Source organism: Sciurus vulgaris (genome assembly GCF_902686455.1).
Source record: "Sciurus vulgaris genome assembly, chromosome: 5".
In the NCBI taxonomy this organism is placed as follows: Eukaryota; Metazoa; Chordata; class Mammalia; order Rodentia; family Sciuridae; genus Sciurus; species Sciurus vulgaris.
The window spans coordinates 162,682,854-162,827,032 of NC_136465.1; the positions used below are offsets into that span (position 1 = coordinate 162,682,854).

The following is a 144,179-nucleotide window of genomic DNA, read 5'->3' on the forward strand; positions in this document are numbered from 1 at the left end:
ACTCTAAAATAAAACAAGTTTTGTGGATATAGCAAATCCAGAGGAATGGCAGATCTTCATCTCTACTCTGTTTTCATTTAGCAAGTCTGAAATACAATGATATACTTCTTTCCTTTGGGTGAATATGCACATCTCTGAACTCGTATTTCAAGGCACCAATAAACAGGCTGATTTTGGACTTAGGAGTAACATGTTTCATGAGAATTTTCTCTGGGAACAAAGCACCCTTGGCCTTAAAAGCAGATCTGGATTTTAGATGCTGAATCTTTGCCTCAAAGGACTGGAAGGAAAAGGCAGAACAGTAATTAACAGCTTCCTATACTTGTTTTTTCCCCCTGTGATTTCAGTGATACTTGTTTATCATGTAAAATATTGAAATAAATACCAAAAAATAAGTTCAAATTACCTTTGGTCACATCATTTTTCTTTAAAACAATGTCTTAGTCCATTTACGGTTGTTACTAACACAATACCACAGATATAAAGAAAATAGGCTTATTTTGTCTCACAGTTCTGGCACAAGGTCAAGGGGCCACATCTGGGGATGGCCTTCTTGCTGGCAGAGTCCCATGTGGAGCAGGCCATCACATGGCAAGACACAGAGTGCGCAAGAGACCTAGCCAAACAAGCTTTTATAGCAGATCCCCTGGCAAGAGAAACCATTAGGACTGGGGATGTGGCTCAGTGGTAGAGAACTTGCCTAGTATGCAGGAGGCACTGGGTTCAATCTCCAGCACCACAAAATAGATGAATTAATTAAATAAGATAAAAAAGAGAATCCACCAGTCTATTAATCACACTAACAGATTATTCCATTCATGAGGGCAGAAACCGATCACCTCCCAAAGGTTCCATCTGGTTTCACCTCTTAATATCTCATAATGAGGATTAATTTTCCATCTGAGTTTTGAAGGAGACACATAAAATTCAAAGCATAGCAAGCAGCACTAAGGTAAGGGGCAAAAGCAGTCTCTGGCCCCCTTCCCCAGCCTCAGGAGTGACCACTGTTAACATTCCAACCTGCCAGTCTGTATTCTCTCTGTAATCATAAAAATATACAGATATACTATGTATACCCATATATGTTATTAATGGCCTTATAAAAGAATTGAAAATATAATTCTTTTTTCACTTAACAATGCCTCTTACACTTTCCTAGTCAATATTTACAGTTTTATCTTATTTACTTTTTAGCTACTCTACAATATTCTGTTAAATATCATTTATCTAAACAACTTCCTGATTAATATTTGGCTTGTTTCAAAATATGTGCTAATAAAAGAGTTGTTACAGTGACCATCTTGGTGTATCTTTTTGCATCATTTTAGAGCATGCAGCACTTCCCTGAAGATGCCAGGTGGTTGGGATCTTTCCCCCTTAAAGTTAGTAGGTGAAGTGAAACTGAGTATTTCATTTTCAGTGTCCCCAGACTTTCTCCCACAAATGCTTCCTGCTTCCAATTCTAATTTAGATGCCCGTATCTATAGCAATGTTTTGAATTTCTAATCAAAGATATCCCCATGCTCATACCCAATTAAGAAGGATACCTAGCAGGCATCTTTCTCCTTCTTCTTCTATCACTAGCTAGGTGCAGCCTACCACCCTGACCACTGTCTCCAGGACCCTGAATCCTTTCTGGGTTCGCAAAGACCAAAGACTTGAAACTGTTGCTCAGATGAACTGAATTCTTCCTGTAAAGCCTCCACTCACCTACTGCCCACATGGGAGTGCTCCCGAGTTCTGCCCCTACACTTAGGATGGAAACCAGCAGAAAAGACCAACCTGAAGCAAATGACCTCACACTCCCTCCCCACCTTCCAACAGAAAGGCAGACCCCATTCAGTCTCAGTCCCCACCAGGGTCTAGTGACTGGACCTCCCTCCTCACTCTTTCCACATATCCTGGAGATTGACAGGTTTGGAAAGAGAAGAGGGAAGAAGGTGGAGCTCTCTTGATAGCTGGTGGAAAGGGGACAGTGAGAAGGATGACAAGTGAGAAGTTGCACATCTAGACAACCCCTCCCCACAAAAAGCTGAGGGAAAGGATGAGAAGATGGGGGCAGGGAGGAGAAAGTGGAGGGGCTTCGCCTATGATGCCTGAAACCATTCTTACCCTGCATAAAGAGGTCTCTGACTTATCTCTCTCCCCTTTTCCTCACTTGGAATTGAACATGCACCCAAGAGAAGAGGTACCTCAATGGTTTGGCCTGCCTTCAACAAGCCAGTCTTCCCCCTAATAAAAAGCAAAGTTGCCTGTGTCCTGCAGTCTCTGGGAACAAGGTCACTGCCTCTGGTTGTCTTCTCCCTGGGACAGTAAGCGGAGCTCCAGCTGCAAACCTTGGTCTATTCATGGAGCAGCTTTTTCAGACGCAACCCCCTGTGGGATGCCAAGCTCCAGGCTGGACTCTAGAAGCTCAGTAAACACCCAGAGGTGGTAGCGAGGAGGCAGAAGCAATAGATAATTGATGAGATCACCCCACACCCCTCATTCTCCCTGGTAGTATGGCAAATGCCCAGCTCTGGGACCTTACAAAGGTCACAGGGTGGGAGCTGTCCGTGGTCCAAGCCAGCATTGATGAACAGGTATTTAAGACTAAGGTCAGCTGTACTACCTACCTTCTGCTAAACTGCTGAGAGGAGTCAGATGCTGAGGGGCCATGACTGGTTTTAACCAACCCTCCTGTAAGGTGAGTTCTGAGAGCTGCCTCTCTTGCCCTTTGCAGTGAAAATTGTTGGTGGGGTAAATCTGAAAGTTTCTTCCAAGTTCTTCCTCACTGCCACCCCTCTTTAAGTCTCTGAGGACTTCAAAGAGTGACTATTTTGATGTCTCCCACACTCTCATCCCCAGCCTGCCTGGTATTTATTATCCCTTCTAACATCCTCCCCTGCGCCATGTCCAGATACAGGTGGAAAAGCACCTGGTGAGGAATTTGTAGCCAAATGGTCACATCTAGCTCTACTTCTGATTCCCAGGCAGCCAGGCAGGTCCTGGGGCATGAGCACACTGAGGCTGGAGTTAGGTTAAAATCTGTGGTGCTGAACTGTATATCAAGAGGATGAAAATTTAAGTTGTCAAATAGAAACCAGATTTTTGGAACCGTGTGATCTGGACCTCTTAAAAAGCAGAGTACAGATCTATCTGAGTCCCCCTTTTGCATTGGAGCACTCCTGGAAAAGGAAAATAAGGTGGAGGACTATAGCAGTGCACAAAAGCAGATCTGCTGAATTGATTGTGCAGTGAAACAACTGGGGTGTGTTGCCTTCGGAGCAATCATTGTCATACTCCTGGTCTTGCACCAAACGCAAAGTAAATACTCAGATAAATGTTTGTAAATTAAACATGGAAAAATACAATAAGTTGTGTTTTAAGACACTATATATTAAAAGACTCTGTCCTTCACCAAACTATAGGCCTGAAGACAGATTTTGGCAACCTTTATTCTACAAACCTTTAATGAAAGGGAATGGAACAATACTTTTCAAGGAAGAGACTGCCTTCTTGTCACTTCCACAGTTTTCGGGGCTTAATTTGTCTTGTTCTATTTTGCAGGAATTGTTTTGTCTGTTAAACTTCTTAAAAGGGCAATGCTCATGAAGTCAAATGGATGGACTACAGTGCCAGCCACTTGCGTTTTTAAAATTGGTCTCCACTCCCCGCCCCCTGGAAGCACAAAAACCTTCCCAAACCTCGCTTACCAAGGAAGCCTTAAAATTGGGCAGCAAAGAACTCATGTTTTCTTGCATTCATTCCTTAGTCAAAGAGCATGCCTAGAGAGTGGTTCATTTTTAAAATCAGTTGTGTTTTTAAAACCAGTTGTGGTGCTGGGGATATAGCTCAGTTGGTAGAGTGCTTGCCTCACATGCACAAGGCCCTGGGTTCAATCCCCAGCACTGCCAAAAAAAAAATTAAAAAATTAAAAAAAAGTTGTGTTTCATAAAACTTTCAGTAAACAGTTTTCCTAAGCAGTACAGTGAGTGATGGCTTTTTGGAGGTTATGATTTAGTGAGGGTAATGCTACAGATACAGGAGGAAAAGGAAGAAGCAAGATGATGAGTGCAAGTCAAGAAATAAGGATGAAAAAGTGAAGGTTCACTGCCACCAGCTTTAAATAAGACACTTTAACTTCAACCTCCAAAGTTGCCTTTTTCAAAATAAAGTTTTAGTTTCAAGTTGCTGCAAATTTTATTATTGACATAATGGTATACATAGGAGCAACATTTATCTGCAAGGTTTACACTTTGCTTTAGTCAACTAAAACCACTCTTCTAAAAATGTTAAAGGGAATTTTTTAAATTCCTCAAGTGGAAGCCAGGGAGTTTTTTAGTAGGGCTTCTCCACCACTGTTATCTCTTTGGGGAAAATGTCCAGTGGGATTGTGTGTCTGGACCAAGGCGACCAGAGTAATAACCAGTTTTTGTGGAAGCATAATTGTGGTTCACATCAGAATAATAAGTGCTTAAAATTTTTAGGTGCTGCTGGAAATGAAGGAAAGGTTCTATACACACAGAGTTATTTGATCTTTGTGATGATCTTATGAGGAAGGCATGCATCTTCCCCATTTTACAAATGAGGACATTGAAACTCATGGAGCTTAAAAGTCTATCCAAGTAGATTCAGTAAGGTGGAAAACTGTAATTTGAATTGAGATCCACAGAAGAGTGTACTGAAAGATGCTGCATCTTCTGATCTCAGTCACACGTGACAATATACTACAAAAATACAATACCTGATTTTCATTCAAATAAATAACAAGACATCAGACATTGCCAATGAGGCAATGAACAGCAAAAATTTTCCATTTTGTCTCTTCTTTATTCAGACAAAATTTATTTAAAGTCTCAGTGAGCAATACAATCCTTAGAACTCTGTGTCCTGGTCTTGGTACTCACACACTCTCTACTCTTTCCTTCTGGCTGACTGTTGCTTAAAAAGAGAGAGAGAGAGAGAGAGAGAGAGAGAGAGAGAGAGAGAGAGGCTTAGGATATAGTTTAGTGTTGGAAGCCTTTGATCTGCATGCATGAGGCCCTGGGTCCTATCTCCTACACCACAAAAGGAAAGATAACCTCTAGAAAGTTAAGCTTTCTGGTGTACTGCCCCTTTCCCTGTGCTGGTGGGGGCGCTGTCCACGGTGCTGAGAATCTCCTTCCTGGTAGGCACGGACAGTCTGGTTCTCTCTCCATTCATCAGCGCCTCAAGTGCCTGGTCTTCAGAGACACTTCATGCTCAGACAACTTCTGTTTTTAATTCCAGATTGTCCTTGGTGCTGGAAAATTCGTTGTTTTCACAAGAGCAACTTTGAAAGGAGCCTCCTGCCTCATTGGCTTTCCCTAGGACATTTTGGGAATAGAGAGGTTCTGCTTTCTCCTTCCCTACTCTGAATTTTGATTTATTTTGTCAGGTCAGGGAAATGGAGTTCTTCCAGTTCAACAGATGTAGGGCTGGTGGCTACCAGGAGTAGTTGATCACTGCAAGATCCAAGAAGTCTTCTTAGTTGTTCCAGATGAATTTTCTGCCTCTGGGAGAAGTTGCTGGCTGAAAATTCTCTAAGGACCAGTGTTAAGATGTGTTCTCTATCAATATACAAGTGTTAGGGACTGGGGTCACCAACTGATCTATGCTTTTTTTCCACTGGTAGATCCTCAACTGAGCCCTTCCTTGTAAACACCAAGAGAGTTGGGAAATGGACTAAACAGTGGTAGAATGAAATTTCTCAATAAAATTCAAGGGTCATCCCTTAGAAAAGAGAAACATGGGGAAGAAACTCAGTCACAAAGGATGATATATTCCTAATTCTTCCTTTCTAAATCCAAAAACACCATCTTCTCTAGTCCTCTCACAAAAAAGTGTGGAAATCAGTCTTCTGACAACACTCTCCCCTGTTGAAGGTCACTGGAGAAGGGAACAGGATCAAGTGAACATTTCATTGAGAGCCATAGGTATAAAGCATCCTCAGAGAGTGCTAAAGTTATTTCTTCTTTAATAGTTATTCCTTATCTTACTCCTACTTCCAGGAAAAGTAAACCATAGACATCCAAAGTATAGACCAACTGTAATCCTCTATGTAGGATTCTGATTCATTTGCTTTCTCTGAACATTGCATACTTCCGAAGAACAATCTAAGGCAAAATACGGACTGCAGTCCACATGAACCATTATTCATATTTTATCCATCCAGGCAAACTGGAAAATACACAGATAATTATACTTCCTGCAGTAATAGTTTCTGTCCTTGGATACTTAAGAGGTTCATCTTTCAGAAAGACACACCTTTTCTAAAGTTTGACTTTCTATACATATATATGTTTATACACACACACATTGTACACAGTGTACAATGTGGTATTTTGATATATGCATACTTCGTGACATGATTAAGTCAAGTTAATTAAAATATTCATCACCTCACTCATCATTTTTGTGGTGAGAATATCAAAACCTACTCTTTTGGCAATTTTCAAGAATATTATGTATTGTTTGGTCATTATGCCTTACAATAGATCTCCAGAACTTACTCTTCTTCCCCAAAAGAATTTTTGTGCCTTTTGACCAACATTCCCCCGTCCTCCCCCTCCCACTTCCTGGAAACCACCATTTTATCCTCTGCTTCTCTGAGTTCCACTTTTTTAGATTTCACATAAGTGAGAATATGCAGTATTTGTCTTTCTTCTCCTGGCTTGTTTCACTTGACATAAAGTTCTCAGCACCCATACTTGTAATCACAAATAACCAGATTTTCTCCTTTCTGAGGCTGATCAGCATTCCAATGTGTACATATACACATTTTCTTTTTCCACTCTTTTATAGTGAGTGCTCTCTGATTGATTAGATATCTTGGCTCTTGTGGATCATACTGCAATGAAGATGAATGTGCAGGTATCTCATTGCTATATTGATTTCATTTGCTTTTTTTAAATTTATTTATTTTTTTATTGTAAACAAATGGGATACATGTTGTTTGTCTGTTTGTACATGGGTTAAAGGCATACCATTTGTATAATCATAAATTTACATATGGTAATGTTGTTTGATTCATTCTATTATTTTGTTTTCATTTTCTTTAGATATATATACCCAGAAGTGGAATTACTAGTGGTTCCATTTTTAATTTTTTTTCTGTTTTCCATAATAGTTGTACTAATTTATGTTCCCATGAACAGTGAGCCAGAGACACCTTTTCTCCATAGGCTTGCCAACACTTTTTTGTTTGTCTGTTTTTGGATTTTAATCATTTGAACAGGTGTTAGGTAATATCTGATTGTGGTTTTATTTTGCATATCCCAGATGATTCATGATGTTGAGGATTTATCATATACCTATTAGACAATTGTGTGTCTTCTTTTGAGAAATATCTGTTCAAGTCCTTTGTCCATTTTGTAATCAGGTTACTTTTTTGAGTTGAGTTTCTTTATATATTTTGGTTATTAACCCCTTATCATATACATGATTTGAAAGTATTTTATCTCATTTCATAGGTTGCCTTTTTATTTTGCTGACTGTCTCCTTTGTCATGCAGAAGCTTTTTAGTTTGATATAATCCTATTTCTTTGGGTTTTCTGTTTTAACTTCCAAATTTATTAAAGGGATTAACTTCATTGTACTCTTAGAGTCATATCCAAAACATGCATGTATAACTAAATAGAACAAACAATTTTAAAAAATGTTTGCCAAGATCAATGCCAAGGTGCTTTTATCCTATGTCTTTTTCTAATACATTTACAGTTTAAGGTCTTATGTTTAAATATTTAATCCATTTTGTGTTTATGATGTGAAATAATAGTCCAATTTTATTCTTCTGAGGATATTTAGTTTTCTCAAAACTACTTATTGGAAATTATGTGTTTTTGGCAACTTTGTCAAAAATAAGTTTATCAAAGATGTGTGGATTTGGAGGGTCTCTATTATGTCCCATTGGTCTATATGTCATTTTTATGCCATAACTATGTTTCTTTGAATACTAAAATTTGTAATATATTTTGAGGTCAGGTAGTGTGACGCTTCCAGCTTTGTTCTTTTTTGTTCAAGATTTATTTAGCTATTTGGGATCTTTTGTGGTTTCATATAATTCTTTTGTTGATTTTTTTTATTTCTGTGAAAAATGTCTTTGGAATTTTCATAGGGATTTCATTGAACCCATAGATTGCTTTAGGTTAGATGGATACTACAGTAGATGTTAACAATATTCTAATAATATTAGGTCCTTCGATCCACAAACATTGGATATTTTTCTATTTGTATGTTCCTTCTTCAATTTTTCATCAATGTTTAATAATTTTCAGGATGTAGAACTTTCACATCCTTGGTTAAATTTATTCCCATGAGTTTTAACTTGGGGACATTATAAATAGGATTTTTCTTGATTTTTGTAGCTTATTATTTGTATATAGAAATTCTACTGATTTTGTATCTTGATTTGGATCTTACAGTATGATTCAATTTGTTCATTAGTTCTACAATTCTAACAGGCTTTTTTGTGAAGTCTTCAGGGTTTATATATATATATATATATATATATACACACATATATATATGCACACACATATGCATACATATATACATATATATATATGATCATGTCATCTCAAATCAGAGACAATTTAATTCCTGTTCAACTTGGATGCCTCTTATTTCTTTTTCTTGCTGAAATGCTCTGCCTAGGACTTCTAGTATTCTGCTGAATAGAAGTGATGAGAGTGGGCATCTTTTTATTATTCCTTATCTCACTAATCTCAGAGGAAGAGAGAGAAAGAGAGGTGTAGAGAGAGGGATAGAGGCATTTATTGTGTTGAGGTAGAGTTTTCTGTACTTAATTTGTTGAGAGTTGTTATTACCAAAAGGATGTCCAATTTAGTAAATTCCTTTCCTGCATCTGTTGAGATGAACTTACCATTTTCCCTTTCATTCTATTAATGTGGTAAATCACATTGATCAATTTGCCTATGTTGAATCAACCTTTCATCCCAGGAATAAACCTAACTTGATGGTGGTGATTGATCCTTTTCATGTATGGCTGAATTCAGTTTGCTAATATTTTGCTGAGGATTTTTGCATTTAGGTTCAGCAGGGATACTGACCTGTAATTTTCTTGTCTTACAGTGTCCTTGTCTGACTTAATATCATGGTAATGCTAGTCTCACAAAATGAGTTTAGAAGTATAATTTTCTGATCAATTTTTTTGTAAGAGTTTGAGAAGGATCGGTATTGGTTTTCAATGTTTGGCAGAATTCAGGAGTAAATTTATTAGGTCCTGGGCTTTTCTTTGATGGGAAACCCCCCCTTTTTTTTTTTTTTCAATTTTCTTATTCATCATTGTTCGGTTCAGATTTTTTTATTTCTTCTTATTTCAGTATTGGTAGCTTTTATGTTTCTTTATACTTCAGTATATAATTACTCCATAATTGCTCATACTATGTTTCATGATGTTTCTGTGATATTAGTTGCAATGTCTCCTTTAATTTTTGATTTTACTTATTTGAGTCTCTTCTGTCAATGTCTCCTTATTGATTTGCTGGTTGAATGACATATCCATTGGTGAAAGTAGGGTATTTATGCTCCCCACCATTATTGCTGCTTTCAGATCTGTTAATAATTGTTCTATATATTTTGGTGTTCTGATGTTGGGTGCATAAATATTTATAACTGTTATATCCCCTTGTTGAATTGACCCCTCTGTCACTATGTAATGACCTTCTTTGTCTTTTTTTTAGTTTTTGGCTTAAAGTTCATCTTATCTCATACAATTATAGCTACCTTTGCTCTCTTTAGCTTTCATTTGCCAGAATAACTTATTCTACGCTTTGCTTGTGTGATCTTAAAGCTGAGGTGAGCCCCTTGCAGACAGCATATAGCTGTTTTTATTTTTTAAATACATTCAGCCACTCTATGTGTTTGGATTGGAGAATTTAATCCACTTATATTCAAAGACATTTTGAATGGATAATACTTTACTACTGTCATTTTCTTGTTTTGTAGATTCTCTGTTCTTCTTCCAGTCTTGCTGTCTTCTTTTGTGATTTGATGAATTTCTATAGTGGTATTATGCCTTAATTCCTTTCTCTTTATCTTTTATATATCCACTACATGTGTTTGCTTTATGGTTACCTTGAGATTGACTCAAAACATTTTATAGCTATATGGGTTGTTGTAAGTGGATAATGACTTAATTCCAATTGCATGTTGAAACTACACTTTCATTTCTCCTCTCCACATTGTTTTTGATGTCACAATTTACAACTTTTATATTTTCTATTACCTCTTAAATTTTTGCATTTATACTTACTTTAATAGTTCATCTTTTCAACTTTATAATATAAACACAAGTGATTTACATGCTACCATTAAACTTACTTTCACCAAGCGCTGTGGTTGTAGCTCCATTGTAGAACACTTGCCTAGTACGAGTGAGGTGCTAGGTTCAACCCTCAACACCACATAAAAGTAAATGTTCCATATTAAAAAAAGTTTACTTTCACCACTGAGTTTTATACTCCCCATATTACTAATTAACATTCTTTCATGTTGGGTGAACTTTCTGTAGTATTTTTATAAGGCAAGTCTTGCAGTGATGATTTCCACACCTTTTGCTTGTCTTAGAAAGTCTTTATCTTCCTTTTATTTTCCAAAATATTCCTGGTTGGCATTTTTGTTTTCTTCCAGCCCTTTGCCTATATCATCCCATTTATTCCTGGTCTACAGAGTTTCTGCTGAGAAACCCACTGAGAGCCTACAAAGGCTCTTTTACATGAGATTTTTTTCTGTTGATGTTTTCAAGATTCCCTCTTTATCCTTGACTTTTGACAGTCTGATTATAACATGGTGTAGTCTTCTTTGTTTTGCATCTGATTGGAGATCTTTGAGTTTCTGGTACCTGGATGTCTATGCCTTTCCCCAGCTTTCAAAAAATTTCAGTCATTATTTCTTTTAGTAAGCATCTGCCCTTTTCTGACGCTCTTCCCTCTGTGAACTCCTAGAACATGAGAGCTATCACTCTTATTGCTGTTCTGTAAATCCTCTTCTTTCTTTTTTTCCTCTTTTCTCCTCAGTCTCTATCTCTTCAGCTACCCTGTCTCGAGCTCACAGAGTCTTTCTTCTGCTTGGTCAGTTCTGCTGTTGGTGCTTTCTACTGCAGTTCTTCATTTGTATTGTTGTATTCCTCAATTCTAGACTTTTTGTTGGGTTCTTTTTATTGTTTCAGTCCATTAAACTTCCCATTTTTTGTTTCTCTGATTTTCTTAGGTATTATCTGTATTTTCCTGAAGTTCACTGAGCTTCCTTCAAACAATTATTTTTTAATTCTTTGTCAGGCAATTCACAGATCTCCATTTGGGGAGTTAAAGTTACTGGAACATTATGTGTTCCTTTGGTGGGGTTATGTTTCATTCATTTTTCATGTTCCTCGTTACCTCATACTGATGTATGTATACCGAATAATAATAATAAACAACCACACAGTACGTAAAGATGCAAATCTCTGGGTTCTATCCCCAAAGATTCTAAGTGGGCAGAGCTTGGAGAGGGCCCAGGATTTACTTTGATGGTACTACAGCCACTCTGAGAACTACACTTGAAGAAGCACTGTGAAAATCCCTTAAGGATTAACTGCTTCCAAAGTAAAATGTAAGGTAGTTTAGGAATTTGGAGTCAAAATTTTAGAGACACTGATGTTCTCCCCACTGTCTCTCAGAAATTCATATGTGTGGGTAAAATGCACATTTGACAAAAGTCAGTCTGTTGACTATCCACACATGAGTGATTTTCACAATGAGCCTCTGAGAAGGGTTGGACATATGAATTTCCAATTATTCTTTCAATTTGCAAGACTGTGCAACTAATGTGTTTCTAAAGCAATGAAAGGAATATTTCATTCCAGGAAGCATTTAAAACAGTAAAATTTAATAACCACTCATGTGTTTTCTAACATAAATAAATTCCTCACTTTTTTAGTGGACTTGCTATTTAATAATGTATGCACTTAGTCAATGAATATTTATTGAATTCTACTAACTATGTCTTTAGTTAACATCAGCTGCACCATAAGGGTTTTCAAAAAGTTCCCCAAATACACTCGACAAATTGTTGGAAAATGACTTTGGAAGTTGTGGGTATCCAGTGGGGAGTTCTAATGCCTCACACAGCAGTACTTACAATTACAATAAAACCTACAAAATGTTGTTATAATGCTATAAAATTTTAATTTTTGTAACTATCTTAATGGGCTCCCCAATTAAAGAAAATTTACATGGGCACAATAACAAAGCAGTAATTGGAGTCATATTTAATACAAATAGAAACTGAATTTTGTAGAATAAGATTACTATTAAACCAACTAATTCAATTCTAATGACAGTCTTATTTCACATGTAGCCATATATACTCCCTTAGGACTTCTCTATGGCAAACAAAAGCACATATGAAGCTTGAATGAAGCCTTTCCCAAATTTTAATTCACCTTGAGGAAATGTGACAGATTACCATTTTAACTTAATTGGGAGTATGAGATCATGACCTCTAAATCAAAGATGACTCCAAAAGATCCACCATTATGCTTTCGGATATATATCAATATACTGTTACTTCAGATTATTTTGATTTACTTGTTGATCAAAATAGTTTTGTTCTAAAAAGTATTTAAAGCTAAGATTTTAAATGAAGTATTTCTTTTCAGTTTTATGGATGAACAAAGTCGCCAGATTTCCATGGAGAGATTCTCAGTTGACAGACCAAGTTCTATCTGTATATTTACTTTATTTTCTGCAGGGCATTGCAAAGGATTCCAACTTCACCTAGAAAGAAGAAAACCATTGATAAAGTCCACTCATAATTTAAAAATACCCTTGGAGTATCCACAATGTGCAGAGCCCTAGGGAATCAGTAGACTACTTGAAGAAGCTTGTTGTCACTCAAATTTCATGGCATTAGGATTTGAGCAGTTGTGCTATATTTTAGGATGCGCTAGAGCTAGATCCCTCCCTTCTGGATGCTTCCCTCCTAGATACAGAAAAAAACAAAAATGTGGAGAGGTGATGAGGCCTTATATAAAGTCATATAACTCTAAGAATCTTCAGTTCCCAAACTGGCTAGTCTGTGTCCTTGAAAACCCCCTTATAAATGACCATCTATGGAATTATCTTTGTCTTTTCAGGAAGAATGAGAAAAAGAACTACAGAAATAGCAAAACAGCTATGGCCTCACCCCTCTGTCTCACATCCCAGCCTCTGGAACACCTGGCTAGCTTCTTCACTGACCACACTGATACCAACGGAGTGTCCAGGGTAAAGCCGGGGGTGGGGAATCAGTCTTGGACTTTATGGAAATGGGAAATCACAGGCAGCCATACCTACTGTGGAACGTGGGCACAGTGACTAGGGCAAGTTCTGTGTGTTGGAGGTTTCCACAGGCAATGTGAGAGGGGCATTACAGGGACACTTCAGACTAACCTACCACTTTGGACTGCACTGCCATGACACAAGGCAGGGACTCCTGCCTGGCCCATAATGCTGCCCTGTGGGCTCCCCTCTTTGGTAGTTTCATGTATTCATTTGACAGCTCTCGAGTGCCTAATATAATTCTTAGGTATAGCGCTGTCAGCCGGGGATTCCACAGCAAACCCGCTGTGGCTGTCTGCCCAAGTCCAGTTGGAGAGACAGACAAGTGAACAATTATAAAACAACACAGGGAGAAACCCTCTGTGAGAGGAATCTCCAGGAATAGGAAGACGCAGGAAAGACATGGGAACCAGTCTTCCTACAAGAGGTATCTGTACAAGATTTAAAGATGAACAGGCTGTGGACATCCCCAAAACAGCCTGGGAAGGAGACTATTTTAAACAGAGAAGAACTACATGGGGGAAAGTCCAGGAACAACTAGAGAGCACAGGAACTAGAAATTGATCCGTGTTACTAGAAAAAAAAAAAAAAAAAAAATTGAAGGGTTGGGGAGAATTAGGTATGAAAAAGGGAACTTTGTGATTTTCTTTTTTTAACAGCAGCTATTACAATTTCATTACCAAGGAAGAGTAGAAGGCAATAGGTGAGCTACTGGAGAGCTGATAATGTAGACAGAAGTAGCTCTGAGGGGATGAGATTCAGCCAGAATGATGTCAGCTAGGCACTTGGAGGAAATGGGATGGAGAGGCAAAGGACAAAGGGGACCTGAGATGACAGGCCCGGCATAGAAGAGTGGTGCAGAGATAGGAGATGGAAGAGATTCTCAGAGGGTGAAACTAGAAAGGACACTCAAAGCAACCTCCTTTTTGCCAAGTTCTTCTCCCCCAGGGAACCTGCGGCTCAGGTGAGGTGTCTCCAAATCCAACACGTAATAAATCTCCTATTGTCCTGCAGTGAAGGTAAGGAAACACAACCTCCTGTTTCATTACTTACTGTTGATGGAGTCCGCCAAAATCTTGATCTGCTGGGTGTTGTCCAGGACCTCGATCCTCTGGGTGTACGGGTCATAACGAACTGAGAAGGGTCGAGGGATGGTGGCAGCAAAGTTCCTGAAAGCACAGGGCAGCGTTTGGAGAAGAGTAACATTTTCTGGGGGGCATTTCACATCGTTGTTAGCACTGAAGCCTCACTAGAACGGGACTTCCGAAGCCAGGGCTGAGAAGGACGCGGCGCTTTAGTGAGATCCCCTTGGGAAGCCTTCCTGGTGCTGGAGGAAGGCGAGGCTCCCGGGGTAAGGAGGATCGAGGAGAGAACTAGAAACACAGAGCAGGAAGGACCGAGGGTCCTGGAGAGAGGAGGAGGTGGAGTCATTTTAGGCCAGAGCAAATGGACTCGTGGGCCAGCATTTTCCCTTTCTTTTTTCTTTTTTTTTTTTTCTTTTTTTAACTTTTTTAGTTGGCAATAGTCCTTTTTTTTTTTTTTTAAATCTATTTATATGCAGTGCTGAGAATCAAACCCAGTACCTTGCACATGCTAGGCAAGTGCTCTGCCACTGAGCCAGCATTTTACCTTTAATTACTCAAGGCAAATGCACCCAAAGCTGATAGATTCAGCTCCAGGATTCCAGAGGCCTACAAGTCCTGTGTCCTTCACCTGGCAGAGATAAACTATTTCCTAAAGGTGGTGACGGTGAGTATCAAGATAAAATTATGGCATTTGCAGGCAAATGGATGAAATTGGAGAATATCATGCTAAGTGAGATAAGCCAATCTCAAAAAGCCAAAGGACGAATGATATCGCTAATAAGTGGAGGATGACACATAATGGGGGGGAGGGAAGGGTTAGTGTTAGGGTTAGAGTTAGGGTTAGGGAGGGGGGCAAGTATGGAGGAAGGAAGTACTGTATAGAGGGTAAAGAGGGGTGGGAGGGGTGGGGGGAAGGGAAAAAATAACAGAATGAGTCAAACAACATTACTCTTTGTAAATTTATGATTACACAAATGGTATGCCTTTACGCCATGTACAAACAGAGAAACAACATGTATCCCATTTGTTTACAATAAAAAAAAAAAAAAAAAGATATCTATGTTGGGGCAGACCCTCTGCTCGGCATGTCTCCTGCTTGGACGAGCATCTGGTTTGAGGGTTGCAGAACGTGTAGGAAAGGCTCTTCGATCAGAGGCCTGAGCGTCCCAGAGTCCTGGATCCACGCTGACAGTCTCTTGTTGAACTGCCTCCGGGACTGACGCCTTCACCAATTATCTACTGAATGCTTATTTGGGTCAGGTACTATTCTAGGGACTAGAGAAAGAGCAGGAAACAGAAAGGACAAAGATCCCTACCTTTATAGAACTTAAATTATAATAAGTCAGAAGTTAAGAAGAGCTAAGGAGAAAAATAAATTACAGAAGTGTGATGGAAGGGTGGGGTAGAGATCTTAAGTACAGTCACGTACTGCATAACCACATTTTGGCCAATTATAAACCACATCCATGACAGAGGACCTACAAGATTATGCAGGAACTGGAATATTACTCTTGCCAAGTGACACCATAGCCATTGTAATGACACAGTGCAACACATCACTTATGTGTTTATGTTGATGCCAGTCATACAAAAGAAAGTATAGCAATACAATTGTGTACAGCACATAATACTTGCCAACAAGAATAAGTTGCTATACTACTGTTTTATGTATTTATTACACTAAACTTTGAATTATTATTTTGCTGTTCTTCTACTTTATAAAGACAAACATTTTAGTGTAAAATAAAATTCTGTGTTAGGCCAGCAGCAGTCTCACACATCTCGGCTTTACTGTGCCTGACGGCAAGAGTGTTTGCATCCTTGTCTCTGTGCTTGGTTTGATCTTGTGTTATTTTGTGCATCACAGCCTTGGAGCCATTGGCTGTACCATGTGGGTGCCATGTAGCTGCAGTGTGCAGTAGGCGTCACCATCTAGGTGGTGTGTGTACCTGCTATGACGTTCACACTATGACAGTCACCTAATGACAAATTTCTTGGACACATGGTGAAGCGAAACATAAACATAAGAGAGGAAGACAAAGAGAAGATTAAACATGGGTGAAGATGTAAATGAGTGGAGGAAGCAAGTTATGCAGGTGTCTGGGAGAACAAAACGAAAAAGGTACTTCCCACAATTGGTGGGAAGACCTTTTGTGGCCACTCTATACATGGAGGGTTCAGTGCCTGGACTTGGTGTCCACCCTGAACAGAGACCAGATGGCAGAACAGTCTGCAACAGAAATCATGTCCAGTCTCTCAAAAGAGAGTGGAAATGGATGGGGGTGGGGAAGTTCTGGAGGCCGACCACCCCCAGATCAGCATCCCCAGCCCGAGTCAGGAGACTCCCAGAGCTAAGGACCCACCTGGTTGCCAGCTCACCTCACTTTTTCCTTGGCATCACTGAAACTCTCAGCCACGTAATACAGGGGCTGGAACTCTGTGACATTGTATGCCTGAGTAGCTGTCTTCTCCAATTCCAGGGGAAGGAGTTTTGGCTTGTCAGATAAGCAATACTGCAGGCACCAAGAGAAAGGCTTTGGGTTAAATCAAGATCAGGGGCCCCTGCTGTTCCTGTTGGCTATTTGCACACCTTGTTTCACCCTGATTCCTTCTGCACTCCATCCCAAATGCAATAAACCAAGTTATTTTGCATTTAACTAGATTCAACCCTTCATAGCTCATCTAAAACCTGCAGTCAAGATAGAAAGTGGTAATTCATTCCAACTATTTTCAAGCAAAGAGAACAACAGACATGGTGCAAGCCAACCACATTTTCTGGCATGAGTTTGCATACATGGAAAGTTGCACACACAGGTCAGTCTTAGGATTAGGAGGCCCCTCCTCCCTAGAGCCCTGTGGACTTGGAGTTGAATTTCTCTCTCTGACACCCATGGCCATAATCGAATCACAGCTGCTAGGTGCCAATCACTGAAGGATGAGCCTACAATTTGCACCTCAAAATGGATACAAATGGGGCTTCAACAATACCAAGAGAATGAGATGGTCTCCCATACCCACCACTTTGAAATCCATCCCTGGTTCCTCTTAGGGTCCTACCTGTAATTCACCAAAGGATGACAGAAGTCCAGCGCCATATGCCTTTATGGAATCCCCTTGCTTACAGAGCCCAAACTCCACGGTAAACCAGTAAATCTGGAATGAAAAGTCAAGCGGAGAGCATACCCCAAGGAAGGGGAAGGATTCAGATACCCTAGGATGAAGGACAGAACTGCCCAGGTAGGAGTCTGTGTGGGTCTGTTCTTGGAGTCAGTGCCACTTGAGATCACGTCTCTGTATCCAGTGTCTGACCCTACCTCCTCACCTGTTGAATCAAGAGTTGGCTGAATCCAAGGTATGATGGGGAACATACCTTGATGAGTACTAAGGAAGCCCCCAAAAGATAACCCCAATAAATTCCTCTCTCTCATGGAACTTCCCATTCTTTTTGCTTTTTTCGCTGTGGTATAAACTAGATACCACATGTATCCCTAAAATGTTCTTAAATTGGTAGGACTTGTACCCTCCCCAAATAACCAAGTCATTTCCCTTCAATATCTCCTAGTCCAACATGTCCCTGCCCTGAGGAAAAGTGTCTTGGGGTTCTCGACTTAGGAACTGGAGAGGGATGTGTTAAAACTGTGGAGTACAAAGGAAGGAAATCACCTACAATGCAGCTGTGCTGCTTCTACAGGGTCAGTGGATGCCTGTCATCACAGTCACATGGGAGAGAGGACTGTTGGCAGAAATGAAGAGTCCACCCCCATTCCTACCTTGTGTCTGAGAAAAGAGCCTAATGCTGGCCCCGGTGCAGAGGTGCAGATGTAAACATTCCCTCTTCAAAACTGTGAATCCAGACTACTTCATAACACACTTTATGCCCAAAGGGATTTCAATTAGCATAGCCTATTGTTATTTTCAAGAACACTCTGTTTAAAATTATGTGTAAACATCTGCATGCAGCTGCCTCCAAAATAATCTATGAAGGAGAAATCAAAATGTGAAGTTTCCCCTGTGCAAATGAAATCCACTACATTCTGATTCTTTTCCCCAAATAGCCTCGCTTCCAGGAAAGAGCAAATCTTTAAGCTCTGAGGGTCACAATCACAGCACTCTCCCAACACAGCCAGGGGGAGGAAAGACTCACGGTGGCAAGCTTCTCGATGTACTCATCAGGAGCACCCAAAGAGGCAAGGCCAATTTCCTGTGTGGTGGAGAAGGAGAGTCGTCGGCACAGTTCATCTCAACCTCTACCCTCAGTACATGCTGGTGCTTGACCACAGAAAGGTCACAAGTGGCCAGCTGCCTTTAGAAGGACCCAGATGGATCCTGTGTGATCTGTCAAGTCTTCCCTGCCCACACACCACAGAAGCAGAGATCTCTAGAGCAGGGGGAACCTTTCAACATCAGTTGGTTCTTTTGTGTTCACTTTACAAATCAGGTACAGAGAAGGGAGGTGACCTGCTCATGGTCACACAGGGGGTTGGGATCTAAAGCTTCATCTCTTGATTCCAGTCCAATGAATACTCTCCCATAGTACACATGAACATTCCTGGAGTATCAGATGAGGCTTAGTCATGTACCTTGAGACACCACAGGAGAACTCAGATGAGTGCTTGAAATCCTTCCAGGCCTATTACCCAACTGGGAAGTTTGAAATGTCATGGATCATTTTTCATCACAACTTCAACAGCAGAGTTCCTCTCATGGTCTCTTTGTCTCTTTTATAGCATTTATTTGAGCCTGGTGTGTGTGTGTGTGTGTGTGTGTGTGTGTGTGTGTTTCCAAGTATATGCATTCCTTTCAAAAATATTCATTGAACGCCTTCTGTGTGCCAGACTGTGTACAAAATTGATACAGATTCTTGACTTTGTGGTTTGCAGTGGAGACAAACAACAAATAATAAGTATATACATAGATATGTGACATCCTGATAAGTTCTTTGGAAAGAAGAGACAGAAGGAGACAGGGACAAGGGGGATTAAGAGTTTCAGAGAATCTGGGAGAGGTGCAACATTAAATGGGGTTTCAGAGGAAGCATCATTGAGATGGCAATACTTGGGCAAAGATTTGAACGAGATCATCAGTTCCACTAACCTCTGAGGGAACTGCATTGTAGACCAAGCACACAGACAATGCAAACATTCCCTAAAGAGGAGAAATATAGGATTGGTTCAAGCATCAGAGGGGGAGCCAGCATGCCTGGAGCAGAGTACATGAGGAGGAATTCAGAGTCAGATTACATAGGATCATCTTAGATATTTTAGGGCTTAGGCTTTTCCTTTCAGTGAGATGGGAAACTATTTCAGGGTTTTGACCAGAGAAGTGGACATGATTTGAATTATGTTAACAAAGAAAGACTCACTCTGGTCACTGTGCAAGAATGGACTGTGGGGGGTCACAGGTAGGGGCAGGATGCCAGAAAGGAGCTATGAAGTCAACAGGGTGAGAAATGACAGTGGTTGACTGAAACCAGAGTGGTAGCAGGGGCTGTGACAAGACATGGCTATGCATATTTTAAAGGAACAATGCACAGAATAGTCTGAATGATTGTGTGGTAAAAGAAAAAAAACGTGATAATACTCCCTGGTGCCTTTGGTTTAAGCAACTGGAAGAATGGAGTAATCATGGACTGATACGAAGAAGGTTGTAGGTGAAGGTTTGAACAAGATTTGAAATTCAGTTCTGGACCAGATGATAGAAATATCTAAGGAAACTCCAAGGGGAGATGTTGAGTAGGCAGTTGGATATTAGAGTTTGAGGACTGACGTCTGAGCTGAGGATACAAATTTACCCATCGTCATAGTCAAGAGAGTATTCAAAGCCATGGGATTGGGTGGGATCACCACAGGAGTGAGTGTAGACAGAGAGAACGAATGACTGAGACAACTTTGAAGCAAGAGGACACATGGTTTGCATTTCTGTATCCCTCCTATGCCAGGCCCACAGCCTTGACCCCGCTATGCTTAGAAAATGCTGTCTGATGTAAAGTAAATCAGATTTAGACACTGTCCTTGACCTGGTTCTACTCCCTGCCCCTCCACCATCCCCTCCACCATCTTCATTCCAACCATCTTTTTTTTTTTTAACATTTTTTCCAGCTTTATTGAGGTATGATTGACAATAAAATTTGTATATATTACAAAGGGTACAAAATGATGATTTGATAAATGGACACACTGTAAAATGAATACCACAATCAAATTATCACATCCATCACAATACATAGTTACTATTTGTGTGTATGTGTGTCTGTCTGTCTGTCTGTAGTGAGGACAGTTAAGATCTCTACCCTGTAGCAAATTTCAAGTAAACAATACAGTTTTGTCTACTATATACCAATGTACACATTAGATTCCCAGAACTTATTCATCTTACAACTGGAACTTTGTACCCTTCAACCAACATCTCTTTTTCCCCAAACCCCAGCAACCACCATTCTACTCTCTGCTTCCATGACAACCTTTTAGATCCCATGTATGAGTAAGATCACAGGATATTTGTCCTTCTGTGTCTAGCTTATTTCACTTAACATACTGTCCTCCAGATTTGTCCATGTCGTTACAAACAATTTTCTTCTTTTTCATAACTGAATAATAGTTCATCATATATTTCACATTTTCTTTATGTATTCATCTATCAACAATTAGATTGTTTCCACAGCTTGGCTACTGTGAATAATGCTGAAATGCACATGGAGGTGCAGATATCTCTTTGAGATTCTGATTTCATTTCCTTTAGATGTATACTCAGGAGTGGGATTGATGGATCATATCATAGTTGTGTTTCTAATTTTTTAAGGAACCTCAATACTGTTTTCCACAATGACTGTACTGATTTACAGTTCCACCAGCAATGTATATAAGGTTTCCCTTTTCTCTACATCCTCACCAACACTTATCACTTGTCTTTCAAATAAGCCATAATCCCAAATCTATCAAAATCCATTGATAAATCCAAGATGAAAATGGTGCCCAATTCTCTTGGTTACCATTCTCCCTGAGGCCAAAGCTAGCCTAAAACAAGTGCCCCTGTTATTTCCCTGTGCTCTGTCCCCAACCCATACTGCCCTATAGTGAGAAGCAAGTCCTGACTTTAGATCAAAAAGGAATATTCTCATAGAACTTTTTAAATGACTCCTTGCCTTGGGATTTTCCAGATCAAAGTTGGAGCCATGTGATACTGATGGCCCTGCAGCTCTCATCTGTTGTACATAATCGTCCACCCCTCTGTGGGGTTCCTCAAAATGGAAATGGCTTAGGGAGAGTTGACACTTAGCCTTTTATTTGGCAGAGGAACTTCTGGTGGCAAAAATAAGTTCTTATTCTCCAAGGAGAAGACTGATAGTACTCAGGTCATAGTAACCGGTCCTTGTTTGAAGCCCACCCTGAGTAATCAATACTATCTTAGCACTGTCAGTGATAAAACTTCCAGACTTAAAGTTAACTAAGATGAACACCCTCCCACTTCTAAAAGTCCAACAATCTCTAAACTCCATAGCTCCCAAAACCTCACGTAATAGTAATAAAAGCTTTCTCTGTTTAGAGAGCCTGTGGGTCTTACAAGCACAGTTCTCCCTGACTTAGAAAGCAATGAATTCAGCTTTCTGTTTTGTTCACTTGTTTCAAATATGATGTGGTATCCTCTTAATTTGGCAGTGGAAATATGTATTTCTTCCAGCTGACAGAAAATGCTTATAAGATTTGCACTCAATGCCAATACTCTGGAATTCAATATTGGCTCCACATTTCCTCATGGGTTATTCCATTTGATCCTCATTCTTCATTGTGAGGAAGAGGACTGGCAGGGAAGGCTTTTTACTAAGAAGATCTGTGGAAATTGAGAGACAGGGTTCCCTGGTGATTTGTCCCAGGTCACAGAGCTGGTCATTGGCAGAACTGGATCCTGTGAGTGCATCAGAGCCATCATTCCATTCAACCATAATCCCAGACACCCAAGCATGGTTTTTGGCTACCTCTCAGTATCCGGAGAGAATTAGCAGAATATTTTCATTTGCTCCAAAGCATTTCTTTTTTTGACCTTGCTCATTACTGTGAAAGATGAATCAAGGTCTAGATTGCTACTTTGATGATGGTGAGAAGATACTGGGCTCTTTATTTATTTACATATATATTTATTTTGTCAACTATAAGCCAGATCCTTGGCATTTGGATTCTCAACAAATAGCATCTTATTTAATTCAAATACATACACCAATGACTGGTGGGTGTACTTGTATGAATATCCCTAAAGAGAATGAGAGTGGAAAAGTACTAGGATAATTGGAAGGAGGCAAGGTGATGTCCACATGGGAAAGAAGACATTCATGGATGAAAATGTTCTTAAACTACATCTGGTAGGATAAGTGAGATAAGCAAATTTGAGCATGCATAATATGATTTGGAAGATGAACAATTCACCACAGATGAGATCCCTAAAATGGGTATTTTGCCAACTCCACAGACCCACACACACTTCTCAGACAGAATCACAGGACTGGAACAGGTTTCCTCTCTAGCAAAGGATGTGAGGCCCTCCCCATGGCTTAGCTTACTTGAGAAATCGGGTCCCAACTCTATAACTAGAAGTTAAAAAGAAAAGACATACCCATTCCTTACCTGGGAAAATTGGGCAAAGCTGCGATCTGAAAACAAAGGCACGTGTCCCAAGAGCTCATGACAGATGTCACTGAAAGACAGAAAGTACACAGTTTGGAGGGGAGGAGGGTTAGACAAAGCCAGAATTCCTCTTTCCACATGATTAATGGGCAGGAAGAAGAGAAGTAACTCATGTAGGCCAATGCCTTCACTCTTGAGAATAAGTGATACACAGAATGTGGGGTCAGTTGAAAAAATGGAAGAAGGGAAGGAAAGTAAGGATGAGGACAGGGCAGGACACAACAGCCAGGGCACCTAGGGGTATGTTCAGTGGGGTCAAGGGCAGGACATAAGAGCCTCTCATACATCTAGGTGAGCTGTGGGTCATGTACACTTTCCACTCCAAGTCTTCTTCTTGGTATCAACTTCTCTGGGAGACACAATATGCTTGGTTATTCCCAATGGGAAGTAAAAAATATATGCATTGCTACTTTTCTCTTAGTCTGGAGAGTAACAGCAGTCAGGAAAGAAAGACTATGTAACACTTTCGGTACCACATCTATTAGGAACAGGTCTTTTCTGATTAGTAGCAAGGGAGATCATTTGGGACATCCTACTGATTCATTTAATTGGATAAATTACTGACAAAGGAGATGGCTAAATCCCAGGCAGGAAGCATAGTGTCCAGTCACTCTCTACCTCTAGCCAAGACACAATCTAGGCAAAGAACAACTGGAAGGATCTGCATGTGTATTCAGGAGGTTCGTAGTTGAGATTTGAGAACTTGAATGGGACCTTCTGTTCCCACTGCCTGAATCCTTGGTTCACAGGATGCACACATCTGTATGTTCAAATTTGGTGGTTTTGGACATAGAAAATCTCAGAATAGATGAAATTCCCCATTACTATTGCCAACAAATAGTTCAGGTGATTAGTCCTATGGACCAGCCTGCAATGAACCTAAACCTTGTTCCTGAAGCAGAAAGGAATGGCACCCACTGTGACTGGCAACAGACACTGGAGGACAGTACTCACGGTTCAGGGGTGTATACAGGCTTGGATCCATGTCTGATGTACTGTGTGCAGTGGAACACTCGGAAGGCCAGGCCATTCAAGAAATCTCGAGAAGACAGCAGGCCAGCCACTGGTCGGAGGCGGAAGCCAGTACAACCTGGGAAGCAAAGAGCAAACACTCAAATCCCTTTGTGGAGCAGCCAGAGGGTGCCAAAAACCTTCACACAAGGAAGCAGTACCTGCACCTGCCCTGGAACTTGTATTTTGATGCCAAGATGATTTGGCTTCACATCTCTACCCAACTGCTTTATAAATGGCTGATTTGGGTCAAGTAAACTCACATTTCTGAGCCTCAGTTTCCTCATCTGCAAAATGTTCATAGATAGTGCTTAGGGATAGTCCAGGCATCACAAGAGTACTGAGTATAAAGTACTTAGCACAGAGCTTAGTTCACTGGAAATACCTAGCAGATTTCACTTTCATTATTGCTTGTTAGAGTTGAGCACTTATTTCCTAATTCTTATTTTTTCAGAGTTGGAAGGGACTTTCCATTCTGTTTCCTAGAGGGAAGAGGATGGAAGGAGCACAGTTTCTCTGCTGGGCCTCACACAGTCCACCTCATGAGGAGCTGGGACTTGTCTGACTATATACAGTATTGGGGAAGAGGAAATGAAGGTTGTGACCTTCTCATAGGACTCCTTCTTTATCAACTGCCCACAGAGGAACACCTTCTGGTCTACTCTTAGCTATGCACTGTGAATTGGCAGGAAGTTTCTCTAACCAAGGAGTAAGATATGAGGAAGTCCAATATTGGATTGACCGTACCTCTATACCTGCATAGCTTTTCCTTGAAACTGACATTGTGATCACCATCTCTCCAGGTCCCCTGTCTCTCAATTTGCTCCAAACTTAGAAGGAGAACAGGAATGGCATTGATAATGATAACAAGAAGAGCTAACGCCATACATGACGGGCCACATATCCGACACTGCCCTGAGGACTTTCCATGTTCTCGCTGATCTTTGCAATGATGCTGAGGTCAGTACCATTATTATCCCCCTTTCTAGGGAGGGAAGCTGAGACACAGAGATTAAAGCTCCTATCTCAAGCCACAGGCTGTCTGGCTTCAGAGGCTGGTCACTTAATTATAATTACATAATTCCCCAATGGATAGCATTGCTATTTTATTATTCTTGTCATTGGCTGAAGATGATAATTAGCTACAGAATGTCTTCGGGACCTTCTTGCCTCTTCCCTTGCATCCACTGTATCTTCAGACTCTTCTCTTAATCTTAGAAGAAAAGACTCTCTAAACAGAAAGGATCCCAGAGATCATCAAGCCCATCATGTCCCAGCCTCAACATCCCTTCCTGCCACCTGGTTTTCCTGGCTCCCTGTCCCTCAGTTTTCCAGCTCTGCAGAGCCCACCTGCATAGAAAATTCTTCGTTGCTATAAACCCACACTTCTTCCTAGCTTTTTCCTTCACCCTACCTGGTCCATAGTAGGTGTTTGGTACATGTTAAGTTGATCATTCTGTTCTGTTTTCCCTGGATGGACACCCTCTTTGCAGAAGGAAAAGCACCTCTGTCTCCTGGAAATGCTGGGCAGAGGCCCACTGCCCAGATAACATATTTACTGGGGGACCTGCTCAGAGGTATTCAGTCCAAATTCCCTGAGCACCCACAGTAGGTGCAGAATTTTGTGGGCTGCTTTCATGTGCAACCTCTTATTTCCCTCCTGACATCCCTGCACAAAGGCTAAAGGGCTGACACAGTTGCCACTGGACAGGTGGCAACGCTGAGACAGGTTTACCCAGCTGGAGAAAGTCAAGGGCAGGATTCATATCTGAGTCCTGGACCACCCCACAAAGGGCATTTACCCAAACACTGCAGCCATCTCATGAGAGGGAACCTGCAGAGAGAACCCTCACTGGGCACCTGGAGCTTTGAGTGTGAAAAAAAGGAAAAAAAAAAACTGTTCAGGGACAGATGTAGGACATTACTACAAGTTTACTGACTCACACTCAACCTCCAGGTACCGCCCCTTCCCGCTCCTCTCCCCCAGCCCTCCCCGTCCCTCGGGACCTTTGACTTTGGTGTGGACTCACTCTGCAGGAACTGAGAGACATCTTCCAGCTGGGGAATGTTGTCTTCACGGAAGCCACAGTACTTTTCCAGAAGTGGGAAAATGTGATTGTATTCATAGCAAGCGTGGGTTTTATACAAGGACTTCAGGGTCCTGAACACGGTGCCCCACGTCTTCTTCTCTTCCTCCGTGTATTCCATCCGAGGGATGGGCTGCCCGCTGGAACACAGGCATGAAACAGGTGTCTCCAGGGGGACCAAGCAGAGCAGACAGGGGGTGCAGGCCCAGTGACCAGGAGTTAGGCTCCAGGGTTCGAGGGCTGCCACAGCTGACCAGCTTCACAAGTTAGGTGAAAGAGAAAAACGCCACTTCCTGACATAGAAACGTTTCAGTGTTGGTTTCCTGGGTGCAAGAGTCATTTGATTAAACAGTGACAGCTGCCCTCCCTTTGCTGCTGGCACTGGGGATTTGCTCTTACGGAGCGGGGTCCTTGGCTCTTCTGTCTCTCTGATTGTTTACCTTTAGGGGCCAGGTAGGTGGCCTACAGGTGTAAAGTAGCAGGTAGGGGTAATAAGGAGAAGAGGGCTGAGACACCTAAGTTCAGTTAAAGCAACACAGCACCTTGTGTTATGGCAACCAAGGAATTAACCCTGCCGGCCAAGCTAGATTTGATAGGTGGGTCATGGGTCATGAGTTTCAAACTCCTTTCTTGAGTGGGTGTGCGCTTGCTGGATGTGGCGTTTCTACTCTGGGGAAGTTTGGAAGGTATTTAAATACCAGCTAGGAGTCCACAATGTGTACATATACATATATACAGAATATATAGGTGTTTTGTCCATACAAATATATAGTATATATAATGCAGACAAGCATATTGTGTCTTTTATTTATGAGTTTAAAAGAAAATTTCTAGATCAAGGGTAAAAATTAAGTAAACAGTGGCACAGAAAGGTAAATAAATACATGCTAAGGTGTAAGATCCACTTACCTAGACCGAGCTTGATAAAGTACATACACTGAGCCCTGCCCCAGAGGTTCTAAAGGTATTGGGGAGGGAAGACCCAGACTTCTGGATTCAAATCAGTTCCCCAGGTGACTGATGCACACTTTAAGACTCATTCGTTTGGAAGGCCCTGAGCTGTGTTCTGAACAGCGAAAACAAATGAAAACCAAACAAAGTCTGACCTCTAGGATCAGTGAGTTTCCTGGGCTGTGGCCTGTTTCTCTCACAGGGGACACAGTCTAGGACAAAGTCAGACTGTTTACCCCAGAATTGTGGATCAGGTTCCAAATTTGGTCCCTCCTGCCCTTTCAAAGTTGTAGCTCATCCAAGGACATTAAAATAAAGTCACTGTTATTTTCTACAGAAAGATGGGCAGGGATTAGAAGAGGCATGGTTTTGCTTATGAATTAAAAGCAAGACAAACTCAGAGGATCTTGTGGGGGCCAGGAAGGACTATGAAAGACATCAGGTGAGCCCCTCAGATTGCACCGTTATTTTAGAGCCAAGTGTTGGCACTTGGAGGGGAAAAAAATGGCTCTGGAAATGAACAGAAACTGGTTCAACACTTGGTTGCATTTCCTGAGCCGTGCGTCCTCAGGAAATTTAATGAACCTCTCTGAGCCTCAGTCTGTTCAGCTGTTATACAGGCTAATAACAGTAACTATTTGTAAGGTGTGGATAAGAATAAGTGAAATACTAAGTATAAAGTACCTAACATTGGTACTGACAAATAATAACCAGTAGATTGTTGATCATTATCATTATAACTGATTCTCATTTTAAAAGAAAGATATCTGATATTTCTTTTTCTTTTCTTTTCTTTTTTTTTTTTTTTTTTTTTTTTTTTTTTTTTGTACCAGGGATTGAACCCAGGGGTGGTTAATCACTGAGCCACATCCCAGCCCTTTTTATTATTTTTTTATTTTGAGACAGGGTCTTGCTCAGCTGCTTAGGGCCTCTCACTTGCTGAAGCTGGCTTTGAACTTGTGGTTCTCCTGCCTCAGTCTCCAGAGCCTCTGGGATTACAGGCACGTGCCATAATACCCTGATATTTCTGCAACAAATTTCAGGAGATGGTAACATCCAAGGCACCAAGATGTCCCCCTGGTCCAGATTTGCTGTTCCTGGGACCCAGCATCTGTTCCCTATTCTTTCAGTAAAGTGCCTACCTCCCTCTCAGTCTGTAAGGTTTGGGTAAAGAAGGTTCCATCCCCATCTTCAGAGGTGAGCGTGTGACCAGGCGTGTCAATGAGAGTGTCCTGTTCCCCTAATCACAGTGACTGACTGAGGGATAAACAAGTTTGAGTCAGAGCTAACAAGACTCAACTACAGAACTTTGACTTTGTTGGAGAGAGATGGGACCTCTAACTGAGTTGAGGAGTCAGCTTAGAGGTACTAGGTCCATCTTCAGGAGAAATGAGGTCAATGCCTGCAAACAAGTCCAGTGCAAGTCCTGGTCCTGCCTGTGCCCAGCTGTCAGACACCCACAGAAGCATTGAGAATAACTTGGTTGATAAAATTAAAAGCCTGGTTTTATCACCTATTAACCTTGGCAAGTTACTTGACCTTTTTAAGCCTCAGTTTCCTCATTTGAAAAATGTAAGTTATTACTAAGACTAAACAAAATAACATACACAAAGCATTTAGCAAAGCCCCAGACACACTGTAAGGACATTCAAATATGACCTGTCCTTACAGTCTCTGAAGGAGTACTCTTGACTACGATATGGAGGGACAAAGGGGAAGACAGAGAAAACTCAGTCACCCTGTTCTGTGATTCCTGCTCAGCAGAAGCCATCTGACCAAGGGCTGCTGGGTTCTGGAGCCTTCTACTACCAGGAGTTGTTCAGAGAAGGTACTTTCCCCCATTTTCTCTTTTCTTTTTTCTCGGGTAACTTGGCATTCTGTGACCTCAGTGTACAAAGTCCCAGCATCTCCTTTATCTCACTGAGAATGATCAGAGCTGCTGAAGTGCTGTTACCTCAGTACTCTGGCCACCTTTTGGGTTTCTTCCTGGGCATATCTAATCTCATTCCCTAAACTCAGGAATGGCACCGTCCCCCAAACACTAAGTTTACCATGGTGGGATTTATGAAGCACACAAGGACTCAAAATAGCAAAAACCATTCTCTTCCCAACCACATTTTGATATTTGCATTCTCTTTTGGCTAAAGTTAGCCTAGGGGAGGGGCATTAAATCCTGAATAGAGAAAAAAAAAATTCTAAAATTGCCCTTCACAGCTGGGCGAGACCAGATAAAAGTGGAACAGTCCTGGCCTCAAACCTCACAGGATTCATTATTTCAGCAAAGCCAGTTCCTTCTTGAATACAAACGATTCTCTTTTTTTTTCCTTCTTCCCTGTTTCATTCAAGACTGAGACATTTTATAATGATTTCAGACATTGTGTAATTAGGCAACAAAGCTTGCGAGAGAGTTGGACCCAGCGCCATGGGTAATTTTGTTTTGTCTGGTAGCAATTTTTTTTTTAACACGTGTTATTAAAGGGAGGGTCTAAACACGCACACACAAACACCACCACGCTCCTCACTGGTATTTTCCAACCAAGAGCCGAGGAGATGTAGGTTGGAGGTATGCACATCTCCCTTTTCTGCAATAGGCAGGACTTACTGGCGGTAGTTGTAGGCAATGTCAGCAAACTGCTTCCTTCTTGCTCGGTACACAGGATCTTTAAAACCCTAGGGGAGAAGACACACTTGATCACTCAGGCCTTTGTAGGAAGAGACTTAGCATCTCTACAAATACCTTGAATGGGCGCTTGCATGCTGTGGAAGTGTGGTTTGTTTTTTCCTCTGATTATACTCTAAAAACCGAGTCTCATTAAATTTAAAGTGAGCTCTCTCACCGAACACTGTGAGTGACACCTTATCAGCAATACCTTCAACTTGGCAAGACCAACCCTGCCGTGGAATTCCGATGCCGACAGGTATATTCTGGTCTTAAAGAAATCTCATCCACAGCATTTCTCACTTCTGAACCTGCTAAGTCAGGCAAAGGGGGTAGGATAGACATCTGGGTTGAAGATCACAACGTCCCTCTTCATTCCTGGCCAACGGAGCATGTCCGGCACCGGCACCGCTTCCTATCTTCTCCATAGGTCAATAGGTATGTGCTGACTGCTACAGCAATTTTTAAAGATAACATTTATTGAGTGCCCACTCTGTGCCAGTCTGTGTGTGCTAGGAGGTTACTGTATTTACAACTCTCACAACAAATTTGCCAGGTAGATTAATACTATTATCCCTTTCTTTCCAGAATAAACAGCAGCTCAGAGAAGTGAAGACAGAACAAAGGCTAAGCCAGGACTCCGATCACTCAGTTCTGAGCTCTTTCCACTACACTCCAGTAACTTGCCAACTTTTACAAACTGGCGGGGGCTCAACCAACTGAGAAATCCATCTCAGGACATAAAAAGGATGATCATGGCTTCTCTGAGGCTGACTGGCAGGCAGTCTTTTTCAATGATTCCCAAGCAGCACATTTCCAAGTGAACAGAAGATGTGTGTGTCTTCTGGTGTTTTGGGGAGTCCCGGTAGGCACATTCTGACTGGGCAATGATCCCAATTGATCAGAAGGGCATTTTCCAGAAAGGTTGACATCTGAATCTTGGTACATCACTTCAGAACTCTGCTTTGTTCCTCCAAGCATTTCACTATGAGTTTCACCGTCAACCACTTTACCGTGGACCCTCCAAATAACAGCATTAGTGAATTGAAAATCATGGCTTGTATCACGAAGCTCAGTATTTAAAGAAAGTGTTTTTAAAAGATAATTATTTGCCTGATTTTCAAATATTGCTGTTCTTTTATTCGCCTGATTGGTTGGCTGGATATTTTTGTTGTTGTCGTTGTTAGTTTATTTTTTATATCTTGGTCAACCAATAATTCCAAAGAACCAATGTAGGCAATGGAATTTCTTCCAAGAATCTGTAATAGACGATCTGGCATACAGAAAGAACTACAGACACCTGCTGAAGGAAAGACGGAGAGGGAGGGAGGGAAGACGTTTCCTACTTTGTTAACGAGGGTGAATTTTGAGAAATTGAAAAATCCAACTACTTCATAGAAAAGTAAAGAAGAATACTATACATTTTTAAATGCCAAACCCAAATCGCAGTTACCATAGTAAGTGACTATTGAGAAAAGATGTCGGTGCTATAGTTTGGATCTAGAATGTCCCCCAATGATTCATGTGTTAAAGGTGGGGTCCCTAGCTGGGGGTATTATTGGTAGATAGTAGAAACTTTAGAAGGTAGGGCCTAGCTAGAAGAAGTAGTCACGAGAGTGTGTTCTTAAGGTGTATAGTTTGTCTCCAGCCCCTTCCCCTCTCATCACCCCCTCTGCTTACTGACTGCCACCAGCTGAGCAGCCTTCCTCCACCAAGCCCTTCCACCATGATGTCTTGCCTCACCAGAGGCTCAGAAACAATAGTGCTAAGTGACCATGGACAGAAACCTCTGAAACCATGAACTGAAATAAATCTGTCTTTCTTTAAGCTGATTTTTCTCAGGCATTTTATCACAGCAATGGAAAACTGACTCTCACATGGCATGGTTATTATAAGTATAATCCTTTTCTCTTCCCTGGAGCACTAACTGGTTTGGAAACATGTTACAGAGAGGGAAGCTTAGGAAACTGAGAACTTGAGACTTCTATTGGATATTCTACCACTGGGTAGAGATGAGTTGATGTGGGATAATGTGGTAAGAAAATTTGGAATCATGATTTGAGTTCCAAGCAACATTAACATGCCTACAAGTAACTCATCTACTGGACTAAATCAAGAACACTTATTTGTCCATGTTAAAATAAACATTTAAATATACATTTAATATTTGCCATCCTTACCTTTCCGCCTTGACAGTGACTAGAAAATGTCATTTCTAGTCTCTAACTACAAAATGAACACCTTTGCCCCAGGCACCTTGGGAAATGTGTGTATAGTTTGATCGAGAAATGAGAATGATGAATCCCGCCATTTGCTGAAGGGTCCTAGCTGTAGACCCAGCACCTTCGTCAGGGTTTTCTGATCCTGGCCAGGCTGGCAAGTTGAGATTTGAGAGCTAAGTGCAGGGACCAGGGAAGCAAGAGAAGAATTCCTTAATCAGTGAATTCCCACTTCACACTGCGTCCAGGAATGAGTGCCCATGGCCACGTCTCTTTCCCATCTGTCTTTATGGTTGACCTGCAATGTGCTTTGGGGCCTAATGTTTGGCCACCTGTGAAAATAAAAGCTTAAAACAAGTTGTATGTCTAGCATCAACTATGTCAGAGGGAAAATAAAAATATGTAAATGAAATGGTGGAAGAAATACACCAAACTCTAATTTAATGTTACTTGTAAGTAGTGGGGCGATGGGTAACTGTAACTGTTTTATTCTTCTACACTATTTGGGTTTTTGAAGTCTTCTACAATGAGTCTGAATTTCTCTTATAATTTGGAAATAAGACAAAATAATATTAAAAATCCATCTTAAGTCATCCTGTGGAAGTGGCAGGAGAGTCACGCATTGAGCTGTGTGAACACACCTACATAATATGCCACGCAGACTTTCTACAAGAGAGGGTTGCAACCATGGTATTTTTCAGATTTATGTTCTTATTAGCCTGCAAGGAGCCCTGTTAGGCAGATTTCAGGGAGTTTTGCTCTCTCAGTTATCAGTGGTCAGAGAGATCTCCGGCCTTGAAGTCCAGCCTCTTGAGGAGTTGGGTTTGCATCTTTTGGCTATCAGGTGACCCCCTAGAGTCTCTGTGGCCATCCACAGGAAATGCTTTCTAAATTAAGCTGCTGTTGGTGACGACGGATCACCCTCTCTCGATTTAGACTAATAGCAGCAATTTCGGTAGCACTGCATGTAATTTATTTATAATCACCCTGTCTCAATTAAGCTAATAGCAGCAATTTTGGTTGCACTGCATGTAACCAAGTATGTTTTGACAGGAAAAATGGATTATTAGTGAGGGAAAGGTGGCAATGAGGAGGGGAACCAGGGGAAAACAGAGAGAATCTGACGGGATGCAAAATCATAATATTGCCTGAAGTCTTCATATGGTCCCTTTCCTAAATTTCAGAATTTTTGTTATTTGAAGGAATGACTTTGGTGGGGTGATATTGGTGGGTAACTATATAAAAAATTCTTCAGAGGATTCGTCTAGATTGAGCTATTTAGTTCATTTTTCTTGATATTATAACTGAGGTTAAACTCCAGAAATGCCATCTTTAGTTAAGTGAGGACTTGGAATCAGAACTCATTCACTGATCAGAGCCTGGCCTCTAGTGTTGGTTGGTTTACCTCAGAGAGCCTTGGTTTCCTTATCAATAAAATGGGATTGTTAATCATAGGCACCTCACAGGGTCATGGGGGCTGGATCAGGTAATGGAGGTAGGGCATCAGGTAAAATCCTGAGCACAGAGTAGGCACTCAAACTATGATACATTTGGGACAGGATGATGGAAATTCCAAACGCGGAGGTGGGCTGCTCGGCACGTACAAAGGGGATTCTCTGGGATGGGCTGTAGAGTCCCACTTCCCACCATGGAAATGACACCAGCAGAATTCTCACCTGTCTATTTGCATTTCATCTAGGCCAGTAATGAGAGGCTTCTCACCTTTCCTAAGTCCCATGCCACCTGGGAAGAATGTTACCCAGGGGATAAGGGTTTCAAACTGGTATTTACCAAATGCCTGTCATTCCCACCCAGTAGACACTGGCCAGAGGAGACCTACAAACCAATAGGAGGGGGAAACGCTGGCCGCGCCGCTGCCCTTGCTCACTCTGGGTTGCAGACCCTGGTCACTACTGATAAGATCGAGAAGCCTGTTCTGGAAAGGATTTGGGTACCTGGTTGGTCCGGCCAGTGGCCTGGGAGTCACTGCTCCACTTTCCCCGACTCTCTTCCTTGGTGTCCAGGAATCAGTTTCCGCCTCTTCTGCCTTCCAAACGTCCCTGCCACCGTCTTACGTCATCGTCATGGCTGCTCCTTCATTGAGGCCACTTTCCCTTCCTGCCAGGACTTCTGTGTCTGCTCTCCAAGTGATCTTTCACTGACCCTCCAAGTGGCTTCTCCAGGGCCCACTTGCCCCCTACACTCTAGCCCAAGGGTCCCCCTCCTTAAGAACCTTGAGTGGCTTCTTGTTGCTTTACAAATAAAGTCCAAAGTCCTTTGCCTAGTCCACCAGGCTTTATGTGGTCTGGCCCCATCTATGTCCCCAACCCGATGCTGAGTCACTGCTGCCCTCCTCTGGGCTCCCAGTGGCCGTGGTCTTAACTCAATTCCTTAGACCTGCCACTCTTCCCTACATGAAGGTCTTCACACATGCTCTTGCCTCTGACTCGGATCTCCCCATCTTGATTTTCAGTCCCTCCTTTAGAGACCTTCTTCGATTTCCCAAAGTCGATTGGCTTCCCTCCGCAACATCTGCGTCTCTCCTGGGATTATCATGCTTGTTAATTGAACCAAACCCAGGACTTGTTTGTCTTCCTTACCACTTAATTGTCAGTGCAGAGCACACTTAAAATACTCCTGAATTGTAACTATTTTTTAATTTATCTTTTAATTTTTTACAGACTTCACTGTAACGATCAAGACAAGAATTTCGCAAAACTTAGTGATTTTGAAAAACAAAATTACCGTGTGTCCTTTCAACGTCCTCTTAGATCCTTCTTCCAGGCTCACTGTATGCTCTAGGAAAACATATTTACTACTTATCTTAAGACTCTTCAGAGTAGATGCAGACCTTTAGACAGAAAGTGGCAAAATATTTATTTTAGGGTCAAGTTGCAAATGATCTCTGTCCAGGAGAAAAAATTCATGCTGGTGACCGTGGCTTTGTTGCCCAGTGGACATTAGTCATCTGTGTGTCCCTCCTTGTGATCTGATCCAGTGTTCTGTTTCACGTTGACTATATATGCCTGGGTGTCTCATATCCTTCTTCCTACCATCTCTGTCACCTTGGCGGTTCCTCGTTAACGAGTCAAACAGATCATCCGCAGGTGTTCACCATGTGCTCGTAGTTAGGTTGTTTTTAACGGTGGAAATTGCGCCCTGAGAGAACGTCTCCTAAGAGTGTGACAGCCCGTGGCAACCCAGATGGATGACGGATCCTTAGGACAGACTGTGAGAGCCGCAGGTGGAGAAGGGTAGAGGGTGAAAGAAAGGAAAGGAGGACGTACCCCGTCCTCGGGGAATCTGCTGGGGAACAGGGAAACTCCAGACCTACACGCTGACAGATGAAAGGTAGCTGGAGGGACTTGAATGGAGAGGTGGGACTGCACATGGAAGCATGGTGAGGGGGCCGGTGTTTCTCCACCGACTGCCCCTCAAGTGCCATCTTCATAGAACTGAAGCACAGGCACCAAGTAAGCTGGGTCTGCGGTTCAGATCTGAGTGGCAGAGGCTGATGCTCCCCAAGATCTGTCCTGCCTCCTTCATTCAGAGTGCATTGCTAGGTACTTGACCCAGTCTCCTCTGCCACTGGTACTGGCCCCGTGGCTGAGTTCTACACGGTGGAATTCAAGTGGAAGGATGTGAGCTGTCTCCTGCATGGCCCATAAGAACCTCCCAGGACCGATTCTCACTCCCTCTTTTTCCAGGTGCTGGAAGAAGAGCAAGGGCTCTGGGGAGTTGGAGAGGGTACGGCCATGAGGGTTGGTCTCTGCAGCCTCATGTAACTTCTCCACTGAGCTACAATGTGCATGCCTTTTTATTGGGTTAGGCTGTGGCGATTGGGGGTTATTTGATAGGAAGTTAGTGTTAGAGGGCTCAACTCAGTTCTCCGTCTTTCTAGAAGGTCTTCCTAAACTTTCCAGTCCATGGCGCCTGTAGAACTATCAGCACACACTGACTTCTTAAACCAGGTCCGAGTTGTTATTTAACTAATCATCACCCAAACCACGTTCCATGGAATGGGTTTTCAAGGTACTGTTGCTAAGTATTCCATGGAAAGGGGTTTCCATGATTAAGCACATAGGAAGAAACATGAGGATGAATGGGTTTCATTTTTGGAGAATACCGCATTTCTCCATCTGATCATGGGATTTTGTCACAGACTACAGTTTCGGAAATACATATAAGACCCTTTCGCTGGTGTGTGTACACCTTATGGCTCCTATGAGGTGACAGCTGTGAGGAAAGGAGGAGGGAGTTTACTTTGACCTGATGCTCTGTGCTTAAATGTGAAACACACTAGGGTAATGACCATCCCTGAGACACATGCAGTTCTTCCTACAGCAATCGGGGGCAAAGCTTAGACCTGGGAAGAGATAAGAGGAAGCTTAGGCAGGGGGATGGAGAAGCTAGGCCTCAGAAGATGGGTTGAGGTTTGCCAACAGGGAAAGAACAGGTGGAACAATAAGGAAAAGCATCTCAGGGAAAGAGCCCAACATGGCCAGTTTGGGCAATGGAAATTAAATGAGACTTGGATTTTGCCCACCACGTTTACAGTAGCTATGCCAAGCCAGGCACAGTGGTGCACGCCTGTAATCCCAGCAACTAGGGAGGCTGAGGCAGGAGGATTGCAAGTTTGAGGCTCAGTCTCAGCAACTTAGTGAGACCCTAAGCAACTTAGCAAGACCCTATCCCAAAATTAAAATAAATAAATAAATAAATAAATAAGGGCTGAGGATGTGACTCAGTGGCTAAGCATCCCTGGGTTCAATCCCCAGTAACAAACAAACAAACAAACAAAATACAGTGGCTATCTCAATTCCCTCTGGCATCACGGTGACACACCGTGGCCCTCTGCTTCACACCTGGAAGCTGCTGGAGGGCAGGGGTCATGTTTATCAGTCACTTCAACCTCCTTTCATTTACCTGGCCTGGAACACAGTTCACATCCACTGGAGGCCCCAGGGCCCTTCCCAACTGAGATTTCTCATCAGACGATGGGAAACACATCCCTCCCAGGCTGGTGACGGACATTTAAATTAAAAAACGCCTGCCACGCCTTCAGCACCATGCCTGGCACGCAGCCTGCACTCAGGAAATGTGAGCTATTAATATCATTAGCTTAATTAGTGTTTGTGGAAGGAAGAAGGGAAGGAGGAAAGGGGCAAGGAGAGAGGCTGATGGCAAAGGGAGGCAGGGAAGCAGGAGGCACAAGGACAGGAAGAGTGAAGGACAGCCACCGGCTCAATCTCCCCCTTAGCTGAAGCCAGAAGGCAGCTGTCTCTCTTCCAGTAACAACCCTTCCTTTTCCTCATTTCTCAAAGTGACTATTTTGGAGGCCCTGATGTTAGATATTGGGTCAAAAATTAAGGCCCCTTGCCAAAGGCAGGCGGTCAGGGACGGGGGATCATGCTGGCTGTAAGGGCACAGAGCAGAACAGAGGGTCCTTTGGAGAACAGCCCCTTCTCTGCAGGCCGGTGTCTGCTCGCAGTTCACACGTTGAGGCCAGGCCTGTGGGGCCTGGAGGGTTGCGGAGAAGCACCCTGGAGGGTTTGCTCTGTGCTTGGCCCCAGTTCCCAGGACTTGATGAGAAATCCAAGGAACAGAGAGAGCCTGGCGCCTCCTCTTCGGGGGACTGTGTACCTGATAAGTTGTGTGTTTATGATAAAATTCATGACACTGAAAGGCCAGAGAGCTTGCGCTGGCACAGAAAAAAGGATTCCAGACTATTAAGGTCAGTCCATCTGCCTCTGAGAGGACATGGAGACTCAGGGAAGGAAATGTCCCTCTCGCTGGACTGGCTTCCTCTCCTACTACCCCAAATGACCAGGGAGCGAGGCCAGCAAGAAGACTATAGGGACACAGGAAGACAGACACAAACACCCCAGAGTGAAAACTCCTGATGGACTGGCTTCAAGTGGAACAGATCCCTTTCCTGAGAGGAGATCTCTGGAGATGCTGGAGTCCCGGATGGAGGCCATGGAAGAAGATGTCAGAACCTTGCCTGGGGTGGTCTTGGCCACCCTGGGCTCTAGAATTGTGTGCATTCAACGTGGGTAGATGGATCGGGGTGTCCAAATCCCTCCAGATTCACCTCTGGTTCTTGGACAGATAAACTAATTAAGTAGTAAAGATTAGGAGCCTGAAATACAGTTTCTGCCCTCTGTTAAGGCTAATTTAGTTTAACTTCACAGCTAAGATTCAAAGAAGCCACTGGAAGTTCACCTGAAGATGAACACACAGGACCTTCACTTCATGGTTAGTCAAACAGGGAAGACTGGAAACTTCCTCAAGACTCACTGTCGGGTGCTGCTTAGCACTGCATTAGTACACATATATATTCATATATACTTCTATTAACATATTTGTACTAATTATAATAATTAATAAATTAGGTTCTTATATAAATATACTTATCATAGTTCTATGTAATATAGTGTTATGTATTAACATATCTATTAATGCAATGCCATAATCCTCAGGGGCACAGGAAGGACACTCAAATATAAATATTGATTATTTTAGGAGCGTGTGATAATAGGTGATTTTTTTTTTTTCCTCTTTGGAAGTCTGGGGAATAGGAGGCAATTCATCCTTATTTTTGTTTTCAAATACTTTCTCATTTAAAAAAAAAAAAATCACACACAGAATAGTAGGAAGAGAAAAATAGAAACAACTGAGCTACAGGTGATCTTTCTGTTCTCCCTAATGCTTTCCTGTATTTTCAATCCACTACAAGGGGCTTACGATTTGAACTAGAGCAAGCGTCAATCATTCATATTCGAAAAGGCCAGACTGCCCCCCAAAGAGTCCCTCCCCTTAGTGTCTGTGCTGGTCCTGGCTTTCTGCCCCCAGCCAGGTCTTTGTCTCCAGGTGCTGTGAGTCCAAGCAGTGGCAGCTTGGTGGGGACCCTTTGGTGGGGACCCTTTGGCGGGGACCCTGCAGAGGGCCTTTGCCCTCATCAGGCCTCCACACGTCAGGGAAATGGAGGCCTCTGCGTTGTTTGCTGAGAAGAGCCTTTGGGAAGAGCCGGCTCCTCCTGGATGGTCAGGACCCACAGGTCCTGAGCAGAAAACATTCCCCATGGGAGGCAGATGCTCGCTGGCAGGGAGCCACGTCAAGCCCTCCTGCTTGTAAACAGCTTCCGCATCATTGAAGACCAGGGAGCCATGTGCCTGGCTATGAGTGGAGGGTGGTCCACGCCCAGGGTGCCCTTCTCGCTCAGGGAGGCCCTCAGAGGCCTCCCAGAGCCACAGCCAGGACTTGCCCAGAGGAGAGGGAAGCAGAAGCGTCCCCAGCCCGGTCCTCTACTCAGAACGCTTTACAGGAGCCGTGGCTGACCACAGGCAGAGGCCCAGTCGGGTTCTTCATTCTGGTACATCAGATCTTTGAAAATGGGAGCCCCGCCTGAGCCGGGCTTCAGCTTCGGTCCTCACTCCTGACGCCCCGACGGCCAGGCCGCACCGCGGCAGACAGAGTCTTCACACACACCATCCTCTTCACCATCGTGCCTCCCCACCCCTCCTCTGACCAGCATCTGGGGCTCCGCTGCTAAGGTCCAGGTCCAAGGTCACCACCCCCACCACCCCCTGCAGCTGGCAGAGTCATTAGTAGACTGCAGTCCCGCAGCACAAATGTGCAAGCGCAGAAATAGAGATAACGCATGCGCGTTTGTGTAGACATAGCACGGAGAGACAGCTTCCAGACAGGGATTCACGGCTGCTTCAAGCGTGACCACGATAACGAAGGTGACGTGAAGACTAACAAGTTAGCTGCTGCTTCCACAAACTTGGTGTAAGAGGGAACTCAGTAAATATTTGTTGGAGAAATGAACAAACACATGGCTACAAATGAGGATGGGGGAGGAGGAGGGGGGGATGAAAGAATTCCATCCAGAGCATCCCAAGGGCCATGGACTCACCGGGTGATCTGCATCCAGTTCGGCACCATAGCTCAGAATCTGATTGGCAAATCTGTCAAGCTCTTGGATGGTCCTTGGGAACCAGGGCACTGCAACACAGAAAGGGCAAAGTCCTGAGTCCTGATGGGCAGGATGCAGCCAAAGGCCTTGCTGAGTCAGAAGCAAAGACTCAATCCCGTGGGTCAAGTTATGGTGGCAGCAAGAAGGGATCCGCATAACCCCTGAACTCCTATAACTGAAAAGTTCACTTTCAGTTTTCTTAGAAAATAATTTTGAAGTATATCCCAAGCATATTCTTTTTTCTGGGGATTTTTCTCATCTGTCTCAAACTCATCTCCCTCCCACCCATCATGTTAGTTGTCTTCCATGGTTATTTTGGCATCTGATGTAGTCCCAAACAATAAATACCAGAACCATTCTATTATAAACAAGGATGAGCTCATGAGACCCCACTCTTCCCACCCTGTGTCTTCCCAGACATGCTGGAAAAATCTTTCTAATCCAAAAGCCAGTTAGAAAGTCATCACTGAAGCAGAGTGAATTTGTTCTGGTAGTATGGGATTTGGAAGAGCCCTGCACTACCTAAAACCTGTGGACTTGCTTTTGAAGACCCATCGTAGGGAGGAGAAAGATCTGAGTCATGTGGCCTTCCAGACCCTGCAGGATAAGGTCCTGCAGAGAGAGGGACCCAGGGAAAAGAAGAGGTGATGTCACCCAAATCCCTGGGGCTTCCAGGAAAGCAGACACACTGAGAAGGAATTACCCCAGAAATGAACAGAGACTAGGAAAATTGGGACTGTAAGTTCCACGAGGGCAGGAACCACGAGTGTTTTGTAGTTCTAGGAAGAAGAAAGGAACAGAGGAACTGAAGAATGAGCTCTAGCTATGTTAACCTGTGAGGCATTGACGGCAGTAACCACAGCCACAGTGAATCCTGGTCTGGTTGCTGTTTCTGAAGAATCTCCAGAATAAGGAAGGTATTATAACCTCTATCGTGCAGGTGAGAAACCGAGTCTCTGAAAGTCTGAATAACTGGTTTAAAATCTCATAAGGAGTAAGAAAGCAGGAGATCCAGAACACATGGCGGGGGCCGGGGGCACCTTGAAGGGATCCAGAGCAACCAGGTTTAGGGGGATGAAACTGAATGGCCATCAGCCCAGGTCTGGCTTGGAAGCCACGCGTCATCAGCCTCATTCTTTGAGTCCCAAGGAGAACGGCAGAAAGAAGAGCAAATATTTTTGAAACCTCACCGTGGGTCAGGCACTGTGCTTACTTGGCATTTTTGGTGGAGCATCGGTTTTAATCTGAGGTTTGCTTGAGAAGTAAATGAGAAAGTAAGGCAGTGGGTGCAGCCCTGTGTCCCTGTCCGGCACTTAAGTTTTGATTGTGACCAGCTGAGGAGGGGCAGGAAAGGACGCGCGTGCCATCTAGCGGCCAGTCTGGGGAAGTGCTTTCCATGATCTGAACGGGAACTGCAGGACAATCAACGGGTTTCTACCGAATACCTGATGGTGTTCAGCTTAGAGTCTCTTTCCTGGAGATCTGATCTGCTTAAGCTCTCTCTCGCCCATGTCAACAGTAAAAACTAACACTGACTTCTGTTCTAAATTACTCATAGCTCGGTATAACAGATGAGAAAACAGAGGCACAGAGATGTCCTAACTTTAATTATGCAGGTGAGAGAAGGGAGAAGGGGTGAGGGAGGTTAATCAGTAACCAGCCTCTAGCTTTTACAGAACAAAAGACCATTTTATATTCTTGAAAGTATGTTAAAATCTTAGATTTTTTTGTGAACCTGTGGGTATCACAGCGTCCTGCTTGCAGTCCCAACCAATCCAGAGGCAGTGGTTCCTTCTCTTTGTGGACCATCCTCCTAGCCCAACACCTTTCCTGTTCCTATAATCCCACCTCACTTACCTACAGCCAATATAGCTTCATGTAAACAGCTATGCCTTTCCCAGACTTTCACTATAAAGTTGTCTGGTTCGTTAGATTGAGCAGACATTTTTCCACTTTTGCCTGGCCAGAGGACACTCACCCTGGGAACAATCCTTTCTTCTGGCCAGCATCTGAAATGGCTCAATAAGTCCTTTGATTTCGGAGATCTCTAGGTTTCAGGAATTTGGGGTTGGCACGGCTAACGCAAACACTCATACTTCAAGTAAACAGTGGAGTCAGGAGGCAAAGGCGGGTCCAGCCCATTCTGTGGTCTCTGGTCTTGACCACTGATCCATCCTGCCACTTTTGAGCAGGTGACAGGGCCAGCTGCTTAGGAGGGCTGGCTCTGGAGCCTGACTGCCTGACTGACTCTTTGTAGTTTCTAGAGATTTCCATGCCCCTCAATCTCAGCTCACTTCTAAGATCAACTCCCTATGGTTGGTCAGGACAGAAGCAGATATTGGTGGCAGTAATCGCAGCAGACACTTGTGTAGCATTGGCTCTGTGCCAAGTGCTGTCCAACACCTCGGTCTTCCTGGTGGCACTGTGCAGTAGGAAGTAGTATTCTCCCCAGGGTGCAGATGAGGAAGCCGGGAAACACGGAGGGCAAAACCATTGATAGAGACTTCTCTAGAACTCTGTCATCAAAGGGTGTAGTGAATGGCACTCACCTGGACAAGGAGTCTGCCCCTGTCCCTGCGTGAAGCACCACTGATAACCCCGCTCGTCCGTAACCACTCCCTGATTGTCTCTCTCGACTGAGAATCACCCACAGTTGCGGCAGCTGCCACTAGACACAGGCAAGTCAGCCCTTCTGACCTGGGACCCTGAGACTCACAAAGAAGATTCCTCAAACGTGAATTGAGCACCTACTATGTACCAGGCACTGTGCACTGTAGCCACCCACAGGCGTCTTTCTAACATGGGCTCCAACCTTGAGACACACTCCAGCAAGGGCAGCAAGAACTAAGCAAGGAATCGATGAATGTATTCACCGAGGTCAGGAAGTTCTTGAAAAAGAAAAGAGCCCAGGAAGGAGGTGGAAGTGGTGGGGACACTGGTTTTTTTTTTGTTTTTTTTTTTTTTTTTTAATTTGTTGGGATTTTCCCCATCGTTACTGTAGACTTAGGATGTACAATGTAGTGATTTGATACACATATATACTGTGAATGATTACCATAATCACGTTAATGAACACACCTGTCACTTCTTGTGGTTGCCATTTGTGTGTGTGTGTGTGTGTGTGTGTGTGTGTGTGTGTGTGTATTGAGAACACTAAAGATAGCGCTTGGCAATTTCAGTGTGCAGTGTAGTGTTATTAACCATTGACACTGTGCTGTACATTATACCCCCAGGACTTACTCACCTTATAACTGAAACTTCATTCCCATTGACCAACATGTCTCCATTTCTCCCTCCTCCCAGTCCACCACAACTGCCCTTTTACTATTTGCTTCTAAGAATTTGTCTCTTTTAGATGCCATATATAAATGACATGGTGCACTATCTGTCCTGTGGTAGGATTATTTCACTTAGTGTAATGACCTCTAGGTTCACTAATGTTGTTGCAAGATTTTCTTCTTTATCACTGCTGAGTAGTATTCCATTTTGTACCACATTTTTCTTACCCATTCATCTGTTCCTCCATCAGTGCAGACACTGAGGTTATTCTCATACCCTGGCTTCTGGGAATAAGGCTGCAATGAGAGCATGAAGACAGATGTCTCTCCAAGACGCTGATTTTTTTCCCAGAAGTAGAACAGCTGGACCCCGTGGTGGATCTATTTTTAAGAGGAACCACCGCACTATTTTCCATAATGGCTGTACTAATTGACATTCCCACCAGCAGTGGGCAAGGATCCCTTTCCTCCACCCCCTCGCCAACACTGTTTATCTCTTGTCTTTTTACATCAGTCAAGGGATGCTATTTCAAAGGACATTCTGTGCCTCCAGACCCCAGGGTAAAGATCCTGGTGACATCACCAAAGGGACCCGGAACAGTCAGGGTCTGTCCCTAGTCCTGAGCTGGTTTCTTATTTGTCTCAGGGAGAGCTGGACTAAGAGTCCAAAGGCCTAGTCAACCTGGACTTGAGTCCTTTCTTTACAGTTCCTGTCTTTGGGACAAGGACAAGTTATCAACCTCTTTGTGACTTAGTCTTCTTGTCTGCAAAGTGATGACAATAGTACAACATAATACTTTATAAAACAATACAGAATCCAGCTATCCCACTCCTCGTCGTACACCCAAAAGACTTAAAACTGGCATACCACAGTGACACAGTCACATCAATGTTTATAGCAGCTCAGTCCACAATAGTTAAATTATGGAACCAACCTAGGTGCCCTTCAACAGATGAATGGATAAAGAAAATGTGATATATATGCACAACGGAATATTACTCAGCCTTAAAGAAGAATGAAGAATGAAAGTACGGCATTTGCAGGTAAATGGATGGAACTGGAGGATATTACACTAAGTGAACAAAGCCAATCTCAAAAAACCAAAGGTCAAATGTTTTCTCTGATATGCAGATGCTGATCCATAATCCGGGGTGGGGGGAGGCTAGGGAAGAACGGAAGAATTTAGGACTGGGCAGAGGGAGTGAGAGGAGCAGAGGGGGAGTGGAGGTGGGAAGGATGGCGGAATGAGCCAGACATTACAATCCTACGTACATGTACCATCGCATGAGTGGTGTGATTCTGCACCATGTACAGTCAGAGGAATGAGAAGTTGTGCTCCATTTGTGTACAATGTGTCAAGCAAAATGCATTCTGCTGTAGACCTAATTAGAACAAATAGAAGAAGAAGAAAAACCAATATATAGTTGAGCGAGTGAATATCTATGATGTTTTGAGAATGGTGCCAACACATACATTGCTGTGCAGCTATAAGACACAGGAGATGTGTGTAGTGTGTGTGTGTGTGTGTGTGTGTGTGTGTGAGTGTGTGTGTGTGCGCATGCGCACTTAACGACAAATACTTTCTGAGAAATGCATTCCTAGGTAATTCTGCTGTGAATGATGATCACAGGTGTGCTCACACAAGCTAAGATGGCTACAATGTCACCTGGTGATGTAATTCATAGGCCCCTCAGTGTCTGTGTGATCCGTCCTTGACTGAAACATCATGACGCTGCTCAGGACTGTAGACAGGAACCTAGACCTACATTTTTTGCTCTGTCCCAAGTGTTTCACACCACAGAGACCAGAGTAGAATACCTTCCAGCAAAGTTGGAAAGTGGATCAATGTGTTCTTGCCTAACTGAGCATTCCTCCCCCCAACCCTGCCCGAGAGCCTTTGCTTCTTTATCCATAACATGAATTACAATGATCTTTCCATGTTATTGGGTGAATCAAAGGCATAGCACATGTGACCCATCTTAGCACAGTGACTCACCCACTGGAAGTTCTCAGCGTTAACCGTGAACGTGAGTGACGAGGATTTAGTTATGATCATTAGAGGAGGAGGAAGAGGGAGAGAGGGGGGCATTAGAAGAGAGTCTGATATGACAAAGCTGGTTTGATATTAGTCTTTATGACCCTGGGCCTCGGTTCCCCTCTACTCCCCCTAACAGGGTGCTAGAGTCACTTGCTGCAATCCCTTTGGGGTTTCTTATTCTGAGATCTGTGGGATTCTATGGAGAACTGGTCAGAGGACTCATGAAAATATGCTTCTGTTGCAACCAATGTGTTCACAGTCTTTATTTCCTGGAAGTACAGTCACTGTACTTGTTCAGCCCCCAAATGCATCCCACCTACCATGTCCCTTTTTTCTCTCTGCAAAGAGACAAGGCTGTAACATATTTGCCTGTAGGACTCAGAGCCGTGAGCCTGGTGGTGTCCCCGCTGACCACCAGAGGGCAGCAGAGCCAGCTATTTCCAGCTCTTTGTAACTCTTCTCTTCCAAAGGGAAAATACTAACTGGGTCACGTGGCTTAGTTCAGGTATCTTGCTGAAAAACAACAATGCATAGGAGAACTTGAGAGGGTCACAAGGACTCAAAGTATTCAAGGCAAAGAGACAAAAGATCAAAGCAGTCCACCAAGCCCAAGGCCTTTGAGCTCAGGACCTGGTCACGGAGTGTGTGAGGCAGCACTGCAAGGTCACGGGGTATCCCCCAGAGTCCAGGGGACTTTGGTGGCTTCTGGGCCCCAACATCACTCAGAAAAGGTTCAAATACGGCCAGACTGGAGAAAGGCAAACCCTGGGGGCTCAGGACATAGATCCTGGTTCCAAGACCCAAGGCTACTTTGCAACCCTGAGATTTTGTGCAAATAATCTTTCTTCCCTAGTTTCCCATTTGCAAAATGACCATAGTAGGATGTCCTTCAGAGACCGCTCACTTCCTGGCTGTGGAAAGCATGAAGGGCAAGCCGTTCGAGGACCCCAGAGCTAAAGGCAGGAAGCAGGCCAAGGATCCCAGACAGACTCAGCACCAAGTCCAGTTGTACTGACAATGAATATCATGCAAGAAGCATGAGTGCCCAGGGAGCCAGCAGGTCTGAGCTCACCATTCCTGGGACTCTGGCTTTTCCTCTGTGAAGTGCAAGAGGGAATGGATCCCTCACCTGCCTGCTTGTTCAGTATGGGAAGCAACCAACCCACAGTAGGTTGATGTGGGTTGTCAGTCATTCTTTGAACCTCACAAGAAACCCTTGGGATGGTTGTCTGGTTAGTAAAATACAATCAACACGGGCCACTTGTGGCAGAGTCAGAGCCTATAATTGTGTCCCCAAATTCTCTACCAGCTAAAAAGTTGAACTTCTATTTCTCCTCTAAAGTTACTTTTTCTTTTTGAGAGCAAGAGAGAGAAAGAGAGAGAGATTGTTTAGTATACAATAGATCAGAGCTAAGTGGCTTAGTTCCATTGTCTCCTCTGATTCTCCAAGCAATCCTAGAAGATTATTATTATTATTATTATTATTATTATTATTATTATTATTATTTCTATCCACTGAGGGGCCAACTGAGGCATAAAAATGAAATGACTCATTCAAGGTCACTGAGCTGGCTGGGCCAAGATCAGAATTTTACACCTGTGCAGGTCAACCCCAGTCTATGCTGGCTCCTGTCCTCTTACCTGGAGCGAGAAAGGAGGTATTGAGCCAAACAAGACCCCAAAGGGACTTGAAGAAGACCCCTGGGACACCCTCAGCCCTCCCCACCTTCCGTCCTGAGCCTGTGCCACCTACATTCTCCTTCATTTATCCTTTCTCTTCTTCACTGCGGGCTGCAGGTTCCCCATGCACCGGGTCTCACAGAGCTGGGAATAGGGACTGACCCCTGCGACCCAGGCCTCTGTTTTGAAAAGTTCAATCAGATTAGCTCATTAATGACCTAGCCAAATACCCCGGCGGTGGGCTGGCCTGCATGGGCCCCTCCACAGGCCACTGGGCCCCGGTTAATGAATGACTTGGCCGGCTGGTGCAACAGAGGCCCTCTGTGAAGTCAGAGTCACCGGGCAGTGGGGGGCAGATCACTAATAAATATTGATTTGGCTCCAAAGGAAGCAGCCTGCTGGAGAGCTGGCCCTGGACACCCACGTTGTGGTCCCATTAAGTCAGGGTCAACTGCTCAGCCGGGACGCCAAGGGGCGGCTGGTTCAGGAGTGCTTCTGAGCCAAAGGCCCCCACTGGCCTGGCTGGAGCCTGCTTCCTGGCCAATGGGTCAGAGCAGGCCCATTAACTTTACAGCAGTTCAAGGTGCAGGCTGAGTCCAGCCGAACCCCCTCCCGCCACCAGATGTTCACCAGCCCCAGGGCTTAGCCAATGAGGCACCCAGGCTTGCCTCCAGCCTGTCTCAGGGAGAGCAATAAATCCTCCAGTTCTGAGGCCCAAAATAGAAGGGTGCTTCCACCCCCACCATCCAGGCTCCCGGATGTCGCCTACGAGGCAATGGTCTCCAGCCGGCAGACAAGCAATGGCTGCACTGATCCCGTGGCCCTGCAAGGGGAGAATGGGGGACTGCTCACGCCTTGCAGATGAAGATGTTGGAGGGTTTTATTTTTCTCTTTTAAAGAACTTCTACTTTCTTTCCAGAGGAGCAATACCCTTCTGGAAGGTCTTGGCAAGAAGGAAGGAGACAAAAGCTGGGCCAAGCTGGGTACAAGCCGTTACTCTCCAGCACTTGGACAGAGAGCGGTGGTCAGGAATGGCGGGATCAGGGCAAAGCCGCTGTTCCTTCTGTTCTCATGTTAAAATGAAAACCAAAGGACCAGATGGATTAAAGGGACCTGGCCCACCAAGAATGGAAGAATGGAAACATGTCGAATAAATAGGTGGAGTGAAGGAATAGATATGAGTGAAATCATGAATGCATAATGTCCTGCAGGGTTATTTATTCCAGCCACCTACCTACGCTGATACTTACTTCCCCATAGATGTCACATAGCTCATAAAGGCATCTAATGGCAGGTTGGCCACTACATCCCTAAATATCCAGTTCTCACGTGGCACTGAGAGCTGGTGGCCGCCACTTAGAGTCATGATCAACCTGCACTGGGTCCAATAGGATACGTGGAAAGCCTCACTCCACGCGGTCTCACCCCTGCGCCCTGCCCTCCCATCAGCAGAACCAAGAGCAGGCTGGGCACACCTCCCCAGGGGACTCCCAGGCGTGGCAGGCTTCCCTATAGCCGCTGTACATCCTGCAAGAGAGCCGGGACCCACAGGTGACGGTACACACCCACTCTCTCCCTCCGCTCCTGTGTCACGTCCTGGGAAGGCATCTGGATGGCATGCATACACGAACCCAACTGGGCATAAATGTCAGCAGAAGAGAAGAGGTGGCAAAGTCGACTCTGGTTTTTGAAGCGTATTGAGAGAAGAAGAGGATCCCAGCGGGCAGGGTCTTTAAAAGTAAGGGCCATGTCACTTATAAAATGCCAAAGAAAGAGGATGGTGCTGTCCCGTGCCAGAAAAAAATGCCAAGGGGGTGGCAATAAAAAAATAAATGAAAAGGCTATTTCTTTTGGCAATGGGTGTGGTCAGAATGATAGAAAAGAAAGGAAGAGGAAAAGGAGGAAGGAGAAGAGGGCGGAAGGAGCAAGGAAATGGGAAGAAGAAGGGTAGAGGGAGGAAACGTGCGCGGGCAGCTGGCCTTCCACCTCTTACACCCGCCCCTGCTGTCCCCGATAGGTCCCACAGCCAGGGGAGACACCAGCACAGGAAGAAATACCTGGCAATGGGTGACCCTCTGCAGGTCCCCACGAATCCCACACATGCAGGTGTCTCTCTGGTTGCTAGGTCAGACTGGCCCCCGTGAGGGGGACATGGCCACTGGCTCCCTGTGTGTTACTGGCCTGGTAGGTGTCCACATCCACAGAGCTGGTGTTGACAGATGGACAGTTATTGGTGGTGGCTACAGGTCACAGAGGTCTCTCCCTTCTAAAGCCTAAGGATGTTGGAGACCGGGGATTTTAGAATATCGGCCATGGCCCCCTTCTCCCTCCCGGGAGAAGTCTGTATTATTACCTTTAAATAAAACCTGCTTAATATGCTTGCCTTGGCTGCTTCTCTAGTGTTCAAACTTCAACATTAGAGGGAACAGAACTCGTCACCGGTAAACAGTGGTATCAGATTTTGGAGGTCCCACCAAGATTTATGCCGAGGTATACAAATTTTAAAGCAGGGAATTTATCAAGCTGCTGTTCTCCAGATTAAACTTGTCTGTAATGAAGCACCCACCCCCAGATGACTTTACAACCTGCTCTTCCCCAACCAGACTTCTACCTTGGACCCCTCGATTGACCCGACTTTTAAATGGGAACTCCAAACTGCTTGCCCCTCGCTGCCCGCTTCCAGCTTCGAAGCAGCCAGAATGGTCAGGGCCCCTTTTTCCTTACAGCAGACATGGCAGAGAGGACCCCCACATTTGGTGCCTGGACAGCAACTGTTTGAGAGGATTTTAGAAGAAAGAATAAAGGGATGATTTTAAAAGTGAATAACAACCATCAGGACAAAAGCCAACAACCTGAATTATTCTGAAGTTTTTTTTTTTTTTATATCTTAAATTTTTAGACAAATTAAATCAATGTTTAATGCTTGTTTGTTCACTGCTATGTAACTTCACTTACCATAAATTATAAAAATTTCAAAAAAAAAAAAAAGTATGTTGGAGACCAAGGGCCTGTTCACCCTAACTAGTTCAACTAGATCCTGCAAATGCACTAATAGCCAGCATGATCCCCTCCTTGACCTACAGAAGTGGCAAAGGGGTCTTAGGTTCATCTTACAGATGAAGAAAAGGCTGATAAGATTACTGGCAATAGGGGTGTCAGTGTGCTAAGTAGAGATCCAAATCCTGAAATCCTGGCTTTCAATTTTATTATTACTATTATTATTATTATTATTATTATTATTATTATGTACTAGGGATGGAACCCAGGGGTACTTGATCACTAAGCCATATTTCCAGTCCTTTTACTTTCTATCTTGATACAGGGTCTCCCAGAATTACTTAGGGCCTTGCTAAGTTTCTGAGGCTGGCCTCCTGCCTCAGCCTCCAGAGTTACTGGGATTACAGACGTGCGCCACCGTGCCGGGCTCTGGCTCTCCATTCTAAATGTAGTGCTCTTTCTGCGTCACTGTGATGCTCTCTTCAACCAGCATAAATGCAGAGTAACACTCAACTACAACCATTTCGTATCCTCTGACTTCCTCCTTTCATTGAGGGATCACACCTGTCACATGGAGAAAAGGTGTTCTCAGCCCAGCTCCTTCTACGTTTCACAGTAGTTCCAAGCAGGTGATTGATGGTGGTTTTTCTTTATCACAGATCATGAGTTTTAGGATTCTGGACCAAAAGATTTACTGTGTACCTTGATGGAAGACTTAGGGTAAGTTTCCTGACAACATTGGTCCTACGTATCAGATACGTTACGCAAATGATGTTGTACATTCCACATAAACACATGAGCACCCAGGTATCTTCATTTTCAGATGAGAAGAGGCAGGTTTAGAGAAGACAGGCAACCCGGCCAGACAACGGCAGCCCAGGAACTGAACGGGAACAACGAAGACTGCAAAATCCACGCTGCCCTTCAACTTGACCTCTCTGTCTTGTTTCCTATTACTGAAAACTAGGATAATGTCATCTGCTTGCTGCACCTGAGTTGGTTATTGCAAAGTTTAAATGAGACAACCTAATGGGAAAGAATTTTTAAAATGATTTGGCTTACAAATAAGGAATTCTTCCTAGAATCTGTTCATAATTTTATAATCTCCCTTAGCTCGAAGCCCTGTGACCGGCCGAGTGGATGGGCTTCAGAACAGCTTTTGCCCAGGTTTTCTCTTGCCAATAAATAATGCTGCCCAGATTTCAGGGAGCAAGCAAGTACCAAGGACACCAGAAGATTCTGCTCCCAGCTCCTGACTGGGAGCCCCTTTCCCCGAGTGGGCTTATTCTCTGAGTTGGGGGCCTGCTTGTTCTCAGTAGAAGGAATCTTATGAAAGAGAAGTCACTCTCCAGTGATCAGGACTTAGGGCGACACCAACACACCCAGCAAGCATCGGTTTAAAACAGAAGAACCGCAGTCATTCCTGTGCGCTTTTACAGACATGCAAACACACTGTTTTAGCAGACGCAGAGTACAAGCACCCGCAGCCATGGCCATGAGAGGCACACATGGGACAAAGCAAAAAGCGTGGGAGGAATTTTAGAACTGAGAAGAGGGCAGCAGGAAGATGGAAACAGAAGGGACCAGCAGAGGAAGGGAGAAGGGCTTAGGTGGCAGGAATGGGGAAATCTCAATTCAGCCCTCAGCAGATTTTTCTAAAGATTCCTAACTCTTTGGGAACCATGACGCCTTGGAAAAAAATTCTCCTACAAAGTATGTATGCGCATGCGTATGCACCATTGTGCCCACAATCCCGGGGGCTTTTCAGGGCCCTTTAAGGAATCCTGTCCTTTCCCTATCCTGAATTGGTCTGAAACATCGGCCTTACTCAACACAGCTGTCCAAGGCAGAAATGGTAAAACAGAAAAGAGAGAACTTGGCAGGCGGAGGTGGGGGGCGGGGGGCGCTCTTGTGACTGTAAGAGGGAGGGAAAAAAAGACAAGGAAGTTGCTTTTGTCTTCTCGCAAAAATCAGAAGAGCTCCCAGGCTAGATGGATGGATGGATGGATGGATAGACAGAAAGACAGACAGACAGATAGATAAATAGATAGATAGACAAGAGAGAAACACAGAAAAATATGTAGACATTCATATATACATACATAGACACATAGCTAAGTAAGGAGGTAGATACATACATGTATACATGCATAATACATAGGCGGAGAGATAGATGATAGATAGACACACAGACAGACAGAGAGACAGCCTTTCTGTTCCATGAAGAACATACAGTTGTATTAGCAACTGGACTCGCTTTACTTCCACACCGACACCCTGATAATTACCATAACTCGAACAGAATCTAACAAGTATCCATTTACTCTTGGAAAATAATGGCAAGGAGATAAATTTCTCAAAAAACGCTGCTCTTGGACCTCCATCTATCCAAGATGTGCTGTCTGTCTGATTCCCCCTGGCTGCAGTCTGTCTCCATGTAGGCATTTTCCATCCCCCCAGTAAATGCAATGTCATGCAGAAGACTCAAAGGGAAGGTAAAAGGATTAGGAGATTGATCGATGGCCGATATTAATGCTCTTTCATGTTGGGTTGAAGAAGGATTTGAGGTCCTCAGGAGAGAGGGTACAGGAGAATAGACCTCAACTATTCAAAAGACTCTCTGGATTAAAATCCTATTAAACTCACATCAGCTTCTCCAGGAGGCATTTGAGAAGGTTGGGGTTTCTTTAACATGTCACCATAATTAACCTTCCCTTAAGCTGTTTTGGGTGGGGAACTTTAGCAATTAAGAAACTGAAAAACTTTCATTTTCTATCACCCACATGGCTTTTTGAATGGTTTAAAAACGAGAGTGGAAAGTGGTTTAGCTTAATTGATTTGAGGGGTTCAGATCTCCCACTTGAACCTGCTGTCAGACTCGCCCGAGATCTGAGCCCCTCATTAAAAAGGGCATTTTGTCCGGAGAAAGAATCAAAGGTTCCGATCTACTCCAATGCTTTCCTTCCTCTGATTATTGTCCCACTGAATCCGCTGCAGAAAGAAAACTCTGTAAAGAGACCGCTGTTTCTGCTACAAAGCTGTTTCTGGGCCCAAACTCCACTTTACAAATGCTACCACAGAGACCCAAAGGGCCCCTTTTCCCTGGGCAGGTGCCACCTCTGCATCTGCTGTGTCCCTAGAAGCTTTAAAACAAGGTGAGGTCAGGTGGGGTAATCATCAGGGAATGTCTGACCAGCCATTCCAAGAAGTAAGGGCCATGAAACACTTGTTTTAAAGGCCGAGCAGTTTTCTCTTCCCTAGGTAAAGTGTCCTCCCAACTTCGAGCATCAGCACCTTGCCATTTTGAGCAATGAGGTGAGGAGCCCTGTCAGGGGACAAAACCCCTGCTACATTCAGCCTCCCATCTGCTCAAGGGTGACTACATCACACCTCTGCGGGAAAACACCAGCTTTTTACCTTCACATTGCTGGTCCTCAGTTACACCGTGAGAAGAGGCCAGACTCCATCAGCTCTCTCTCTCACACAGCATCCTTCCCGCAACTGCACAGACCCAGGCGTCTTGTCCTTGCCAGACTCTGAGCTCCTGAGGAACAGGCAGCTGGCCCCACGCTCTCCACAGCTCCAACCGTGGTGCCTCAGGGCACCCTGGCCGGGGACCACAGGGAATTCACACTGTGTCTTAAGGCCAGTCATGGCCTCCATTTTTACAATGGAACATTAAGGAGTCTGCAGGGCCACGTGACCTCCGAGGTCACCTTCCCGTTTTCAGAGTCTCTGAGAGTTGCATACAGACTGGCTCTTTGTGGCTCCTGCATTCACATTCCTATTTATAATAACAATGAAGATATTGATAAGAAGAGAGAGGACACAGGAAGTCTTTAAGTTTGTTCCCTAGGTGTGATTTCTTTAGTTCTACAAGGCAGAGACTCTTGTGACTCCCACTGGATACAGCGGAAGTCTGCGGAGATCAGTAATGTGCTCAAAGTCACACCAAGTGGGGTACGCCAAGGCTCCAGAACCTGGCTCCTAACTACCCATTATATCCCTGCTAAGAACCTCCTTTCGGAGCCTCCAGCACAGACTGCAGCCCTCCAGCTGGTCCACGTACATCTCCCGACTCCCCAAGGGGCAGCCTGCCTGCTTGTCAATTGCTTTGATTTCCGACCCCAGAGCCCAGCTGGCCAGGCCTCCACCTGCTGCAACCAGAGGCAGAGCTTGCCCCAGGATCCAGCAGGCCCTTTGTCCTGAGGGCCTGCAGCTCCTGTTGGGAGCAGGTGGCCGGAAAAGCAGAAGAGGACAGTCATTGGGGAGGCAGCTTGGGAGGCTAAAGTGGGGAAAAGGCAGAAGGGTTGAACAGAGGACAAATTCCAAGTGCCCAGCCCCTGGAGACCTGAGCCCGTCTGCATGGCCATGCACTGTAGGCAAGGGCCGAGCCTGAGAGTGGGCCTCCTTATCTTAGTTGTACCTGCAAGAGGAGAGGGCAGAAGGGTCTCCTAGGGGGGCCTTGGAGCTGCCGTTTAGAAAATAACTCAGTGGCCTGTTTTACATAAGAAAACTTGTCTCATTTTTGAAGCATCTGCCTATTAAAATGCTATTTTTTTAAATTATTGTTTAATTGACACATGAGAACTGTACATATTCTTAGCATGCTCCACATCCTGGGTTCAATCCCCAGTAAAGAAAAAAAAAAAAAAAAATAAGAAGAAGAAGAAAGAAAAGTGTACATATTTATGGGAAAACTTGTATAATGCTCAAATCAGAGTAAATATATCTCCTTTAACATGGATCACCTGTATGTGGAAATATAAGAAAATATAATATAAGAAATGTGGAAAATATAATATAAGAAATAAAATATAAGAAACGTGGAAATATAAGAAAACTTTTTTTCTAGCTTTAGTTTTTGAAAAACACAGCACATTGTCATCATCTTAAGTCACCCTACAGGGCAATAGAACACCAGAACTTACTTCTCTTATCTAACTCTAACTCAGTATCTATTGACCAATTCAGTTACAGTGCCTGAAATCCTCTTGATCTAAAGTTTTTATTGTTTTGAAAGAAATTTTTGATTTTATAGTGGAAAAAAATTCGATTATAAAACAAGTTTACCACAGCCATCACAGTCTTAAATATTTACCCAAATGAGTTGAAAACTTATGTCCACACCAAAGCCTGCTCATGAATATTTATCATAGCTTTCTTCATAATCACCAAAGATTGGAAGCAACCAAGATGTCCTGAAACCAAGTGATTAGATAAACCAACTAGTGAAGTTCACACAATGGAATATTATTCAGAGACACGATGAGCTCTCCAGTCAAGAGAAGACGTGAAGAAACCTCAGGTGTGTTGTTAAGTCAAAGAAGCCAGTCAGTGGAGCCACACACCACAAAATTCCAACTCCATGACATTCTGAAAAAGGCAAACTTCAGAGACACTAAAAATATCAGTGGTTGCTGAAGGGAGGGTTATGAAGGAGGGATGAATAGGTGAAGCATAGGGCATTTTTAGGGCAATGAAATGATTCCGGTTTTTGTTTGTTTGTTTGTTTTGTGATGTTGGGGATCAAATCCAGGGCCTTGTGCTTGCAAGACAAGCACTCTACCAACTGAGCAATAGCCCCAGCCCACGATTCTGTATTTTTGATAAGGATACATGACACGCATTTGTTAAAACCAATAGACTTGTATAATGCAAAGCACAATCTGAATGCAAACTGTGGACGTGAGTTCACAGTAATGTGTCCATATTGACTCGTCAATTATAAAAAAAGGTATTACACTAATGCAAGTTAATAAGGAAAACTAGGGATAGGGAGAATGAAGACATGAACATTCTCTGTACTTCCTGCACGACTTTTCTGTAAACCCAAAGCTGCTCTAGAAATAAAGTCTATTCAAAATATGCTTTGGATCCTAAAAAGCAGCCACCTGTTTCTCTATATTCTTTTTAGGCTAATCATAATCAAAACAACTTCACGTTGTCATTTAACCAGCCAGACACTATTCCAACTACTGTTTATGTACGGTCTCATTTAATGCTCACAAAACTTAATGGAAAATTAAGATCAGAGTACTTTAAGGGACTTGTCAGAGAATCAAAGTCAATATGGGGAGGGAGCAGGAGTTGGAGGCAAGCATCCGTTCTGAAGCCCATATTTAAAACACCTATACCCTATCTCACTTCACCCCTCCAGGGGACAGAAATGGGCAGCTCTGTGGTAAGCAGATCATAGGACAGCACAAGTCTTGATAAATTCTGTATTTAATCATTCACTCGCAAATATGTGCTGCGAACCAAGCACTAAGCTGAACGCTGAGGCTGTACATATATATAGGTAAGAGAGGCTCCCGGCCCAGAGGAGCTCCCAATCCAGGGGCAGGGACAGAGGCAGGGAAAAGACAGACAATGACAATGACAGCCGTAGGGTCCAGGAAGCAGGCAGGCCCAGCTCCAGGACTGGCGTGTTATGCACCCACTTGGAGACAGTCCTCTGGCGACAATTGACACCCATAGGCATCTTGTTCTGAATTTGCATTTACCTAGAAAACACCTGACACCCTAACCATCCCACCTCCAGAGGTAGAAGATTGGGAGTATGATAAATCCAGGAATGAAAAGATGTCTAAAAATGGCAGGAGGAGTAAGAAAACAACAAATATAAGAAATAGCTATCTTGAAGAATGGGGGGGAAACTAATTTGTTATATGTCTCTGACGTTGCTAGGGGTCCAGGTGTCTCACCTACATCCTCCGCCGAATCCCTCCAGGGGAGACATGATTTGTGCTGTTAGTTCATGGAGACAGTGAAGAGATCCCTGGGTCCCAGGACTCCTCCATTCTTACCAGTGTCTTTCTTCTTATCACGGGAGAGCTGGTGGACGGTGGCACCAATGTCGTGCCTCAGGATCTTGATAATGCTGGTCAGAGCAGGCATGCTGCGTTTATCCAAATGGGTGAAAAACTCATACTCATCCTTGTTCAGACGAGAGGGTCTGGACTCGATGTGGGTCAAGTTTATATCATTCTCCTAGAAGAGAAAATCAAGCCTGAGGGGACAGTGACTGTGACCTACAGAGGCTGAAGATGCAAAACTGGACCAGACACAGCAGGACAAAATGTAAGGTTGAGGAGTAGGTTTTTGTTTTTAATGACAGTAGAAGAAAGGCCTTAAATTGTCAAAAGTTGTTAACTTTTTCTTCAGCAAAACCGAGTACCAACGGCAAGGGGTGGGAGGGATTATTCAAATTCATGGAATTTCGTCACACGGAAACCTACTAATGACCTGGATTTGCCACCACAGGATTTGGGTTTGGTTCAAATACCTCAGGTAGTGGCAACCAAAATTATTTACGTAGGAAAACCCCCTTTCCAAGTTAAACCTCACAGAATCTCAATTAATAGTGTAGAAGCAACATTGGTTTGCCAAAACATAATTTTCAGGACTAAGACTTCTTGGCTTTACATCTAGGTTCTAAATGATATTGGTTATGAGACTTTAGGCAATATATTTTCATGTTTCTAAACCTTAATTTTCCATCTATAAATGAGTGGTATTTGTGATACCTGCTTCCCTGACTGCTGTGCATGAGCTGATGCACACAATCACACTGCTTAGCATGTAGCAAGTGCTCAGTAAAAATTAATTCATTGCCATTCATCTCTGTATATAATCACTCACCTTTTTTTAAGTCATTCAACAAATGTGCTTGTGTGTATGTGTAAGTGTGTGTGTGTGTGTGTGTGTGTGTGTGTGTGTGTGTGTGTGTGTAAAATACCCACCAGATGCCAATCATCTTTCTAGGTGCTTGGGGTTCATCAGTGAATAAAACATTTAAGTTGAGGAGATACAAAGAGCCAGCATAAAAGATAATTTAGGTATTATTTTATAAAGGTAAAGGATAAGGAAGAACAGCAAAGCAAAGCAGGGTGAAGGGGTGCACAGTAGTGAGAAAGAAAGGGGGTGCACTGCCATATTTAATAGGGGGACACAAGAGACCCCATAAGAAGGCAAGACTCATGTACAGTCAGTCCTGAAGGAGTTGAGCGAGGTGAAGAGACCAAGGGGCAATGTGCCTGCCCCATGGAAGGGACAGCAGCAAGGCCAGCATGACCAAGGCCGAGGAAGAGATGCAGGAAAAGTGGAGGAAGTCAGAATAGTCACAGAGGTGGAGGCCAGTTATGCAGATGAGTCTGAAGAAAGTCTGGATCTTACAAGGTTTTGAGCCTAGAAATAACACGCTTTGACAGTCTTAGAATCCATCTGACTCCCACGTGGAGAATAAGCTTTGGGGTTTGACAGGCCCATCAAGACCTGCCAGGAGGCCTTTGCTGTGATGGCGGGAAGTGATGGGCTGTGCCCTGGGGGGTGAGAAGAGGTGAATTTCTCGATACCTTGTATAATGTCCTCAAAGGACCCAAATTACCAAGAGACATGAGAAAGATTTGTGGGTAAAAAAACTGAAAAAGGTCCATCTGAATCCACACCGCACTCAGATTTAACTATGACCTTGAGTCACCAGGTGACAGAGTGAGGAAGATTTCAGAAACCCCAGGGAAAGGAGAGGGGGCCAGTTCAGCCTCATATCGCCCTGCAGTGTCCTCTTTAAGTCAAGCAGGCGGGTCAGGCTATTGCTGCAGCGAGCAAAGGTGAACGAGAGGCTCTTCCTTTGACTTAAGCCTCCCCCGCCCCATCAGACTGTTTCTCCATGGTTGTCAGGTAGGCCATGGTCGGGCTGCTCCATGACCAAGATCTTCAACGCTTTGAAGAAGTTGTCACTGCTCCAGTGATGGACAAGTGACTTGCCTGAATTTTTTTTTTTTTTTTTTTTTAACCACTAGAATCAGTGAATAACAACACACATACACTTTTCCCTGCTGGCCTGATTTCTCAACACCAATGCCCAGGGCCAAATTGCTGAGTTGCAAAGGATGTTCCCTTTAAAATATTTTCATGTATGGACCCATCACCCTCCAGGAAGGCCGTACTCATCCACTCTACTTCTCTATTAGGACCCTTTCTTCTCATCCGCCCCAACTCTCAATATTATTGACCTGATCGTGAAAATAACTCATAACTCACAGCTCAATTTTTAATTTAATTGTTTAGATGAGACCAAACATTTTTTCTGTGGTTAATGATCATTCATATTTCTTATTTCACAAATTATTGGTTCATGCCATTTCCCATGATGAAGTTTTTTTTTTACTGATTATTGATAACTGAATATGGATTATCCCTGTTATAGGTAATTTTTTCAAATCATTATTATCCTTGGCTATTCTTAGATATCTTCACACACACACACACACAAAAATTTAATGTTCTCAAAAAAGGTAGGAAACTTAAAAATGTAAGTAGTCTCTTAGAGTTACTACCTTCAGGTCAGGTCTTCCTCAATTTGTCCAAAGAACTCCCTAATATTAGAACCAATTTCTCTGAGGTTTATTTGGGCATCAATTGAGTTCTAGGTGCAAAATCACCGGAACATAAATAAGAAGCACACAGCTGATTGTATAATTTGCCAAAATGCATTCCCTACAACAATGATGGTGGTGATGATGATAATGGTGCTGGAGATGATAAGGGTAATGGTGATGATGATGGTGACTGTGGTGATGGTGGTGGTGACTGTGATGATGGTGGTGGTAGTGATGGTGGTGATGATGGCGATGATGTTGGTGATTGTGATGACGGTGATGATGGTGATGGTGGCTATGGTGACGGTGATGATGGTGATGTTGGTGGTGATGGTGATGGTGATGGTGACTGTGATGCTGGTGATGGTGATGGTGACTGTGGTGACGGTGATGATGGTGGTGATGATGGTGTTGATGGTGATGTTGGTGATGGTGATGATGATGGTGGTGATGTTGATGGTGATGATGTTGGTGATGGTGATGGTGATGTTGGTGATGATGATGATGGTGTTGATGGTGATGGTGATGGTGATGATGGTGGTGATGATGGTGTTGATGGTGATGATGGTGGTGATGGTGATGGTGATGGTGATGATGGTGGTGGTGATGGTGTTGATGTTGGTGATGTTGGTGATGGTGATGGTGATGATGATGGTGATGGTGATGGTGATGTGATGATGGTGGTGATGATGGTGTTGATGGTGATGGTGATGATGGTGGTGATGATGGTGGTGATGGTGATGTTGATGATCTTGACGTTAACAGTGAAGGTGATGGTGACGATGATGCTGCTGCTGGAAAACTTGAAAGTCTCACAAATTTCGTGGCTGTGTCTTTCTGAGAAATGGAAGGGGGTGGGTCTGGGACCTATCTCTGAAAATGAGATGTCACATTTTTCTCGCAAAATCTGGATACATTAAATCAGTTCAGGAGAAGAGATGAATGTCACTCAGATGTCACTCAGCAGCAGAGCCTGGTGCAATCTGGTCAAACCTGCTGCACCCCACCATAAAGAAGTCACCCTGCAGCCATTAGCCAGTCCCCCAGACGCTCCCCTGTGATTCACAGGGGATCTGTGGCCACATCCAGGCCAAGAGCTGTAGAGTTGCCCTTTTCAATGTCATACACGATGACTATCTACTGTGAGTACTCAACCTCAATGTTTTTAGATGGTGACATTCTAGCTCTTTTTTGTTTGTTTGTTTGTTTGTTTGTTTGTTTAATACACACAAGCAAAAACAATCATTTACTTAAATCGATCCTCAAATTTAAATGCTTGGTATATCACCTGCTGCTTATTCAGAAAAGTCTGGGATTTCACAGCTAGTGCTGTTCATTACAGAGAAATTCAGAGTATGGTTTACATTTTATTAAAACAAATAACAAGGGTTATCCCAACATTTAAATGAACAGAAAATGCCCTGAAAATACAATAACCTGAATAACTCTAAAATTTCAAGAAATGAAATTCATGAACCATCTAGTTGACGAGGTCTATCTTTTGCTTTGTTTATGGTAGGGGGTTGGAGAGGCCACATGTAACTACAATAATGAAACCTTTTCTCATTTGAGGATTACTTTAAAGTTTGCAATTCTTTTCTGTGGCCATTCCCATAATCCTTTGAGGATGTTAATGAAAATGTTAAAAAAAAAAAAAAAAAAAGTAAAATCAGAGATGAAGACACTTTGCTGTAAGCAAAGGGGAGGAACATTTGTTTCTTCTGATTCAGTTATTAGTCTCCTCTCCACCCTGTCCTTCATGCCAGGAATACAGTGAGCCCTCCACAAATGTCAGCTTTTATTATTATCATTAATAGTAAGTCAAATACAAAAAAATTAAGACCCCTGGATATAGTTAACACAAGGATAAGTGACCTCAGAATCTTCTCTTCCTGTTTTTCCCTGTGACCTCCAAGGGCACAGGATGCTGTATCATTTGTGGGCTCAAGAGGTGACCGGGTGAGCAAAGAGGAGGGCCCCAGTGGACAGACAGATCCTGGGAAGGCCAGAGAGAGTGGCAGCTCTGAGGCTACCTCTGGCCAGCAGAGTACTTCCTAAACAAAGCAAAGAGCAGTATCGTCCTTCTTGGCTCAGGAAGAAAGAGAAGGGGTAAGTTTTCCATGCTATTGACCTATGTTGAAACTTCCAAACAGGAGACAGCCAATACCAGCCTCGTGCAGGGCAGAGAACACAGAAGAACCAAGAACCAGCAACAGACACACGTGCGGCAGGCTTATTTGCGCAAGAGTTTGGGATACGGGTGAGGGGGGAAGAAGAGGGGCGTGTACCCAGGGTGGAAGTTCTGGAAGGCAAGCCATAGGTTAGGAGTGCTCCCTACCCACACCCCAACCCCTGGAGCAGCAACTTCCAAAGAGAAGCTTCTCATTTTGGGAAGAACCACAAAACATAGGCCCTGACTCAGTCATAATGCTGCAGATCAGGCTCATTCACAAAACTTTTCATCAAATCTTCTATTCTAACTAAACTCTCACAATAGGGAAATAACCAAGTTCATTATAGTATTATCCTGCATGGGAAATTATGCAACAATTAAAAAGTGAGTAACAACGACATTCATGAAATGAAGGGTCACCAACACTTCAAGATAAGTAAAAAGCGGTGGTTCTAGATGATGGATTTGGGGTGATTTTGTTTCTTTCATTCTCTCTTTTTTTTTGGTATTATAGTTCAACTTTTCTAAAAATACCATTTATTACTTGTATTATAAAAATCAACTTTATTTTTTTTCAGTTTTTACTAGTTTAGTAACATCTATAAATAAATCTATTTTTAATTTGAGAGCTTATAGCTCACGTATATCCCCAGTATTGATTTACTAAGACAGCTTTCTATTTTTAAATGTGATCCTTCCCAATCACATTTAGCTATAAAGAGTAAGGTCATTTACAAGGGTTCATACATTGTCACTGTCTCCAAAGTCATGTCAATACCCTGAGAGAGCATTTGTCCAAACCAGGACCTGTCCTTCCTGGAGAAGAGAATTTACAAAGAAGCTCTTTAAGGTTATCTTAGGCAATTATGAGAAATCATAACTAATAAATAATTGAAAACTGGTCACGGTAACCCTTGGGAAAATACGACACATTTAAGTATGTGGTAATTAAAACATGTTGAAAACAATTATATCAGGGCCAAAAAGAAAAAGAAAAAGAAAAGTTAGGTGAAAAGCATCAAATTGTTTATGGTGACATCATGAGAATATTCTACTTTTTGGCCAAAGTCTTACATGAGAGAAGTTCCTGGTTCAGAATGCACTGAACATCCAGCTGGAGTCTTTATTTCTTTCCCATTTGAATCAATCTGTTAATAATTAACCCTTCTGTTTACCAGTCAATTTCTTTATTGGGGTGTGTTTCTGCTTATCAGTATAGATCCTTAGAAACAAATAATTTTGATTGCTAAGAGAAGTTTTAGAAATTAATTTCCAAGCCTAGTTAGGATCATAATTTTATAAATGAATTTTCATTATTAAACAGGAGCCTTTTGTACCTCTCCATACTGGCCCACCCACTCACCATGATTGATCTTACTCCAAGAGGTCAGGTAGGCAGGGAAGGGCAAAAAGGTTTAGTGTTAAACTTCTAAAAACCAAGTTCATGATTTGTTCAGAAGTTAATTTCTTCATACACATAAGTAGTGTAAAATCGTGATTAATTAGGACTCTGGAACAGAACGTGTAGGGCAATCCAGATGGATTATCTATTTTACAAAGAATGAATCAGAAGCCCCTTTCTTTCCCCACCTTGGAGGAGACTTTTTCAAGAGGCATTGGAAGCAAGTGAATAAAATTATGGAATTCACAATGCCAATGCATTGTCTTGATTTTGGGGATCCTTTAAGTTCCATTTTGTGCTTTATTATATTGATAAACAATTGCATATATTGATGGGGTTCCACGTGATGTTTGCATATCTGTGTTCACTGTGGAATGATGGGGTGAGGTTAACATATCCATGCTTCAAATATGTATCATTTCTTTGTGGTGACGTTTAAATTCCTCTCCTTTAGCTATATTGAAATATTTGCTACCTTTTTATTAACTCTATCCTGGAATAGGATCTAAACTGGCCTTCTGCCGAGGTCCCCTTCAGCTCTTCCTGCATCTGATTCTATGAGGAAAGGTGATGTGTGTCCTGTAAGGTGCATGGGCTTCAGAACCGGTGGGCGATCGAATTCTCATTCTGCTGCTCACTGTCCCTGGATATGCTAATAGACCATTCTGAATTTTTGCTTGTGTTTAAAATAAAGATAACATTATTTTTCCTGGCAATTAAAAGGTGAAAACACACCTCGCACCATTTCAGCTGGACTCTTAAACACGCTGTCAATTTCCACCATATTCTTCCTCCTCACCTTGGTATAGACACACATTTCCCTGGTAGGTGGGACACATGATATTTTAGGTCATTTTATCTTTAATACCCTTTATGCCCTTAAAGGTTTCTCAGTTATTCTCTGAGAGCAGACTTCAGAAAAGAGAGGGAAAAGGTGAGCCCATTTTGAGATGAGACCCAGAGTGGAAGGAGTGGATTCCTTGGGCTACCATGAAACTTGGCATCAACTAAGTCATATCTCGGCCTTTTTTGGAGGTTGCTGGAGTCAACAACAAAGACATCTACAAAGAATGTCCCCAGCCACTGGTCTCCAGTGAACACATCGGAGCTTAAATAATTCATTCCCCTGAGCACCTCCCCAACACTGTTCTCGGTGCTGGTACCAGCAAGTGAACATAGTGGGAAAAAAAAAAAATTCCTGCTCTCATGGTACTCAGATTGTCCAAGGAAGAAATAAACAATAGCTATTGAAAATAAGCAAAATACAGTCTGCAGATGGTGGTCAGCACAATAGGGAAAAGTAGAGTAGGAAAGAGGGATTGGATTCAAATGCATATACACAAGGAATATCTAAGCATAAACCTGATGTTCATGTGGGAACAAACCTCAGGGAATAGCAAGTGCAAAGGTCCTGGGGTAGACAATATAACTGAGGACCACAAAGAAAGCCAGTACAACTGGGAGAAGACTGAGCAGGATGGAAGGTAACCAAACAAGAGGCAGAGAAGTAACCAGGATAGACCTTGGAAGGCCATATTGGCCATTACTTTGACCTTAGGCTTTTACTCTATGTGATAAAAGAAGCTATGGGAGGCAGAAGAGAGAGATGATTTGACTCATCTTTTAACAGGAGCACCCCTGCAGCTGTTTTAAGAATAGACTTTAGGGGGATGAGGCAGAAACAGTCCAGAGGATACTACCATGTTTGGGGAGATACATGATCATTGCAAAAATTACGGAACTGTCATGAAGAGCAAGCAGGACTTCTGTATATTTCACTGATCGCTCTTGTGAGAGGGCCTGCATCAGCCCTGGCTGGCCAAAGGTCTAGGAATTATGCCTGCAGCATTTATCAGAAAACCAAAACTATCCAGGAAAGTCTGAGCAGTGCAATTAAATTCCACATGAAGCCCAAGACGTCCACTGCACCCCAGAAGAGTATCTGAGGGGCGCAAGCTGGAATTTCAGTGGACTCTCCCCACGGAGGCCCTTCCAGGATCTTACTCCAGGCTTCCTCTCAGAGGGTCTCTCTGTCGCTCTTTGGCATTATCTTCACTCAGCCCTCTCCCTCTGTTAGAGATTATGCCTTCCTCATCCTCCTTTCCTGTCTTAGGAGCAGCCTCCAATTCAGAGGGAACCCTTCCTGGGGATAGCCAGGGTAGCCGCTTAACCCAGATTCTGCCCAAGGCCTCTGGAAGAAGAACTTTTTTTTCTGGACTGTTGCAGTGGAGGGTACTGATGACCAGCCTGACCCATGCGCCACCAATGGTCCACCGCACTCTGTCTACACCATCCCAATCTGAGATCTGGCTTCATAGTGAAAGTTTCAAAAGCAAGCTCTGTGTTGCTAGGTCACAAATATATACAGCCAACCACAAAGTTAATTTTCCATTAGAGATTCTCCTGCTCAATCAGTCATCAACCCTGTGTAACATATTCAATGCAACAGTGTTTATATAGACAAAAAATGGAAACAACCCAAATGCCCATCAAGTGGTGAACAATGTGTAATCACACAATGGAACAGAGGGGAATGAAAAGCAAGAACTGCACACATTCCTATGGACGAACCTCAAAAACAACATCCACTCCCCTCCCTTAAACAGGAAATAGCAGTAGGAATTGCACTATGATTCCAATATTAGGAAGAGCAAAGCTTTGCAAAACTATGCCATGCGTTGCTGGTGGGTATCTATATATAAAAGGATCAAAAAGTATCAAAGGATGCATGAGAATAATGTATCAAATTCAGATTAACAGCTACCTCTGAGGAGGGAAGTGCCTGGGGAAGGGATATCCAGGGACTTGGTCAGCTTTACAGTTTTATTTCTTAAGCAGGTGAGTTAATGATACTCTTTATAGCATTTTCTGTATTTTGGCATTTAAATCAAGTGAAAATGTCATCCGGGCTATAAAAAACATTTTTTTCTCTCCAGTGGAACTCAAATGTCTTATTTTAATTAAAGAAGAAATATTCTCAGTAAACATTTTCCTGCCTGTGGATGTTCTGGACCCAAGATCAGGGGGTAAAAGCAGTTCTCGTGATTCACCTTCAATCCAGCCTTGTTCAGCAAGACCCAGGGATCACAGATAGGGTTGCAAAGTCCAAATCTGAGAACAACAAACAGGTATGTGCTGGTCCTTCTGCTTCCAGAAACGCTGAGGCTGCAGAGGGTAAAGGATTTGCGAATTCTGCAAACTAAACACTTGTTGTTTTTCTCTCCCTTTAAGTCTGCTGTTCCTTCAATGTAGAATCTACTTCTCCCTTCCACTGCCTTCTCCTGGCCAACCCTTTCAGGTTTCACCTGAAACATTATGTCTCCAAGAACCCACCACCACCACCACCTCCTTGGCCTCAGATCTGGGTGAAGAATGCCCACAGAACCTTGAGCTCCTCAGGGCACCTGCTGTATACACCATGGTATCTTCCTGTTGATACAGAGTCTTTCAGCTCTTCTGGGCAGTGCAGGGCTGTTCAGCTGATGCTGGTGTGCACATCACCTATCTAGGGTGTGATAATAGCGGATACTCCAAAGATATTAACTGATTGCCTAAATGAGACAATGTGAGATCATCAAATACCTTAGGGGAGGAATGGGTTCTTTGGGCTGGAGTAGTATTCAGCAAGTAGCTGTGACTAATACAGACTGTGCCTTTTCCTTTTGTTTCCAAAAGACCAGTCTACTGTGAACAAGGCCAATTCTAAAGCAAATTTTCTATGTGTCTAGCCTTGGGCAGCTTGTTCAGTTTGAAGCTCTGTGTCTCCGTCAATTAAATGTTGCTAATGGAGAATTCCCGAGAACCTCAGAGGTGGCTGTATATCTCAGAGCTCTGTATCTCTGCTTCCCTGGGGAACGCATGGTAAGGTGATTACTGGAGTGTTGTAGGAGGAAGGGAGACCTGGTTATTGCAACTTCCCCCAGGAACCTGCTTCTCATTTTATAGCTCATTACTAAGCAGTAAAACGCTCAGGAGGTTATTTTCCTAAGAAGACACGAGACATGAACTAGTAGGGGCTCAAAATATAGCAAGTGATGGAAAATGTTTAAAAAAATGGGTAAAGAATTGAGAGGACAATCTACAGAGGGCGGGGGGATGCTCACAGATTGGCAGGTAGGAGTTTTGGTATATTCCTAATCATCTGGCCTTAAGTCACCACAACAGCTTTCTCAATCCTCACTGTCACCCACCCAACACACATAAACACAGGAATCCATACACATTTTATCAATATCCACCCTATTTAGGTGTATCCTGAGGCAATTACCAGCTGAGACCTACAAGACCAGAAGCCCACTGACAGACCACACGATTCCTTAACAGGATGGTGACTTTAGAGCTAATCATCTGAGGAGAGGCAAACACTCAGGCAGGGAAGCCAACCCGGGCAGGCAGCCACAGATTCCAGACCTCACTTTTTCTTTGAAGAGTATGCTGCTTAGGAGTTCGTCACTAAGAAAGTTTCCACTATGTGGAGTCAGGCCAAGGGGCCAGAGCATCTAGGTTCAAATTACTGAGTCTCTCTCATTTTTCACTCTGAGCAGTGAGTAAGATTGGCTCAAGGTCCCAGTTGCATCTCTGCCTTGCCACAGGGCACTGAGGGATAGTGCTCTTCCAAGCATGGAGTTTCAAGAATCCAAAGGGATGAGTCTCCCTACAAGCGAGATTTCTCACTATTGCCAATCTCCGAGGAGCTGCATAGATTTTTATCTTGTATCTCTTTAAGGAAAGATAACATATTTATACCACAATTTGCTTTGATTCTGCCCTGCCTTTTGCTGGCTATTTTGAAATGTTGAAATCAAGACCTTCCAGCACTCTTGTGCCGTAGAGATGTTGCCTGTCAGTGATTTGGAACATGTCGCCTATCATCTCTATCAACATTGACCTTGTCTCTGAAGTTAGAGAAAATAACTAGGACCCTTCCATGATGGATTTAAAATTCGTTATTGGAACTATCATGTTGCCTACACCAAGTCTTTCTTCTTCCAAGACAAATAAAACTCTTCCTTTAACTATTTTTTCTATGACTAAGAACTTAAAAGTCCCTGAGGCTCTGTGTCCCTTTAAAGATACGGTGCACAGAAATAATTAGAACATGTTTATTTCTTGAGTTCTTGCGATGTGCCCAATACTGTTCTGATGGCTTTTTGTGAATTAATTCATTTAATTTTCATAGTGATCCTATAACATAGATTTGTTGTTATCTTCACATTGAAAACGAGAACACCAAGCCACCAAGAGGGTAAATAGCTTCCCTGTGGTCATCCGGCTCAGAGGTGGCACAGCTGGGTTTTGAATCCACACAGTTTGGTTCTAATACAGTAAATTCTCAACCCCAGTGCTGTTCCATGTCTCAGTGCCTTACAACTGGGTTACAATTGATGGTTGAGAGCCTGTCACTCTAAGTCAACACAAATGTAGTGGGACACTCACACCTGAAAAATAGCAATAAGTCTCAGTCTCCTGAGCCACTGGTTAAGCATATAGTCTTAAAGGTACAGAGATGTAAGTATTTTCTTATTAAACTATTGGAAATATAAATTGGTACAAGACATCTGAAGAACAACTTAGTAGTTTATGTTACTCCAAAGCACAAGTAGTAAAAGCAGAAATCAATAATTGGGATAGATTCAAACTAAAAAGCTTTTTCTCAGCAAAGGAAACAATCAACAATGCGAAGAGAGAGCCTACAGAGCGGGAGAAAATCGTTGCCACTCATACTTCAGATAGAGCACTAATCTCCAGAATCTACAAAGAACCCAAAAAACTTTACACCAAGAATACAAATAACACAATCAATAAATGGGCTAAGGAATGAGCAGACACTTCACAGAAGATCTACAAGCAATCAGTTATATGAAAAAATGTTCAACAACATCTCTAGTAAAAAGAGAAATGCAAATCAAAACTACCGTAAGATTTTATCTCATCCCAATTAGAATAGCTATTATCAAGAATACAAGCAATAATAATTGTTGGCAAGGACGTGGGGGAAAAGGTACACTCATACATTGCTGGTGGGGTTGCAAATTGGTACAGCCACTCTGGAAAGCAGTGTGGAGATTATTCAGAAAATTTGGAATGGAACCACCATTTGACCCAGCTATCCGACTCCCTGGCCTATACCCAAAGGACTTAAAATCAGCATACTACAGTGACGCAGCTACAACAATGTTTATAGCAGCTCAATTCACAATAGCTATATTGTGGAACCAACCTAGATGCCCTTCAATAGATGAATGGATAAAGAAACTGGTATACATACACAGTGGAATATTATTCAGCCATAAAGAAGAATAAAATTATGGCATTTGCAGGTAAATGAATGGAGTTGGAGAATATCATGCTAAGTGAAATAAGCCAATCCCTAAAATCCAAAGGCCCAATGATTTCTCTGATAAGTGGATGATGATACATAATGGGGGGTTGGGGGAGGCAAGAATGGAGGAAGGATGGATAGTACAGAGGAAAATGAGGGGTGGGGAGGAGGTGGGGGAAGGAAAAATAATAGAATGAGACAAACATCATTACCTTATGTACATGTATGATTATGCAAATGGTGCAACTCTACTTCATGTAAACCAGAGAAACGAAAGTTGTAACTCATTTGTGTACGGTAAATCAAAATACAAAATAAATAAATAAAACTATAAAAAAATAAATAAAATTAAAAGTGCCCATCCCCTAGGACCAGCAAGTCCATTTCTCAGTATCTACTCTAGATAAATATCTGCATATTACATACCCAAATAAGCAAATAAATAAACAAAATAAGTACTACAGAATTATCTGTGACGACACAACACAGGAAACCCTGTAGAAGTCAAAAAAAAGGGGATGAATAAATTGTCGTACATACATATTAAGAACAATGCTTTAAAAGTTGAAAGTTATTATTTATATGTATCGCTATGTACATACATTCAAAATATTGCATTTAATGAATATATATATGTACATATATATTCATTCTTACTGACTAGTTCAGAAGTGACTGTTCTAAGGCTTTGACATGATTTAAGTCATTTAATTTTCAGAATTGCTCTATGAAGAAGACAACTGTTATTTTTCCCATTTTATAGATGAGGAACTGAAGCACAGAGAGGTCAAGCAACCCTCTCAAAGCCACAACCCTGCTCCCATGTCCCCCCACCCCAGCCCATGATTTTGACTGCTCCCCTGAGCCGACTCAAAGAGATCACCGAACATTGTGCACAGCATGACACCTGTCAACATCAACTAATGTTTAAAAGGACAAGGAGCAGTGATACTAGACCCATATGAATATTCTCTTGGCCAGGAAGTTTGTAAAATGACCAGGATTGAGGAAAGAGAGGAAAGGATAATAGCTTTATCTTTAATGTACTAATTTTTCATCCTAAGGAACAATATGTTCATATGTAATTTTTTAATCCACAATTATGTTCATATGTAATTTTTTAATCCATAATTATACAACAAAAAATGAAAGGGAATAGGTTGAAATGGTAAAAGTGGTTGGTAATGACCAGTGGGACTCCGAGTGGTCTTCTTTGACTTTGATGCATTTTTCAGTTTGAAAGAAAGAAATATCTGGAGACAGACACAAGAAAGGGAAATGGGGTTAAGATCTTTGTATTATTTAAAAACTCCAGAGGCGATTCAGATGTTCAAGGACTGCCACGCTGGGCAGGGTCATGGGGTATAGTGCAGAGATCATGGGGTTTGGGGTTCAGGCTTCAAACTCATCTCCACTGTATATCAGCTGTGTGATCTCAAGCAGGTCACACAACCTCTCAGAGCCTCAGTGCTGTCATCCATGAAACAAGAATACTGAAATAAGGATCAGATCAAGAATCTTATGTGCCTGACATTGTACAATATTGTTCCACAAATACTAAAATTGGATTCTCTCCTTTAACTCAGTACTTTGTATGATTATGATTTTTAAACTTTTATTTGTCTTTTTAGTTATACACGGCAGTAGACTCTATGCTGATATATTACACAAGCATACACTACATCTTATTCTAATTGGGATCCCAGTCTTGTGGATGTACCCGAGGTTGAGATTCATTGTGATGTATTCATATATGTACATCTAATTTAACTCTGATTTTGCCAGGCTGTTAACAAAGGTGTCACAGGAATGCTGCCTTCTATAATTTCTAGGGTATCTTCTGAATTAAGTTCTGGAAAAAACAAAACAAAACAAAAAAACCATATACACCAATGACAAATATTCAGTAACCACCCAGTACAGTGACCTGCTTCCTCCTCTGTGACATAAGTATAGTAGCACCTCTCAATGATTTGGGTAGTTGCGATTTTGGATAATGCTTCAAAGAATTCACCCAGAGCACAAGTGCACACGCTCCCTCCCGGGAGCATTCCATCCAGTTCTAGTAACTTAATTACTTGCAGTTTGTTTATTAGATTGTAAACATCCTGCTCATTTACTATTATTTAATCTATTAACTCTGACTTTGGCCCAAGGGGAAACCTCTCAAAGAGAGAATGTGATTAACTGTCTAACACAAGGACTAAAAAGTTGCACAGAAGGAAGACTTTGCCGCTCAGAAAGTATGCTTTCTTCTCAGCACAACTCCCTTGCTGTCATTTAGTCATACATTTTCCAACCCTTTGGATAACCAGGTTTAACTTTTTTTCAATCGGTTTCATTTTTTAGAACAATTTTGAATGTAAAAAAGAATGGCATCGTATTTATACACTGGCACATATCAGTGTTGCTCAGGGTTGGAGTATGTGCAAGGCCCTGGGTTCCATCCCTAGCTCTGCAAAAGAATAAAAAATAATAATAATAATAATAAACAGCACAGAGAGTTTCCACATACTCTGGTTCCAGTTCCTCTCACTCTGAACACCTTTCATTAATGGACAGTGTGTGGTACAGTTAATGGACTAACACCAATGCATTATGGTAAACTAAAAGCCAAACGTATTTCTTCAGTTTGTGTCTCATGTCCTTTGTCCATCTGAGGAGCTCATTCAAGATGTCACGCACCCCTAGTCTTCAAGTCTCTTTGGACTCCTCTTGGACAGTTTTTTAGACATTCCTTGTTTTTAATGACAATTTTGAGGACTACTAGTCAGGTATTTCGTATAATGCCCTTCACCTGGGGTTTGCCTGCTGTTTTTCTTGTGGTTGGACAGGATTATGAATCTGAGGGTGGGAGAGCACTTGGGTGAAGGGCCACTTTCGCCACGTTATCTCCATGCCACCAGCATGACTTTGCATCGAAGATGTTGGGCTTTTTTAATATTAAGAAAATCTTTGTTTTAATATTAGGTCTCTTTTTTGACGAGGTCAACCTTGGCCGCCTGGCTGAGTGTTTACCATGCTTCTCCACTCTGAAGTAACTTTTCTCCTTTCCTTCCCTACCACCCTCTTTAGGAGGAAGTCACCTTGTGAAGTCCGCCCTTAGAAGGCGGACTGCCTTCTGCCTCTGAGGACTGCATCCTGCCTCTGAGGATGGAGTAATGACTTAAATTATTCAGAATTCTTCCATGTAAGAAATCTGTCTATTCTCTCTCTATTTATGTATCCATCACTGATATTTAATTCCATCAGTAAACTCAGAGTAAAAATTGATTGGTTCAAAAATACTCCTTAAAATCCTCGGTAAAAGAGTGAAGATTCTAATCTCCTTTGCTCATATTTAAATGTAGTTTGATTCTTAATTGAACAATTAGTGTATATAAAATTTTGATCTGCTGACAACATAAAGACATTTCTTCCTGAAGAAACCATCCTCAGGGTCAGACAGAAATGTATGTACTGAGAGGCGAATCGTGCTTTGGATACACAGAGAAGACAGCAATTCATTCAAGGATGCTGGAACAAGAAGTCTAGGTCTGAGATGGGCAAGTTTCCTGAGTATGAAAACACATAGATCCACAGCGCACACTCTGGGGGTCTAGGTGCTTTCTAGTCCTTTTGAAATTCTTAATAATGTCTCTTTGCATTTCTGTTTGGTAAGCCAAGTCCGACGGGACAGTGAAGCACGCACCAGGTGCGTGTGGAGTCTCAGCTCACCTGTAATCCCATCTCTGTCCCCTCCCCCACTTCCCAGCATGGAGTCTTGGGGACTTGTTCCCAGCTCTCTGTGCGTGGACCCCAACCAACTTCACCACATCACCAGAGTCACTTCACCAGGTGGCAAAAGGTTGAGGGGGAGAGCCACGTTCCTCTGCCACGCTCCCGGTCGGTAGATTTGGCAGGTGGTTGGTGCATGACTTGGCCCCACATGACCCTCTCTTCAGAGGCTGCAAACTTCAGGTGGTCGCCAGTCACTGTGGGTGGTGCAGCAGCCCAGAGGAAGGGGAGATGAACTTTCCCACCAGCTATAGGACAATGGCTGTCAGCCCGCAGCTGAGGGGCCACAGTGCCCAAGAAAGGTGAAGAAAAGTCACCTACCCTGACAGCACAAGAGAGACTGGAGAAGAAATGAACCAGTTTTACATTTTGTTACCCTTGACCACACTTATCCTCTGCTTTTTTGAAGTGCATTGTCATGTTGCTCTGATCTGAGAATAATAAAGCCAGTCTTGTCTGGGGCAGTACTGAACTGCAGTTAAGGATGTGGGTCTTGGAGTCGCCTGGGTTCAAATAACATCTTCAGTATCCATGTGACCTTGGGTGAGTTATTTAACCTCTCTAAACTTCAATTTCTTTCTCTGAAATACAGAGATAGAAATAGCCTCTACCTCATGCTGTAAAAATAAGATTGAATGAGGTCATGTCTGTAGAGCTGCTATCACTGAGCGACATCCCCACGCCCTACCCCTGCTCCACGGCTCGCAGAACTTCTGCTAGATCTTTAAAAAGGCAGCTTCCCCTTACAACAGCCCCCACCCCTCTCCAAGCACGAAGAATTCGATCGGTTTCCACACTATGTTCCATTTTACCCAGCCAGATACACGAAGGATTTGTTGAGTATGTGATCAAACCAATGTGCTGTCCCAGGTTGTAAGTCAGCTGAGATGTCATAGAAAAATGGGTACAAAACAAAGCACCCTTACATAGGAAAAGTTCCAGCTAAAACCTTGGCAAAGTACTTGGGAGGAATTTTGTTAGGAAGCCATGCCCAGCAAAAGCCCAGGTCAGCATTTCCTAAATGCTGTTCCAACATGTTAATAAATGTCCTAAAAATTAATAATCCATAGTAATAAGCTTGGAAAACAGTACACACATTTTCCATTCAGACTGACCTACACTATTTTAGCATTTTATAGGCTCTAAAATTCCTACAATAAATAACTTAGATAAAACAATACAACCCCAAGTTTTCCAAGCACATTGATCATGGAAACCCTTTAATCATAAGACCTCTACCAGTATCTTCAAGAACTTTAGCTGTTTTCAAGAACAGAATTAGGTTTAAGCCGTTTGAGGAAAGAATGGTGTCTTCCTATTATCTCACACCTAAATGTAGAACATAATCAATATTAATTTAGTGAATGAAAGAAATAGGTCTTCATTTCATATTGGGCTGGTCTTTGAATATAATCCTATATATCATCTATATAATATGCATCTAGGCATTTTACAAAGCACACGATTTCATCTCAAATCCTAGCTGAAAATGACAAGTCACGTACTATCTGCACTATATTATGAATGTAGAAGCTAGAACTCAGAGAGATTGTATGATTTAGCAAAGCTGCACAGTTGGTTAATGTAAGGGCATGAGCTAAATTCAAGTCTTCATTTACATATCCTATCTTTTTTTTTTTCACTGCATATGAGTAGAAAATACCTCAAAAATTTGCTATGCTATTATCCAAGACAAAAATGAAAAAAGCACTTACCTCAAATAAGCGCAAAACTTTGGCCAGTGCACCAACTTCTTCTTTGAGTGAGAATATCAGTGATATTGCATCATTTTGGATGGAGTTGTCTTCAATGTAGCTCGTTTCCTACAGAATTAGATGCACTCGGTTAAAGTATTTTTCATTGCTTAGCAATTCGTTCCCCTGAAACCACCAAGGAGGAAGTAAATGTGACCTTGTTCTTCTTGTTAAGCCTTGGAATTCAATGAACTTTGTGTATTCTAGACAGAAATATGTGGTAAGGTGGAAAATAAATAATTAAGGTCTATTTAATGATCAATGATGCTCCCAGGTCAGTTTTCAATTATAAGAAGTTTCAATTATTCACTGATGTCATCAAGAATCAACAGCTTTTAATGAGCACCTACTAAGTGTCAAGCATGATTCACTTTATATCTTTGAGAGATACAAGGATGAATAAGGTAATATTCCCATCTTTTAGGAGCTATGATCTGACTTAGTAGACACTCATGTAATAAATCAAAAGATCCTGAGAGGTGATAAAATATGGTTCAAAAAGTATCCCAGGAAAACCTTGAGAAAGAGTGGAAAGTACTAAAAATAGAAAACTCACAAGTTTTCAAGACCACGACCTGTTTTACAATCCTCTTTTTTATTTATTAGCTATAACTTACATGGAAATCACTTAGCCTTCTTAAATTCCTCACCTATAAAATCATCTTAATAATAGCCCTGACCAAACACCATTCAAAGGACATAAAAAGGAGATGGTTAAATAGAATATTAAGAGAAGTATATAAAAATGATGGAAATGTAAAGTCCACATAAATGACCACTCAGTCTTTGGTAGGAAAAAAAAAAATCTCAGAAAGCATGAATTTGTTGCCGTATGCTGTGATCTGAGGTGTTCATTTGCTGAAGTAGAGTTGCAAAATACACAAAAGTGTACAAATAACCTGTCAGATGATGGATGACTTTCACTAACTAGGGAAGAATGTCAAGGATCCGGCACATACTCCATGCATGTGATGTTACACTGAGATGGGATTAGAGTCGACAGTTCAGAGTTTGCCAACGCAGTTCCCGGAGTTTTTAAATAATATGTAAAATTCTGTGTGTGCACATCAATAGACAGCATGTTCCCAAAACACAGGAAGGAGAAAATGTGCAGAACAATTACCCTCTTTGCAAGCAAGTTAATGAGGTTAATGGAGTGGGCGTTACATCATCTCGATGACAGAAAGCTACACTGGACAGATTCTTATCAGTGTCTCAGGATAATAGCCCTACATGAATACGGATGGCCCTGAGGGACAAAATTCTTTCCATTCAGAAAATTCAGATTTTCCCAGAAGTTCACACAAAACTGGAGTGTGGGGAAGAACCCAATTTGTCAGCAAGTGGGACTAGAGGAGGGTACAAATAAATTAGAAGACTGAACTGTTACACATCCTTATTTGGACCAGAATGTTACCTTCTTTTAAAAACTTTTTAATGTATCACTTATTCCTAATTTTTTAAAAACTATAAGCAAATAGCATAAAGGTCAGTAGAGTAGAGGGAAGAGGACAGGAGAGGGAGGAGGGAAGGGAGAAGGGAAGTACTGCGGACTAAATTAGAACAAATTATATTCCATGCTTTTATAATTATATCCAAATGAATCCTATTGTCATGTATCAATTTAAAAAATTACAAAAAGTTTATAGTGTCCCCAGTATTATAATAAGCACTTGACTTGGAAAACAATCTAGGACTAGGTTTGATTATGCACCAAATTCCCCCTTTTACTGAGGACAAGATTAAGTACAGGCTAAGTTAGCAGCTAGCAATAAAGCCAGGATCTTAACCCAAAAGACTTGACCCCTGAGTACTGTGCATGATTGAAACCTGCTGCTGACTCCTCCCTCCCACTTTGAAACCCTGCCAGGGGTCAGGTGCAATGGTGCACACCTGTAATCCCAGCAACTCGGGAGGCTGATGCAGGCAGATCATGAGTTCAAAGCCAGCCTCAGCAACTTAGTGAGGCCCTAAACAATTTAGCAAGACCCAGTCTCAAAATAAAAAATAAAAAGGGTTGGGGATGTAGTTCAGTTTTGCTATCTGGGTTCAATCCCTGATAGCAAAACAATAAAAATAAATAAACCCTGCCAGGGACGTGCAGATGAGTCGGATTTTCCTCTCCTTCCTACAGAGAACACTTAATCCTTTCCAGTTTCCTTTACATGACAAAGGGTTTCCCTGTTTCCAGTTCACTTGGCAACTTTCTTTCTCCTGTTGATCTCCAACAGGATATTCCTGATATGCCTCAACAGAAACTCCCTTCCACGAAAGCAGTGGACTCTTCAATATCCCTGTGCGTGAAGTTCAGCATCCACCCGCACCTGATCTCACATGCGTCCAGTCAATCAAGTTCACTGCAATCTTCTCCAGCAATGACCTTAGACATTAGCTCCTTTTTCTGTTCCCATAGCCATCATGTGACTCCAGCTCTCAGGGGTCTACCTTGATCCCACTCCAACAGAATTTTGCCCATGACCTTCTGTATTTTCAAAACCATTCCCAATGATTTTTAATCGTGGAAAACCTCAAAACCACTGACACATTACAGTCAGTTTTTAAATTATGCCTTTTCTCAAATGTGTCTGCAAATGTGCATTTACCACACGGTAAGGTGCTACTCTATTGTTGTTAGTGCCAGTACAAGGACCTGCCCTTGACTGGGTACCCACTCTGGGAACCCTACTGAGAATGTTTTGTAGATAACATGCATCATCTTTGGCAGCAGCTAGCGCTGTTCAAAGGGTTTGCATGTCACGGCTCAGTCAATCCTGAGGTAGAAGCAGTACTTTGCAAGTGAAGGAAGAGACTCGGACAAGGACAAGGCAAGGACATCCAGCTAATTGGCAGCAGAGATAGACTCGAACCCAGGTCTAACAACCTCAATGCCCTTATTCTGCCTCCCAATGGCAGACTTCAAATGAGAAAATAGCTCCTTCTTTGCAGTGTGAGGTGTGTGTGTGTGTGTGTGTGTGTGTGTGTGTGTGAGAGAGAGAGAGAGAGAGAGAGAGAGACTAACTTCTGAACCCTAGTCCTTTATTAATTTTATTTTGAGACAAGTTCTCACTAAGTTGCCATGGTTGGCCTTGAACCTGTGCTCCTCCTACCTCAATCCCCTGAGACACTGTGATTACAGGAGAATGTCACCACACCTGGCACAGGAGGGATTTTAAATGAAAGGAAGCTCCTGGAAGTTTGTGAAATGGTGTGACCTTCAGTAGATTTGGAGTCTGGATTTTGATACTTCTGTTTTGATCCAGGCAATCCCGGACCTCTGAGCAAAACTCTTCTGTGGTATACTTTTATTGACTCATTAACTGTATCTTACTTGTTTCCAACAAACGTCTGAGTGGACTGAAGATAGATTTTTTAAAAATCGAGTAAAGCAGTTCCAAAATTACACAGGAAGAAATAGGGCAGGGGGAAAGAACTTTACCAGGAACCAGGATGCAAAGAATTTTGATCACTGAGAAATACATTCCTTTTGTCTGTGTATGTCACAGTTACACAGCCCTATGGAAAAGGGCTGATTTCAAATTTACAAGCAATACATTTTGGCAAGGATATTCCAGGGATGCTAACTGTTTAACGTTAGTGCTTTGAGGGAGTTATGGAGGAGGTTGGTGATACACACGCACACAAACGCGCGTGCGCACAGACCTATACTGTAAGACTACTGAAAACAAGATTCCGCCCTCCTGTTGCAGTATGCCTCTGTAGTATGGTACGAGCAGAAGCATTATCATAAAGAACTGTGCCCCATTGTTGGAGTTAGATCTAGGTTTCAGCATTGGCTTTGGTGTTCACCACTGTGATTTTTGAGTCCCTCGTCGTCTATCCATTACTCTGATCTATTTTGCTTCCCAGCACTCATCTCTATATGAAATCATGTGTTCATTTTGCTATTGCTTATCCCCTGCGCTAGGATAAAATTTTGCCAGAGAAGAAACTGCTGTGCCTGGGACACAGCAGGTGCTCCAAGTGTCTTTGTTGGGTGGATGAATGAGCCAGCCCTGTCCTACAGGGTTGTTGTGCTGGTTGCATGACTTACTATACACCCTGGGAATATGGTGGCTCCTTTCCCAGTCAGCCTTATGCATCATAGGGATATCCAGTGTGTACTGCTTATCAGGGTTGGGAACTTTAAGAAGGCATAAACTGTGTCTCGTTTGCAGATTGTCAGAGCTGGAGGGAGTCCTGAAGACTAATCTAGTCCAACACTCCCCACCTTGATCTTACACATATCCAACTGAGTCTCCTCACCCCAGCCAAGTGACTTCCCAAGACAGTTTATGTAGAACCCAGGTCTCCCCACTCCACATCCAGCAGTGCCCCGACTGGGCTTCACCAGGCCTGGTGCCTGACTTGCCATCTCTCCTTCCTGCCAATATTTGAGCTGCATTTTATTGAAAAATCAAAATTGGTTCTGGTTCACGCATTCTCACTTTCCTGTGCTTCAGAAACTATACAATGAGATTTATAAGCATTATTTTATTTCTTTATTATACTAACACTAGCACATATTTTTATTCCTAGTTTTCCAATGAATCAACTTGAGATTCTGCAAAATAAAACACTGTGCTTTTGATGCAGAGGTTGTACCAGGGCACTTCTGAAACCCTCCTCCTTACTAGTTCCCATCATTGGTAATGGTAACTAGTGTCTCCTCAATCCTCTCAGTTCTCAGATGGCTGCCCTAACCCCCTCCCAGGGTTGTAGGGTCCCCACTTCCAGCAATGCAGAAGCTAAATGGAGGATAGGTCTGTTCTAGGATCTGCCTGCATCTCACATCATCCCTCTTCAACCCTAAGTTCTTCTGACTCCCAAAGACTGTACATTATTTTCAGAGACAATCTTTCTCCAGGGAATCCAAAAGAAGTCAGCCCAAATTTCAGCAGTCTCTCCAGCAATACTAATTTTAACTTCAACCCTTCTCTCCTCTCCAACCTCCCCACTCTCTGTGACAATCCTCCCTCTGACAGTCTCAGACCCCCTCTGAGTTCTGCTCTAGAGTCCAGGAGTAAGATTTTTCTGCCCACCCATCTGTATCCATTGACTTCCTAAACATTCCCATCGTCCTCAAATGAATTCAGAGAGCTTGGTAAGCTTCTGAAACTGGGAAAAACCAGGATTTTTCAGACCTGTTTGGGATCCAAACTTCCCTACCTGAGTAACTGAGGCCCATCCTGGCTCACCTGTCCAAAGTCAGAGAATTTTCTGCCAAAGCCTCGGGTCTCCAGGACCACAGCAGACATACTGGCTCCCAGGGGAAGTGAGGTGTCTTGCTCCAGGCTGCAGGGACAGGCAAGTTTTCAACCCTCCTGTGGAGCTGAGGGTTTTAACCTGGCATTAGGGAGGAGACCAGGTTCCAAAGGGTGTCTCCTGCTACATAACAAGCAAAGTCACACCCCCTAGTGGGCGTTGTCCTGACGCAGAGGGTGAGGGCAGCCCACCTCCTGCTCCAGATCACCTGCTCTGGGCTGCCAGGAGGGGAGGGTTCCAGGAGGGTGTGGTGGACACTTGGCACTGGGCAAACTGATCTGAACGGAGGAAAGAAGTCAGAAAGTGTGGGGTCATCTGTGTCCTGTGATTAGACAGGTTTGGCACTTCTGGGACTCTCAGAATTCTGGAGGGCAGGTTCTCTACCAATTGGAGTAAATCTGAGAGAGCCTGCTGATAATAATTATGTGCACAATTCCCCCTCCCCCAGTGAAGCAGAATCAGGACTCTAATTTAGATTTCTTTTTAGTCCCTTTTATTAACCATTGCGCGAACTACTTTGCTGTGATTTGTCTTTAGAGAAGCACATGTAGATAACATTTTGAACACTGAGCACAACAGCTACAGAGCAAAGGTAAAAGCCACCTGGACTGAAATCCACACATATGTTCTTAAGCTACCTGCGTAACTACTGGGGCTCTGAAGAGAGAATGGCAGAGGCCCACTGCTAGAATGTCCATGGGTAACAGGGATAGGGGATACATTCAACATTTAGTACAGTCTCGTCACCTAATTCAACACGCAGTAAGTGCAAGATACTATTTAAAAGTATGTCCACTGTATGTGTATATAGACCACGTTTTCTTTATCCATTCATCTGTTGACAGGCACCAGGGCTGGTTCCATAACTTGGTTATTGTGAGTTGTGAGTTATAAGCATTGATGTGGCCATATCACAGTAGCATGCTGATTTTAATTTTTCTGGATAAATGCCAAGGAGTGGAATAACTGAGTCATAAGGAGGTTCCATTCCTAGTGTTTTGAGACACCTCCCTACTGCCTTCAAGAATGGTTACACTAATTTGCAGTCCCATCAACAATATATGAATGTACCTTTTCCCGCATGTCCTGGCCAGCATTTATTATTACTTGTATTCTTCATAATTACCATGTCATAAAGAATGAAATTATGGCATTTGCCAGTAAATGGATGGAAATGGAGAGCATCATGCTAAGTGAAATAAGCCAGACTTGGAATGATTTTTCTTTCATATGCAGAAACAAAAGCAAAGTAAAGGGGGAAAAGGGGAGATGATTGTATAACATAAAGACAGAGCGAAGATCAGTGGAGGAGAGGGAGGAGATTGAGGAGGAGGGAGGAGGGACAGGAAAAGGGGAGAAAATGCAGAACGAATATGACCAAACTGTACTATATGCATGTGTAAATAAACCACAGTGAATTCCACCTTTATGTGCAATTATAAAGCACAATTAAAAATAAATAGAGAAATAAATAGAAGGAAGACCAGTAAAGTAGAAGAAGGGGAGTGGGGGGAGGGAGAGAGGAGGCACCAGGAAATGAAAGGGAGAGAATGAAACTGCATGCGTGTATGGTTATGTCAAAATGACCCCAACTGATTTGTTATACATAACAAGAATGCACTAAATTAAACAAGCAAAATAGATGGGGGAAATCACGAATGAGACCCCTTTTTTGAAAAAAAACATATGTCCACATAAATTTGACCACAAATAGCTATAGAGGACATGTGACCAAGCCATGTGGTGTCCTGGGCATTGGGAATAGAGCAAAGAGTGAAATCAGGGAACGCCACGCTGCCAATCTGGTGGGCAGACAGGAAAGGAGCAGGCTTAGCAAGGCTGTCTTCGGAAGGAAGCGAACAGGCGGGGTAGGTGAGCAGTGTGAGCTTTTGGGTGTTGGGAGGTAGTCTTCAAATAGGCAGGAAGATGTCATTAACCCCATTTCTTCAGATGAGGAAACTGAGGCAAGGCATTGGTTGCCAGCAGAAAAACCAAAATATGAAAGAATGCTGGCAAGTCAGAGTTTCAGGAAAGATATGAAAGATCAGAGCATCAAGCCCCTGGATCCCTGCTTAATATTTACCCTGGCAAGGTTAATGGGCTGTGAGAAAACAGGCCAATAATAGAGGTTGCTAGAAGTCCACCCCCTACCCTCCCACAATTCAAGCATCTGCCAAAAAAGAAGAAAAAAAATTTCTCAAGGTTGGGATTCAAAACAAGTGGGTTAGTTCCTGGATTTGCCATTTGATCAAATCCATGCCTCAGTTAAAAATGGCAATTTTGACTGGGCACTGTGGTGCATGTCTGAAACCCCATCAGCTAGGGAGGCTGGGATAGGAGGGTCATGGGTTCAAAGCCAGCCTCAGCAGTGAGATTCTGTCTCTAAATAAAATACAAAAAAAGGGGGGGGGGGGCTGGGGATGTGGTTCAGGGTTTGAGTGCCACTGGGTTCAATATCTGGTACAAATATATATATGGCAATTTTAAGAACTGTGGTTTAGGATTCTTTTTCCTCCACCACATGCCAGGATTTCTATGGCTGCTAAGAATGAGACATAATAAGTATAGTTTTTATCCCCAAGGAGTCATTGGGTGACCAATTAATATTCCCTGCCATAAGTTGGAAACTCAATGTTGTTGAAGATGGAAGGAAGGCCAAGACCTTGACTTCTACTCTCAGGAAAATCTGTATCCTTTTTCTGATTCCAGTATTTATTCCAGTCCAGTACACACTGCAGTGTCCTCCTGTGCTCCATCACTTGGTGTTGCTGGTGTACCAAGGAGGGCAATGACTTACAGCATCTGAACACTAGAGAAAGCAAACAGTGACGGCCTTTATGTGTCTGCATAGTGCATGTTAGACACCGTGCCAAGCTCTCCAACGTGCATGATTTCTTTCCCTCAACAATCCTATGAACTACATGCATCCCCTTGGATAAGGGAAGACAAACCCAAGAAGTTTAAGTCAATAGTCCAAATACAAACAATGTTTGGCCCAATGCCAAGCCCCTGGATCTTAAATACTCTTTCTTTTTTTAAATGTGGTTTTTAGGAGAACAAAATGATAACCTTTCTCTTTCCCCTGCATACCAGCTAAAAATGAAATTCTTACTCACATGAAGATGCCTAAGATCTGGGTTGAGAGGAGAGCACACTAATGGTCTGCTATTTCACAGGAAAAAAAAAAACAGTCATAGTTTCTTTTAAAAATTATTCTGACAAAAAGAGAAAATTCATGGAGCAAGACAAAAACTCAGTATGAGATTGCTCATGTCATAAGTTTGGTAAAGGACCAGATGGAACCCAGTGTGTTACTGTAGCTAACAAGGATAGTGATGGATGCCAAGAGAGTGGAGGTGGAAGAGCAAATCCAGAAGGAATGAATATTCACACTGTGTCCACAATCCTAGATTTGCAGTCTCTCGACCACTGAGATGCTGTTAAGGGCTATGTAGATGTGAACACTATGTCACAAGATGAGCAGTTGTACACTCCCCAATCATAATGATGGCCTTCACTGATCTGGAAGCTGAAGATTTCCCAACCATGGCTGGCTTACAAACTCCTTTTTATGTAACCACATGCAGGGAACGAGTTAACCATGATCCATGGGGTCATGGCACACAGTCAAAACATACAAGACTCTTCTCTTGTTTTACTTATTCATTCTCTTTGATCTTGACTCCCCATTCGCATTGCCTTTTCCCACATGTGATGTCTAGAATATGTTTCGTAGTGTATGTCTATGATGAAGTGTTTACACACCTGTGCATTTTTCATGGTTATGTGATGTTACACTGGATTTATTCTAGTGAGTGGACAGATACACTACAGATTTCACAGCTCCTAACCTTTTTTCTTTCAACTGTGTTCTTAGGATCTAGCCTTGCTGCTGAATATACATCCAATTCTTGCTGGATCATTTGTTTATTTTGATGCAGGCAGTTCCTCCATCATATTTGACTTCTCCATTCTCCATGATTGACACCTAGTTTGTCCACCTCAAATAACACCGTGATCAACATTCTCATCCTTGCCTGCTTCTAGACCTGGGGAAGAATAGCAGATAAAACACTTCCTTTGCTTCACTAAGTCCTGCCAGGTTATCCCTTAGATCACATCAGTCCACACTCCCATCCAATGGGAGAGAGCTTCCATCACTGAGTGCTCCTTGGCACTCCTTGGCTTTCTCCAAAACTGAGACATTTTTCCCAACTTGATCAGCATGAAGAAGTATCTCTTTGCTATTTTTAATTAGCACTCCTCATATAATTAATGAATTTAAGCATCTCTTTTGATATTTTCGCCTCTTGTATTTCTCATGCTGTGAATCATTGGTCACTGTATCTTTGCCCATTTTTCTACAGGAACTTCTGTCTTTTCTTACTGGTTTGCAGCAGTTATTTGTATAGTGTGGATATTAACCTGTGCCTTCTGCCCTCACTGAAGATGCCACCTCCTCATAAATCACTGTTAGTTAACTATCAATTGGGGATCCTTTGGGGGAAAGAGTAGTAAAAGTAGATTACATTGCAATATATTTAACTCTTATTGGCCTATTCGTGTTTTCTATTTCTTCTTATTTTACATTTTCCAGAAATTAATTCCATCTGTCAAAGTGGCAATGAGATGAACATACTGTTCATAACATTATTGTCTTAATTTTAAAGTTGTATTGTGCAAATTTATTTTCCTTTTTTGTTCTTCATTGTGTTTATTTGAACCTTCTCTTATCTTGCCAGATGTTTGTCCATTAAAAATCTGCTTTTCATAAAACTTCCCTAATGCTTGTGTTATGCTCTCTTTTCTCAATTTTTCTGTAACTTGTTATTATTTCCCTGCTTGAGTTTGCCTTGTTGGTCTTTTCCCAGCTTCTTGGGTTGAACATTTAACTCATTGTTTTCAACCTCTGTTTCCTGATAAACACATTTAAAATGGAATACTTTCTAAGCACTGTTGTAGCTATGTCTCCTGTATTTGATAATTGAGTATTCTAATTATTGTTCAGTCTTAAATTTTTTTGAATATTTACTTTTAGTTGTCAATGGACCTTTATTTTATTTTTTTTATATGCGGTGCTGAGAATTAAACCCAGTGCCTCACACATGCTAGGCAAGCTCTCCACCACTGAACCACAACCCCAGTCCCAGTTTTAAATTTTGAATATACTTTTCTCACTAACCAAGAGTCTTAAGGAGTGTTTTATTTAAATCCAATATATTTAGGATACTTTTAGTTTTCCTTTCTGATTTCTAACTGGGTAATTCTACCAATTTACTATCTACCAGCAACATGCAAGTCCTTTCCCCTCTGCCTACCCCAACACAATGCAAGGTGAGTTTGCACACCTCACTGCTGACCAATGTCAATAAGTAAGTTCAGATTCACAAAGACCAGACATCACTTAAGCAAATCAAAGAAGGCTGCTGGGTTAATAGTCAAAGCAAAAAGGTCATCAGCATTATCTAGGACAAGCAGAGGGTTAAGTTCCCACTTGGGCACCATGTGAGTAAATGAGAAAAGTATTAGACCTGAGGGAAGCTTTGCATCTGCTGCATAGCCAACCTGATGAACATGAGGTCAGAGGTTTTTCTGAATAGTCCTGCCTAGATGTGGCACACCTGCACAGGCACAGCACAGTAATCTTGGTCACTTGTCACACAGTCTCAAGGAATGGAATAGTTCTGTGTATCCTCAGACCTAACCAACATACCCCTCATCACACTCAACCTCCTCAGGCTGAGTGTTACCCAGTGAAGCCAAGAATACCTATGAATTTACTACTGTGGGATCACAAGAAATATTAGATATTCACACGTGGCCTTTAAGCCATCCATGGGATTTTACCGAGCCTTTAAATCTAGAGAGAAAAAACTAAAAAAACCTCAGTATAGTTTAACTTGTATTATCTCTTATTCTTAAGCAATATTTTCACACAGTTAAGAAGTAATTTTTTTGAGAGGCTGAGGCAGGAGAATCACAAGTTCAAAACCAGTCTTAGCAACTTAGTGAGGCCCTAAGCAACTTACAGAGACCATGTCTCTAAACAGAAAATAAAAAGGGCTGGGGATGTGGCTCAGTGGTAACATCCCTGGGTTCAACCCCTGGTACCAACAAAAAAGTCATTTCTACTTACTTTCTTGTGAACTGTCTGCACATTGGGTTATGTCCTTGTCCTTTACTTTTGAAGTCACTAGGCAAAACAGAGACCAGGGCTTCATCCCTAAACACCACCCGTCCCCACCACCAGAAACACTGAACTGTGTCAACGTCCATGTTCATGGTGACAGCTACTGTTGTAACCTGGTATTGGCATCTTCTGATACCGAAGGAAAAAAAAAAGTACAGATTCTGATTTTTTTTCTCTAATGAAACATTTTATGTGCCTTTGGAGGCTTTTAAAGATGGTTTCAGGGTCCAGGTGATGCTCCCTGAGTGACAGAGATCTATATCAAAAGAAATTGTCCCTTGTCCTTTGTGAACTCACCTCACGATGCAACCTATTAAAAACAAAGCAAACAAATAAACAGCATAACAAAACAAACAAAAATAACCTTTGTCCTTCCAGTGTTGGAGTTCAGCTAATTCTCACTCTGGCTACCTGTTCTTGCTCAAAGAAGTTAGCTAGTTTCTCACATTTTTTAGGCACTGATCCTATAGTTCCCAAATTCCAAATTCCAGAGTACATAGGGCAAGATCTTTGGGTTTTTTTGTTTGTTTGTTTGTTTGTTTGTTTTTAAGCTTCCCTAATTTGGTATAAAGTAAAGATGAAGGACACTCATCCCCCGTGGCAGAAAGAGGAAAAATATTGCAGCATACTAGCAAATCTGTTGAAATTCTGGGTAGTTGTTGCTTTAGTCTCCTAATCTCCTTTATAAATCCTTAAAGTGAGCATTGAGTTCAGGCTTGCAAAAATGAGCCCCACCATCTCTCAGCACATCCTATTTGAAAATTTTCAAACTCCAAAACAGCACAACCCACTAATCACATTTAGCAGAGTACTAGAGGGGTAACTAGACCTGTGGTTTTAAAAAAGTTGGCGCTTTCCTTAAATACATAACTAGTTTCAAGTGTGTGTACACAGAATTCAGAAAAGAGGAATGTTGGGAGGCAATTTCCAAGGCGTTTTTACCTGTCTGGGTCTACCATTTCAAGGAAACCTACACAGCAAATAGCCTTGGAAACTGGAGACAGTTTGTCCTGCTGGGTCAGAGAGCAGTTTCTGGATGGTATAAGAAAAAGAGAGAACATCTCCATCCTTGAAGATGTTCCATGGTGATAAAGTCCTCCCCTCTCCAGAGAAACTGTGCTTTCAATCCAGAGTAAAAGTGATGCCTGCCTTTGGAAAAGGTGGTGGCAAAGTTGCAATCAGCCCCTATTTAAGATCCCAGTGTCCTAAGCTCAGCATTCCTCCACCACAAAATAGATCCACTGTATGCTCAGCATCTACCTGGATCCATTCTTCATTGATGTCCATGGCACCTGGGGGACAAGGGGAAACAATGAAATCACAAAGGCTACTTTGCCTGTTGAACCATGAACAATAAACTCTCTATTTCTGTTTGGGCTCACTTGTTTCTTTACTGGGCAATTTTATGGAATTATGCCAAGCACTTACACTGATCTTTAGGAATTGCTTAACCAGTTGATAGAAAAAAAAGGAAGATGAAGTCTATATAGCTAGCTGCTGCATATTCTTTCCTTCTTTGTCATTGAATGAGACAACTCTGTCTTCAGGTCTTCTTAGAACAAAAAAATGCATTTCTCAGCCTTCTTTGCAGCTAGGTATAGCTGCAGGTCTAATATTTACCCAAAAAAAAAAAAAATGCAGAAAGAAAGTTTGTGCACCCCTAAGAAGTGCCTTTTAAGGAAATATACCTTCTCCTTCCATTTTCTTCTTACAGATTGGAATGCAGACATACTGGTTGGAGCAGGGAACAGCCATATTGGATCATGAGAAATAGGAACCATGTTTTTCAGAGCAAAAACAAAGAGAGAGAGGCCAAGATAGAAGGAGCTTGGTTCTTGACACCATGGAGTATCACTCCAGCAGTCTTGAACTGCTGACTTGAGATTTAATATAGAAGAAAAATTAACTTCTAGTTTGTTTAAGCCTATTGGTTTGAAGTTCCTGTCCCTCATAGCCAAATCTAATGTTAACAATATAAGATACAAGCGAATGATAAGCAGGATGAATTGATCTGAGAATGACTCTTCCTCTGAGAATGACTTTCTTCCTTTTTAGAAGAAAATGCAAAATCTGACTGCAAAACCAGTTAGCTTCTTCAGTACCCCATTCTCATAGCATCCTTCTTTTCAGTCTTCTTTCCCATACAGACAACCCAGAAATCTGAAGGTCGCTACCAACCAATGCCCACACAAACTAAATGCAATTAAGGTATGAAGTCATGGTTTTTATCAAAATGAGATTAAGAGCTGGCTGTTCCAGGAATTCTTAGCAGAAATTGGACATTATGTGGGGTCATAATAAAATCAATTATAAATCAAGTAGTGCATTTAATCAAAGTTATGTTAAATGAAATAATATATATGTACGACCTGAAGTCTCTGCAGCCATTACACTAGCTTGTCTTCTTGCCAGCGTCAGAGTGAGATCACTGAGTGTTGTCATTCATGCTCTCCCTCCTCCAACAAATATTTGTTGAACATATATTTGCCAGGCACTGTTCTAGACATTGATGAGCAGGACAGTCAAGGTCACTGAGGTCATTGATTTCATGTTCTATTACGAAACACAAACGGCAAACACGGAGCTCAAAAAGGTAAAATAAGCTGAATCATGACAATGACCAAGAAAAACAAAGTTTTTAGAAAAAGTATTGGAAGAGACTGTGTTGCAGAGGCTGGTTTAATTTTGAGGCAGAGGGAAGACCTTTTGACCAAGGTAAGTTACGAGTTAAGTAAATTACTAAGAGACTCCTAATGCAAAGATCTGGAGGAAGAGATTTCTGGTAGCAGGAACGCCTGCATGAGATCTCTTAACGTGAATAAGTGGGACTCTTCTCAGGAATACAATTGGTAGACCAACTGTGGCTGGAGAGGGAAGAGAGTGTGGGCCAAGTCCAGAGAGGTGAGCAAGACCAGTTCATATAGCTGGTTCACTATAGCCAGAGGTGGGCTAAAGGCAGCTCATGCAAACTCTCATGAGATGATATTTCAACTATTTTGTGAGCCTGTTGTTGAACACAACCATGATTAAAAAGCAAATAATGTGAACTTGCAATTTTATTAAATTTTATTAAAAACAAACATAATAAATACTCAAAAATCCATTGCTTTCTAATTATTTTACTACATTTTATTACTACCTATGCTTTTAAGGTTATTTATGCCTGATGAAATTTAGTAAAAATATTACATAATAATAAGCTACTGCACATCTCTTGCCAAATGTGTCTTTAGCGACATCATGTGGGTAGTTTGACACCAGTCACACTGTGAACCTTTACATCATGGAAATCAGATCACACTATGAATCACAGCTGTTTGCGTGGTGCAGCAGGTTTTCCAGGTTGCTAAGCATTCATCGCCATCCCACTGTAGGGTTGAAGCCAGATGCCTCAGAAGGCAGGTCCAAGACATCACTCAGGAATTGAAGACACTTAGGGACGAAGCACTGGCTAACAGAAGAGGGAACACTGAATCCAGGAAGAGAAGGGTAAGTGTTGGTCTGAAGAAAAAATCCAAGATCAAAGTCAGGAAAGTTGATGATAAGTCTTAGAAGTAAGTGTTGGTACCTGTTGTGGTTTGGATAAGTGTCCACAGGCCATGTGTCCAATGGTTGGTCCTCAGCCCTTGGTGCTATTAGGAGGCGGAGCCTAGTGGAAGAAGGTTAGATCACTGGGGATGTGCCCTTGAAGGGGTTTTAGAAGCCTGGCTCCTCCTCTTTCTCTCTCTTTTGCTTCCTGGCTGCCATGAGATGAACAGCCTTCTCCACCACTCCCTATTGCTATGAGGTGCTGTGCCACCACAGGACCAAAATCAGTGAGGTCAGTCAACCACGAACTGAAACTTCCCAAACTGTGAGCCAAAATCAACTTCTCCCTTTTAAGTTGACGATCTCAGGTGTTTTGCCACAGTGATAGAACTCTAACACAGTCCTGAATTCACCAACCCAAATACCTCCTCTTCCAAGAAACTTTCTTTGGCTCACTGCCCTTAGTCAGAAGTGGTCATTCTCCTGGGTTGGACATTTCCTCCATAAACTCACACTCTCTTGAAGTCTTGTTTTCATTCTTCTGTCTCCTCTCCTAGAATAGGAACACTCAGGCCGGAGAATGGAGCTTAGCATTTCTACACTTCTCCAAGACTAAACACAGAGACTTGATAAATATCAAGTACTCAAGTCTTGGTAGTTGAAGCAGAAATGTAGAAAAATATGAAAAGTGTTTAGAGTGATACTATCCCCAAAATATGGGGAGAAATGAACTCTTCAGCAAGAGAAGAATAAATTAATTGGTTTGTTTATATAATAGATGCGGACAAAAAAATTTTAAGATCCTAAAAAGTATGATCTCTTAAAATACAGTTAAGCTAGTGACTGACAAAAGACAGAAAGCCTTGTATTATCCATTATGTAAATGTATCAAGAAGTATGAACAAAAAAAATTAAATAAAATGAACCCCTGAAAGAGGACTTTTGTCTAGAATATGGAATTAGCAGTGATATTTTGAGCGCCATATTTATATTTTCCCATTTGAACATATGAAAGGAAGGAAAGTTGCAATGAAAAAGTAGTTTGCCTAGAGGATTTGCCCAAAGTCACATGGAATTTCTCATTAGATATAAAAGAGCCATACATACTTTATTCTTTCTTTTTTATTCCTTAGGGGAAAAGAATGAGATGAATATATATTTCACACCTAGATATTTGTTCAAAACCAGACTCATTGCAGAGGTTATCTTATTTAATCTTTTCTGCAATTTGGCAAGATAGGATTTCAGGATTTCCACGGTCTGGATGAGGAGTCCAAGATATCATGGTCTTGTGAGACAGGAAGCAAAAGACATGAGATGGTAAGGTTAGGGTTGGGAAAAATCCCATTATCCTCTCCCTCTGGCTCTCAAGAGGAAACCAAGTGCTTAGTGGAGAGAGTGGCAAAAACACCACTGTCCACTCAGAGACCACTGGTGGTCTGACCATTTGAAATCCTGGGTCCTGGTGGCTGCAGCCATTATCCATCTCGCAGATCTTCTGGAGAGCATAAAGGGAGGCACATGGCCCTCCATGCTCAGTTTCTTGGTAAGACACAGACCTGACCTTGGGTATGACCTCTTTCTCTAATTCCTCTTTCTTTCTCACCAGAGGAAGCAGCTGGCTGAACTCTAAGGTGAAAGATGTACTTGGAGGTCTAGAAGTGAGTGAGATTCATCCATGCAACCTAAAATATTTATTCAGCTCTTGCTTAGGCAGGACTTGATTTAAGTGGCAGAGATACAACTGTCTCCCTCAGTGAGCATTCTTTTTAGAAAATGTACATTAATTGAATTACAGGAACACATTCAAATTTATAATCATAACAAGTGCCATAAAAGAGATGTATATCATGCCCTAAAAACTTTACCAGGAAGTTTGTGCAGTCTAAGGATATGAAGTGGAAAATAACTAGATGAAAGGGGAAAGGAAGAATCTGGCTCTTTTGAAAGTTTCCAGGCTACAGGAGCAGCATGATCAAAGGTCATGTGGGACAAATGATGAGGAACACAGTTGAAGATGTGCCTGGAAAGCTAGGAAGAGCAAGACCATTTGAGGCCTTGTAGACATGATAAGGGGCTTTAATCTTTACCTGGAAAGATTCAGGAAGGTGTTGAAATGTGTAATCAGGATGGCTCCATGAGATCTGCCTTTTGACGAGTTCACCCTGACTGCATCATGGGAAGTGGAGTGGTAGCAAGAGTGATTGCCCTTTTCCCAGTGGGAAATGGTAACAGGCACTTGAGCTAAAGTAGCACTGATAATGGAGACGAAGAAAAGGGGATGGATTTGAGAAAGACGTAGAAGATTGAAAGCAGGAGTCAACTTAAATATGAGATACTTATCGAAGATGCCACATAGGCTTATGCTAGGCAGATGAAGACAATACCATCCTCAGTGAGGGCTCCCTTTCTGCTCCAGGACGACCAGAGGGATCCATTTGAGTGGCTGTCTTCAGACTCACCATTGAGAAGATCTGGGTGGAACTGGGACTCTTTGGGATATTAAGTTAAAGGAGGAGAAACTTCACCTTCTTTTTTATGTCTTATTTCTAAAATATTTTTCTATTTTTATTTTACTTTAGGATTTTGTGCATGTGTATTATCTCTAAGATATGGGTGTAAGATACACATGATTATTCTCATTTTTAAAAGGAGGAAATGGACTCTGAGAAGTTCAGTGATTTGTCCAAAGTCACACAAGTCATCTTTAGTGCAAATCCATTCATTCATTGCTTCATTCATTGATTCTTTTATTGATTCATTCATTCAACATGTTTTTGCCACTTAACTCCCTAAGCAACAGTGGCAGATTTATCCTGGAATCTGTCAAAGCTTTAGAGCCCTACATCTATATAGTCTCCAATGCATTCAGAGAGACCCTAGCTATAGAGTTAAACTGCTTATGGATGTTCATCTGTTTTTGTAAAATTTGCCAAAGTCAGAGAGTTAAACTGAATAAGGAGAAGTTAAGATATGGATACATTTGGTGTGCATACAGTGGAGTTGATTATGTCACTTGCAGTCTCTAGAGAGTTGAGTGATTACTGGGTATCTATGTATAAGAAGAGGTTCCAGAAGCACATCCACCAACCACTGTGCGGTCCTCAGGTCTTAAGATCTTGGTAACTCTGGAGAGCATGTTCCCCCACAACTGTGTCTTCAATTCCTGAGCAACCCAGAATTTCCTTAACCACAATAAACTTGATAATAAAGCATAAGAAATTTTAAGCACACTGATTTTTTTATGACAACTATATGAAATAAACTTATCAGAACCCCTTGGATTAGTGTGGCACAAATCTACAGTATTTCTACCAATAATCAGTATATATGTGTATGAAGTGGTATCCCTTATGCTTCCAAACTATCAATAACGAAAAATAAATTTCAATTGGATATTCCTGAAAAAAAGTCATCTTTCCTTCTCTAAGGATAATGTGAGTAAAAATCATGAGATGACCTAAGGGTAGGCACCAAAAGATACAGCAAAAGTTACTGTAGAAGTTTACAACTCATTAATTGTAGCATTTTGCCATCTTTTAATAATGTGTGATTTCCTTGGGTTTCTGTTCTAAAGACATATTCATTTCTCTACTTGATTTTATATTTAGATATTTTTTATTCCTTTCATTAAGAAGTACCTCAAAGTTTTACAAGCCCGAGGTTCCTCAAATTTGGATCTCCATCCCCACCCCCACACCAGGAACAAGACAACAAAGTACCCTGTCCACACCCAGCTTAAAGTCTTAGAGAGGACAGGTTGTGTAAATGGTAGGCTTCTCTAAAGGTTTGGATGTGACATGTCCCCCAAAAGTTCACATGTGAGACAATGCAAGAAAATTCAGAGAAGAAACGATTGAGTTATGAAAGCCTTAATCCAATCAATGGATTAATCACTTGATGGGATTAACTGAGGGGTAACTGAAGAGCCGGGGGTGTGACTGGAACAGGTGGACACTGGGGAGCATGGCTATGGGGTATATATTTTGTACCCGGACGGTGGAGTTTTCTCTCTCTCTGCTTTCTGATCACCATGTGAGCTGCTTCCCTCTGCCACACTCTTCTGCCATGATGTTTGGTCTCACTTCCAGCCCTGAAGAATTGAGCTGGACTTCTATGGACTAAGACCTCTGAAATTGTGAGCCCTCAAATAAACTTTTCCTCCTCTACAATTGTTCTGATCAGCTCTTTTAGTCACAGCAGTGAAAAAGCTGACTGAAACAACCTGGTAAAGGCCAAGTGCTGTAGTATTCAAAATGTGAACGAAAAAGGGGTCAACTGATAGGAAAGAAAAAAATAAAAGGTTTTGGGTACAGAAATATATTTAGTAGAAGGGAAAAGAAAATGTTTTGGGGTAACAAAGTACTTGTGTGATGAAATACATGACGGTCTAAGTAAGTGCTAAAAAAATCTGTGTGTTAGTAAAAGGCAAATTTCAACAAGTTTGTGTGTAACTAAGTTCGTTATATGTGTGTAAGACAATTAGTTAAAGTTATTGAAGGTTTTTCCTTAAGGTCAAATATTAATGGGCTGATAAAAACCAAAGTTTAATCTATATGTTAAAATGACAAGGATTTCTTAAAAACACTAATTTACTCTTAATAGTGTGTCTGTTAAGTTTTATTCTTTAGAACAATTAGTCTTAAAAATTGGGTTTATACAGTTATGGTTAAACAATTGTTAGAGCATTGTACTATGTTACAGAGTCTAAATTTTTCTTTAAAAACTAAACTTGGTTAATATAAAAACATCAAGATAATAGTGCTATTACTCTTCTTTGTATATTAAATATGTTCACATCTTCCAGGTATAGAAGTCTTTAAAGCAGAAATTTATCAATTTGCTATTCTCCAAACAACTTGTCTGTAATAGTAATTTTAAACTTATAAGAATAATGAATTTTATTGGGGACTTTTATATATCATTTAATGTTCTATAACAAGACCTGTTTTCAATAAGGTATAATTAAAATTTTATGCTACCTTCTACACTGGGATAAAAATGTAAATGTACTTCTGAAAGTTAATGAGAGCCTGATTTATTTAAAGGTTAATATTGTAAAACAAAAGCACTTTGCCACACAAAAGGAAAGTTAAAAGCTCTCTAAGCCTCTCCTTGATTTACGTTTTAGATGTAATGTTATATTGTGTTCACTAACATTTGTATAGACTCAGGAAACAATATATGTAAACTTTGTAAAATGATAGAGGAGGCAAAAATCAGCTTCAGAGCTAGAACACCTTACCTAAGATTTGTAAAGAGCCCTGCCTTACCTGATATAAGATTGTGCCTCCCACCTTACTACATGTCAGAATGACTCCAAAATAAGCCAGATTTCAGCTTATTTAGTTATATTAAAAAGATTTTTTTTGTAAAATTACTGTGATCTCAAACAGGGGATATAATGTAGAGCTCAGACAATATTAAAGATAGCTATTACACAAACTAAATGTTTTTACTGTTGTTAATTCCATTTTGTATTTTCCTTGTAAACTCTGTTGCCTGATTAATGTTTTGCAGAAGTGCTACTTCAAGAATAAACAACTTAAATTACAGATAATAAGTCTTCACCTATAGGACAGGTAAGATAAACTCCAATTAAATAAAAGGGGGTAAATGACTGTGAAGTCATAAACATTGAAGTTAAAGCCCAATACTCTTACTTTATGACTGGTGAGACTGTCTTGTTGGATGTTTAAGATCAAATTTAGAGATTGAGATTAAAATAAAAGGGCCAAGAAAGCCAGTATTTGGTTGTTGCCCTCAGAGTTAGCCTGATTCCAGGGAACAAGAGAACTTCTCTAAGGAGCTTTGCAATTCTGGACCACATAACCTCCCAAAAAGGGAGATTGATGAGACCACTGGAGGATGAAAAGCCAATCAGTGCACCTGCTACAGAGGAGGGTCATTGAAAACAGAGATGTCCCTGATGCTTCCAAAGGAAACCACCTCATCGAGGAGACTCTACCTAGCGAATGGTGGGCACTGAAGGAGCTAAGAAGCTGCTCTCAGGTTTCCCATGAGTGACCCCTGTAGGAACTCAGCTGACTCTTCAACAGATAGGAACAGGTCAATTTGTTATGCTTGGTCTTAAACACCTAGCAAAATAGTTAAAATCAAAATATAGCCATTCTTGGGCATCTAAAAGAAACAATAGTTGAATGTAACTTAAGATGTACACTTGTGTTACTCCCAAGAATAAGTAAAGATTGGAAGCTATTAAAGAGAGATTGTTAGACAGATGTGCCTGATAACTCTCAAGAGAAACTGCCAGAGACAGAAATTTTTAGTCAGTTTAAGGCCTACAGATCTTCCTATGCTACACAGGTATAGGCTTAATCTATGTTTGCTAGTATGATTATCTAGCTCTAAGTAATAGAAATATAGAGATCTCTACTAAGCACAGGTTATACCAATAAAAGGATATTTTACAAAAATCAGATGACCTTAAGTAGTTTAGCTGTATTTTCTGTGGACATCAATGACATTAAAAATTAAATGTTGTATTTACATTCCTGATAACTCTGACAATATTATAGCTCCTAAATAAGGCCTTGTCCTCTCCAGCCTTTGTTAGGCCTTGTTATGAGAACAACTCAGTTCTTCCACCTCCTGATGAGAGATTATTGACTTCTACCATCTTCATGATATTCATTGGCATATTCCAGATGATGCAACAGTTATTTTGTATTAATTTTATTTCAGCACTCATGTCTTTTTGTTTCTCTCTCATAGAAGCACCCACCCCCAGATGACTTTATAACCTGTTCTTCCCCAACCAGACTCTACCATAGGCTCCTCAAGTGACTCGATTTCTAAAAGGGAACTCCAAACTGCTTGTCCCACACCACCCTCTTCCGGCTTGAAGCAGTTAGAGCAGTCACCGCCCCCTTTCCTTACAGCAGTAAGGATTTCCTAAAACTAGAAGGGAAATGAAGCTAGAATTGGGGACAGGCAGTTAGTGTAGTGGAGGCCATGAAAGCCATCTGCATCTGGAAGTTGGAGACTACCCCTGGGAAAATGGAATGTCAAAGACCTCTGGAGCCCATTGATTACCAAATCCACCTGTCCTTCTGGAGGACTACAGGCAGAGAGTTGGTAATTACTGCCCCCTGGGCCTGAATCCTCTCTGTGGCCCTTCCCCCTGCCATCTGCTGCTCACCTTTTTGCTATGTCACCTGCAACTCCTGGGCCTAGTCACATAGGCAGGAAGGAGAGATAAGGGGAGACCCTAATCTATAAAAGATGTAGAGCATGCTCACTTCTTGGGACCCTAGAACATCAGCCATGGCCCCCTTCTCCCTCCCAGGAGAAGTCTGTTACTACTTTTGAATAAAAACTGCTTAATATGTGCTTTCCTTGGCATGTTTCTCTGATTGTTATACTTCAACACCTGAGGAAGCATAACTCATCACCAGTAAATGGCGGTATCACTGGGACATGATATCAAGCAACATTTCTTTGCACTCTGATGCCCTTATACATGTGACTGTGTCATTTAGTTACATGTTTCTGGTAGCAGCAAGGAAAAAGTCTTGCAGGGAGAAGAACATGGAAACAGGCCATGCAGTTGGGAGAATATTGAAATAAAGCAATGATATTTGTGATAGACAGGAGGGAAGGGATTGAGACCATCATTCCTTTTGTATCCAGAGGGTACTGTTTCCAGAAATGAAATCCACAGATTCTTAAGACCCTTGTAGACAATGGGGTAGTATTTATATAAAAGCTATGCAAATCTTCCTGTTTTCTTTAAATCATCTCTAGATTACTTATAATACCTAATATAATGCAAATGATATGTATTTAGTTGTTATACTGTATTGTTTATGGAATAATGACAAGGAAAAGTCTTTATGTGTTCAGTACAGAAATTATTTTTAAGTATTTTCAACCTGTAATTTGTTGAATCCAAAAACACAGAACCTGAGGATATGGGGTGCGGGCAACTGTGATACATATTTTACATTATACATATCACATACACATTATATACACACTACATATACACATATTGTATATGTACATATACATCTAAGTGTACATATATATTTATCTGCTAAGACTCAGTGATAATGGAGGGGGTATGAGAGGTGAGAGTATAAGATGACTCCCAGGATTTTGGGTGGAACTCGTGGGTAGATGATGCCAAACACACAAATACAGAACACAAGAGGAGGGAAAGAGTTGGGGCAGTAAGAATGATGAGCCTCATTTCAAATATGATACATGGAACATTTTAGTAGCAATGCTGGTCACAGAAGTTTCAGATCCCAGAAAGAGGGCTAGGCTAGAAAAAAGAATTTGAAAGCCATCAGCAAAAGAGATGGGAACTAAAAACTAAGAGTAGCATGTATCATTGGGGGCAGGGGGTTTTCCATTTGTGACAGGAAACTAAAATCTGAGTTCTGAGAAAATAAAAGGTTCTGAGAAGCTGACGGAGGAGATAATAATCAGTCGAGTCCCAACAGTGCCAAATACACTGAGGCAATCATATACAGTAAGACCTGAAGCATGGATTACATTTAGCAAAGTGCTGTATTAATGGGTGTGTTAGTCTGAGAATCAGAACCTGTAGGAGATTAGGTAGGTAGGTAGGGTTTAGGTAGGAAGTAGATGGGTAGGTAGATAGAGATTTAGTATATATAAGGAGTTGGTTCATTTGGTCTCGAGTTCTGCGGTCAGCAAACTGGAGACCCAGGGTATGGTTCCAACCTAAGTGTGACTCCAAAGGCAGGAGAAGCCTCATGCCCCAGCACAAAGACAGCCAGGCAGAGAGAAAATTCTCCCTTTCTTCTTTTTTGTTTTACAGTGCCCACCCATATTGAGCAATCTGTTGTACTCAGTTTACTAATTCAAATGCTCATCTCATCCAGAAACACCTCCAGAGACATTCATAATAATATGTAACCAAATATCTGTAGAATCTGTGACCTAATCAAGTTATCATATAAAATTAACCACTGCAATAAGGACCTTCAGTGGACACTGAACCCAAGAGGGGTGAGTGGGAAATAAATGGAATAACAGGTATAAAGTACTGTATGAGGAATTTGGTTGAGGGGTGAAAGTGGGCAAGAGATCAAGAAGTAGATTGACTTTCTTTTCTTTTGAAACCAGGAATTGGACCCAGGGGTGTTTAACCAGTGAGCCATAACCCCAGTTCCTTTTATAATTTTTTTTTATTTTCAGACAGGGTTGTTAAGATGTTTAGGGCCTTGCTAAATTGCTGAAACTGGCTCTGAACTTTATCCCAATTGCTGGGATAATGGGCGTGGGCCACCACTCCTGGCTTGACTTTCTTTTCTTAGGATGGAAAGAAGTTTATGGGTGAATTGGTCAAACTTTCCAAGGTGCAACTGTTCTGGATGAAGACAAAGTCCAAGATGTGGCCTCAAAAAATTGCCTCCAAGGAGACCAAGGTTACTGGAGTTGCAAAAGCCAAGGAAGTGAAAGGCCCAGTGCTGGGCAGGTTGTTCACACGGTCCTTTTATTCCCCATGCAAGTTTCTGGCCATTCATCAGGACCAGCATCAAAGGACATCTCTGTAGCAACTTACCCATCTTCTCCTCCTCCCTCAAAGTCACAGGGCATCCCCTGACCCTTACTGGACTAGTGTAGCTTTTTTATCAGAAAAGATTCATTCTTCACGGGTCTGGAGAGTGGAAACTGTGTCTTATCACTTCTAATACCTCTAGATAGAGAACCGCACCTCCTCTGCTGTGCAGTGTCCCATCATTTGCATGTAAAAGTGTTTCTAAGTGACCTGTTAAAAGAACAGATTCTCCAGATTCTGATTTGGTGGTTTTGGAGTGAAGTTTCAGAACTTGCGTATTAGAAGCATCTCAGATATTTCAGATAACTCTAGAATGTGGGTATCCCAGGGCATGTGACACGGGTGGCACAGTGTTCTATGGTGGAACTGAATTGTGTGGAGTCGATTTATTAGAATTGAACTGTGTGATACTATAGATTCAACTGCCGAATTTTCTTAGTTCCCACTGCAGTTTGAGAAATGACCGGCAGGTGGCGGGCGACCCACACAGCCAACAAAGAAGGATTTAGAGTTTCCCAGGCCCCCCAATCCCAGATGGGAAACTACCCAGGCCACAGAACACAGACCTATTTTCCAAGCAAAGCTGTAGCAACAGGGGTGATTTTCATCCCTTTGCCTGCGATTCCCGCTGCACTAACGACCCAACTTTGGGGCTGGTCCCCAGGGCTAAAGTCATGAGGATCCCATGATGTCGCCTTCTGGCGGCCAGGAGCCATAACCCTGCAGACTGATGATGTCATTGCCCCCCAACATTCTTGCCAGAGAGCTGGGGGCACAACAGCAAAGAATGTTTGTCCAAAGAGCAGAATCGTGGCTACTAAGAGAGTCATGTGACCCGGGCTGTGTTATCTTATAGTGAGAACTGGAGGGGATATATATTGCTCAGTATCCACATTTTGTAATTGGAGAACATCCTGAGACAGGATAAGCAACTTGCCAGGGATTGCAGAGCCAGAAAGTTCTAGAACATCCTGAAATCTGTCTCTTCCAGTGATTTAGGCAAATTCCTGTACTTTCTTCATTAGTGTCTGTTCAAGATTTATCATGTAGGAACCATCTGTTGGAGAAGATGCATGACTTGATGTATTTGCAGTCCACTGCTTTTACCTAGACTTCGTATTTATTTAGGGATAGTCTGATAGTTGGGGGAGGGTGAAGATCCAAAGAGAAATGGAGATGGAAGAAGAATGTTCTCCATTGTTGTTACACTCTGTGTTTTAATGGATTTTCTTTTCTTACACACCTCCTTTTCCATCTATTAAACTACAAGTGTATTAAAGGCAATGATGTGTCTTATTCATCTAATTATGTCCCAGTTATTTGATAAATCAATGAATACTTATTTTAAATTTAAGCTGTATTTTTTGACATCTAAGGTGAATAGCATATGCCTCCTGTTAACACATTTCAATATACTTATAATATTTAACATATCCAATATGTCAGAAACTGTCATTTTTTATAAACGTTAACTAATTTAACTCTGTAAGTTTCTTTCTGGCTTCATGTCAGTGAATATCCACATATAATGTCACTCTCTTCCTCGCCTCGCCTTCTCCTTTCCGCAGCAGGGGACTGAAAATCCCTAGTGTTCCCCTTTGTGCTCCAAATACTGGGTTTGGGGAAGAGGAGTGGAGGGAGGAAAGAGTTAATTGGCCCATCCTGGGGATGCTAGGTTATCCTGGTAGACACTGTGCCCTGGCCATGGCTGCTTCCTAGCAGGTTACTCATAAACTGGATTCCCTTGGCTGGCAGGGCCAGCATCCAGGTTCACCCCGAGGAGGAGAAGGCTGGAGACCAGAGGGCGATTTATAAGCCAAAGCATTCCCAGGCTGCACCGCAAGGAGTCGGGCTGAGCATGGACTTTGGGGAGGTGATGATGGACACAGGACACGTGGCCACACAATGGGGACACACGACTGACCTCAGTCACTTCGGTAAACTGCCCCTGCTTTCGGGAGGCGGCAGGAGCATTTCAGGGCCTTCAGGGCTCCTGGTGTCCATGTTCCTTGCCTGGCCGGTGGCTCCCCTCGCCCTGTTGAACACGGAGACCACCCCCTGGCGCGCAGGAGCTCAGAGGCCCCTGACTCTGATCCTAGGCTTTCTTAGAAGATTGAGCCTTGGTGCGCTCCGTGCTACGTAGAGAGAGGCACAAGAACGATACCGGTTAGGGTCTGAGTGTGTTCAGGACCCGCTACAAATGAACTTTCCGAGATGGTTAGATATAGGCACACGGCGGGGATGTGACGTCACCGAGCTTCCTCCACCGGTGAAAGGCAGCAGAAGGGTCAAAAAGTAGTGTGTGGCTGGAGGAGGGGAGGCATGTGAGTAGAGGGAAATCAGAACGAAAGAAGGGGTTTGGGGATGGATGAATTGGAGAAGTAGCATCAAGTTGGGGAAAACCAGCAGGGCTTTTTTCTTTCCTCCTATATGCAAACTGTCACTTCGGGTTAGCGTGAGCCCTTATCTGGCTCATTAGCATGAGCTGTGGCTAACGCGCTTAAACCCTCTAATTATTTATTATGCCGTCACGGAGCAGGTCGCAACCCCGGGGCGCACTTGCGGGTACCGTGGAACTGGGCACCGCGCGGGGGCCGGGACGCAGCGCCTAGGTTGGCTGCGCGCTACCAGAAAGAAGTTTCTAGCTCAGGCGTCCCCCAGGGTGCTGCGTAGTTGGTTCAAATAGCAGAGGTAGAGCGGTCTATCTGGAATGTCCTCTCGCCAAAATTCATCCCTGGGGAGGGAGTGCAACCCATAAGTGGCTCCCGGTCTACACTCGCTCCTGCTCTTCTGGATCGCCAACTCCAAAGATCAAAGTTGGAGCGAAGGGAACAAAATTTTTGCAAAAGTGGAAGTCAAACTCAGAACAAGGGGCTAGGACTTGGGCTGGCTTGCCTGTGGGGAACACCTTCCAGAAGGACCCTGTGGAGAAACTAAAGGTTACTTCGAGTCCCTTTCCCTACCCCACCATCCACCCTGCGTCCCAAGACGGGCTACGAAGGTGGGGGAGAGACGACGGGCTGAAATCTGGCCACTCACGTCCACGGTTCTATTCAGAAAACAGTTTCAAAATAAGTTAACCTCTGTGGGGTGTTTTTTTTCCCCTCTCCTTCTAATTGTCCCCCTTTCCCCCTCCCTACCCCCATTCGAGTCTGTTTTATGTCCCTCTGCGTTGTGCCAACTATTTTATCTTTATTCCTTCTCTTTCTCTGTCGCCATTCATTCCTTTTTTTGTGTGTGTGGCTTCTGGGGCCGATGTGCGGCTTGTTACCACCCACTGTACGCTCGCTCCTGTAGCTGAGGTGTTTCTATACAAACTCGAGCGTCCAGTTGTCATATTAATTATTACACTGAGTAATGACTGAAATGGTCAAAATAAGGGGAGACTCAAGAGCGCTTTTTCTTGCTGCTCAAAGATTCAGCAAAGAAGCCGTGCAACAAAGCACTAATTGGTCCCCAGAAACACTCTGACAAGGCATGGAAGATAGGTTTCATAGAGCCCTGCGATTGTGAAGGGGGGAAAGCTCTGAATGGACCCCACGCTTCTTTTCTAAACTCTCTTGCTGAGCAAAAAATGGACCTCTGTTTGAATACTGCCCTGATCCTTGAATACTATACCCAGCAGAGAAAAAAAATGCACCATTTATTGTAAGTTTTTTTTTTTTTTTTCCTCCTCCAGCTATTCAGGGGTTCTCTGTGAAGAATCAGCTGGTTTTGTTTACCGTGAAAGACCTTTACTTTATTTTCATTCTTGGAGGAGGTAGGGAGGGAGAGGGAAGGAGAGCCATGTGCCTAGACAGAGCAGAACTGGACTACTGTAACAAAATAGAGTGTAACAAATCCTACAAAAGTTGCGAATGTATTGATTCTTGGGAGAGCTATATAGATTAACGACTTTCTTTATGCTTATCCAAAGAAGGTATTTAATCATAATGTAAATGGGGCTTTAGAAAAATAAAGACTTAGCGTTACTTCTCCTTATTTGGAGAACTTCAAAAGGACTTGTGAGGTGGCTGCAAATTACCCCCAACCCCCTCCCACTTTTCCTCCTTCATCAAAAAGCCACAATAAAATATAGTTTGTGCTTTTTTTGTTTCACTTTTCCAACTTTTCTTTTTCTTTTTAAGGCATATTGAAAAAGTGAACAGACTTGTTAGTAAGTCTGGATTCCTTCATGCAGGTGCAGACCCGGCTGTTGTGACCAACAAGGGGGAGCCCAGCCAAATGCAGGGTGTGCTGTTCTGCCCTTGTGAAGGCCTCCTCTGCAGAAATCAGCCGCAGGCCTCCCTCAGAATACCTTGGCATGGGTGTGTTTGGAGACAGGAGATTGGGCAGTAATGTACTTTTCCTTTTCCCTGAGTAGACAGTATCTACCTAACCCAGGCTCAGAGCACTATGCTCTGCAGGTCAGAGTACATAATGACTGCCAGAAACATGTATTTGCAATTGACTCAAGGCAACCTCAACTTCTCTCAAAGTACCTGAAGCTTCTGGGACTCAGGTCACCCCCAAATTGAGGACTACACAAAAAAATCTTGTGACCAAATCCAGAATCAAAGGCCTATGCTCACCTTTGTATGCTCTTTTTCTTTGCCTCCTATTCAAGATCCACTATAAATACAATTTTATTAAATGATTCATCCCACGACAAACCTGGTTTTGCTGTTATTATTAATCTCTTCTCCCAAAAATGTAAGTGGAGCTCTTTTATGAAGCATATCTTGGTTCTATAGAGAGAGGTCATAGGATTCTGGGGCTTGAGGACAGCACGTGAGAGTGAGTGATTCTGGGTTTGGCCTTCAGCTGTGAGTGGAAAATAAAGTGTCCTGAGACTCAGGGGAACAGGGTCTCAGATCTTTGGGTTACAGATCTGTATGGATTATTAGGGGAAAGTCATTTCCCCCTAAGTAGACCTTCATGCTAAATGTAGATAAGAGCTAATTGAAAGCATGGCCAGTTCCAGGATGCTCTGACCTAGGAAAGTGGTCTGAAGGTACAGAAATGAAGTCACTTATTGTAGTGAAGGAGAAAGAAAAACCCTATTTTCCTGGAGTATCTATATTTTGGGTAATACTTAGAAAGGGTGTCGGTGTCTTCTTCCATTTCACAAGATAGAACTCTGTTTGCATGCTGCTAGTGAAAGAAAGATAATTCCTGGTGTAATTGAGATATTTGCAAAGCAAACTCAGCTGACTTCATTCTCATAACACCTTTGACAGATAGGCAAAGGGCATGCCTCTACACCATTTTTGGGTGAAGGTATCAAAACTTTTGTTTTCTTTTTCCTCCATGTTCAGATAAAAGGGAACTTGTTCAGGTATCCTGGTTAATTAAAACTCTGATGACTTGCTCAGAGTTAGGCCCACTGAGTGGCAAGGGAACCACAAAAAGCCAATGTGGAATTCTGAGCCAGTGGCTGTACTATAGTCACATTCTTATGAAGGTTACACAGTATGTCTGTATTTACTCTCCTTGCTACTGCTCAAGTTAAAAAGCATGCTTCCTATCTCCATCACCTTTATTTATGGTATCATTGTCATTCTTCAAAAATGAAAGGACTTACTTACCCCTAAGTGCTCAGACAGGGAGGCATGGTGGCACTGGATTTCCACTGGCTGGGACAATCATCACAGTGTGGTTCCAGGAAGCCAAGAGCTGAGTCTCCTACTCTGCTATAGTTTGGGTCTGGAATATTCCCCAAAAGGCCAAGTGTAAAAGTCTTGGTCACCAGAGTGGTGCTATTGGGAGGTGGTAGGCCCTTTGGCTGGTGGGTTGTGTGACAGGTGTTTGGTCATTGGGGTCATGCCCTTGAAGGGGCTGTGGAACTCCGTTCCTACCCCTTGCCCTTCTGCTTCCTGGTGGTAAGTTGAATGGTCTTCCTCCACTATGCACTTCCACCAAACCAATGGGGCCAGTAGATCATGAACTGAAGCCCCCAAAGCTGTAAGCTTAAACAAACTGTTTCTCTTTATAAATGAATTCTCTCAGGTATTTCATAGTAGTGGTGGGAAGCTAACCAGCACACCCTCTCACAAACCTTGCCTGGGTAGGCTGGATGAGTATGACTTCCTCTTCAATCCTTTATTGAGACCTAGTCTAGAGCGCTGCACGTAGGTCACATAGAAATCTTACAACTCTTGTGAAATAGGTGTTATACCTGTTGCGTGGTACAAGTAAGGAAACAAAGACTTGCAGAATGTAAGCTATGTGTTCAAGAAACTAAACCTGGATACCTGCCAAGTCCTTCTGCTTTATCTGGAGCTTCCTGGGCCTAGGAGAGCACACTGCCAGTTCTCTCAGGAGGGAAGGAGTGTGTCATAATCTAGGTCACAGGGTCAGAGGCAGGATACTAATTTTGGCTCTTGAGCCTCAGTTCTTTGCTGGAAACTAAACTCCCATCTAGGAGGTGCATAGGAGGTGACCAGGTCTGAATCAGAGTGTGCCAGGAAACCAGTCTCAGAGGAAAACTCTCCTTGGTTCTATGTAACCTCCAAGGACAGAGATGCATTATCCTAAGGAGAAATCTAGATAGTTCTACCTTAAACTTGGAGGAGGGTTGGAGAGCTTAAGTTTATGGGAGGAAGGAGAGAATAATGCCTGGGTTTCTGGAAAGCTTTGCAAAGCACGCACAGAAGCAGGCTTAGCATATGAGAGTGGAAAGAATTGTTGGAGCAGGAGACTAGGGATACACTTTCAGATGGTTTTGTTGGCAGGGCCACTGCACCTGTTATCCTCTCTCTGGAGCTTAAGCTTAGGAACAGGACCACTGCGCTGCAAGATTTCACAAGGTACTTACATTTGGAGCCGATTTCCTAGCAAATGTGTGTGGTTCTGATTTTTCAAGTGCCTAGTAATTAGGATCTCTGTGTAGGCCTGGAGCCCCCAATCCAGAACAGGCGTGGCTAACAGCAAATTCTCTGTGCTCCTAGGTAATGGTTTCCAAAATTAACTAAGGTCGACCCTTCCTGTGCAGATCAGAAAACTGAGGCAGAGAGAGGGAGTGGGGTTTGTTATAAATACCAATGCGCCACAGTAGTAGAGCTAGGACTCTACCGGACCTTTTTCAAATGTGGAATAACATGAGTTCAGGGCTTCTGAGTGATTCAGCTTACCATGAATGAAACTGCATTGATGTTAGCCACACACCCTTCTATTCCCTATCCTGCCCCCAATTTTGCCAAAGGAGTGGGTAGGACCTGTGGAGGCTTTCCCTCGAGGCCTCCTAGTGGCCTGAACCGAGGACTCACAGTGTGGTATGTGGATGGTGGACAGTTCCTGAATACTCTTATTCTTTCTGTGGCCTGAGGCTTCCTGGGGTTGGAAAGCACAAGAGGCCCAGACTGGGTGGCGAAGTCAAACTTCTGAGAAGACAAATGTGACTTTGGAGACCTCTTGGTTCATTTCTTGGGATGAGGACATATTCCTGGTAAATCCAAGAGGAATGGGTGAAGACCCATGAATTAGCAAGCCACAAGTTACTGGGGTACTGTGGGGGCTGCGTGGTGAAGAGGTTTAGGAATAGACCTCTCTTGGCAGAACTAGGTCATATGCTTCCCAAACCTACTTCTTCTACATAGAGAAACTGAGGCAGAAAAAAGAAGTGGTTCACCTGAGGAGTTACCGTCCTTACTGCCCATCACCATATTGGTCTGAAAAGACTATAACCAGTCATTCATGCCCAGTGTGACTGCCTGGGTCACCCTCATCAACCCTTTAGAAAGACCCAGCTCCGCAGAAGTGCATTTAGAGGAATTATTCAGATAACTCACAATCACCTCTGCACTCAGATCTCTGATCAAAACCATTTCCATTGGACATATCTACCGGATTGCCCTCTGTTTGATTCTGCCTATGTAGACACGACCTGAGACGCGCCCCAGGCTCCCCCTGCACCTGATCATTTTTTTTTTTTTTTTTTTTTTTTTTTTTTTTTGGTTTGCTTTGCCCAGAGCTCAGGAATCCCAGACGTTCTGAAGCTAGACCGGGTTCTGGCCAAAGAGTGCCAAGGCCGAGGGCCCAGGAAGGGCGCCTGGGCAGGCGCTGTCCAAGCCGCCGAGCGACCGCAGCAGGCGCCTCCCCCTCCCTCGCGGCGCCAGCACACGGCTTCATCGGGCTCAGCTCCCAGTCGCCTGCCACCGGCCCGCCGGGCACACGCCTGGGGCGGGATGGAGGCTGCGCCAAGGCCGCCGAGGTGCCTGCGGCAGCGCGGCTGAACAGCCAAAGAAGCTCCTCCAGTCCCCTAAGCTCCATCGACTCTCTCCTCTGCCACTCCATATCACACATCTTTCTTCTCTTGGAGTCCGGAAATATCCCGGAGCGCTCCGCTCTTTGGGTTCCCCATAGTCAATCTAGAAATAATCCTCTGGGGCTCCGGCGACGTTCCAGGGAGCCAGAGGTCACGCAGGGCGCGCGAGAGCGGGGGTGGGGGGGCGGTGACGTTATTCCTGCCTGGTACACCTCGCCACAGCACTAATCACAACGTCTCCCCACTCGGTCAATTGTGGAGGGTGCATTCTAGTTATTAGGGTTGGATGGGAAGGTAGAGACCATCTAATCCAATATTCTGTGGCTACAGAGGAGGAAACCGAGGGGAGAGGAGGATAGCACTTACCAAGAGCCACAGAGCTCTTGAGAGGACCCAGTGGGACTAGAACTCAAGCCTTCGCAGAGTCCAGTACTTTCCCACTGCCTAGAAGGAGTTCCCATTCTACCATTTTATACTTTAATTGTAAAATTACTGGAGTTCTTGTCATTGGAGAACTCCGAGAGAGCAACAGAGGGCGAAGAGGAGAAGTAGAGCCCCAATTCTCCCCTAACCTCCACACCTCCCCTGTGCCACTATTTCTGCCCAAACCCTTCCGTGCGTTTTGTTCCAGTTTCTCAGGAGAATCCAAGAGCACTTCACCCCAGAACTTTTCACCCATACACCCCAATTCCCAGAGCCATTTACCCCTCCTGTGAAGCCGGCCCCCCCTTTCTAGAGCCACCCCCGGCCGCAGCCCGCTCCTAGCGCGGCGCCTGTTTATTCAGCCGGGAGTCCGGCACGCGCCAGGCGCACGCACTGCAACAACAAACCCGGCTGAATGGAGAGTTTGCAAGGAGCGGGCGCAGAGAACGGGAGGGGGAAGGAGAGCGGAGGAGGGGGAGTTTAGGGAGTGGGTGGGAGGAGGAGGTAAAGGAGGGGGAGTGGGGGCTGCAGCCGCTCGCTACAGCAGCGGGGAGTGGGGGGCGAGGCGGGGCCAGGGCTGCGCGTGGGGCTGGGTGTCCTATTGAAAAGGCGGCTGCGCTCCGGCCGCCCAGCGCTCTCACTTCTGGCCAGGGAACGTGGAAGGCGCACAGACAGGGAGCCGGTCGGGGAGAGAGAGTGAAAGAAGGAAATAAGAAAGAAAGGGGGTTAACAAAATAATAAAAACAGCCTGAGCCACGGCTGGAGAGACCAGGACCAGGCGCAAGAGAGAGCAATCTTTAGGGAGAAAGGATCCGGAGACGCGAGACTCTGCAGAGCTCACTCTGCACTGACTTTTGCTACTTCTTCTTTTTTCTTTTTTGTTTTTCTTTCTTTCTTCTTCTTCTTCTTTTTAATAGCAAGAAGGAGCTAGCGACAGCCTCACACGCGAGCGCCACGCGAGGCTCCCAAAGCCAACCCGCGAAAGGAGGAGGGGAGGAGGAGGAGGAGGAGGAGGAAAAGAGGGAGGAGAAAAAGCATTTGCACCTTCTTTGCTCTCTAAGAAGTCTCCCGGAGATTTTGCATTTTTTTAAACTTCCCTCTGAGCTCCCACTTTTTCTCACCCCTTCTTCCCTCTCTGTTCGTGCACCCAAGTTCTCTCTGTACCCCTCGCGTGCCCCGCACCTTGGTCCGGGCTCACTCTGATCCCGCGACTCCTTGGCCGCCGCTGCGCATGGAGAGCTCTGCCAAGATGGAGAGCGGCGGCGCCGGCCAGCAGCCCCAGTCGCAGCCCCAGCAGCCCTTCCTGCCGCCGGCAGCCTGCTTCTTTGCCACGGCTGCAGCCGCGGCGGCCGCAGCAGCCGCAGCGGCAGCTCAGAGCGCGCAGCAGCAGCAGCAGCAGCAGCAGCAGCAGGCGCCGCAGCTGAGCCCGGCGGCCGACGGCCAGCCCTCAGGGGGCGGTCACAAGTCAGCGCCCAAGCAAGTCAAGCGACAGCGCTCGTCCTCTCCGGAACTGATGCGCTGCAAACGCCGGCTCAACTTCAGCGGCTTTGGCTACAGCCTGCCGCAGCAGCAGCCGGCGGCCGTGGCGCGCCGGAACGAGCGCGAGCGCAACCGCGTCAAGTTGGTCAACCTAGGCTTTGCCACCCTCCGGGAGCACGTCCCCAACGGCGCAGCCAACAAGAAGATGAGCAAGGTGGAGACGCTGCGCTCGGCGGTCGAGTACATCCGAGCGCTGCAGCAGCTGCTGGATGAACACGACGCGGTGAGCGCCGCCTTCCAGGCTGGCGTCCTGTCGCCTACCATCTCTCCCAACTACTCCAACGACATGAACTCCATGGCCGGCTCTCCGGTCTCATCCTACTCGTCCGACGAAGGCTCTTATGACCCTCTCAGCCCGGAGGAGCAAGAGCTGCTAGACTTCACCAATTGGTTCTGAGGGGCTGGTGTGAATGGACTTTGGAAGCAGGTAGGTTGCATTTTGGGGTGGGCAGATTAAGGGGATCTTCTAGTCTTGGTCCTTTTTCCTTCCTTTGAGAGTCTGAAAGGAGAGGCTGTCTCCACGGACGTGGAGGTTTTATTTACTTATTTAAAGAATGTGTAGAAGTGTGGCAATTTCAAATTCTAGTTTGTTAGTTTCAACTCTGTCCTCAGAAAGTGGCTTTTACCAGGAATCCAAGGAGTGGAGGGAAGGGGTGAGGTGCTGAGATACTGGTGTGAATCGGGTCCTGGGACTTGTCAAAGGAGATATTGTACCTGACAGGCTTTCCCTGAAACCTCTAGGGTTCTCTCCCGCTACCCTCTACGTTCACACTAACTTTTCCCGTTCTTCTGTTTATGTTATAGCGTGACCGCACCACCTGCATCTTTAGTGCTTTCTTATCAGCGATGTTGGGAGGGAGAAAAAAGAAGAAGGAAAGAAGAAGGACACACACACACACACACACACACACACACACACACACACACACACCAAGAACAGGCCACCAGCCCCAACGCCCTCTGATGCATGCCTGAGAGACAAGGATCTCAGGAAACAAGGATGTGCCCAGAACAGCATCTTTGCACTCCAATCACTCACGGAGATATGAAGAGCAACTAGTACCTGAGTGTCTGTGCAAGACGCAGCTGGCGTGCAAAAACAGCGGTCTCCCTGCGGAAGGGAGCAGCGCATGCCCTGTAGTAACTCCCACCCACCGCTAAGAAGAGTAGAAAGCACTTGCTCCGGTGCTTTCACTTCCCTGCCCTCTCTTAAAGCGCAGTTCTTAGCCCTTTAGAATTGGGTTGGTGTCTCTGGTCTCAGTCACCCTCATCCCAATAAGCTGTGGATATCTGTCTGCAGTGAAACTATGCTATACTCAGTACTTTGAAATCCTGCCCAGTCCCCTGGGGGCCCCTCCCCAAACCCTACTCTCTCCCTCGCACCATCTTTTCTACTGTTTTCATCATAGAAGGCTTCCAATCTTTTGTGAATTTTTTTTATTATAAGAAAAATCTATTTGTATCTATCCTAACCAGTTTGGGGATATATTAAGATATTTTTGTACATAAGAGAGAAAGAAAGAGAAAAAAAATTTATAGAAGTTTTGTACAAATGGTTTAAAATGTGTATATCTTGATACTTTAACATGTAATGCTATTACCTCTGCATATTTTAGATGTGTAGTTCACGTTGCGACTGCCATTTTCCCTATGTGGTTTTGTAAAGAACTCTCCTCATAGGTGAGATCAAAATGCCACCAGATGTACTTCAGCACCAATGTGTCTTACTTTATAGAAATGTTTTTAATGTATTAATGATGTTATTAAATACTGTTCAAGAAGAACAAAGTTTATGCAGCTACTGTCCAAACGCAAAGTGGCAACCAGCTGGTTTTGATGGGTTGCCTTTTGGAAATTTCTACCACTGCCTTTTTTTTCTTACTGTTTTATTACAAACTTACAAAAATATGTATAACCCTGTTTTATACAAGCTAGTTTCGTAATAAAACTTTTTTTCCTTTTTTTAAAAATGAAAATAATTAGCTGCCTCTAAGCCTTCTTTGACTCTGACCCCTGGCCAAGTTATTATTAAAATACCAAAGGGAATGGGGGGAGGGGGAGAAAAGGGTGGTCCAAAACACACTAAGTGGCAGAAATGACAAGAGTAAATGCCATGGCCATTCCTAGCCCTGTGGTAACTCTGTGATGGCTACAGAGGGAAATGATTATCTGTATTTCATTTTCCTCTCTCTATTTTTATATTTCTTTATTTTGGTGCCATGGACAAAACCCAGTGATGCTTAACCACTGAGCCACATCCCCAGATCTTTTTAGACAGGATCTGCTAAATTGCTTAGGGCTTCACCAAGTTGCTGAAGTATAAATAAAAATAAAATGGCCTCTTTTTATTTTTATTTTTTGGGCTATGAATGTACACTTGCCCCCCAAAGAAGAGATGATTAATGGCTGCATCTCACTTTTAAAAATCTCTAAAAAAGTCAATTGGGAAGAGAAGTTCCCCTCCCCTCCATTCTTGGACCTTCACTCCCTTCTGAGTTTCTCATTGTGAGTCTATGGAAGGGCTGGATGAACTCGTGGAGAGACCGGTGGGTGGAGGAAGGTGGTGCTGAAGATTGGGGGGGTTGGGGCAGGTCTCCTTGTCCACAGGCAAGTCCCCATGGTGGTTGTGTTCCTTTTCTCTCACTTCTAGGTACACATTTTCTAGTCCTTTTCCCCAATGCACACACTTTATTGACTTTAAGTAAAAAGCAGGTATAATACGAATTTCTTGCAGAAGGAGTTAGATTTAAATAAACGCATTAGTAATGTGTGGTCGCTTTGAGACACTGGCCTATCTAAGCCTGTGACTCCATCCGAATAGCGTGAGCTGTGTGTAAAAGTACCCAATTACCAAGATTCAAAAAGAAATTGGTGGGTTTTTGGCTGGCTTGCTTCTTGTCAGTTAGCAAGGACGTGATTAGAATCCTACTCGGCCTCTCGCCGGCTCCTCGATCGCCGCCTGCATTACTTGCAGATTCAGTTTGCGTGTCTCCAGCCAAGCGGAAAGCCTAGCGCAAAATGCATCTTACAAAACCCAACAAAGAGCGGGGAGCCAGCACGTCTTCCAGAGTTAAAAATCTAGTCTGTGTTGGTACATCTATACCATTTAGTGGCACAGAATAATCATTTTTTAAAGCCGCGATGCGCGGAGCACGCCACAGCGTCTGATGTCATTTTGCTAAATGACCCTCTATAGAATGCACACTGCAGCTTCAGTCCCTTTCAAAGAGATGAACGTAATTAAGGGGAAAAAAATCAGTAAATTCCTCATCGCCATAAATAATCGGACTTTCTGCCAGCAGTGGGCCAATTTAGAGCTTACTTCAGGGAAGTAATGCTTTTGTGATGTCTGTTTTTATTTTTATCTTATTTGGAGGACTAGCGCTGGGCTCCCCCCACCCTCCATTTCTTTTTCATTTAATTTAGCTCCTTTGCAAGTTTCCAGATAAGGTATGCAAAGAAAGTGTAGCAAGTCATTTTTGGCTATGAATATAACATTAGGATAATGTTTCAGCTCCCACAAAGAGGATTTTTCCCCCCTCTCCCTGTGTGGACAGGTGTTCTTTTACCCACTTCTGAATGGGAAATATCCAGTCTCGTTAAAACTCGAGGCAAAGTTAGCCGTTGTTTGCCACAATGCAAAGGCAAACTCGAAAAATTCACAAAAACACACACAATTTTGCCGAAGCTAGGAAAGGGCAAAGCAGGGATTGGGCAAAATCTCATTACATCTGCTCTAATCGCTTAGCAACACAAAGCCGGGGCTTGTGCGGCGAAGGGAAGCCATTCACTGCGCTCTGACAGGCCGCATTCAGCCAGCATTAGTCAGCTCCATAAATCACCGCTGCCCATTGGCTGCGCGGCGGGCTTTGGAGCAGCCCTGGGCTGTCAGCGAAATACAAAATGTAAACCCCAGAGGCAAGCAATCGCAACCTCTCCCCGGTCTAGCCCCCAGCCCACTTTTTTTTTTTTTTTTTTTTTTTTTTTTTTTTTTTTTTTTTTAGGACGGGGATGGGGGGAGATGCTGGGGAAAAAAACTGCATTAACTTTATTGACTGAGAAATCTTACCTATTCAAAAAACGGCCCGAAGACCACCGAGTTAAGAGAGGAGGCACGCCTGAAATTGACGAGGAGTGGGGAGAGGGGGTGATGGGCAGATCCGCGGCTGGCTGCAGAGCTGTTGAATGCACGTATTATCAGGGGCTGGCATGGAGCTACTGGGACACAGGTTTCACCTTCCTGACACAATCTTTGAATTTTAAAATTGGGAATAGGAGGGTTATGTATGGAGAACCATCTCTCTCATGTTCATATCAGGTGGACAGATCAAGGAAAAGAAAAGGAAACCACTGGGCTCTACACAGAGATTCAAAGGAGTAGGACTGAGAGGTAGTAAGGGAGGGATTGAAAATGCATTTTGAGTTTGCTGTTCTTGCAGAGAAGTTAAGACACCGAATTAACAACCCAATTGCTTGATGCCCACAGCAGCTAGAGTAAATAAGGTCGAGGACTAGGGATGCCCTGTGGAGGGAATGACAAGTTCTGTGTAAATGTTGGTGCTTGGTGTGTACTGCTGTTGTTTTGTTACTCTTCTTCCAGTACTGTTTCTCATTTTTATGGAGACTGGTCAGATGTATCTAAATCACAGCTCAGGCTTGATTCTTCCCCACAAACCTCACAAAAAGAAAGCTGGCAGTAGAAATGGATTCAAAGTAGACTTTCCTAGAAAGTTCAGGTTGCCTTCCCTCCAATACCTTCCCAGAGAATCTTCTCCGGAAACTTTCCCTGAGGGACTTATCTAAAGCAACTCTCCATCTGTCACAGTCACTCGCTGTCCATCGCCCTGATTCTCCTTCCTGGTATTTACCAGGTATGTGAAAATGTGGTCTTTGCATATTTATATGTTAATTGACAATTGTTTCCCACCAAATGGTGAGTTCCATGAGGAGAGAGACCTTACCTATCCTGTTCACTGTAAAAAAGTATTTGGAAGAATGGATCTGGATCATCTACTCCATTGCATTGGTAGCTGTGCTTACTCTTTTCTTTCCCCTTCAGATCTACCCTTTACCCTTCTCTACTCCTCTGTGTCACATGGAATTCATGGTTCCCTTGCCCTCTGCTTCCGGTTAGGTTTGATCAGTAGGAGGCACCCAGAGAAGATGTAAAAGTGGAAGGGAAGATAGATTAAAATAGCCATACTCCCTTACTGTTTGCTTTGTTGTCAGTTGCTTTGACAGTGGTTCTGCTCCTTGGTTTAAGGACACAGCTTGTCACGATGCTTCTGTCCCCCAAATACAGATATTTCTGAGGTCCAGTAACATATTTTTTCTCCTGCCACTTCAGGTTCAGGTGCTAACTCCTCCCCCTTGTTACTAGTTCTGGCTGTGGTATTTTTGGTTCCCTTGACCCTAGCTAGACCTCTGCCTATCCACTGAACATTTTTCATTTACCCTTTTGCCTAAGTGTCATTAGTTCCTATTGGGCTAACTGCTGATTGGTACTCCTGAATTTCATGAATATATACTAGTTCTTTGTAGGGATTCATTGGGCTATCAGTAAGAAACTTCCAAGGGTAGGGGCAAACCAAACCGTGCAACATCTAAATCTAGAACTTAATTCCATCTTTCGGAGCCAGCAATGACTTAACCTGAAAGTTTGCCAAAGAAGTCAGTTACAGTTTTCTCTTTTGGAAAATGAGAGTAGCAATACCTTCTTTCCAACAGATCACCAGATGAATAGAAAATGAAAGAACTTTATAGAGGCCAGAGACTATGTATCAGTGCAAGAGATATCCACCTCTCATGATCTTTCTGAACCAGATAGAAAGGTGGTGCTGGGACTTGTCATTAAGATAAACAAAGATACTGCTGCTGTTGGGGAAGCCACTAACACTGTCACCCATTTGTCACTCAAACATGTATGCACACACATAAAAAGGGATGGACAAATGATTAAATTTGGTCAACATTTCTAGGTCTTAATTGCCTTCATTTTTATCGTCTACTGCAACTCTCCAAGAAGTATGTTTTATTGCAAACTTTTTTTTTTTTTTTTTTAGCACGATTGATGCGTCTCTGATATATTAAATGCCAGCGACCTCATTTCTCTTGTCTTATTGTTGAGTCGTCTCTGGACTTCTCTCCACTTCTAGGCCAAGAAATGATTGTTTCTGGATTTCCCCAGAAACTCCAAGTTACCTAGAGTCAAAGATAGAGAGGGAAGATTTCCTGATCCTAGCGTTTTCTTTTTTCCCCGCGGCGACTAAGAATGGCTTGGATCTAGCGCAGGTCGAAGTTATATTCCTTCTTCCTTTGTATGCAAGATTAGGTTGTTACAAAAGAGGGTGTGTAGGTTAATGGCAGGAAGCAAGTTGCAGCGCGGAGCGCAGGCCCTGAGCGCGTGTCAAGCTTAATGATTTATTCAAGCTGCAGCGCATCCGGGCGTTGATTGGCTACAGGCATGCGTCCGCTGTCAGCTGCGCGCGCCAGAGACTCGCCAGGCTACCTGACGCCGGGAGGTCGAGGGGAGGTCGCCGGCGGAGGTAGAGGGAGAAGGAGAACAGACTTGGGGACCGGTTCCCGGGCAGGAGTGAACTAGAGGAATAGGTAGGAGGTGAGAGGAAGGAAGAGAGAGACAGGATGGGAGTCAGTGGAGAGAGGAAAAGAAAAAGGAGAAAGGGATCGGGAGAGGGGAACGAAGGAAGGAAGGAAGGAGGGAGAAGAGCGGAGGAGGAGAAAATCCAGGATAGATGGGGGGAGGAGGGGAGAAAGAAAATGAGAGAGGAGAGGCGAATGAATGAGAGAGGGAGAATAGAGAGAGGCTGGAGAGGGGAGTGGGACGCGCTCCCAGAATGTCCCGCGTGCGCCCCCCTCCAGGCAGCCAGCGGGCGGCTGCTCACAAAGCCGCCTTTGATGCGCTGGCTACCAGGGCTATTTTGGGGACTAGATGGGGGAAAGCCGCCAACCCACACTCCTTGAAGGGAGTCACTTTCTGCAAAGTACATTGGAGAGGACTGGGCCCTGGGTCTGGACTGTCGGGGCAGGAAGTGGATGTAGGGGACAAAAGCTCCGCACCTGCCAAAAGCGAGAGCACTTAGAGAGCACCTCCCCCGCAGTCCCCGCCCTGCTCGCCCGCCGACCCGGGAGCCCCGGCTGCTGGGCTCGAGAGCTGCGCTGCACCGCCACCTCCGACTCCACCGCCGCGGCGCCCCTCCCTTCCGCATCCTCCCTGCCAAACCACTTCTGCCAGCCTTTCTGGGCCTTTCTCCTACAGTGGTCCAAGTCACTGTCTCCCTCCTCCTATTTCTCTTTCTGCCTTGTCTTCTTTCCTTCTCCATTCTTCATTCATTCGCTCTCCTTTTAGCCATCATTATTGACAATTTACAAAGTCAAAACGAAACAAACAAACAAAACGACCACGGAACACTTCTAGATTGGAGTCCTGCTTCAGCCAGTGAGCCCTTTGAAAGGCGAGAGGCAGAGTCGGGAGACAGAGCAGAGGAAAGAGGAGGAAGAGAACGCGCTTGAAAATCAAACGGGAAAACCAGCACACTGTGTGCATTTGCTTGGATAAAGTTGTTGAGTCTGGAGAGGCAGCAGTCAGAGGGTGGCTGCTTGTGTTGGGGGAGTTGGGAATTCTATCAATAACCATCCCTGTCCCAAAGACCGAGACTGAAGTAAAGCTGGCATGCCGCCCCCCACAGCCTCCAGTACACACAGCTCTTGGCCTCCCCCAGCTATCTCTCTTTACTAGGAAAACAGTCTGTCTCCATTGTCCAGGTGCCAGCAGGGCCTTTGGCGAAAGGGAGGCCGGCCAGCCCTCTGATCAAACTCAAAGGTTAGTTAAAAGACAAAAACAGCTGAAAGTCTTCATGAATAATGCCGGGCCAGCCCACCCCCACCCAGGCCCCCCCAGCTCAGTGTAGTGCAAGCCACGCTCAATGCCCGACCACTTTGTTATGCTGCTCGCCTAAGTCAGAATTTCACAGAAAGGCCGAGAAGAAAAGCTCCCACAATTAGGGGTCGCCTGTCAGAAAACATTAACGCCTTCCTCTCCCAGCCTGTCAGGCCTGCTGCAGATACAAACCGCCATGGCGAATTGGCCCTCCACCCCGTGAAGCCCCGCCAGCCAAAGGAGCAGGGATTTGCAAGCCAAAGGAGATGGAGCCGGCCTAAGTGTAGTTTCTGCAGTGTCGCAATGCACGGAGATGCTCCCAGCTTCTGCTTTCCAAGTGGAGAGGTCATAGGAGATGGTCCTGCACTTGAGCAGATGGACAGATCTCCCAGATCAAGGCAGCATAGTAAAATGGCTATACACTTATGCCCTGTTTACTGACCATTTTTCAAGTGCCAGGCATCTTATTTTGTAAATGATCAGAACAGTTCTGTAAGGTAGTACATTATCATATTTACCATAGAGGTGAAAAAAAATTGAGAGATTCAAAGAGGCTATGTGACTTGTCCAGGGTTGCATAGCTAGGTAGTGTCAGGGACAGGATTTGAACTCAGGTTTGGAATGTGATTCCAAATTCCATGTCCTTCCCCCTCCCCCCCAATCCAATGGTTAGTTTCTTCAATAAGATTCAGAGAACAACTCTATGCTTATTCACTTCTGAAAGCATTAGCAACACTCAAGCATGTTCTTTGCCGTCTTTCTGTATTAACAAGAATATTCCTTACTTTTAGAGCAATATCTGGTACATGCCTGGCACTTATCCATTTGTGGAAGGAATAAAACAGGGAAAGAAGGTGGGCATTCCTTGGAAATGTCCTTTTGGTTTTCTTTGAACATTATTTTCTTCAGGAAGATATTTGATTTGGGGTCAAAAGATCTAGTTGGGATTTTTGATGCTCTATCTGATAGCTAGGGAGTTGAACCCTTATCTCCTCACCTGCATATGTGGAGGTAATAATAACTACCTGCCAGGAATGGTGAAGATAGAATTACATAAACTATGTAAAACCCCTAGCATGACATCTAGCACATACAAGATACTCCAAAAAGTAAGTTGAAATGACATAGGAGTCTTTTATTTTTCTGCATCAAGAAAATATGTTTCAAAAATGCAATTACATCTTGGAAACAAAAATGCTGTGCTACAGCTAACTCATCAGGGAACTTGTCTATGGTGTTCAAGCTGCCAGGATGCTGTGAGGTAAATCAGAGACCACATTCATGGATCTCAGGGCCTCCAAGAAGTCAGCTGTCACCTTTCAGTAAGAACGGAATGACTCAACTGCCATTTACTCCTTCATAATGAAGCAGGTAGAAAATGGAAAAGGAAGTCCCAAGGAGTGACTACTTTGCTAGGAGAAAATTAGCACTGGAAATTAAAATTAGTTACTATGCTTTTCTTCTTAGAGCCTTATACCCTTAGCATTCCACAATGGTTCAGAACTTGGATTTCTTTGACAGGCCTTGGAAGGAAATTTTGCAGAAATCATAGTCATTTAAGGGATGGATACAATTCTCATTGCTTTGGATACTGCTGAGATAATTTAAATTTGCTTCCACTCACAAAACTCCAGAATCTGTGTCATGATCTCTCTCTGATCCTATTCATTGGCTGTTTCATTTCCAAAACACTAATGTAAAACTGGAAAAAATAGAACAGCTGCCATTTATAATCCAAGGAGTGTTTAATACTTGTACTGAAGCTGGTCAGTTTCTTAGTCCTTGTTTTTCATTAATTCCTTCTGTGATGTTTGAGTTTCTAGAGAGCAGAGATCATCTTCAGCATGCCCCTCTTGGTCTCTGCTGCACCTCTGTTTTCCTTCCTTCTGTGGACAATGTTTCTCATCTTCTGAAGACAGATTCCATACTGATATATAATCGCTATCTCACAGACTGCTGGCAAAAAAGAAGGGAGCGCTAGAGAAGCAAGTTCACGTTGAGGATAGTTCATGAATATGTTCAGAACGCAGTGATGTTTGAAATACAGACCAACCTCAGGGACAGCCCCCCTCCCCACCCACACAGCACATGACCCAGGATTGCTGAAATAAAAACTTTAGAGTTTGTACAACCACAGTGCTGTAGCCAATGGTGATCTAGGGAAACTATTGATGAGATAAATCTTTTTTTCTTCATTGAAATCTTTTTTATTTTTACAGACTGCATTTTGATTCATACACAAATGGGATACAGCTTTTCATTTGCATGGTTGTATACGATGTAGATTCACACCATTCATGTAATCATACATACCCATAGGGTAATACTGTTTGTTTCATTCTATCTTTCGGTCCCCCACCCCATCCCACCCCATTTTCCTCTACTTCATCCAAAGGTCCTTCATTCTTCTCTTCCCTCTGCCCCTCCCCCCTCATTATATATATTGTCATGCACTTATCAGAGAAAACATTCGGCCTTTGATTTTTTGGGGCGTGACCTATATCACTTAGTATGATATTTTCCAACTTCATCCATTTGCCAGCAAATGCCATAATTTTATTCTTCTTTATGGCTGAGTAATCTTCCATTGTGTATATATACCACAGTTTCTTTATCTATTCGTCGATTGAAGGTCATCTAGTTTGGTTCCACAATCTAGCTATTGTGAATTGAGTAGCTATGAACATTGATGTGGATGCATCAGTAGTATGCTGATTTTGAGATGAATCTTTTCTCTTGAAAATTCAAGGAAAACCAGAGTGACCAAATAATAGCTTATCCCTGGGCAAAGGCCCAGGAAGGACCAGTCAGCTTCAGCATTCAGATCTTTACTTCCTGGGAAGAGAGAAATTGTGTGTAGAAAAGAATGCTGCATGTAGGAAGGACATCATCTTTCTCCAGTTTCCTCGTGTTGGAGCAGTGGAGAGGAAGCCTGTTTATATCTATCTCCCCCTTCTCAGGAATGTCACCTGCTTCACCAGGGCACACAGGAATGGGGGACGTTCATTGTGTGGCATCTAAATAGATTATATCTTTCAATGAACAGCTAATTTTTGCTGTAGTTATTCTACAGAGGAAAATAGGCCTGCTAATTCTAATTCTATATGCTACTTACAAGGAAAAATAATCAGAAGAGTTCAAAAGACATAGCCAAGAGCATTTGTTGTAGGATTTTTGTTTTCTAAAATGGTGAAAATTTGAAACAACTCAAAACTCTAATGTTGCATATTGTTTCAAATAATTATTTGCAAGCTCATATAATGGTATATTATGTAGACTTTTAAACAATAATGTAATTTTTATTTACTAATATGGGAATATATCTGTGGTATGTCAAGATTAACCCTCACTTTTAATTTTACCACCACCACAAAAAAGTCAACATCTAATTTTATATATATATATATATTTTTTTTTTTTTACAAAGGAGCATCATATCTTTCAATTTTCTACTTTTAATGTGAACATTTATCAGGTTAGTTATTAAAATCATTAAATATTTTCCCAGGTCTTATTCTTGACTCTCATGATACAGCAGTGAAAAAGACCAACATGGTCTGAGTCCTTATAGAATAGAGTAGAACAGAAATTTTAAAGTCTAGAAGTTATTTCTGAATCTTTAGTCTTCTATAACATAATTTAAATGTTGGCTGAGTTTATGATAGCATCTTAACTGATCTGTATTTTTACATGAAGACTTTTTTTCTTTTTTTTTTTTTTTGTTACAACCAATGAGAAATTTTGTAACTAAACATCATATAGGACAGATCTGTAGAAGGAAAACTGCTTTCTTGGAGGATATGTGTACTCTTCGAAGGCTTTTGAATTCATATTTCTTAGCTGCATTAAAAAAGGTTGAATCTGTCATAGTTTCATCAACACTGATATGAGTATAATCTTTCACATAGCCTCAGTAAGTATTATTAGATTTTAAACATTTTAAAAATGTTTAAGTTACCAAAAGGGTAATTTAAAAAAGTGATATCTTATTCTTTTATTCTGCTTGTCTTATCCCACTAGTGGCATTCGATTTTCCTTTATATTTATTGACAACAGTGATTCTCATACAGCACTAAGATGCACTACATTAGAATAAATGGGGGTGTTTGTTTATAATACATATTCCTGAGGATTCAGATGAACTCAGAGGCTTTCACATAAAGCCAGTTTGTGGACAATGATCATTTTAGTCTTCTCGGGGAGATATAACAGAAAATTGGCTTTAAAAGAACATTTGTGGGTAAGATAAAATCATCAATCCCATAAAGGTGACTTATAGTCTAAATTTATGGTTCCAAAGTTATATGCATTGAATGTCTGCAATGGTAATCTGTCAGAGGGAATGGGGAGGATTACTTTGGATAGATTGTCTGGTGTTCCTCCCTCTCTTTTCCAGCCTCTTCCCATTCACTCTGACCTCCCAGCCCTGCCCCCCACCTGCTGCAGGCCTGGAGAAGAAAGCCATTTCCATTGGCTTTGGCTGCCTGGGGAGATCTATATTACTCGGGGGAAGACAAGAGCTGTCCCCATCTTGGTAAAGTGTGAAATTCGGTTTTGATTGCAAAGGGAAGCCATTTCAACGGGATTACACCGTGACCGTGTAGATTAAACTCAGCCATATGGCCTGGGGATGCTTCTTCCTACTGTCAGGTAACAGTGCATTGCTAATGACGTGGGGATGACATTTTCAAATGAAAAATAAAGCCACCTGGACAGGAATAAAGGAGGCGCATGTGCATGCGCACACACACACACACACACACACACACACACAATGAGTGGATACTGGCAAGCATTAACAGAACATTGGACTGCTGGTTTTGAAGAGGAGGAGCAACTTGTATAATTATAAGTAAAACCAATGATCATGGTGTTATAGAAGGACTTCTGACTGCCTGACGTTAGTAGAATGAGACTCTTTTTATCAAAAGTGTTGACTTGGAGAGATTGCTTAACCTCACTTTGCCTCAGTTTCTTCACCTGTTAAGTGGGCGTAAAACACACTTCACAAGACTGAAGTGTGATCTGTGAACTGCTACCTGATGTACAAATGGGGAGAAAAGATTTTTATCAGCTGCAGGAAATAGAAATAAGTTGACCAATTTAAACTAAAAAGAGACATAGAAAAAGTTTGGGTAGTTTGTAGAACAACTGGGAAGATGGATTTCAGGACCAAAAAATAGGTTTAAAAAGATGAAGCTGATAAGAAGCTAAAAACCATCCCCCAGAATGATCAGCTATGGCTGCAAAGGCTGCTGCCTCTGGTCTCTGGACAGTGGCACTTAAACGGACACCATCTTCAGGATGAGGCACAAATCTCCTGCCGATGTCCATGGTGCTACTACCTGGAAACTGACTGGTCGCAGCCATAACCCAGCTGCAAATGTCATAGCAATGGCTTCTCCACTGACTTTGCTTCTCTGTGCCACTAGCCCTCAAGTCCATTTCTGGGACAGGAGCTCTGGATTGGTTCAGTCATAAGTGTAAGACCTTGGAAAAGGTTTTTTGGCCTTGTCTGCTTTTATGCTAAGAGATAGGCTCTATTTTCTTCTGAAATGCATAAGACTATCCATGGGAAGGAACTGGGCAGCCAAAAACAAAACAGAACAAGCAATATAAAAAAGACAAATATCTCTTAGATCAGGGTTCTGCAAAAGCTTCAGAAAAGGACAACATAGTAAACATTATCAGCTTCATAGGTAAACTTCCATACTCTTCTGCTATTATATAATGCAGAAGCAGCTAGGAGCAATATGTAAATGACTGTGGCTTTATTTCAATAAAACTGTTTGTAACAGTAAGATTTTGATTTCAGGTGTTCTCTGCTGATCCTTGCTCTAGAAGATGATAATGGTGACAACTAAGTCACCTTTAAAGATAGTTGTACTTTTCTTGCTAGAAATGTATGCAGATGGAAATAATAGCAATTCTTCCAATCATGTTCTTCTTCCTTCATTCACTTATCTTGCCCCTGTTAACTGCTGGTTTCATTGTGAAGGCTGTTTCCCAGTTAGGGGGTTAATAATATGTAAGCTATTTGCCTTCAAACATAATTTGGCTTCTCTTCTTAGCCCTTCTGCATTTTCACACCATTTGGGCAGGTTCGTCTTCCTTGCCCTGGGTGTTAGCACAAGGGCACTTAGTCCACACCAGGAATCTGGATATTAGCTTCTTCCTAAGGGCATGACAACCACATTAGTGAAATTCATCAATTACTTCTGTGGTTTCTTTGGGATGTTTCCAGAGTTTGGTTTAGTTAACCTGGGGAGTGAGAACAGTCAACCCCATGGACTTAGGATGGATTATCAACTGTAAATGTTTGCTGTCAGATGAATAAAATAATTTTGATGAATAAAGATAGCTTCCTTCTCTCCATCATTCATTTAACCCATAGAAATTGTGATTTGAAAGTCTCCCATGTCTGGGCAGTCTCTGTCCTGGAGGACATTCAGTTAGATTTTTAGGCTCTATAAGCAAGTTTTTTTTTTTTTTTTTTTTTTTTTTTTTTTTTTTTTTTTTTATATGGGAAGCAGTTATTTATTGCATATATATATTACCTAAGCAGAATAAATGGTACAGGGAAATGAGGCTATTCATTACTATATGAGGGATGTCAGTCATCACTTTTATCAGAAATAGGTTCAATGGCACCTTGCAGAAAATCTAACATATAATGGTAAAACCCAATGATGGACTTTTCTCCTTTTTCTTTCTTCCTTCTTCCCTCCCTCCTTCTCTTTCTTTCTCCCTCTTCTCTCTCCCCACCCTCTCTCTCCTTTTATCCTTTCCCCCCTTGTCTCCCAGCTCCCTTACCTCTTTTCTTCCCTCTCTTCCTTTTCCCTCTTCCTTCCGCTCTCCCTTCCTCCCTTTCTGAGTGAGAGGTCTGGTGTAGGATGGTCATAGTGCGGTCAGGGTTACAGGTGACCAGCTTTCCACTTGGTCATCGTTAGCATTTGACTTGTTGTCCTGTAGTCCAAGACTGACTGCATCACGCCTGCTTTCTAGGCAAGATGAGGAAGGATAAAGAGCAAAAGGAGTGTGCCAGCTAAAGCTGCTCTTTTCGAAAGGAGGCTGAGGGTTTGCTTTTAAAGCCCAGAATGTCACTGCTTCCAATACAGATAAAAGTCAAGAGAGAAGAGGAAAACGGATATAGGGTCTCAAAGAGTCTTGCAGCTCCCTCTCTAGTAGATTTTACCCAGGACTCACTTTGTGCAAATTCCTATGTCTGGCATCTGTTCCCAATCCCTTTTGTCTTTATTTGTCTTGCACTTTTAAGTTGGAGAGTAGGGTCTGTTTTCTCAACATGGTACCATCAGTTTCAATTATGGAGCCATTGAATGTCTAAAGATACCTTTTAGGTTTCCTCCTTCAACCCGCTGAGTTGAAGTTAATAGAAATAAAGGACCAGAGATATTAAAGAACTTGCCCAAGATCACACACCCAGAAAGTGGGATAGCCAAGATTAGAATACACGGAGACAATTCTGGACATATTTTTTCAAAAGACTTACTTTCTGAATTACAGTTCAAGATGGCAAGAATGTCAAACCATCAATACCAAGTGGAATCTTTACCACAAGTCTCCCTGATTACAGGGATCTGCCCATAGCAAAGACATTAGCTTTTGAATTCATTACTAGTTCTTCCTATTTCCCCCAATTCCTAGGGCTTCTGATTGAGTATTTAGTAGGTTCTGAAAAAAAAAATGTTGATTGAAAGGCCACGCCCAACTTGTTCTCTGAACCCTGGTTTGTGATGTTACCACCCCTCCAATGTTCTGGGCCAGAAACTCAGGAGTTGTTTCTTCCTCTCCATCCAGTTCTCAGCAAACATGATTAAGATCAAAAGGTTCTCTATGATGTCTCAAAATTCTAGAAAATCAGACAAAATATTCAAGTTACATATTGTACCTTCCCCCTAGGTTAATGATTAAGCTGATTTCCGATTTAGAGACATCTTGCTTATAGAGGTGCCTGGAAGTTGAAGGAAACATTCTGAACATGTTCTTTGAAAATGCAACTAATGCATTGTTTAAAAATAAACTTTTCCTGTTTCCAGACTTTTCAGATATTCATACTTACGACTTAGACTCAGTGCCTACACCCTCAACCCCATTATTCTGCCTTCATTCAGAACCTTATCATTTCTCCTGGGACCTTGGCCTCTTAACTAAGCTTCTTATTCCTGTCACTCCAATCCACCCTCCACACTGTGGCCATCTGAATACTTTAAAAATAATGTATTGACCACCTGACTGCCACCGAAGTAATCTTCCTTAAGTGGGTTCATATATCCTTCTAGTTTGGAAATACTTCAATGGTTCTGCCATTGCCCACAATAGTAGTTACTTCATTCGTTCCACAAATACTTATGCAGCTCTTGCTATGTGCCAGCGTGATGCTAGGCAGTACCAAGGGAATGAATATGGCAAACCTGGCAGCTCTCATGAACTTCCATTCTGATCAGAGTTGAAAAGGTCTTAAGAACCCAGCTTCTGTCTGCAGCCCTACTTTGATCTACAGCCGTTTCTAGTGCCTTTCTAGCAATACCCCAGTGCTCAGTGTCATTGGTACATGCTCCTTTTTCTCCTCTTTGGATCTTTGCCCACACCCTCTTCATTGACCTCATGTCTCAAAACATCACTTCTTTCAGGAAGTCTTCCTTGACTCCACTTTGCACAGATTAATCACTTTTTCCCTGGATCTTCTATGTATACTAGTGTTATTTGATCACCCTTATGACCACAGCCAGTGATTTATTTGTTTATAGCCCTTCATTTTTACCCATACAGTGGAAGAAATGATCAAAACAAAAAGACTTTAAATAATGTTTAGAATTTAGAAAAGCTGTCATGATTACTTTTATTCAACAGACTCTGCAGTATCAAAAAAAAAAAATAAAGAGAAATGATGAAATTTTTCATATTGACCACCAGGAGTTACAATAAGCATTCTGTAGCTCAGAGAACAATAGCGCTTAAGAAAAGGAGCCAGGCAACTCCATGATGCTTTATCTCACTCAACTATAGCAATTTGTGAATCCTCATTAATTGTCTAACAATGTTTCATGAATCTTGAAAGTAACTGAAATAAAAGCATTCATTAGTGTGTGCTTCATAATGGGGGAGACTCAATTTTCAGAACACAAGAAGGGACTATTCTATTTTACTCTTTAGGTGTCAGGAGGTCTAGGGAGCTGAAAGAAAAGACTATAGTAAAATGAAAACTGATTTGGGAATTGTCTTCTCAGCCTAAAAAATCCTATTGGCGATGCAGGAACGTAGGGAGAAAAATCTAAGAAAAGCCGATTCATGTGTTAAAAGAGAAACTTGTATTTCCATTTTCATAAATTTTTCCCCATATGAGAGGGGAATTTTATATTTTATGTAAACACTAGATTGTTAGGTATTTAGGAAAAGCACTGTATTTTATATTCCCAGTACTTAGTGCAGAAACATAGATTTGAATTAAATAACAGTGTAAATAGCTGATGATTGGCTGTATTGGAAAAGACTAAAAATCTACCAAGGTGATACACATGCATTAAAAAAATTGCATGAAATCCTAGGTCTTAGGGTAAGATTCAGTTCTGGGACAGGCAGGACCCAGGTCCAGCAGTGGGGAATGAGTCCATGCTTCACACATGTAACTCTTACACATGGGTCAGGTGTGTAGCTTTGTGCTCAGAAGCTCCTGGGTGCCATAACTTAAGTCCTGTTTTCTGGTGTTTCCCCATACATCTTTCTATTAGGTCAACTTCGTCAGTAGTATGGAAACTTTATTCCTGTGTTTAATTTTCAACTTTTTCTACAACCTCAGAGAGTGCAGGTGTGAACAATGTGGTTCTGGCCCAGTGGGAGCAGGGTTTCCAATTCCATTCTTTCTGGCTCTGATTCATAATTTTTTAATTTCGTTCTTGGAACCCTCTTCTTTATAAACCCATTCAGCAATTTCTTTAAAAAAAAATTTATACAAATACAATGTGTGTGTGGGTTTTGGGTGGGCTGTGGAAATTGATTTACGAGTCAACCACTTTTCTCTTTTCTTGCCATCTCCCGCTTGAGTGGTTTGTCTTCCCTGGGCTTTTCTTTCACTGAAGGAGAATAAGGTTGTCTATGGAAGAGGTCAGCATTTCAAATTGGTGGAGTTCAACTGCACAAATGACATAGAACTGACAAGAAAAGACAGGGGGTTTGGAGGTCACAGACTGCATAGGTCTCGCTTAGGGTTTTTGCTTTGTGATGAACCCTGGCACCAAAATGAATTAAATAACAGGCTTAAGGACTATTGAGGGAGGACTGAATGCAAATCAAAGATAAGTAGAAGTTTTCTCTCCTAAGAGGGGAGTGATTTTTTTCCCTTCCCTCTCCCCCTTCCATATCTGTGCCGGCAAGAGCTGCATGTTAAACATGATTTCTCTGCCATTGTGCTGGGTGCTTTCACTGCAGGCCGCTGCGATGGCCTATCTTGGCCTATGATTAATGACCTGCTAGGCAATTTGGAAGCCATAATAACTCCGCAGTCCACACACAAACTATATAGTCGCATTCCTTTTGCGGATTTGCCAAGCTGTTACTAAGGGGCCCGCATAGGAGCCGGATTGCTGGAGAGATAGCCAAGCATTTCTGCAAATGCCATTCTGGCCTTATCTTGCTGAAAAGTGCAATGAGCAGCAGGCTCATTTACAAAATTCAAAGCCTAGATCTCACAGCTTCTTTATTTCAGCCCAGATTAGGGTGAAAAAAAATGCTTAAAAAAATAATAAAAAGCTGGTAAAAATCAATCTTCCTCTGTGGTCTTCAGGCAGTGGCACTTACATATCCTGTACAGTGGTGTCCTCAAATTTTGATTCAAATTCATCGAGGCCTAATGCTAATAGCATCCTCTAAAAGCAAAGCGGCTATTTGAAAACCTCAGGCAGAAACAAAGCCCACGCTCCAAGGTTCTCAGTTTGGATCTGCTCATGTGCACACTGGTGAACAGGAAAAGTGCATGTGAGGGTGAGAGGACATTGTGCTGGAGTCGGGGTCGGGGTCTCATTGCCCTTCAGTCACCACCTCGCTCTGTCACCTGGGTGCATGTCTTCTCTCTGGGCTGTAGTTCCATGACAAGTTTAGAATTAGCAAACTATCTAGCAGGGCTTTCCTAGCTCTAATTTTTAATTCATGTTGCAGATATTTGTTGAGCACACACCAGGCACCTGGTATCCTTCTAGGCTCTTGAGAGATTTAGGGAAGAGAGCAGATAAAGATCCCTGTGCTCCAAAAGCTTCATACTTTTTTGTTTTCCTGATGCTGGGCATCAAACCCAGGGCTTTGCATGTGTATAGACAAGTGCTCTACCACTGAGCTACATCTCCAGCCAGGAAAGCTTCCGTTCTTGAAGGGGTGAGCAATTTCTAAGTAAATGATGTAGGTTAGAGAAGAATGAGTACTATGGAAAAGGGAAAATGTAGGACAGATTAGAGGAAACCGGGACGTCATAGGGTGGGGTAGAGGGCAGACTGCAAAATGAGATGTAATGACCAGTGATATTCGGCGGGACTCTTAGATGAAGGAGTCAGACAGGCATCGGTATGGAAGGGAAGCATTCCAGAAGAGAACAGGTTTAGAGCAAAGGCCCTAATGGTCTGAGTCTGTTGGTGTGGTCATTTTCTTTGAGATTGGCATTCAACCAATTAGCCTGCTGGTGATGGCTCCATCACCCAACTCCATAGTTTTCAACGTTGGCTCTGGGACATGCAAAGATATAAAGGCTTGGGTCCTGATTCCAAAGATTCTCATTTAATTGGTCTGGGATGCAGCCAAGGCATCAAGAGTTTTCAGCGCTCTGGATTTTTCTTCTATATGGAGAAAGTTGATCTGAAGCAAGGGGGTCAACTTCACCATAATCTTTCCAGGGGCTGTTTGTCACTGAGGAAAGTGATCTTACAATTCACACTGTCAAGCCAAGTAACTGTCACTCAGCCCACAGGCAATACCTTATTAAGAACCTTCTCTGCACAGCAGTGGTCATGCCAAGGAGAGCAAGATGGTCCGTGAAAGAGTGTGGAGAAGACAGACATGTGAACGTGATTCTTCCAACACAGATTGGTTTCACAGAGCAGTGAAACTTGTGGCTAAAAGTCAGTTTCTCCCAAACATAACTGGTTCCAATGCAACTTCAATGTATTTTCCATATCCATGTAAAGTTGACTCATGTCTTTTATTTAAAATCTCACTTTATTGTCCTCATCAGTGAAATTTGTAAAATCATTTGATTACTATATGTAACAAATTTGTTAGAGATATCAAATTATATATATTGTATATATTATGTGTAATCGTACAAATGATAAAGGTTCATCTGTATGCTATCCGAAATTGTCTCCAGGATGATGACTAGGAAAAGGTGATCTACATGTTTGGAAATAGGACTGAATGAGGTGAGGTGATCATAACAAAGAGAGAAGGGGAGCATTTAAGACTGAGGAACTCATGGATCCTATTTAATTTATGTATGAAACAGTTTGTGAAGGACCAAAGAAAATCAGAGTTAAATGGTTGGGGTAGGCTTTGTAATTATGCCACCCATTAATCTGTTTTGGACCATTTGTGTGATTAACAGATGAATTTTTCTTTGTAATTCCTAAACATCAGGTATCATTTGCTTTTAACCTTATGGCCAGTCTCCTCTTTTCTCTCTTTTTGTCAAAGCATTGTGATGTGGAAGCCAAGGTCACACCACATAAACTCAGTGGAACCCAAGTCCAGTATGTTCAGAAGAAACATTAAAATGGTTGTTTTGCTCAGATAATTGTATCTTACTGGAGTACTCACCTTTGAGAGAACAGTATAGTATTTTTTAAAAAAATTAGGCTTTGACTATTTGCTGAGGCAAACTTTCAAATTTCCAAGTTTTTCTAGTATCTATGGACAAAAAAGAATACCCTTTCTTTCCTTATCCACTCTAACTAGAAGGCAGCTGCATACTTTTGGAATATGTACAGTTCTCAATAGTTCCATGGTACTGGTATCCCCATCTTTAATATATTTTTATTTTAATTACCGAATTATAAATAAATTCATTCCCACTGTAAAATATTTAGGTATTATTGATATTAACTATCACATCCAATGATAGTTTCCATTTCAGAGGGAGTCACTGTTATCAGGTTGTGTTGTAATTGAACCTTGCCTTCCTTTCTGTGTTTTAAAGTATTTTCATATATGAGGCTTCAGAAACATCTAGTGTGTGTGTGTGTGTGTGTGTGTGTGTGTGTGTGTGTGTGTGTTTTATAGAAGAACATATGATGTGCTAAGTGAAGTAAGCCAATCCCCAAAAATCAAAGGCTGAATGTTTTTATTGATAAGTGGATGATGATATATAATGGGGGTGGGGGAGGTGGGGGGAAAGAAGAATGGAGGAACTCTAGATTACGTAGAGGGAAATGAAGGGGGTATGGAAAATGGTGGAATGAGACAGACATCATCACCCTGTGTACATGTATGATTACATGAATGGTACGAATCTACATCATGCACAACCACAGAAAAAAAGTGATGTACCCCTTTTGTGTACAATGAATCAAAATGCAGTCTGTAAAAAAGAAAAAAAAATTTAAAAAAGAATAAAAAAGTACATATGATGTTTTATTATACATGTCTTTGCAGAACCGTCCTTCTCATTGAACAATATGTCTTAATGTGTTTACATCTTACATATGCACTAGGGCAATACAAATAAATCTGCTTCATTAACAACAAAATAGCTGCATGAATTTTCAAAATATACATCTACACCCTAAAGACAGCCATTGTATAGCAAAGTTACCTGACTTTGCATGCAAACACAAATGCTTTCTTTCCACGTCACCTTAGCATACATCTAAGAGTCTGCCTTGAGGGTAGATACTGAAGAGTGACATCTCTGGCTTATAGGACAAACACATTGTTCTCTCAACAAAACAGGAACAATGGCACATAATGTATCTTGAGTCATTTAACATTGCCAGTAGGTCCTCCAAAATAACTAAACCAATTCTCACTATGCTGAGACCACACGCCCTTCTTAGTTCTGCCTTTCATGTAGTTCCACTGTTTGTAGATGACATAATCTTTAAAATGTCATCAGCTACTCTATTAGGGATATATTTGCCAGATCTGACCATCCTCTCATTTGCAGTCCCAAGAAGTTGTTAGAGATGGATGGAAACAGTATGGAATTATCTGACCCAGGCAGGAGATGACACTTCCCATCCCTGTGCTTTGACCAAGGGAGCTAAGGTGTGACCCAGCATCTTAGAGGAAGGGGCTGGATATCACAGTAACCACGAAGCCTTTCCAGCACATCCATGTTTCATCAATTAGGATATGGGTTATTACGTTATAGGACAGATACCCAATGTAACAGTGGCTAACCTAAGTTTAGAAAATTAATTCTTCATGTCCCTTTCCAGGCATAACGTTCTGGGCTGGTACCGAAGATGAATGGTAGCAGGATCCCAGGTCCTTCTATCTTCTTCCATTTTCCTTGAGGTGCTGTCCTCTTCCACCTGATGGTTCATGGCCGCATCTACATTCTAGCCAGCAGAAAAGAGGAGGACTCACCTGGGAGTCCCATTCAATCTACTCATGCACGGACACAGTCACATGGCCACATCTATCGGCAAAAGTGTCTGGGTAATGTTTTGTTTTATGGTCACACACTCAACAATGAAAAAGAAATCATGGGCTCTGTTACTATGAAAGATAAGAACAGCCATTGGTAAATAATAACAATCTGCTACATGTGTCCAAAGAACTGTTAGGCTGGGGTTGGTGGTAACTCAGGAAACTGAGACAGGAGGATTGCAAGTTCAAGGCCAGCTGCAGGAACTTAACAAGGCTCTGAGCAACTTAGCAAGACACTGTCCCAAAATAGAAAATTAACAACAACAACAAAAAGGGATGGGGATGTGGCTCAGTGGTTGAGTGCCTCTGGGTTCAATCCCTGGTACCAGAAAAAAATAACCATAAAACAAACAAATGAAAACTGTTGGGGACTTTCTCAACAAAACAGGGACAATGGCAAGTAATGTATCCTAAGTAATTTACATTTTACAATGCATTTTCAAAATTTTTTTCCACTTTTCTCTCACTTTCACCCTGCAAAAGAAGTGGGGCAGTGGGGGAGAGGTGCTCAAGAAATGGACAGGGTGGATAGCTCAGAGAAGTACATTATGAACAGCCATGGTCAGCTGCTATACTTAATTAAAAGCCTCATTCAGTCGCTCATGGAACACACTCCCATTGCCCCAGATATTTGAGCACCAGTGGCATTTTGAAGGGACACACTCAGTTACAGGAGATGAGTGCTACCTTGCTGATGGCCTTCTGTCAGGAACCTCCCTATCATGGGTACAGTTCTAGTGTGGTCCTGATGGTTCCTGCAAGTGTATGTCAGAGAACAGGATTTCAGTGCCAATGTCATTGTTCCAGGTCTTTGGTTAAGACTAAGAAATAGTGAGATCTTCCAATTGCCAAGGACTATATATAAAGGAATGCCACTTAAAACTGGTGCGTGCTTATTATGCCCCTCACCCTGCTAACAGCACTCGAGTTATTCATTCTGATCCTCTTAACTACCCTAGGAGATGGACGTTGGCATTACAGTTTTACAAATAAGGCATAGGCTAAAAGAAGTTGTAGCCACGAGGCACAAAGTGAAAGGTCCCACAACTGTATGAACCTTCAGACATCAGGATCAGTTCTTGCCGAGTGGATATATGCTCTCTTGTAAGAGAGAAGAATGGTCATCACTGGGTCCATGACCTTTTCCTGGCCTTTTTTATGGCTATCTGGGAAGAGAGATCTGCATTCAACTGTTTTGTTCTCCTAATTTCTTTTCCTAAATGAAAAATGAATCTCGGGGTCTTCTGAATGTCTTTCCCCTTGTTAGACTTGTCAGTTCTCACTCAGTGTGAAGACTAGATAATGGAGATCCCCATGGCTGTGAGCACATTAGGTTGCAGCATGAGGAGAAATATGCGTAAGAAATCAGATCTCCTTAGGTTGATATTCAAGGTCTTTTATGATCTGGTCTCAATCCCGCAAGAAATCACCAGCCATCCTGTGGCTAACTGACTCATCTCATTCAGTTACTATTCAACTATTTATAGAATGTCCCAGGTACAGTTCCAGGGGTAGGGAATTTAAGCACTGCACGAGACAGCTACACAGAGTTTATACTCCAGTGAACACATAAATAATTAAGATAACTTCAGGCTGAGATAAAATCTGTGGTGAAAATTAAGACAGAGGAAAGTGGGGAATATTTTAGCAAGGCTGTTCTGAAGGCCTTTCTGAAGCACTGGAATGTTGCTGAAATCTGATGGCAAGGAACCAAAGACCGAAATTCATTTGTTCAGTGCTTCTCGAACTTTCATGTATGGAAGAGTCATTTGAGGAGTTTGTTAAAATGTGGGTTCTGATCCAGGAGGCCTATGCTGGCACTTGAGACTGTTTCTTAAGAGTCCCAGCTGGAGCTGATTCTGCTGCTCCCTGGACCACGTTTTGACGTTCAACCCACTTGCCGGATCCCTGGGCTAGCGTGTGGCAGGCAGGATGTAAACTCCACCAGGCTGACTTCACATGCTGCTGTGCCACTCATAAGGGCTCCATCCTGTATCCCCCGCCAAGTCCTATGTTAAGAAAATTGTCAGTTTTATGCTCATTGCCTGAAGGGAGGGGTTGGGAATTCTGAAAGCAGAAGTAAAGGCTTTTTTTTTTTCTTTGTCTCTAAAATTTCACTACCTCTTGCTTTTTATGCCAAACCTAGCCAAAAGCTGTCCTCTAATTAACATCTTACTTCAAAAATACTCAAATTTTATACAACAATTCAGGATTACTGGCTACATTTAAAAATGTGAGATGTCTAAGAACATGGGTGTACTAAGCAATAGAAAGCCGTTAGCTGGACCTTGTGATGCCAGTCCTTTTCCAAAGATGCAGGGTCCTTGGTGGGCCATGGTCCCTGCCTTGTCCTGGTGAATGGTTTCCCGTTATCTGCATGACTCAGGGATGAAGGGAATCTGGGCAAAATGAAACGTTTAGGAGATCAATTGAAGAGGCTGGTGGGTCTCAAGGAAGAGAACTGGATCCAAAGCCCTTGTAGTCAGGAATTTCAGTCAGGAATTAGGAATGCAGGGCTTTCAGGGGAGAGCCTGTAACTCCACCTCCTGTAGCCTGTCAAGCCCTCACTTGAGTGAGCATGATCCACCCCTTTGATGTCCCAAAACTGACACATGATTGCATGGCTAGCATCTGACAAGGACTTTCTTTCTATGACTCCATCCAGCAGTGAAGAAATGGAAAATAGGGAGAAGTATGTTCCCAAACTTTGTTTATTACCATCTGACACACCCATGGGGGCAGTCCTCCACCTAAATACCCCAGAATACTTAAAAATTCAAGAGAAGGGGAGTAGGGTACTAAATCCTCAGGAGAGCTGTGAAACCTAAGAAAAAGTCTTTTATCCTATAACTGGTGGGGATAGAGGGACTGCCCTGGACTCACTAGAGATCCCCTTCAAGCTGGTACATGATTTCCTGTCCCTTGAGGTAAAGTAGTGGCAACAATGGAGACTGTTATTCCCCTCCCTGTGTCCAAACCATTTTTTAATGTGATCTTGCAGATATTCCCATCAAGAGGTAGAGTTTGTTTCCCCATTTCTTGAATCTGGACTGGTATTGTGCCTTGTTTCGCCAATAGAACCAGGGAAAGGTGACATACCAATCCCAAATCTAGGTCTCAAATGGATTTTTTGGCTTCTTCTTTGGGTTTCTCTGGCCCCCTGCTGCTTCCATCAGAACTAGACCAGCCTAACTTAGTGGAGGAGAAGAGACTCAGTGCTGAGATTATCCACCCCAGCTTGGTGTTATGGTTTGGACCTGGAATGACCCGCAAAACCCAAATGTTAAAAACTTGGTCCCCAATGCAGTGGTATCCAGAGGGGATTTCAGGAAGTGTGATCTGAGGGCTCTAACCTCTTCAGTGGATTAATTCATTTGATAGATTCGTAATTGGAATAAACTACTGGAAGGAAGTGGAAACTGTAGGCAGGAGGGGCAAGGTTGGAAGAAGCAGGTCACTGGGGCATGCCTTTGGGGGCTATATCTTATTCCTGGATCCTTCCTTGCTCTTTCTCTGCTTCCAGCTGCCATGGGCTGAGAGGTTCTGCACTGTTATGCACTTCGGCCATGGCTGCATCTGAGGCCCAAAGCAATGGAGTCAGCCAAACATGGACTGAAAACTCAGAAACTATCAAAATAAATCTTTCTTCCTTTAAGTTGTTTATGTCAGGAATTTTCGTCATAATGATGAAAAGTCAGGTAACACATGTGGCCACCAGAGATCAGCTATTTCCTGACTGAGCCAGAGTGACTTAAAATAGTAGACATACTCTCACAGTTTTGAAGATGAGAAGGCTGAAGTCAAGGTGTCATAAAAGCAGGTTTCTTCCTGAGCCTCTGGGGGAAGTCCGTTCCATGCCTCTCTTTTAAACTGTTGGTGGTCCCCACAATCCTTGGTGTTCTTTGGCTTATAGATACATTACTCTAATGTCTGACTCTGCCATCACCTGGTGCTCTCTTGTCCGTGTGCATCCAAATTTCCCTCATTGCATAAGGACAGCAGTCTTTGGATTAGGGTCTAGACTAACTCAATGTTATCTCACCTTGATTACATCTTCAAAGACAACTTCCAAATAAAGTTATATTCATAGGTACCAGGAGTTAGAACTTCAACGTATCTTTTGGGCAGGGGAAACAAAATTCTTCTCCCAACACACACTATGAAACTGTTCATATTGGAAAACTCATTCAGGATTCCACAGAATACTGGCCCAAAGACTCTGAGGGACATTATTCATTTATAAGTTATGCCTCCTTTCACTGTGGATTTATTTGTGATTTCTAACGAGGATTGTCCTATTTATGTAAGTGAAACATCAAAGACTTTGGAGAGGAACATTAACATCTAATTGTTAGTATATGAACTCTCACTGAATCATTACAATTCCCCTTTAATGTAGGTATAAAAATCTCATTTCCACAACTCATAGAACTTGAGAACTTGGCCTAAGTCATATAGTAAATATATGCAGAAACAGATATTTGAGTTCAGGCCTATTTGATGTTAGAAATGATCTTTCTGCTGTACCCTGGTGTATCTCCTTTGGCTTCATCAGGTCTGGATACTTTCTTACTTCCTTTTCTACTAAGTGATTGACCTGCAGTAAAGTCTCTTATTTGCTGAAGTCTCTCTTCTTTGAAATGGAAATAATAAATGTGATCCTTATGGGTTTTTAGGGGTTTCTACAATGATGAAGTATAATGTGGAGTTTGAGTCTTGCCTCTGGTTATGTGATTTCTGAGCATGTCATATTGGCTTTCAAAGTTTTGATTTCTTTTTCTGTGAAAAGGAGAAAATTTTAAAGAATGATTGCAAAAATTAAATAAGTATTTCTCTCTCTCTCTCTCTCTCTCTCTCTCTCTCTCTCTCTATATATATATATATATATATATATATATATATATATATATAATACATTTAGCTTAGTATCTGGCCATAATAAGCTCATGAAGATGATCTACAACTAGATATTTTAAAACATTTTTTAAAGTGCAAAGTTCTAATTAACCAATTGCTAAAATTGAATTTTATGTTGGGCTCAATAAAATTATGTGCTTTCTGAAGCCAGGGTGATTTAAACGCCACCCTGGTTTGACTATTGACTGTAACTCCTAACTCTACACACCCCAAAAGGCAGACCTATCTCCTTTGCAGTACATGTAGCAAGACAAAAGCTCATGCCACACGGATTTGAGACACTCCCCTCTGGGAGTAGAGGGAGGCTGTCAACCTGTTTTAGGCTACATGAGGTTCAGAGTCTCTGACAAGTCCCTCATTAGCTCATCTTTGTTTGCACGTGCTGTGACCTGCACAGCCTGAGTCAGGCTGTGGTTGTTCCAAATTATCACGTGGCTGACTTCCCTAGACCTGTTTCAGCTTGAGTAACTCAGGGCAAGACCCAATGCCTATCAAAGTATTCACCAGAGTACTCTAATAAACCTTGAAAATATTTGCCTGGTTCCCCACACTAATACCCTTGGGGATCCCTCATGTGTAAATTTCGCCTTTTAGCTTCTAGTCTCATCCCTTCTTCCAGTTTTATTTCACTCAGACAAAGACTAATTATATATGCACAGGGTTCAGGGTTCTTGCCATACCTACAGACTCTTTTGAGAGAAGTCAGTTGATGTATAGATCTTGATACTTTCTGCCCCTATGAATATGACCACAGTCCAGGGACTATTGTCTGCCCAAAAGAAGTTATCTGCAGCCCAAGATAGGAGCACAGCTTAAAGATTCTGACCAGAAAGAGAGTTCTATCATTTAGAATGCCCAGCCAACTGCCCTCTCTTGAGGAGTTTGGAGTGGAGACTCCCAAAAAGGAATATGAGGATAGCAAAGTGGAAAGAGCTAGCTGGCTACAGGACAGCAGGAAGCAAAAGCACTAAGAAGCAGACACTAGGGGCAAGAGGGAAGACCTGTGCAGAGAAATGTGGGGTAGAAGTAAACAGAGAAAGCATAAGCCCTGAGTATTGTGCAGTCATGAGTAGAGGGGCCACCAACTGTGGGGGCCAATTCCAATATGGCTGATGGGTCCCCGAGACTAGATCTAGACAGCTCAAGTTTCCTAAATAAGAATGTAGACTGCATTGCTTCATTTTTACACAGAAGCATCAAAAAAGAACTCTGGAAACTTGAGGGAAAAAGAAATGTATTGGAAAGTTATGGGAAGTCTCTTAAAATCAGAGTAGCTGAAGAAATAGGTTTGGCGAAGAACAGAAGGAGGATGCTTTATAAATATCTGGGATAATCAACTTAAAGAGGAGGAAAGGTTTACTTTGGTTCACTGTTTCAGAGGTTTCAGTCTATGGTCTTTGACCCTGTTGCTTTGGCCTGTGGTAACATAGGACATCAATGGTGGGGGCATGTAGTGAAGGAGGGCTGTTCACCTCAGGGTGGATGGGTAAAAGAGGGAGACATGACATGACATGGGTGGGATCCCAATAACCTCTTCAAGGGCCTGCCCTCAGTGAGCTAACTTCCTTCCACTAGGCCACACCGTATAAAGTTTCCACCATTCCTAATAGCATTGAGGGCTAGGAACCTAGTTCTTAATACATGGATGTTTGGGGGATGTTCATTATCCAAACTGCAGCAGAAAACATCCATGGGATCCAGGAAGCAAGGCCTTCCTGAACTCTGCCTCTGCAATAAGTCACATCCAATCTTAACCCCACTTCACTTAGAAGTAAACCATAAAGACAGTCTACATGCCTCACCAGGACCTGCCCTAAAGTGAAAAGTTATGGGGAATCTTGATTGATAGAAATTAGGTATTTTTTCTAACTAAAATATGGGGGTCTGGATATTGGTGGGGCTAAAGAAATAGTCATCTTGGCCTTTCAAGTCTGACTGTATGGCTGCTGACATTGCTTTTTGTGCCATCATCTTGACATTGGTAACTTTCTGTGACTTAAGATTACCTTAGCCTGGCTCAGCTGAGTGGACCTCCTTTATATTCTCTAATTTTGCAGATCTCATCCATGCATGCCAAAATGTATCCAGTTTCTCTTTTCTTTATTGGTTGATTGTTGGTAGTCTGCATTTTTGTTCCCATTTCTTCATTCATTCTTTGTATTTTCTGCCATGTGACCTTCCAGTTCCTCTCAAAGAGGGCAAGTAAGCTTCCTTACATTTTGAGTTTGGGATCAGCCATGTCACTTGGTTTAGCCCATGGGATCTTTGCAGATACAGTGAACTCAGAGGTCTGACTTGTGCATGTGCAATTGAACATTGCTCACTTGCACTGCTAACATTGTCAAGAGAAAAATTGCATTCTGTGGGTATTCTACTGGTCCAAGGATATTGAGGATTCTAGGGAGAATATATGGACATAAATCTGCACCTAGAAACCAAGAGTAGTTGAACCTGGCCTAGACCAGTAGGCCTCAGCTGACTTGCAGATGAATGACCAAAGGAAAAATATTTAGTTTGGGGTGGTTCATTATGCCACATTATTATGGTAATAGCTAACATGTGCATCTCACAAGGTGTAATGAAAACGATAGAAGTTTTGGAGTAAGATAGACTTGATTTGGAATCCCAGGTCCAACATTTGTTAGCTGCAAGACTTGGTGAAATTTAATCTCTTTAATTCTCAAATATTAGCAGATGGTGGTATAATTCCATTTCCTCTTTTCTTTACCTGAAGTGGCATTTTTAACAGTTTTATTGAGGAATAATTGACATACTATGTATTACACAGGTCTAGGTTAATAAATCTGACATATATATATGCATATATATATTGCTCTCTATCAATATAGACTGGATGTATTTTCTAGAATTTTATGAAAACATACAGTTTATACTCACTTTATTTGTTTTACAAGCTTCTTTTGTTTAACATAATTATTTTGAGATTCATCCATGTCATATACACTGATTTCACTCTTTTTAAATTCTGAGTACTATTCCATTACATGAATAAGATAATTTATTGATTTAGATGTTGACAGATATTTCAGTTATTAACAATTTTTTTACTTTTACAGATAAGACTAATAAGAATAAATTCACATACATGTCTATCTTTGCATGATGAATGCCTAAGAGTAGAATGGCTGGATTATGTGTGGTAAATGTATGATTTCCTTTCATTTTTTTTTATTAAAATTTGTAGAGCTAATGATAAATGCACATGCAGTTGTAAAAAATAATACAAAGATGACCACATATTCTTTACCAAGTTTGTCCCAAGGACAACTTTTAAAAAAGTATGTTATAATATCACAACCAAGATATGGTACACTACACCAGTCTCATTCAGTGTACTCATTTGTGGACACACTGATTCTTATGCTCATTTTTGTGTGTACTTAATTTTATACAACCTTACCCCATGTGCATCTATCATGGATCACACAGGTAGTTAACACAGGATCACCAGCAGTATCTCTCCTATTGTCTTTCCATAATCATACCCTTCTCTTCCTGTCCCTCCCCACATCCTCAACTTCTGCCAGCTATTACTCTGTCCTTCATTTCTGAGAGCTTATGATTTCAAAACAATGTTGTATAAATGCATTTATGTAGTTGGTAGGTACTCTTTTGGGCTTGGCTTTTCACCCCACTCAGTATATGTATAAAATTCTCTGGAGATTAATCCAAGTTGTTATGTACAACACTGATTTGTTCCTTTTTATTGCTGATTGATACCCTGTATTGTGTTTGTACCACACTTTGTTTCACCATTAACTGTTGAAGGACCTCTGAGTTGATTTCAGTTCTGTACTGTCACAAATAAAGCCCTTATGGAATTTAAGTGCATGTTTTTGTGTGAAGTAAGGTTTCATTTCCAGTTTCCCCACATCCTTCCTTCAGTAGTATTGCAACTATTTTTAAGTTTAGTCATTCTGATGTGTGGATAGTGCTATCTCATTATGCTTTTATGCACTTCCCCCTTTGGCTAATGGTGCGGGATACCTTTTCATTGGCTTATATGCCATGTGTATATCTGTTATGTGAAATGTCTGCTCACCTATTTTGCTTATTTGGTAATTTAACTCTTTTTTACTGTTGAGTTTTGAAAGTCAATTATGTATTCTAGATACCTGTCTTTTATCAGATGTGTGATTTACAAATATTTTATCTTGGGCTGTAGCTTATCTTTTAATCTTTTTCACATGGGATTTCAAAAAGTAAAAATTTCTAATTTTGTTGTGATTTCCTTTTATGAATCCTGTTTTTGGTGTCAAGTATAAAAACCTTCTACCTAAACTTAAGTCTGAAAGATTGTCTCATTTGTATTTAAAATATTTATAGTTTCACAATAATTGTATGACCTATTTTCAATCAACATTTGTGTAAAGGTTGAAATTTCTTTTTATGACTATGGCTGTGCAGTTATTCTATTATCATTTGTTTAAAAGGTTTTTATACCTTTGCAAAAAATATAATTTTGTACACTTATGTGGAACTATTTTCGAGTTCTCTGTTCAACTCCACTTTCATCTGCATATTGACTTCTCCATCACTACTTCCCTGTTTTGATTGCTCTCACCACCTAGTAATCCTTAATACTGAGTGTTCTTCCCACTTTTTTTTTCTTTGCCAAGATTATTTTAATCATTTCAAAATTCAGAATTCATGGTTGACAATTATCTCTTTGAAGGACCTGAAAAACATTGTGCCACTTTCTTCTGACATCCATAGTATCAAATGAGAAATCTACTGTTGCTCCACCAGGTATGTCCTCATAGTAAATGAATGTGTCATTTAAGACTTCTTTCTTAGTCTTCAGCTTTCAAAAATTTAATTACATTGTGTCTTGGTGTGGATTTCTTTGTGTTTCATTTCTCTTCAGGCTTCATGTAGTGTTTTGTAGGTTTGTGAGGTTTTTGTCAAATTTGGGATAATTTTGGCAAATATTTTTTTTAAATTATTAGTTAGCCTTCTCTTTTTCTTCTCTCCTTCTAGAACTATAATAATATGAATATTGTATTTTTGTTAATACTTCACAGATCACAGATCCCTGAGGTTCTGCTTAATTTTTATTCAGTTTATTTATTTTTTATTTTTTTGGGTACTGGAGATTGAACCCAGGGCCTCTCACGTGCTAGGCAAAAAATAGACCACTGAGCCACATCATCAACACTATTTTCTCCCCATTAATATAATTTCCACATGATTGTAAGGCATTTTAAAATAGAAATTCAGTTTCTAATTGATCATTGCTAGTATATAAAATACAATTAAATTTTGCATTTGGTCTCATATTCTGAAACCTATTAATTTTGGTTTCTTTGTTGTAGATTCCATCTGCTTTTCTACATAGATTTTTTTTTTTTAACATGGATGATTGTTTCAGTTAGCTTTCATCACTACAAGCAAAATAATTGACAGAAACAAATTAGGAAAGATTTGTTTTGGCTCACAGTTTCAGAGGTTTTGGCTCATAAGTGGCTGGCTCCATATCTTTAGACCTCAGGTGAGGCAGAACATCATGGCATATAGGAGGACTAATATGCTCCTCCCATGGTCTGATAACTTGTAAGGCATCTCCTGCCATGAAATCAAATGTTGCAATGTTATGGAGAGAAGCTGAGTTTCTTTATTTCATCCATTATCACAAAATTATACCCCTTTATGCCTTCCAAGAATAAGAAGCCCACTACTCATCCATTTCCCTCTTGTGACCTCTTATAGAGCAATTTCAGGTAATGCAGCAATTTAGAATTCAGCTGCTTAAGGGAAGAGAGATGAAACAAGACATAGTCCCTATTATCAAGAAGCTTACTTTCCAGTGGGGAAACCATGAAAGACCAATGTACAATGGATAAATACCATAACAGAGCAGGAGTCAAATGGTGTAGCATTGTAGAAGGGACTCTTTATTTTGGGTGGGAATGTGGAAGTTTTGGGAAACACTTCATATTGGTATCAGGCGGCAAAGGATTAAAAGAGATTTGACTAGAAAAGAATGAAGGTAAAGGGTATACAAGGTTATTAAAGGACATGCTTAAAATGCCTTTAAATGGGGAAATTGTATATAAACTATTGTGATAGTGTGCATGTGTGTGAGCGTGTGCATTCATATTCATCTGGCATTTCACAAGGAAGAGTGTTAAAGGATCATTGAAATGGTAGACCAAAAAGGCAAAGATATTTGAACATGTGAAAGAGTTTGGACTTTATTTTGTAGGTGTGTTGGCCCAAGGTGAGCTGGCCAGTTAATGTTTATAAGTAGGAGAATTGATTACTCAGTTGTTGGAGATAACCTTGTTGCATTAAGTATGACTTGTTTGGAAGAAACTGGAGATGAGGACAGTTAAGAGTATGTTAGGATAATCTGCTTTTCAGAGATGAAAATTTGAACGAGGATAGCCAGTGTGGTAGATAAGCAAAGAGAACATGATGGTTTCATATTTCACAGAAAACAAGGAATGAAAGACCAAGCAAAGAATGTTTTAAATTCCCTGAACAAGTCTCTTCCAGAAAAGTGTTGATGCTGTTAACAAGACACAGGTAGAGAAGCAAAAATCAGGAAAATATTGACAGGTCAAGTTTGGAGTACCCAGGAAACACAAAGGTGGAAATATCTAAGGCATTAGTTACAAGTGAGGTGTGGTGTTCAGGAGAGAGATCAGAATGGAAGGTCAATACTTAACTTCATCAGAAAATAAGGTTTGCATTAGTTTCCTACTGCTGCTATAACAAATTGCTACAAAACAATGTGAATTTATTGTTTTGGAAAACTGAAATGAGTCTTTTGAGATGAAAATCAAGGTATTAACAGAGTTGGATTCCTTCTGCAGTCTCTAAGGGGAGATTTGTGTATTTACCATTTCTTTCTTTCTTTTTTTTTTCTTTCTTTCTTTTTCTTTTTCTTTTTTTTCTTGTGTGTGTGTGTGTGTGTGTGTGTGTGTGTGTGTGTGTGTGTGTGTGGTGCTGGGAATTATACTTACCAATTCTAACTTCTGAACAGTGTCTTCATCCCTTGGCACATGCCCCTTTCTCCATCTTCAAAGCATATCACCTAACCTTTGCTTCCATGGTTGCATCTCTGATTCTCACTCTTGTGTCAATCCAGGATTATTGTCTCATCTCAAAATCCTTACATCTGCAAAATTCCCTTTCCCATGTAAGGTAACATA

The 144,179-nt window shown here is 42.4% G+C and overlaps 2 protein-coding genes and 2 long non-coding RNA genes across 5 annotated transcripts; 3 read left to right on the plus strand and 1 right to left on the minus strand.

The window, feature by feature from the left end:
- Positions 1 to 11,868: 11,868 nt before the first annotated feature.
- PAH (phenylalanine hydroxylase) lies at positions 11,869 to 80,151 on the minus strand. Of its 2 annotated transcripts, XM_079139219.1 has the most exons (13): positions 79,991 to 80,150; positions 74,757 to 74,864; positions 56,794 to 56,977; positions 39,931 to 40,019; positions 29,734 to 29,801; positions 26,124 to 26,320; positions 24,037 to 24,172; positions 23,023 to 23,092; positions 18,552 to 18,608; positions 17,465 to 17,560; positions 16,787 to 16,920; positions 14,376 to 14,491; positions 11,869 to 12,779 (listed from the first exon to the last, which is right to left on the minus strand). In XM_079139219.1, exons 1-13 carry the CDS (start codon positions 80,048 to 80,050, stop codon positions 12,736 to 12,738), a joined length of 1,359 nt encoding a protein of 452 aa, XP_078995345.1. In that variant the 5' UTR covers positions 80,051 to 80,150; the 3' UTR covers positions 11,869 to 12,735. The 2 variants fall into 2 exon arrangements, 1 of the variants encoding a protein (XP_078995345.1); XR_013763744.1 differs by lacking the exon at positions 16,787 to 16,920 and having other exon boundaries at positions 79,991 to 80,151.
- On the plus strand, positions 26,695 to 29,814 carry LOC306660775. The gene is made up of 2 exons (XR_013763745.1): positions 26,695 to 27,957; positions 28,007 to 29,814. It is a non-coding gene; the product is annotated as an uncharacterized lncRNA (long non-coding RNA).
- Positions 80,152 to 90,992: 10,841 nt separating the features above from the next.
- Positions 90,993 to 92,098, plus strand: LOC306662699. The gene is made up of 2 exons (XR_013764205.1): positions 90,993 to 91,095; positions 91,385 to 92,098. It is a non-coding gene; the product is annotated as an uncharacterized lncRNA (long non-coding RNA).
- Positions 92,099 to 108,645: 16,547 nt separating this feature from the next.
- On the plus strand, positions 108,646 to 111,484 carry ASCL1 (achaete-scute family bHLH transcription factor 1). The gene is made up of 2 exons (XM_079140586.1): positions 108,646 to 109,965; positions 110,343 to 111,484. The coding sequence occupies exon 1, from the start codon at positions 109,231 to 109,233 to the stop codon at positions 109,933 to 109,935; it is 705 nt and encodes a 234-aa protein (XP_078996712.1). The 5' UTR covers positions 108,646 to 109,230; the 3' UTR covers positions 109,936 to 109,965; positions 110,343 to 111,484.
- Positions 111,485 to 144,179: the final 32,695 nt, after the last annotated feature.

Coding starts and splice junctions, on each gene's coding strand:
- PAH (XM_079139219.1), bottom strand. CDS start 80,050: ATGTCTGCTGTGGTCCTGGAGACCCGAGGCTTTGGCAGAAAATTCTCT. Junction 56,978..74,756: donor AAGTTTTGCGCTTATTTGAG/GTAAGTGCTTTT, acceptor TTTCTCTTCTAG/GAGAATGATATAAACTTGAC. Junction 12,780..14,375: donor TTTGGCGGACTCCATCAACA/GTAAGTAATGAA, acceptor TCTTCTTTCTAG/GTGAAGTTGGAATCCTTTGC.
- ASCL1 (XM_079140586.1), top strand. CDS start 109,231: ATGGAGAGCTCTGCCAAGATGGAGAGCGGCGGCGCCGGCCAGCAGCCC.